The 144,179-nt window shown below is 46.0% G+C and overlaps 1 protein-coding gene across 3 annotated transcripts; it reads left to right on the top strand.

The window, feature by feature from the left end:
• The first annotated feature begins 41,115 nt into the window (after positions 1–41,115).
• On the top strand, positions 41,116–143,883 carry ADAM17 (ADAM metallopeptidase domain 17). 3 transcript variants are annotated; one of them, XM_069728076.1, is made up of 20 exons: positions 41,116–41,249; positions 44,451–44,784; positions 63,101–63,233; positions 64,214–64,347; positions 64,605–64,693; positions 65,318–65,480; positions 110,980–111,122; positions 111,664–111,750; positions 116,949–117,062; positions 117,380–117,524; positions 118,111–118,199; positions 121,914–122,066; positions 124,190–124,389; positions 125,306–125,409; positions 126,912–127,046; positions 131,288–131,418; positions 131,634–131,712; positions 133,387–133,475; positions 135,922–135,978; positions 143,359–143,883. In XM_069728076.1, the coding sequence occupies exons 2-20, from the start codon at positions 44,652–44,654 to the stop codon at positions 143,695–143,697; spliced, it is 2,517 nt and encodes an 838-aa protein (XP_069584177.1). In that variant the 5' UTR covers positions 41,116–41,249; positions 44,451–44,651; the 3' UTR covers positions 143,698–143,883. The 3 variants fall into 3 exon arrangements, with proteins under 3 accessions (XP_069584177.1, XP_069584179.1, XP_069584176.1); XM_069728078.1 differs by lacking the exon at positions 41,116–41,249 and adding an exon at positions 41,250–41,381 and having other exon boundaries at positions 63,110–63,233; XM_069728075.1 differs by lacking the exon at positions 41,116–41,249 and adding an exon at positions 41,250–41,381.
• Positions 143,884–144,179: the final 296 nt, after the last annotated feature.

Below are 144,179 nucleotides of genomic sequence, written 5' to 3'. Positions count from 1 at the left end.
TGGAGGTGCCACAAGCCAGGACATATAGCTGCCCGTTGTTCCCAAACCACTGAGCAGATGGACTGCAGCATAGGACGCCGTTGTTCATACTATGCGTATCCAGCCTGTAGTGTGAACTCTCCATCCAACGAGGGACCTCAAGCGTGTCCCGTAAAGGTGAACGGTCGAGCAGTAACGGCACTGTTAGACTCGGGGAGCCTAGTGACCCTGGTGAGGGCCACTTTTCCTCTCCACCTGCTCCCAGGAAAGAAGGTCGGAGTGCGGTGCATACATGGTGATGCAAAGGACTACCCTATGGCCAGGGTGGACATTGAAACGGCATGTGGCACTGAGTCCCACATAGTCGGCGTGGTTCAGGACTTGTTGCACCCTATAATTATTGGCCGGGATTTCTGTTTGTTTTGGGATTTGTGGAGAAATGGTTCTGAGCTCCCTGGCAGGGAACCAGTGAACCCTGGAAGGGTATCGCCACACCCAGAGGCAGACAGTTTTCCTTTTTGTGTTCTGGTTGGGGATGAGGAGGAAGTATCCCCTACATCTGACATTCTGGAGTTAGAAGTTACCGGTGAAAATTTTGGGACTGCCCAACATAGGGACCCCACTCTGAGGGAAGCCTTTAATAATGTCACAGTTATTGACGGGGTGGTACAGGAGCCGGGGGCAGACACAAGATTTCCCCATTTTCTGTTGAGGGGGGAGTTGTTGTACCGTGTCACGAAAATACGGGAGGAGTTGGTAGAGCAGTTGATAGTGCCGGGTCCGTATAGACGGAAAGTGTTGGACATGGCCCATTCACACATCTTGGGTGGACACCTGGGGGTGGAAAAAACGCAGGAACGGGTTGTGCAGAGGTTCTATTGGCCTGGGTGTCACCGGGAAATAGTGAACTATTGCAGGTCCTGCCCTACATGTCAGCTAACTGCTCCTACTCCTCATTTCCGGAACCCCCTTGTGCCACTGCCCATTATTGAGGTACCGTTCGAGAGAATTGCCATGGACTTGGTCGGTCCCTTAGTTAAATCAGCTCGAGGCCATCAGTATATATTAGTCATCCTGGACTATGCCACACGCTATCCTGAGGCAATTCCCTTGAGAAATTCTTCCTCAAAAAGCATAGCCCGCGAGTTGGTTTATGTCTTTTCCCGGACAGGTCTGCCAAAGGAGATCCTGACTGACCAGGGTACACCTTTCATGAGCAAGGTGATGAGGGAGTTATGTAAAGCCCTGAAGATCTCCCAGTTGAGGACCTCGGTGTACCATCCCCAGTCAGATGGCCTTGTTGAGAGGTTTAACAAGACACTAAAGAGCATGCTGAGAAAAGCTATAGAGAGGGGCGTGGCCTATCTGCTGATGGAGTAGGTCGCACAGAGTGGGAGCTCCTCAGCCAGGAACCTCAAAGCGGCACACTTCTACCTCTCAGGTGTCCTCTTCTGCCTTCGCGACATCGGTGCTGGCTCCCGGAGCGTCGGTGAGTGCATGGGGAAATCCAGAGCGTCCAACCGCGATCCCCCTAGGAGAATTCCCGACTTCTTTGCAGCCACCCCGCAGCCACCGCCGGAATCCAAGATGGCGCCGTCCTCCCCCAGGGCTTCCCGCTCTTCACAACGCAACGCTCAGGCGTCGCGGTCCGGCGCTGCGGCGTCGCATCCAGATGGAACAGCGCTACATTCGGACGCAGCAGCGTCGCATTTTGGCGGAGCAGCGTTAAATTCAGGCGGCTCGGCGTCTGACGCAGCTGATGGCCCGGTGACCGCATCTCTCCTTAGAGGACTGCTTGGGGACCTTAGATCCTCCATCCAAGAGGACTTGCGTTCTATGCTGGCTGAGCTAAGAGGAGAGGTGGCAGAGCTGGGCAACCGCACGGACCGCCTGGAGCGCAAGATGGCGGAACTGGTCTCCTCTCATAATGAGCTCTGGGACGCACATGAATCCCTGCAAACCCTAGCTGCTAAAACTCACGCTAAAGCCCTGGACCTGGAAGATAGGTCCAGGAGAAATAACGTTAAACTGAGAGGCATCGAGGAATCTGTCCTGGCAGGGGATTTGAAGTCATTCCTGCAGGACTTTATGGCGGCAGCCTTACCGCAGTTCGCGCCAAAGGACTTCATAATAGACCGCGTGCATAGGATCCCTAAACCCTCTGGCCTGGGGCCCTCCATCCCCAGAGATGTGCTGGCGCGCATACATTTTTTTGAGATAAAGGAGGACTTCCTACAGGCCCTAAGGAGAACCCCAGCGCTTCCTGAACGATTTGCAAACATCTCAGTCTTTCCGGATCTCTCTCCGGGCACTTTGGCTCTGCGGAGGACCTTCGCCCCCTACACTGCCATCCTCAGAGAGAAAGGCATTCTGTATCGCTGGGGATTTCCGACGAAGCTGCTTATTCGCAAAGATGGATCAATCACCACCTGCCTAACTCCGTCCCACGCGGCTTCGGCTCTCGCTAAATGGGGACTCCCGACTCCGGACTCCTCGAGTGCCGTGAACATTCCTAAGCATGGGTCTGACGGAGGTCCCAGGGCCCGTATCACACCGGACTGGGAGGAGGCCTGAGTCTACTGTATCTTTGGTTCCTGGCTATTTTCCCGCACGGATTTACTTGGTTTTTCTTTTTTTTTTCCTTTCTTAAGCTGCGTTGGTTTCTCGCTTGAGAGCTCCAGCAGCATTTGTTTGCCCCATAGGTGAACTGTTTTTTTGATTCTCACCTTCTGGACTCAGGATATTCCTGAATGGACCTTGGTCCGCCGGTTTTTTTGTTGTATGTCCTGTTTGTTTCCCTATGTTCTTTCTCTCCTGTTTCTGTTTTGCCCTTTCTTATGTCCTGCTTTATTGACCACATGTTTTCTTTGCCTTTGCTCAGGTTATCAGTGTTTGAGGACTGTAAAACTGTTCTTATGCCTTTTCAATGAGTATCTCACTGCATTCAGTTAACGTTAATGGCCTCAACTCGCCGGGTAAGAGGTCTGTGGTTTGGCGTCAGTTGAGCAAATCCCGTCATGATATTTTATGTCTCCAGGAAACGCACTTGCTGGAATGTGATAACTCCAGAATGCAATCAGGTCTGTACCCGCATCAGTTTTTTGCCAATGGCCCATCAAAAAAGGCGGGTGTAGCCATTTTCTTCAGCAGGTCCAACTCCTTCCAACTGGTTCGCTCTATAGCGGATCCATTGGGTAGATTCATTGTGGTGTTGTGTCTCATTAATAATGCCCCATATACTATTGCCTCGATATATGCCCCTAATGTAGGCCAACTTAAGTTTTTGGAGGGTGTATTCAAAACTCTTAATGATATTCAACATGGGCACAAGCTGATAGCTGGTGACTTCAATGCCCCAATGTCCAAGGTCCTTGACTGCTCTGCCTCCTCACTGTCTAGATGTGAAGTCGGGCCTCTAGCTGACTCTTTCCACTTGCATGATGTCTGGCGGTACCTGCACTGCGGTGAGAGAGACTACACTTTTTTGTCTCCCAGACACGGTTCTTATAGCAGGATCGATTTTGTGCTGGTGAATGACGTGGCTCTCCCTCACTGCATCGCAGCAGATATTGGCAGTATCACCTGGTCAGATCATGCCCCGGTGTCCCTTACCCTGAAGGACCCCTTGGCCATCAGACCCCCTGCGCGTTGGCGCCTTAATGCCTACCTCCTGGCTGACCAATCCAATTCCCAATGTATAGAGGAGGCCTTGGGAGAATTTTTTGCCTCCAACGACACTCCTGACATTGGTGACGATACCCTCTGGTTCGCCCACAAGGCGGTGATTAGGGGTCACTTCATCAAGCTAGCGGCAAAGGCTAAGAGGAAATACAATGCGGCACTTCAGGTAGCCTTAGACGAATTATCTTGCCTGGAATCTGCTCATAAACTTTCTCCTACTCCAGCGCTTCTCTCTGACCTTTCTAAAGCCCGCATACATGTTCGCAATCTCCTCCTCCATAAGGCTGAGAAGGCCCTGAGGAAAACCAGAGCCAAATTCTACACAATGGGGGATCGAGCGGGTGCTGTTCTGGCTAGACGTGTTAGGAAGAGAGAGGCCCAATCCAAGATCCCATTCTTGCTCCGGTCTGACGGCTCCCAGGTTCGCAACCCGATTCAGATTGCGGAGGAGTTTGCTTCTTATTATTCCTCGCTCTATGACCTCGGGTCTGACCTGGGGATTCCTCAACCTACGCGGGAGTCAATTTTGGCGTTCTTGGAGAGGGCTAATCTCCCCTCGGTCACTCAGGAGCAGCTCTCCTTCCTAAATTCCCCCATTGTCGAGTCTGAACTCTCGCAGATTATCAGAGAGGCCAATAAGGGTTCTTCCCCGGGGCCTGATGGCTTTCCCTTCTCCTACTATGCTCAGTTTCTTCCTGTCCTTGCCCCCTTTCTGTTGCGTCTTTTTAATAATTGGCTGGCGGTTGGTAGTATTAGGGCTGAGGGGTTGGAGGCAGCCATTGCGACTCTCCCCAAACAAGGGAAACCCACAACATCTCCGGGGAACTTCCGCCCGATAGCACTCTTAAACTGCGACGTTAAGATTTACGCAAAAATCTGGGCCAATAGATTGTTCTCAGTCCTTCCTGAGTCTCCCCAGTGTATTCCTGTCGCTCGATGCCGAGAAGGCGTTCGACAGAGTGCACTGGGGCTATATCGAGCTCACATTGGAGAAATTTGGGCTTACCGGGCAGATTAGCAAAGCGGTTATGGCATTGTATTCCAACCCATGCGCGTCGGTTCGATCGGCGGGATTCGGGTCTCGAACGTTTCCCATTAAGAACGGTACTCGTCAAGGCTGCCCCCTCTCCCCTATCATCTTTGCTCTGATCATGGAGCCCTTGGCCGCCATGGTCAGGCAGTGCGCGGACATAAGGGGAATTGCGGTGGGGGGAACTGAACATAAAATTGGTCTTTATGCAGACGACGTGGTCCTGACCTGCACCTCTCCCTTAACTTCATTGACTGCAATCACCACCATCCTATCTGAGTTTTCGGCGGTTTCATATTATAAACTTAATCTCACCAAATCCACAATTTTCCCCCTCTTCCTCCCCCCCCCCCCCTTCAGATTCAAATTCAATCTCAATATGCTTTTATTTGGGCTCCCTTGGGCTTTACATATCTGGGCATCAAGATTACTAGGCTAGATAACATAGTCCGAGTAAATTGCGAAGAAACTCTTTCGGAGGTCAGGAGGGGCATGGAGCAAATATCAAGCGCGTCTCTCTCGTGGATGGCCCGCATACAAACGGCGAAAATGCTATTCCTCCCCAAAATAATGTACCTCTTTCGGTGCCTTCCCCTTTTTATCTCCTCGAAGTTTATTTCGGCTTTTCAATCTTTGATAGACCGATTTATCTGGAATAAGAAGCCCCATAGGGTCAGGCGTCGGATTATGTCCCTTCCGTACTCTGCGGGGGGGTTGGGAGCTCCTGCGGTCCAGGCGTATTACAGGGCGGCGATCCTTGAGCCCCTTAAAATATGGTGGGAGGGGAACTCACGTTTGCCCTGGTTTCTGATTGAATCCCATTTTGCCCCCCAAAACTCGCTTAGATTGCTTTTGGAGCTCCAACTACTTCAAGTTCCTCCTGTGGGCCCCTGTCTCCGTTCTATTAGGAACGCATCTAAACTGTGGGCGCTCCTTAGCACTTCTCTCCTAACATTCATGTTTGACTATGTCTCTTTGCAGGCTGTGGAGTGTGCCATTGTCCACATTTCTCTTGCCTCCTGGACGAGGCGTGGGGTGCACCGGGTGGCGGACCTTTTCGGCTCGGACGGTCTCTTGTCGTTTGAGAATACATTTCAAAAAACCTGATCTGCACATCCAAACATAGACACAGTGTGAACAGGTGCTGAACCCAGAGTCGCCAACTCGTATATATTTAAGTAAATAGGGCAGCACACTGCAGCGCCAAAACATGCAAACTTGAAAACACAAAATTTGAACTGCATTACTGCACTGAAAATATGAAAAATGAGAGCTTTTAGCGCATAAAAATGGCCAATTTTATGTGTACCTCGTAGCCACGATAAGGCATCTCTCTTATACGAGGCCCTACGCTTGACCTACCTCTTGTCGTTTGAGGACCTTGCAGGGAGATTTTCCCTCACTGGGTCTGACTTCTTTCAATACCTGCAGATTCGCAGCTTCCTCAGACCGTGGCGGTCATTCGGTGCACCCCCGCCTCTGACAGAGGACCCGGCCCATAGATTTTTCAGACCATCCACCATTGTGCCACATGGCATCTCCATAATTTATAAAGCCCTCATTTCATTTGGTTCTACTGACAAACTGCCTTTTATGTCTTCCTGGGAGTCAGCGTTGGGCTTTGAGGCTTCCCTGGAGGATTGGCAATTTGCTATGGTACACCCTTCTAGGTTCTCGTCTTGTTTGGGCCACTTGGAGCAGGTGAAAAAAATTCAGCTCCACTGGTACCTCACCCCCGCCCGATTGGCGAGGGTTTTCCCGGCTACCTCTCCGCGCTGCTGGAAGGGATGTGGCGCCCTTGGGTCCTCCTCTCATGTCTGGTGGTCGTGTCCGCAGGTCCGGGTCTTCTGGCGTGAGGTAGAGACTTTGATTGAGGATCTGATCCGTATGCCCCTTGTTCTGAGTGGCCAACTCGCTGTCCTGGGCATCTCCCTCATCGATCTCCCTGCCCCCCTGCGCCCCATAGTTTCTAATATCCTAGTCGCCGCTAGGCAATGTATCGCGAAGCATTGGAAGACCTCCGTTTCCCCCTCCAGAGCAGAGCTGATCTCCAGGATTGATTTACATTTTTGTTATGAGGTCATGATGGCAGGGGGTCTTTCGAAAAGAGCTAGGGTCCTATCGTGGTGGGACCCTTGGACGTCCTCGCCATTTGTATCTCAGTCTGCCCTTTCCCTTATTTAAACTGTTTGCTCCTACAATTCTGCTCTTGTTTTTTGGTTTTCTGTTTATTTCTTCTATCCTCTATGTGACACTGTATTTATGTATTTTGTATTGATTACATTGTGGTCCTTAATACGGTATACATTGGATTTTTCCCCTGATCCCCCCTTCCCTCCCCCCCACCTTCCCTTTTCATTCTGATATGTTGTTTATTGTGAAAAATGTTCAATAAATACTGATTGGTAAAAAAAAAAAAAAAAAAAAAGAAAAGCTATAGAGAAAGACGGTAGAGACTGGGATTGTCTCTTACCCTATCTGATGTTTTCCATTCGTGAAGTTCCACAGGCCTCCACAGGGTTCTCACCGTTTGAGCTTCTATATGGCCGACATCCACGAGGACTCCTGGATATAGCCAAGGAAACCTGGGAGGCCGAAGTCACACCCCACAGAAGCGTCATTGAGCATGTGGCCCTGATGCAGCAGAGGATTGCAAAGGTGATGCCTATCGTGAAAGAACACCTTCTCCAAGCACAAGAAGCTCAAGCCAGGGTCTACAACCGGTCTGCAAGAGTGAGGCAGTTCAATCCGGGAGACCGAGTTCTTGTGTTAGTTCCAACGGTGGAAAGCAAGTTCTTGGCCAAATGGCAAGGGCCATATGAGGTTGTCGAGAACCTTGGTGAGGTAAATTATAAAATTCACCAACCAGGAAGACGGAAACCATTCCAAGTTTACCATGTCAACCTCATCAAGCCATGGCAAGATAGAGAGCCGACAGCAACTCCGTCATTGTTAAGCAACCCAGAAGGTGAGGTTGGAGCGGTTACTATAGCAGAGACACTATCAAAGACCCAGAAACAGCAGTGCCGGGAGTTACTCCAGAAAAACAGGGACCTGTTTTCAGAATTGCCAGGATACACGAAGGTCATAGAGCACGAGGTCCTAACAGAGCCACATGTGCGGGTGAATGTGAAACCTTATCGTATTCCTGAGGCTCGTCGAGAAGTTATCTCCAAGGAAGTGGAGCGTATGTTGAGGCTTGGGGTCATTGAGGAATCCAAGAGCGGTTGGTCGAGCCCAATTGTCCTGGTCCCAAAACCTGATGGAGAGTGGAGGTTTTGCAACGACTATCGGAAGTTGAATGAAGTCTCCAAGTTCGATGCTTATCCCATGCCCCGTATTGATGAGCTCATCGAAAGGCTTGGGCACGCCAGATATATATCCACCTTGGATTTGACAAAGGGGTATTGGCAGATCCCCATGGCACAGGAAGCCAAGGAGAAGACGGCCTTTTCGACACCTGATGGATGCTTCCAATATGCCCGGATGCCGTTTGGCCTACAGGGAGCTCCGGCGACCTTCCAGAGGGCTATGGATAGAGTCCTTGCACCCCATAAGGCCTACGCTGCTGCGTACCTAGATGATATCGTCATCTTTAGCCCGGACTGGGAGAGTCATCTGGAGAAAGTCCAAGCGGTGTTGGATGCTATAAGAGAGGCCGGATTTACTATAAACCCGAAGAAGTGCGCCTTGGGTAAAGAAGAAGCTAAGTACCTTGGATACATAGTGGGTCATGGAGAAATAAAACCCCAAATCAATAAAGTGGAGGCAATCCATACATGACCAAAACCAGTTTCCAAGAAACAAGTTAAAGCCTTCCTGGGAATCGTGGGATATTACAGGAGGTTCATCCCAAACTTCGCCACGATGGCTGCGCCTCTGACTGACCTGCTAAAAGGGACAAAATCAGTAATGGTTAAGTGGTCTGAAGAAACAGAGTCAGCCTTCCAAGAAATGAAAAACGCTTTGTGTAAGCAACCCGTTCTGATGGCCCCAAACTTCAAGAAAGAGTTTATTCTTCAGACAGATGCCTCAGATGTTGGGGTGGGAGCAGTCCTTTCCCAAGAACTACATGGGGAGGAGCATCCTGTTCTCTATCTGAGTAGGAAGCTGTCCTCATCTGAAAAGAACTACTCAGTCGTTGAGAAGGAGTGCTTGGCCATAAAATGGGCAGTGGACACATTGCGGTACTATCTGCTGGGACGTAAATTTAGACTGGTATCTGACCATGCCCCGCTTAGGTGGATGAGAGAAACGAAAGGAAGAAATGCTAGAGTCACCCGTTGGTTCTTAGCCCTGCAGGACTTCAGTTTCCATGTGGAACATAGGGCCGGAAAGCTGCACGGTAATGCGGATGCCCTATCGAGAATCCCTTGTTTAGTGGGGGAAAGTGCCAAGCCCCACGGCTTTAGGCAGAGGGGGAGGTATGTAGCATGGCTAAAGGGTTTGTAGTCGATGGGAGGTATGTGCCACATAAGTGCCTGGTTGCTGTAATGTAGCCCGGAGTATTCCTTTCTTGCACATAATCTTGTATATGTGTTTCGGGACCTGTGGTAATGTCAGACCACATGGCTAATCATGTGATGGGTTACTGGGTGGGGTTAGCTCTTTATAAGACTGGCTAATCCTTTACACAGCAGAGATGTGAGGAGGTGAAACCCTCCTGAGTGTGTTACGGCTTCAGGACTGAGCCGGATGAACTGGACACTTGCTTTTCTTTGCCTGAACCAAAGGCCCATTTTGCTTTCTGTTATTTGCCACATGGTTTATGAAGCAATAAACCCAGTGAACTTTAAAGGAACACGTCTCCTGAGTGTCAGCCGTCGCAGCTGAGTGAGTGAAATCCTTACAATATATATATATATATATATATATATATATATATATATATATATAAACACTTTCTCCTTACCTGGCCGCGGTCCACCGCAGGCATTTCAAGCGCATACTCACCGGCAAATGACAATGAGGTCATACGCCAGAGAGGTGCACACTGACGTCAGCTGCCAGCCTCCTATTGGCTGGCGGCTTTTAACTATTGCTGTGCAGGCCCGCACAGCTATAGAGATTAACTGAATCTGCGACTCGGTCTCAGGTTCAGTTACTGCACTGGCAGAAGCCTGCCGCTAGGGCCTGATGAGCAGAAGAGATGGGGCCCATTGCAGGCCCCCTCTGCTCATCGGGCCCCATACACCAGTCAAGGCAATAATGCCCCGTTGGCAGCCCTGCCTAAACCTAATATTTATTGAACATGCCTCTCCTAGGTGACAACACTTCTATTGTTAATGTAAATTACATAATGAAAACTCCCTTGAGCAATCCAACTAGATAATAAGATATCATGACCTCACAAAATACAGTGAAGCAATTACAGGGTTTTGGGAAACGATGACATGTTGCTAGAACCCAATTCCTGGGACCCGCACCAATCCTTAGAACAAAAGGAACAACGGTCCTTCATATCATTTACCTGCATAGTATTGCGCCTATCATCTGTGCAGGGAATTACAACACATCTCCATGTGCTTAAATGGTGTCAAAGGGGAGTTACATATAGTATAATTCACTATAGTGCAATAATACCATCATGTCCCTCCCGTGTCAATAAACAACCAATAGGATTGCTAGATTTGAATTTGAAAAAAACACAAACGTCAGTTATTTTCAGTCTGTTCTATCTCAGCGGAGAGTGAAGATGGACACCTGCGGCCACCGCGACATTTCAGTTATAAACCTGTAATATAAGCAACATCTGATTTATCTCATCACATATTCATACAGAATAACCCGAGATGTTCTGTTACTAATTGTTCATATTTACCCCAATACTTCACATAGAGAAATGTACATGATGAGGAGGTGGTGGCTGATACTCCGCTGTCGCCGCTTGTCACGTCTTATTGGATGGGTCCAATATTTAACATCAGCTCTGTCCTCCATAGAGAACGGTGCCAGCAGAGCAGAGAACGGACCAAAGTCGTTTATTCCGAATATTCCTCCATTAAATAAAGTGCTCCATATACAGCACAGAATAACAGGGGAGGGCAGATATTGGATATATAACAGTCATACTGTATCTTGCACATTGCTCAATGTTGCCTTTGCCCCGGCAATGTGTCCTCAACACACAGACGGTGTTTCCCAAAGTTTCCTGTAACAGTACACCCTGGTCAATGGCATCTGCCCAAATCCTATTCTGACTGTTCTGCTATTTTACAGGATTTTGATAGATTTCGACATGAGTGAAGACCACAGCGAGACCATGTGGACCGGACCTTCATCCTGCGTTGGATCAGGTGAGATTCCTCACACTGTTAGGGTACCGTCACATTAAGCGACACTGCAGCGGTATAGACAACGATGCCGATCGCTGCAGCGTCGCTGGAGAGCTGTCACACAGACAGCTCTCCAGCGACTAACGATGCCGAGATCCCCGGGTAACCAGGGCTATACATCGGGTTACTAAGCGCAGGGCCGCGCTTAGTAACCCGATATTTACCCTGGTTACCTAAAAAAAAAAAACACTACATACTTACATTCCGGTGTCTGTTGCGTCCCTCGCAGTCAGCTTCCCACACTGACTGTGAGCGCCGGCCGTCTGTAAAGCAGAGCACAGCGGTGACGTCACCGCTGTGCTTTACGGCCGGTGCTCACAGTCAGTACGGGAAGCTGACTGCGAGGGACGCAACAGACACCGGAATGTAAGTATGTAGTGTTTTTTTTTTTAGGTAACCAGGGTAAATATCGGGTTACTAAGCGCGGCCCTGCGCTTAGTAACCCGATGTTTACCCTGGTTACAAGTGAAGACATCGCTGAATCGGCATCACACACGCCGATTCAGCGATGTCAGCGGGTGATCCAGCGACAAAATAAAGTTCTGGCCTTCTAGCTCCGACCAGCGATCTCACAGCAGGATCCTGATCGCTGCTGCGTGTCAAACACAATGATATCGCTATCCAGGACGCTGCGACGTCACGGATCGCTATCGTTATCGTTCTAAAGTCGCTCAGTGTGAAGGTACCTTTAGACAACCATTCTCTGTCCTGTGGTCAAGTGGCTCCCAACGGCTTCACCTTTCTTTATCTTTGGGATGTGTCAGGTTTCCAGTAATTTTGGGGGTAAATATAGAACTGTAGATATTTGCTGTAAAAAATACCAGAAAGCTAAGCTGATCCCCAACAGAGGTTGACATCGCCGGTCTGACCAGAACGTGAGCTCCATAGGTAGAAAGGGGAATCCTATCACTGGCTATGAAGACTACAGAAGGATTGCATCTTCCATGTACAAAACACATTTTTCTAGCTTCTTCTTACTGACATTTCTGTTCCTAGTACTTAGTGGGATGGTTAGCAATATGGCGATCAGTAGTGCCGCGCTGTCACATCCTCTCTGTATGGTTATGGGTGATCCTTATATTTGGCTCTTTTCTCTTCAGTTGATATCACACCGGAGGAGACACTCAGAAGACTGGAGGTTAGCAAGAAGACGACTATATCGCTGCCTTTAATTTTACAAGGGTGTAGAGGAATGTCTTATTACATGAGTAACTTAATCTGCTGTCTCCTTAGCGCCTCATGCCGACCAGCCCAGAAGCCCAGAAGAAATATACACCAAGACATGAATATGAAGAGCAGCCTGCACCATCCATGAAGACCCAGATCACAGAACAAGAAGCAAGGGCAATGCGGGCTAAAGTACTGTGTATGGATCTGGATGAAGAGCAGAGAACCCCAAAAGAAGAAAGGAAGAAAAAAAAGGTCAAAATCACAATTAAGATCGTCGCCGGAAGAAAGACCACAACAGAGGCAAGAAGAAGCAGCAGGACAGAGGCCCGAAGAAGCAGCAGGACCAGGCAGGGCCACATCCTCCAATATATTAACCAGTATTTGAGAGGAAAGAAGAACATCACCTGGACAATCCTGCTAGGACCTATCAGCCGATAACATCATAAACGGCAAATACTGGGAAGTAAGTGTAAAAAGAGAATAAGAGCGGTAAAATATTGGAGCAGCAGTATATTAATATTAGTAGGCAAAATTGTAATATTAGCTATCATAGTAGTAGCAAAAAGTAGTAAATATAGTAAAAAATAGTTGTAACAGCAGGTTTGATCTAGCAGTAAATAACATAGGGACCTTATTATTGGTAGGGGTGTAGCATTAATAATAATTAATCTACTATATAATCGTGTAAGGGTCACTTCCGTCTTTCTGTCTGTCCTTCTGTCTTTCTGTCAAGGATATTCATTGGTCGCAGCCTCTGTCTGTCATGGAATCCAAGTCACTGATTGGTCGTGGCAAAACGCCCACGACCATTGCCACGACCAATGAGCGACGGGCGCAGTCCGGCGGCAACATGGCCACTCCTTCCTCCCCGCAGTCAGTGCCCGCTCCATACTCCCCTCCAGTCAGCGCTCACACAGCGTTAATGGCAGCGCTAATGGACCGCGTTATGCTGCGGTGTAACACACTCCATTAACGCTGCTATTAACCCTGTGTGACCAACTTTTTTACTATTGATGCTGCCTATGCAGCCTCAATAGTAAAAAGATCTAATGTTAAAAATAATAATAATAAAAAAAAAATCATCATATACTCACATTCCGGCGCCTTTCCCGCCCCTCGCGACGCTCCGGTAACCGGTCCATGCATTGCGATCTCGCAATATGACGTAGCGGTCTCACGAGACCGCTACGTCATCATCTCGCGAGACCGCAATGCACTCTTGAGACCGGAGCGCACGAGGAGCTTCGGTAACCACTTCCTGGATCCAGGGGCCAACGGAAGGTGAGTATATAACTATTTTTTATTTTAATTCTTTTTTTTTTTAACAGGGATATGATGCCCACATTGCTATATACTACGTGGACTGTGCAATATACTACGCGGGCTGGGCAATATACTATGCTTGCTGGGCAATGTACTATGCGGGCTGGGCAATATACTACTCGGGCTGGGCAATACACTACGCGGGCTGTGCAATACACTGCACGGGCTGTGCAATACACTACGCGGGCTGTGCAATACACTACGCGGGCTGTGCAATATACTACGCGGGCTGTGCAATATAGTACGCGCCCTGTGCAATATGCTACGTGACTGGGCAATATACTACGTGACTGGGCAATATACTACGTGGCTGGGCAATATACTACGTGGCTGGGCAATATACTACGTGGCTGGGCAATATACTACGCGGGCTGTGCAATACACTACGCGGGCTGTGCAATACACTACGCGGGCTGTGCAATATACTACGCGGGCTGTGCAATATAGTACGCACCCTGTGCAATATACTACGTGACTGGGCGATATACTACGTGACTGGGCGATATACTACGTGACTGGGCGATATACTACGTGACTGGGCGATATACTACGTGACTGGGCAATATACTACGTGACTGGGCAATATACTACGTGGCTGGGTGATATACTACGTGGCTGGGCAATATACTACGTGGCTGGGCGATATACTACGTGACTGGGCAATATACTACGTGACTGGGCGATATACTACGTGACTGGGCAATATACTACGCGGACTGTGCAATATACTACGTGGGCTGTGCAATATACTACGTAACTGGGCAATATACTACGTGACTGGGCAATATACTACGTGACTGGGCGATATACTACGTGGCTGGGCAATATACTACGTGACTGGGCAATATACTACGTGACTGGGCGATATACTACGTGGCTGGGCAATATACTACGTGACTGGGCAATATACTACGTACCTTGGCAATATACTATGTGGCTGGGCAATATACTACGTGACTGGGCAATATACTACGTGGACATGCATATTCTAGAATACCCGATGCGTTAGAATCGGGCCACCAGCTAGTAACAATATAAACAGTTAGTTACAGTAGGACATAGAGAAGTAGTTGTCATAACAAGGTAGTTAGCTAGTATTAACAACTATTCTATTAATATAACACTATACACATTTTATTAGAATTAGGCGGCTTGATCCAGGGTTCTTGGACTGATCGCCTTTTCCCGGGGTCAAGAAGGAATTTTTCCCTTCAGACACAGATTGGCTGAAAGTGTCCAAGGGTTTTTGCCTTCTTCTGGATCAAAAGCATATACACAGTATAGTAGTAATATTTATAGTAGAAAAGGTACAATAGTCTTTTTATAGTAATAGCAAAAAAATAATTAAAGCTAGAATATTTATAATAAGGAAGAAAAAGGACAAAAAGCATAAAATAATTATAAAAGTTATTAAATTAGTATTTTAATAATAAGCATATAGTAATGATTTTAGTTTTAATATTAGAATAAACATTTCTTAGAATAGAAACAATAATAATAATAAAAAATAAACAACAATAGATAATGTGGGAGGATAATAATAACCATAGTATTAGTAGAAGGGTTTGATCCAGGGTTCTAGGACTGATCGCCTTTTCCCAGGGTCAAGAAGGAATTTTTTCCCTGAGTCACAAATTGGCTGAGTGTGTCCAGGGTTTTTTGCCTTCTTCTGATCAACAACTTTAAACATAGGAGCTTTATTTATATCGATTAGTGTAGGGTCCCATCTGAAGAGGTCGCCTTGTCGTTGGCAGATGGGCTCTTACAATTTGATCAAAATGTGCGCTAAGAACCTCACATTTCTAGGAGCTGTGTAATAAATATGTCCATTTACATATTTGCGCTGGCAGAATTTTGTTGCCTCTTTTCTTTCTTGCTTTTGCATTGCAACTACAGCAGCTGCTCCTGCACATTTATTTCAGTTTGTTTGTGTTAGTTTACTTTCTTTCTGGATTAACACCTTTAGACATTATGACCTTACAACTAGTTAGTAATAATTTAAGTACGGATGTAGGGCAAAATTGGTGATAATTTTAGATAGTGAGAGAAATTATACTACAATTCGTGTTATTTTATTTTTTTAAGAAAACCACATTCACACGTTTCCTTTATGCTTCCAAGTTTGATATCAAAGGCACCATATGAACATTTATATTCATTTTCAGCTTTTAATTCTTAGCTAAGTCTAGCCGATTCCTACAGTCAGGGCTGCCACTAGGAATTTCAGGGCCCCATACTAGCAAAATTTTCGGGCTACCTTGAGACTCCGCCCAGGCTCCACCCCAGCCCTGCCTCCACCGTCCCACCGCCCACTCTTGGAAAAACTCAACTTCTCCACCACGTCCTCATCAATCAGATATTAACCGTTCCCATCAAACACCAGATCACATACATAGCCAGCAGCTTTTGTTCTGGCCAAAATAATTTTTAAGCTGCCACCACGACACGGTAGACTCTTTTGGCCGGACCTTACTCTACCCTAACCTATTAAATACAAATATATTTTTATGTATTTTTCTTTAAGGAAATGAGTCACATACATTTTTTAAATGACCATTAATACAACATACAAGGGACAAATGCCATCACACCATGACCAGACCACATATTACCACCACATAGTGACCAAATAATACCACATAGAAGGAATAAATACCACCACACCATGACCAGACCACATATTACCACCACATAGTGACTTAAGACTACAATACTTATCATTATTAAAAAGACAAAAACACAATACTAAGTGACATTATACACAGGAACTCTGTTTTTACTGTCAGTGTACAGGTAATACAGTGATCACCAGTGACATTAAACACAGAAGCTCTGTACATAGTATACAGTGTCAGTGTACAGGTAATACAGTGATCACTGGTGACATTATACACAGGAGCTCTGTATATAGTGTACAGGTAATACAGAGATCACCAGTAACATTATACACAGGACTTCTGTATACAGTCTCAGTGTACAGATAATATAGTGATCACTGGTGAGGTGACATTATACACATGAGCTCTGTACAGAGTATACAGTGTATAGTGTCAGTGTACAGTTAACACACTGACTCACCAGTAACGTCTCTATCTGAAGTCCTTCATCTTTGCTTTTCTTTTTCATGCAGCACAGACCGCCATCACTTCTTCCAGCCAGGATTCATCTTTAAATCAAATAACACAGTTACCTAGAGCACGACTTCCAGAGCACATTCCCATCTTTTTCTCTTTTTTCTACACTACACATCTAAATACAGAGGTGCACCCACAATCAGTATATACAGTGCCTACAAGTAGTATTCAACCCCCTGCAGATTTAGCAGGTTTACACATTTGGAATTAACTTGGCATTGTGACATTTGGACTGTAGATCAGCCTGGAAGTGTGAAATGCACTGCAGCAAAAAAGAATGTTATTTCTTTGTTTATTTTTTTTTAAATTGTGAAAAGTCTTTTCAGAGGGTCATTTATTATTCAACCCCTCAACCCACCAGAATTCTGTTTGGTTCCCCTAAAGTATTAAGAAGTAGTTCAGGCACAAAGAACAATGAGCTTCACATGTTTGGATTAATTATCTTTTTTTCCAGCCTTTGCTCACTATTTAAGACCCTCCCCAAACTTGTGAACAGCACTCATACATGGTCAATATGGGAAAGACAAAGGAGCATTCCAAGGCCATCAGAGACAAGATCGTGGAGGGTCACAAGGCTGGCAAGGGGTACAAAACCCTTTCCAAGGAGTTGGGCCTACCTGTCTCCACTGTTGGGAGCATCATCCGGAAGTGGAAGACTTATGGAACTACTGTTAGCTTTCCACGGCCTGGACAGCCTTTGAAAGTTTCCTCCCGTGCCGAGGCCAGGCTTGTCCGAAGAGTCAAGGCTAACCCAAGGACAACAAGGAAGGAGCTCCGGGAAGATCTCATGGCAGTGGGGACATTGGTTTCAGTCAATACCATAAGTAACGTACTCCACCGCAATGGTCTCCCTTCCAGACGAGCCTGTAAGGTACCTTTACTTTCAAAGCGTCATGTCAAGGCTCGTCTACAGTTTGCTCATGATCACTTGGAGGACTCTGAGACTGACTGGTTCAAGGTTCTCTGGTCTGATGAGACCAAGATCGAGATCTTTGGTGCCAACCACACACGTGACGTTTGGAGACTGGATGGCACTGCATACAACCCCAAGAATACCATCCCTACAGTCAAGCATGGTGGTGGCAGCATCATGCTGTGGGGCTGTTTGTCAGCCAAGGGGCCTGGCCATCTGGTCCTCATCCATGGGAAGATGGATAGCACGGCCTACCTGGAGATTTTGGCCAAGAACCTCCGCTCCTCCATCAAGGATCTTAAGATGGGTCGTCATTTCATCTTCCAACAAGACAACGACCCAAAGCACACAGCCAAGAAAACCAAGGCCTGGTTCAAGAGGCAAAAAATCAAGGTGTTGCAGTGGCCTAGTCAGTCTCCTGACCTTAACCCAATTGAGAACTTGTGGAAGGAGCTCAAGATTAAAGTCCACATGAGACACCCAAAGAACCTAGATAACTTGGAGAAGATCTGCATGGAGGAGTGGGCCAAGATAACTCCAGAGACCTGTGCCGGCCTGATCAGGTCTTATAAAAGACGATTATTAGCTGTAATTGCAAACAAAGGTTATTCCACAAAATATTAAACCTAGGGGTTGAATAATAATCGACCCACACTTTTATGTTTAAAATTTATAAAAATGTAACTGAGCAACAAAACTTTTTGGTTTGTAAGATTTATGCATCTGTTAATAAATCCTGCTCTTGTTTGAAGTTTGAAGGCTCTAACTTATTTGCATCTTATTAAACCTGCTAAATCTGCAGGGGGTTGAATACTACTTGTAGGCATTGTAATTGGTTATTATGCAACCCACCATTCCAAATATAAATTACAATCCACCACTGAGCCCCTTCTAGCTATTGTGATGCAGTGAACCCTGGTGCAGCTATGGGGCGCTGTGTGTGCTCCTCAGGATATACATGGCGTATCTGTGGTTATAATGGTGATAATGAGATGGTGACCGGCAGGATTGTAAATGGCCGGTATGTGTCGCAGAGGGAGTCTGCGCTGTAAGCCTGAAGTAATGTTGTTGTTCTGGGACCTGTAGTCCCACAAGTGTTTGTATAGTTGTGAAGGGATGCTTACAGGGCTAGTTATGAGAGCTGGGTGGGTCGAACTAGCCACACACACACCACCCATCTATGGGAGTGGATACAACTACATAATGTGACAAGGGTGTCAGTCACATGGTTCCTGTGTATGGACCTGAATGTTCTCTGTAGTGGAGAGTGTGAGAGCCTGGACGGCTTGTGTGCTGTGAGGTCCTGTGTGTGGACCAGATCCCTGAACAGCACACTGTGAGGCCGTGGATCTGAGGACTGGTGTGTTGGGAGATCCTGGGAGTAGGATCGGTTCCCTGAACAGAGTACTTAGAGACTTGTGTGTTGGACAGTCCCACGTGGGGACATATGTCCTGAATAGCACACTGAGTGGCCTGTGTTGGAAGACCTTGGAGTAGGCTTCCTGAAGAGCACAACCCATGTTAGGAGTCCTGGGAGTAGGACTTCCTGAAGAGCACATGGGAAGGAGTGTATGCAGAGTCTGCAATGGCACTGCATTGGGGGAGCTACAGCCCGTCTGAGGATCTGGACTAACTGATGTGTGCCTACCAGGCAAGTTGGTGATCCCAGTTCAGCAGTTTCCCTGGAGGAGAGAGGACTGACAGGAGGTCAGCATGTGGAGCAGGAGCTCCATAAAGGTAACACCCGGGAAGGGGGCTATCATAACGGCAGAGAAGTATCTGCCAGTGAAACAGACTGTTGGTGCTTGTTGTGGTCCATGGACATTGATGAACTGTTCGGCATATGGCCACCCATGGTAACTGGACAAAGTGAGAGGTCTAGCATGTTTAGTGTCTGTGAGTTAAAGCTGTATATGAAATATCTGAGTTAAAGCTGCAACTTAATGTTACCGGTTGGTGCCTATTGTCAGGGCCGGCGTCAGCACCCTGCGTACCCGGGCAAGTGCCGGGGCCCTGGCGACGAGGGGGGGCCCATTTATGGTAGTAACGGTACGATACACACACACACTGATGCGCTCCTGGGGGCCCCCGCAGCCGGACTACATCCCTGTGCTGTGCGTGTGTATTACATTTACACTACAGTCAACACTGTTATGAACAGGTAATTCAGAACCACAATGGACATTGAAGTTCAGAGCACACAAAGTGACCTGCAAATTACCAAAAACAAGGACGAGCTCTGAGACGTGGGAACTCTGCTGACCGCAATCCCTAATCCTAACACACCACACTAGAGGTAGCCGTTGATTGCGCCTAACGCTCCCTATGCAACTTGGCACAGCCTGAGAAACTAACTAGCCCTGAAGATAGAAAAATAAGCCTACCTTGCCTCAGAGAAATTCCCCAAAGGAAAAGGCAGCCCCCCACATATAATGACTGTGAGTAAGATGAAAATACAAACACAGAGATGAAATAGATTTAGCAAAGTGAGGCCTGACTTACTGAATAGACCGAGGATAGGAAAGATAGCTTTGCGGTCAACACAAAAACCTACAAACAACCACGCAGAGGGGCAAAAAGACCGTCCGCACCGACTAACGGTACGGAGGTGCTCCCTCTGCGTCTCAGAGCTTCCAGCAAGCAAGAAAAACCAATAAAGCAAGCTGGACAGAAAAAATAGCAAGCAAAAATAACACAAGCAAAACTTAGCTTATGCAGGATAGACAGGCCACAGGAACGATCCAGGAGGAAGCAAGACCAATACTAGAACATTGACTGGAGGCCAGGATCAAAGCACCAGGTGGAGTTAAATAGAGCAGCACCTAACGACTTAACCTCATCACCTGAGGAAGGAAACTCAGAAGCCGCAGTACCACTCTCATCCACCAAAGGAAGCTCATAGACAGAACCAGCCGAAGTACCACTCTCGACCACAGGAGGGAGCTTGGCCACAGAATTCACAACAGTACCCCCCCTTGAGGAGGGGTCACCGAACCCTCACCAGAGCCCCCAGGCCGACCAGGATGAGCCACATGAAAGGCACGAACCAGATCGGCAGCATGGACATCAGAGGCAAAGACCCAGGAATTATCTTCCTGACCATAACCTTTCCACTTAACCAGATACTGGAGTTTCCGTCTCGAAACACGAGAATCCAAAATCTTCTCCACTATATACTCCAATTCCCCTTCAACCAAAACCGGAGCAGGAGGATCAATAGATGGAACCACAGGTGCCACGTATCTCCGCAACAATGACCTATGGAACACGTTATGGATGGAAAAAGAAGCTGGAAGAGTCAAACGAAAAGACACAGGATTAAGAACCTCAGAAATCCTATATGGACCAATGAAACGAGGCTTAAATTTAGGAGAGGAAACCTTCATAGGAATATAACGAGATGACAACCAAACCAAATCCCCAAAATGAAGTCGGGGACCGACACAGCGCCTGCGGTTAGCGAAACGTTGAGCCTTCTCCTGGGACAAAGTCAGATTGTCCACTACATGAGTCCAGATCTGCTGCAACCTATCCACCACAGTATCCACACCAGGACAGTCCGAAGACTCAACCTGCCCTGAAGAGAAACGAGGGTGGAACCCAGAATTGCAGAAAAACGGCGAAACCAAAGTAGCCGAGCTGACCCGATTATTAAGGATGAACTCAGCTAAAGGTAAAAAGGACACCCAATCATCCTGATCAGCAGAAACAAAACATCTCAGATATGTTTCCAAGGTCTGATTGGTTCGTTCAGTCTGGCCATTTGTCTGAGGATGGAAAGCCGAGGAAAAAAGGAAAAAAACAAATCAATGCCCATCCTAGCACAAAAGGCTCGCCAAAACCTCGAAACAAACTGGGAACCTCTGTCAGAAACGATGTTCTCTGGAATGCCATGTAAACGAACCACATGCTGGAAAAACAACGGTACCAAATCAGAGGAGGAAGGCAATTTAGACAAGGGCACCAAATGGACCATCTTAGAGAAGCGATCACAAACCACCCAAATGACCGACATTCTTTGAGAGACGGGGAGATCCGAAATAAAATCCATAGAGATATGTGCCCAAGGCCTCTTCGGGACCGGCAAGGGCAAAAGCAACCCACTGGCACGAGAACAGCAGGGCTTAGCCCGAGCACAAATCCCACAGGACTGCACAAACGAACGCACATCCCGCGACAGAGACGACCACCAAAAGGATCTAGCCACCAAATCTCTAGTACCAAAGATTCCAGGATGACCAGCCAACACCGAACAATGAACCCCAGAGATAACTTTATTCGTCCACCTATCAGGGACAAACAGTTTCTCCGCTGGGCAACGGTCAGGTCTATTAGCCTGAAATTTTTGCAGCACCCGCCGCAAATCAGGGGAGATGGCAGACAAAATTACCCCCTCTTTGAGAATACCCGCCGGCTCAGACAACCCCGGACAATCGGGCACAAAACTCCTAGACAGGGCATCCGCCTTCACATTTTTAGAGCCCAGAAGGTACGAAACCACAAAGTCAAAACGGGAGAAAAACAGCGACCAACGAGCCTGTCTATGATCCAACCGTTTGGCAGACTCGAGATAAGTCAAGTTTTTGTGATCAGTCAAGACCACCACGCGATGCTTAGCTCCTTCAAGCCAATGACGCCACTCCTCGAATGCCCACTTCATGGCTAGCAACTCTCAATTGCCAACATCATAATTTCGCTCAGCAGGCGAAAATTTCCTGGAAAAGAAGGCGCATGGTTTCATCACCGAGCAATCAGAACTTCTCTGCGACAAAACAGCCCCTGCTCCAATTTCGGAAGCATCAACCTCGACCTGGAACGGAAGCGAAACATCTGGTTGGCACAACACAGGGGCAGAAGAAAAACGACGCTTCAACTCCTGAAAAGCTTCCACAGCAGCAGAAGACCAATTGACCACATCAGCACCCTTCTTGGTTAAATCAGTCAACGGTTTAGCAATGCTAGAAAAATTAACGATGAAGCGACGATAAAAATTAGCAAAGCCCAGGAACTTCTGCAGACTCTTCAGAGATGTTGGCAGAGTCCAATCATAAATGGCCTGAACTTTAACAGGGTCCATCTCTATAGTAGAAGGAGAAAAAGTGAACCCCAAAAATGAAATCTTCTGAACACCAAAGAGACACTTTGACCCCTTCACAAACAAAGAATTAGTACGCAGGACCTGGAACACCATTCTGACCTGCTTCACATGAGACTCCCAATCATCCGAGAAGACCAAAACATCATCCAAGTATACAATCAGGAATTTATCCAGGTACTCTCGGAAGATGTCATGCATAAAGGACTGAAACACTGATGGAGCATTAGAAAGTCCGAATGGCATAACCAGGTATTCAAAATGGCCTTCGGGCGTATTAAATGCTGTTTTCCATTCATCGCCCCGTTTAATACGCACAAGATTATACACACCACGAAGATCTATCTTGGTGAACCAACTAGCCCCCTTAATCCGAGCAAACAAATCAGACAGCAGCGGCAAGGGGTACTGAAATTTGACCGTAATTTTATTTAGAAGGCGGTAATCAATACAAGGTCTCAGTGAACCATCCTTCTTGGCCACAAAAAAAGAACCCTGCTCCCAATGGCGACGATGACGGGCGAATATGACCCTTCTCCAAAGACTCCTTCACGTAACTCCGCATAGCGGCGTGCTCAGGTACAGATAAATTAAACAGTCGACCCTTAGGAAACTTACTACCAGGAATCAAGTCGATAGCACAATCACAATCCCTATGCGGAGGTAGGGCATTGGACTTGGGCTCATCGAATACATCCCGGTAATCAGACAAGAACTCTGGGACCTCAGAAGGGGTGGATGATGAGATAGACAGAGATGGAACATCACCATGTACCCCCTGACAACCCCAGCTGGACACAGACATTGATTTCCAATCTAATACTGGGTTATGGACTTGTAGCCATGGCAACCCCAACACGACCACATCATGCAGATTATGCAAAACCAGAAAGCGAATATCCTCCTGGTGCGCAGGAGCCATGCACATGGTCAGCTGGGTCCAATACTGAGGCTTATTCTTGGCCAAAGGCGTAGCATCAATTCCTCTCAATGGAATAGGACACTGCAAGGGCTCCAAGACAAACCCACAGCGCCTAGCAAACTCCAAGTCCATCAAATTCAGGGCAGCGCCTGAATCCACAAATGCCATGACAGAATAGGAAGACAAAGAGCAGATCAAAGTAACGGACAAAAGAAATTTTGACTGTACCGTACCAATGGTGGCAGACCTAGCGAACCGCTTAGTGCGCTTAGGACAATCGGAGATAGCATGAGTGGAATCACCACAATAGAAACACAGCCCATTCTGACGTCTGTGTTCTTGCCTTTCAGCTCTGGTCAAAGTCCTATCGCACTGCATAGGCTCAGGTTCATGCTCAGATAATACCGCCAAATGGTGCACAGATTTACGCTCGCGCAAGCGTCGACCGATCTGAATGGCCAAAGACATAGACTCATTCAGACCATCAGGCATAGGAAATCCCACCATGACATCCTTAAGGGCTTCAGAGAGACCCTTTCTGAAAATAGCTGCCAGCGCACATTCATTCCATTGAGTGAGCACGGACCACTTTCTAAACTTCTGACAATAAATCTCTATCTCATCCTGACCCTGACACGGAGCCAGCAAATTTTTCTCTGCCTGATCCACTGAATTAGGTTCGTCGTACAGCAATCCGAGCGCCAGAAAAAACGCATCAATATTACATAATGCAGGATCTCCTGGCGCAAGGGAAAATGCCCAGTCTTGAGGGTCGCCACGTAATAAAGAAATAATGATCTTAACTTGTTGTACTGGGTCACCAGAGGAGCGGGGTTTCAAAGCCAGAAATAGTTTACAATTATTTTTAAAATTCAAAAACTTTGCTCTATCTCCAGAAAATAACTCAGGAATAGGAATCTTAGGTTCTAATATAGGATTCTGAACCACTAAATCTTGAATATTCTGTACATTTATAGCGAGATTATCCATCAAAGAGAACAGACCTTGAATGCCCATGTCCACACCTGTGTTCTGAACCACCCTGATGTAAAAAGGAAAAGAAAGACAGAACACAGTGCAAAGAAAAAAAAATGGTATCAGAACTTCTCTTTTCCCTCTATTGAGAAGCATTAGTACTTTGGGCCTCCAGTACTGTTATGAACAGGTAATTCAGAACCACAATGGACATTGAAGTTCAGAGCACACAAAGTGACCTGCAAATTACCAAAAACAAGGACGAGCTCTGAGACGTGGGAACTCTGCTGACCGCAATCCCTAATCCTAACACACCACACTAGAGGTAGCCGTGGATTGCGCTTAACGCTCCCTATGCAACTCGGCACAGCCTGAGAAACTAACTAGCCCTGAAGATAGAAAAATAAGCCTACCTTGCCTCAGAGAAATTCCCCAAAGGAAAAGGCAGCCCCCCACATATAATGACTGTGAGTAAGATGAAAATACAAACACAGAGATGAAATAGATTTAGCAAAGTGAGGCCCGACTTACTGAATAGACCGAGGATAGAAAAGATAGCTTTGCGGTCAACACAAAAACCTACTAACAACCACGCAGAGGGGCAAAAAGACCCTCCGCACCGACTAACGGTACGGAGGTGCTCCCTCTGCGTCTCAGAGCTTCCAGCAAGCAAGAAAAACCAATAAAGCAAGCTGGACAGAAAAAATAGCAAGCAAAAATAACACAAGCAAAACTTAGCTTATGCAGGATAGACAGGCCACAGGAACGATCCAGGAGGAAGCAAGACCAATACTAGAACATTGACTGGAGGCCAGGATCAAAGCACCAGGTGGAGTTAAATAGAGCAGCACCTAACGACTTAACCTCATCACCTGAGGAAGGAAACTCAGAAGCCGCAGTACCACTCTCATCCACCAAAGGAAGCTCATAGACAGAACCAGCCGAAGTACCACTCTCGACCACAGGTGGGAGCTTGGCCACAGAATTCACAACACAACTCCCAGCCAGGACTTGGAGGCAGAGCACATCCCCGGCAGCAGGCGGCACAAAGCTCTCTGGGACTGAGTTTCGCTGTCGCTGCGCAGCTGCAAGAATACTCACCGCTGTCACCATGGATACGAAAGTCACTTCCGGGCCGGCGATCGTCTGTGTCACTTCCGACCAGGTGAGAGCTCGTCATCCTAAGAGCTCAGAGATCATCCACGTCCACCTCCAGCACCAAGCAGAAACACGGAGCAGCAGTCAGTGCACTGTGCACCCTGTGTCCACAACTGGGGCAAGAGGGTATGACGGTGAAAGTAAAGCAGTGAGTCTTCCTTCCTGCCTGGTCCCAAAGCATTGCGGGGGTAAGTGCAGCTCCCCAGAGACCTGGTCGTTGCAGTAATGTCATTCTTCCACCAGGGGGAGTGATATAACGTCTGAAGGCAATAAAGGAGATCTCTTTACCAGGTATCACAAACCACACAACACACTTCACACTCCAGGCCGCCAGGGAGAGCCATGTTTCTATTTATTAGGGCACTCCTCACAATTAGGTAAAACTGGCAGTTTGGACAGGAAGTTAGGCAGAAGCGAGCTGGGTTTCACCCAGGCAGCACCAGTCTGGCGGACGCTAGCTGGGCTACACTCAGTAAGCCGCTATCTGAGCTCCACTCAGGTAGTGGGTCCCTGACAGGGGTGGGATCCTGTCAGAGGCCTAGACAGAAGGACACGGAGCTGCGCCTGCTTACCAATGCGGCAGCATCCAAAGAAAGAGACATTGAAGGGAATTGCGTTACTGAGAGTGAGAAACGAAGTCATAGCAAAAGGAGAGGAAACCAGAAAGAATTCTGCCCTGTAAAATGCTGCCTCCTTTCTGAGGCGCAGAAGGCAGTAGCCGGAACACTGAGGGAGTCATCGTCTCCAAGCCTGGCTCCAGAGACCGGCAGGACAGCTAGTTCCATATTAGTTGCCCGACCTTATACCCAGGAGGCACGGTGGCAACTGTGGGGGTCGGGGCGTGATAGTGTCCCTGTAAAAAGCCTCAGGCCATCAGTCATACGGGTTTTTCCTATCCTTACCATCAGGGGGACAGAGAGAAAGAGACTTAACATCCACAACAGTTGTGAGGACTTTACCGAGAAGCTCAGCAGGGAGGAACTACAACACTCAGGTGCTAGAGGAAGCCTACTGATTTCCACCTGGATAAGGGGACTCTGGATTTGCCTTCAGACCGGCCGGATTCTGCCTACCCTGTGATCCGGTGCTCCGGACTGTGGACGCTGAAGCCTTCAGTAAAAAGGTAAAGAGACTGCAACCTTGTGTCCTCGTTCTTCACTGTGCCTCTCACCATCACCATCTACACTCTGGGAAGCCCTGGGGACATACTTCACCTGTGGGAAGGTATACCATCTAGCTGCCATAACATCACCCCAGCGGACCCCTAAGCAGCGTCGGTCACCCTGACCGAATACCATAGGTGGCGTCACGAACATTATCCCTTTAATGACCTTTCCCCATTTCTTAACGGACGGCCCTAGGGCCACGCCCCGGGTCAGCCACCGTGACATCCCCCTGTGAACTGCAGGACCCGGAACCGAGTACCCCACTGCCCTACTGGGGGCGCTCCAAATTTTGGCATCACGAACAGGTTCTACTTAAGCCTGGACATCGGGTCATATGCGTCTAAAGGTACCGTCACACTGAACGATATCGCTAGCGATCCGTGACGTTGCAGCGTCCTGGCTAGCGATATCATTCAGTTTGACACGCAGCAGCGATCAGGATCCTGCTGTGATGTCGTTGGTCGCTGCAGAAAGTCCAGAACTTTATTTAGTCGCTGGACTCCCTGCAGACATCGCTGAATCGGCGTGTGTGACGCCGATTCAGCGATGTCTTCACTGGTAACCAGGGTAAACATCGGGTTACTAAGCGCAGGGCCGCGCTTAGTAACCCGATGTTTACCCTGGTTACCATCGTAAAAGTAAAAAAAACAAACACTACATACTTACCTTCAGCTGTCTGTCCCCGGCGCTCTGCTTCTCTGCACTCCTCCTGCACTGGCTGTGAGCGCCGGCCAGCCGGAAAGCACAGCGGTGACGTCACCGCTCTGCTTTCCGGCCGCTGTGCTCAGTCAGTGCAGGAGGAGTGCAGAGAAGCAGAGCGCCGGGGACAGACAGCTGAAGGTAAGTATGTAGTGTTTGTTTTTTTTACTTTTACGATGGTAACCAGGGTAAACATCGGGTTACTAAGCGCGGCCCTGCGCTTAGTAACCCGATGTTTACCCTGGTTACCGGCATCGTTGGTCGCTGGAGAGCTGTCTGTGTGACAGCTCTCCAGCGACCAAACAGCGACGCTGCAGCGATCGACATCGTTGTCGGTATCGCTGCAGCGTCGCTGAGTGTGAAGGTACCTTAAGAACTGTGCCAGAATTGTACTTGAACTGTGATTTGTTGAAAGAACTGTGTATTGCCATTTGCCGCCAAAAATTCCCGCCTAAACCGCTGCCATTGCCGCGCCACGAGGAGCGCAGGAGAAGAAGGGCGTGCCAACATAGGAGGAGACTACCAAAGCGGCGCCAAAAGTGACGACCGCCCCCTCCGACTATTGCTACGAGACGACGACGTGCCCAGCCGCCAGGGAGCTCCGCCCCCAGAAAATGGAGGAACAGCGTGCGTGTGCTGCCGAAGACCCAGGAGGCGTCACGAACATTATCCCTTTAAAGACCTTTCACCCATTCCTTAACAGACGCCCCTAGGGCCACGGACCGGGTCAGCCACCGTGACATCCCCCTGTGAACTGCAGGACCCGGTACCGAGTACCCCATTGCCCTACTGGGGGTGCTCCATATGCAGCTTGCTCAGCCTGGGAGCCGATTATACTACGTGGCTGTGCAATATACCACATGGCTGTATTATATACTATGTGGCTGTGTTATATACTACATGGCTGTGCAATATACTACATGGCTGTGCTATATACTACATGGGCTGTGTTATATACTACGTGGCTGTGCTATATGCTATGTGGCTGTGCTATATGCTACGTGGGCTGTGTTATATACTGCGTGGGCTGTGTTATATGCTACGTGGCTGTGCTATATTCTACATGGCTGTGTTATATGCTATGTGGCTGTGCTATATACTATGTGGCTGTGCTATATACTATGTGGGCTGTGTTATATGCTACGTGGGCTGTGCAATATGCTACATGGCTATGTTATATGCTACGTGGGCTGTCTTACATATTACGTGGCTGTGTTAAATTCTACGCGGCTGTGTTATATGCTATGTGGCTGTGCTATATGCTACATGGGCTGTGTTATATGCTATGTGGGCTGTGTTATATGCTACGTGGCTGTGCTATATGCTACGTGGGCTGTGTTATATACTACATGCGCTGTGTGCTGTGCTATATTTCTCTGCTGTGTATCTGTGCATTATGAATCGTGGTATGTGTTAAAGGGGGGGCCCATTGAGACTCTTTCGCCCGGGGCCCTCAAAAACCTGGAGCTGGCCCTGCCTATTGTGGTGTTCTATGAAGTTTACAATGAACTGTGCATAACCCGGTTTATGATGCCATACTAAATCGCATGGACTGTTTTTGTGAGAAAAACGTGCCTGTGTGACTGAGTCCCATTGCTAAGCGAGTGTCCCCCAACATATGCAGTAAGCGCTATCTCACACTATACATAGCCACTTTCCCCACCTAATAAATATATAAATTAACTAGCTGAAGAGCCCGGCGTTGCCTGGGCATAGTAAATATCTGTGGTTAGTTATAGCACGTCACTTCTCTTATTTTCCCATTACGCCTCTCATTTTCCCAATCACATCTTTAATTTTCCCCCTCACATCTCTCATTTTCTCCCTCACACCTCTCATTTTCTCCCTCACTCCTCTCATTCCCGCCTAACACTTGTCATTTCGACCTCACATCTGTCATTTTCCGATCACTACACTATTTTCCCTCACTCCTCTCATTTGGCACTCACACCTTTTCATTTTCACCTCACACCTCTCATTTTCACCTCAGTATATACATGTTTGTCATCTCCCTTATATATAGTATACACCTGTATGTCATCTCCTGTATATAGTATATACCTGTATGTCATATCCCCTGTATATAGTATATACCTGCTGTGTGTCATCTCCCCTGTATATAGTATATACCTGTATGTCATCTCCTCCTATATATAGTATATACCTGTATGTCATCTCCTCCTATATATAGTATATACCTGTATGTCATCTCCTTCTATATATAGTATATACCTGTATGTCATCTCCTCCTGTATATAGTATATACCTGTGTGTCATCTCCCCTGTATATAGTATATATCTGTGTGTCATCTCCTCCTGTATATAGTATATACCTGTATGTCATTTTCTATATATAGCATATACCTGTATGTCATCTCCTCCTGTATATAGTATATGCCTGTAGGTAATCTGCTCCTGTATATAGTATATACCTGTGTGTCATCTCCTCCTGTATATAGTATATACCTGTATGTCATCTCCTCCTGTATATAGTATGTACTTGTATGTCATCTCCTCCTTTATATAGTATATACCTGTGTGTCATCTCTCCTGTATATAGTATATATCTGTGTGTCATCTCCCCTGTATATAGTATATACCTGTGTGATCTCCTGTATTAGACCTCGTTAACACGTTATTTGCTCAGTATTTTTACCTCAGTATTTGTAAGATAAATTGGCAGCCTGATAAATCCCCAGCCAACAGGAAGCCCTCCCCCTGGCAGTATATATTAGCTCACACATACACATAATAGACAGGTCATGTGACTGACAGCTGCTGTATTTCCTATATGGTACATTTGTTGCTCTTGTAGTTTGTCTGCTTATTAATCAGAATTTTATTTTTGAAGGCTAATACCAGACTTGTGTGTGTTTTAGGGCGAGTTTCGTTTGTCAAGTTGTGTATGTTGAGTTGTGTGTGGCGACATGCATGTAGCGACTTTTGTGAGATGAGTTTTGTGTGGCAACATGCGTGTAGCAACTTTTTGTGTGTCGAGTTGCATGTGACAGGTTAGTGTAGCAAGTTGTGTGCAGCAAGTTTTGCGCATGGCGAGTTTTGCACGTGGTGAGTTTTATGTCTGGTGCCTTTTGAGTATGTGCAAGTTTTGTGTGAGGCAACTTTTGCATGTGTTGCAAATTTTGTGCATGTGGCAATTTTTCCGCATGTGCAAGCTTTGCGTGTGGCGAGTTTTCCATGAGGTGAGTTTTGCAATTGTGGCGAGTTTTGCGTGAGCCTATTTTTTGCATGTGGCGAGTTTTGCGCGTGGTGAGTTTTGAGCGGCGACTTTTGTGTTTCGACTTTTATGTGGAGAGGTTGGTGTATGTGTGGTGAAATGTGTGCTGAGGGTGGTATATGTGTTCAAGCACGTAGTAGTGTGTGGTGAGTATCCCATGTCGGGGTCCCACCTTAGCAACTGTACAGTATATACTCTTTGGCGCCATCGCTCTCACTCTTTAAGTCCCCCTTGTTCACATCTGGCAGCTGTCAATTTGCCTCCAAGACTTTTCCTTTCACTTTTCCCCATTATGTAGATAGGGGAAAAATAGTTTGATGAATTGGAAAGCGCGGAGTTAAAATTTCACCTCACAACACAACCTATGACGCTCTCGGGGTCCAGACGTGTGACTGTGCAAAATTTTGTTTCTGTAGCTGCGACGCCTCCAACACTTTTCCTTTCATTTTTTTCCCCATTATGTAGATAGGGGCAAAATTGTTTGGTGAATTGGAAAGCACGGGATTAAAATTTCACCTCACAACGTAGCCTATGACGCTCTCAGGGTCCAGACATGTGACTGTGCAAAATTTTGTTTCTGTAGCTGCGACGCCTCCAACACTTTTCCTTTCACTTTTTTCCCCATTATGTAGATAGGGGCAAAATTGTTTGGTGAATTGGAAAGCGCGGGGTTAAAATTTCACCTCACAACGTAGCCTATGACGCTCTCAGGGTCCAGACGTGTGACTGTGCAAAATTTTGTTGCTGTAGCTGCGACGCTTCCAACACTTTTCCTTTAACTTTTTTCCCCATTATGTAGATAGGGGCAAAATTGTTTGGTGAATTGGAACGCGCAGGGTTAAAATTTCGCCTCACAATATAGCCTATGATGCTCTCGGGGTCCAGATGTGTGACTGTGCAAAATTTTGTGGCTGTAGCTGCGACGGTGCAGATGCCAATCCCGGACATACATACACACACACATACACACATTCAGCTTTATATAGTAGATTAGCACCTGTACTCTTTCCCCGAATTCATTTCCAATCACTGCATTCTCAACACCCCCCACTATGTACCTCCCACTCCCCCGACTCATTATATTTAAATGCCCCTTCCACCCCAATTCATTGTCATGTCTTCTGTCTCCCACACTCTAATCATTATCAACAGCTCTACCCCCACATTCAATACATCATTTATTCCCCCACCCTCAAAATTCATCACTATTTGCCCTCTCCTGATCATTATTTGCTCTCCAACCCCCACCTTCAAATCAATTGCTGTCCCTTTTCCCTCTCTCTCAATTCATCATTTGCAGTGTTCCGTCCCCTCCCTCACTTCATCATGTGCAGTCCCCCTCCCTCACTTCATCATGTGCATGTTACCCCATGCCTTCCTTTGCAGTTCCTTTTAACGCCCCACTTCATGTGCAGTTCCCCTTTAAAGGGAACCTGTCACCTGAATTTGGCGGGACCGGTTTTCGGTCATATGGGCAAAGTTTTCAGGTTTTTGATTCCCTTTCCTTGGTCCCGCCAAATTCAGGTGACAGGTTCCCTTTAACCCCCTCCCCACATCATCATGTGCAGTCCCCCTTTAACCCTCTCCCCACATCATCATGTGCAGTTCCCCTTTAACCTCCTCCCCACATCATCATGTGCAGTCCCCCATTAACCCCCTTCCCACATCAGCATGTGCAGTTCCCCTTTAACCCCCCTCCCCACATCATCATGTGCAGTCCCCATTTAACCCCCTCCCCACATCATGTGCAGTCCCCCTTTAACCACCCCTCCCCACATCATCATGTGCAGTACCCCTTTAACCTCCTCCCCACATCATCATGTACAGTTCCCCTTTAACCCCCTCCCCACATCATCATGTGCAGTCCCCCTTTAACCTCCCTCCCCACATCATCATGTGCAGTCCCCCTTTAAGCCCCCTCCCCACATCATCATGTGCAGTCCCCCTTTAACCCCCCTCCCCACATCATCATGTCGAGTCCCCCATTATCCCCCCCTTCCCACATCATCATGGGCAGTCCCCCTTCAACCCCTCACATCATCATGTGCAGTCCCCTTTACCACATGTCATCCTTTGCAGTTCCTTTTAACTTCTTACTTCATGTGCAGTCCTCCTTTAACCCCCATCTCCACATCATCATGCGCAGTCCCCCTTTAAATCCCTTCCCCACATCATCATCTGCAGTCCCCTTTACCCCCCACCACACATCATCATGTGCAGTCCTCATTTAACCCCCTCCCCACATCATGTGCAGTCCCCCTTTAACCCCTCTTCCCACATCATCATGTGCAGTACCCCTTTAACCTCCTCCACACATCATCATGTGCAGTCCCCCTTTAAGCCCCCTCCCCACATCATCATGTGCAGTCCCCCTTTAACCCCCCTCCCACATCATCATGTGGAGTCCCACTTTATCCCCCCCTCCCCACATCATCTTGTGCAGTCCCCCTTCAACCCCTCACATCATCATGTGCAGACCCCTTTACCACATGTCATCCTTTGCAGTTCCTTTTAACATCTCTCACTTCATGTGCAGTCCTCCTTTAACCCCCCCATCTCCACATCATCATGCGCAGTCCCCCTTTTAAATCCCCTCCCCACATCATCATCTGCAGTCGTCCCCTTTACCCCCCACCCCACATCATCATGTGCAGTCCTCATTTAACCCCCTCCCCACATCATGTGCAGTCCCCCTTTAACCCCTCTCCCCACATCATCATGTGCAGTTCCTCCTTAACCTCCCCCCACATCATCATGTGCAGTCCCCCTTTAACCCGCTCCCCAGATCATCATGGGCAGTCCCCCCTTTAACACCCTCTTCACATCATCATGTGCAGTCCCCCTTTATCCCCCCCACATCTTCATGTGCAGTCCCCCTTTAACCCCCTCCCACATCATCATGTGCAATCCTCCTTTATCCCCCACATCATGTGCAGTCCCCCTTTACCCCCCACATCATCATGTGCAGTCCCCCTTTAACCCCCTCCCCACATCATCATGTGCAGTCCCCCTTTATCCCCCCCACATCATCATGTGCAGTCCCCCTTTAACCCAGTCCCACATCATCATGTGAAATCCCCCTTTATCCCCCCACATCATGTGCAGTCCCCCTTTAATCCCCTCCCACAACATGTGCAATCCCTCTTTATCCCCCCCACATCATGTGTAGTCCCCTTTAACCCCCTCCCCACATCATCATGTGCAGTCCCCCTTAGCCCCTTTCACAAATCAGTTTTTTGCCATCAGTCACAATCCGTCGAATTTTGAAAAAAACGGATCCGGCGAATGATGCCGCCAGATCAGTTTTTTTCTCATAGACTTGTATTAGCAACATATTGCGACGCATGGCCTCACGTTTCATCCATCGCTCATCGGATCCGTCGACAATTGTTTATCTGGCGGCCGGAGACAAGGGACAAAGTAACGAACAGTAGCACATAAGCGGGACCCTGGACCTGCGGACCCCTCTGTGTACTGCTGGTCACTGGGCCTCATGCAGCAGTAAGGGCAGTCATGCCCTGATGGTGGCCCTGGCCACATCCATGTCTTCCTCCACTTAGACCTACGCCTTGTGGTTCTAGATAGCTAGTTTTAGTTTTGTAAATTCAAAGTTGTTTAGTTTACATAAAAAAAAAAAAACATGAAAAAAAAAATACAAAAAACAGTGTTGGATTACTCCTTTCTTGACTCTGCCACCTATACCGGTACAGCCACCTCTTCCTCCACTTGGACCTGTGCTTCATGGTTTTAGATAGCTAGCTTTAGTTTTGTAAAAACTAGTTTTTTTTAAAAGAGTTATATAAAAAAGAACATTAAAAAATATATACAGTACAGACCAAAAGTTTGGACACACCTTCTCATTTAAAGATTGTTCTGTATTTTCATGACTATGAAAATTGTACATTCACACTGAAGGCAACAAAACTATAAATTACCACGTGGAATTATATACTTAACAAAAAAGTGTGAAACAACCGAAAATATGTCTTATATTCTAGGTTCTTCAAAGTAGCCACCTTTTGCTTTGATGATGGCTTTGCACACTCTTGGCATTTTCTTGATGAGCTTCAAGAGGTAGTCACCAGGAATGGTCTTCCAACAATCTTGAAGGAGTTCCCAGAGATGCTTAGCACTTGTTGGCCCTTTTGCGTTCACTCTGCGGTCCAGCTCACCCCAAACCATCAGGATTGGGTTCAGGTCTGGTGACTGTGGAGGCCAGGTCATCTGGCGTAGCACCCCATCACTCTCCTTCTTGGTCAAATAGGCCTTACACAGCCTGGAGGTGTGTTTGGGGTCATTGTCCTGTTGAAAAATAAATGATGGTCCAACTAAACGCAAACCGGATGGAATAGCATGCCGCTGCAAGATGCTGTGGTAGCCATGCTGGTTCAGTATGCCTTCAGTTTTGAATAAATCCCCAACAGTACACCAGCAAAGCACCCCCACACCATCACACCTCCTCCTCCGTGCTTCTCGGTGGGAACCAGGCATGTAGAGTCCATCCGTTCCCCTTTTCTGCGTCGCACAAAGACCCGGTGGTTGGAACCAAAGATCTCAAATGTGGACTCATCAGACCAAAGCACAGATTTCCACTGGTCTAATGTCCATTATTTGTGTTCTGTAGCCCAAACAAGTCTCTTCTGCTTGTTGCCTGTCCTTAGCAGTGGTTTCCTAGCAGCTATTTTACCATGAAGGCCTGCTGCACAAAGTCTCCTCTTAACAGTTGTTGTAGAGATGTGTCTGCTGCTAGAACTCTGTGTGGCATTGACCTGGTCTCTAAACTGAACTGCTGTTAACCTGCGATTTCTGAGGCTGGTGACTCGGATAAACTTATCCTCAGAAGCAGAGGTGACTCTTGGTTTTCCTTTCCTGGGGCAGTCCTCATGTGAGCCAGTTTCTGTGTAGCGCTTGATGGTTTTTGCCACTGCACTTTGGGTCTATTTCAATGTTTTCCCAATTTTTCAGACTGACTGACCTTCATTTCTTAAAGCAATGATGGCCACTCATTTTTCTTTACTTAGCTGCTTTTTTCTTGCCATAATACAAATTCTAACAGTCTATTCAGTAGGACTATCAGCTGTGTATCCACCAGACTTCTGCACAACACAACACAACTGATGGTCCCAACCCCATTTATAAGGCAAGAAATCCCACTTATTAAATCTGACATGGCACACCTGTGAAGTGAAAACCATTCCCGTGACTACCTCTTGAAGCTCATCAAGAGAATGCCAAGAGTGCGCAAAGCAGTCATCAAAGCACAAGGTGGCTACTTTGAAGAACCTAGAATAAAAGAGATAATTTCAGTTGTTTCACACTTTTTTCATTAAGTATATAATTCCACATGTGTTAATTCATAGTTTTGATGCCTTCAGCGTGACTGTACAATTTTCATAGTCATGAAAATATAGAAAAATCTTTAAATGAGAAAGTGTGTCCAAACTTTTGGTCTGTACCGTAAATAAATGAAAAAGAAAAAGTTGGATGCCTAGACAACTATTACAGCAAGACCCAGCCAATCTTCAACTCTATTTGCCATTGGTTTCATTTAAGTGCCTACTACCCAAATTAATAAGCCAGAAAACTGTGTTGGCTACCTTCTCCTCCTCTTCTTCCTCCTCCTCCTCTACATACAATGCCATGTCCACCTCTTCTACCTCTCGGCTGTGAGTAGCAGACAACTGCAGCTTCTAATCTCCCATGGAGACTACTGAAGCATGCAAAAAGTAAAGAAAAATGTTTTAAAAAATACATAAAAAAATAAAAGTTCAAATCACCCCCCCCATTCAAAATAAAACAATAAAAAACAAACAAGCCCATATTTGGTATCGCCGCGTTCAGAATCGCCCGATCTATCAAGCTATAAAAAGAATTAATCCGATTGGTAAACGGTGTAGCGAAAAATTAGTGAAAACGCCAGAATTACCATACTTTTTTTGGTTGCTGCAACATTGCATTACAATGCAATAACGGACAATCAAAAGATCATATTCACACCAAAATGGTATCATTAAAAACGTCAGTTCGGGGTGCAAAAAATAAGCCCTCACCTAACCCCAGATCAAGAAACGCTACGGGTATCGGAAAATGGCGCAATTTTATTTATTTTTTTAACTAATTTTTTTTTCACCATTTAAATAAAAGAACAACTTTATTATTATTATTATTATTATTTATTATTATAGCGCCATTTATTCCATGGCGCTTTACATGTGAGGAGGGGTATACATAAAAAAAACAGGTATTCAATAATACAATAATCAACAATAATCTTGAACAATACAAGTCACAACTGGTACAAGAGGAGAGAGAGGACCCTGCCCGCAAGGGCTCACAATCTACAAGGGATGGGTGAGAATACAGTAGGCGAGGGTAGAGCTGGTCGTGCAGTGGTTTGGTCGATCAGTGGTTACTGCAGGTTGTAGGCTTGCCGGAAGAGGTGGGTCTTCAGGTTCTTTATAAAGGTTTCGATGGCAGGCGAGAGTCTGATATGTTGTGGTAGAGGGTTCCAGAGTAGGGGTGATACGCGAGAGAAATCTTGTATGCGATTGTGGGAAGAGGAGATAAGAGGGGAGTAGAGAAGGAGATCTTGTGAGGATCGGAGGTTGCGTGTAGGTAAGTACCGGGAGACGAGGTCACAGATGTATGGAGGAGACAGGTTGTGGATGGCTTTGTATGTCATGGTTAGGGTTTTGTACTGGAGTCTCTGAGTAATGGGGAGCCAGTGAAGGGATTGACAGAGGGGAGAGGCCGGGGAATAGCGGGGGGACAGTGGATTAGTCGGGCAGCTGAGTTTAGAATAGATTGGAGGGGTGCGAGAGTGTTAGAGGGGAGGCCACAGAGCAGGAGGTTGCAGTAGTCAAGGCGAGAGATGATGAGGGCATGGACTAGTGTTTCTTCAGATTCTTGGTTTAGGAATGTAGGGATCCGTGATATATTTTTGAGTTGAAGGCAGCAGGAAGTGGAAAGGGCTTGGATATGCGGTTTGAAGGAGAGATCAGTGTCAAGGATTACCCCGAGACAGCGAGCTTGTGGGACTGGGGAGAGTGGGCAGCCATTTACTGTAATGGATAGGTTTGTTGGGGGTGGGGTGGGGGGGGGATCGCGTGAGATGGGGGAAAGACAATGAATTCTGTTTTGTCCATGTTAAGTTGTAGAATTCTAGCGGAGAAGAAGGATGAAATAGCGGATAGACATTGAGGGATTCTGGTTAGTAGGGAGGTGATATCTGGTCCAGAGATGTAGATCTGTGTGTCATCAGCATAGAGGTGATACTGAAAGCCGTGAGATTCTATAAGCTGTCCCAGGCCAAAAGTGTAAATGGAGAAGAGCAGAAGCCCTAGTACTGAACCTTGTGGGACTCCGACAGATAGGGGGCGAGGTGAGGAGGTGGTGTGTGAGTGGGAGATGCTGAAAGTCCGGTCTGTTGGGTATGAGGAGATCCAGGATAAGGCCAAGTCTGTGATGCCAAGGGATGAGAGGGTCTGTGTAATAATAGGGAATGGTCCACTGTGTCAAAGGCAGAGGACAGGTCCAGTAGGAGGAGGACAGAGTAGTGTCGCTTGCTCTTGGCGGTTAATAGGTCATTGGTGACCTTAGTTAGGGCAGTTTCAGTCGAGTGGTGTGACCGGAAGCCAGATTGTAAGCGGTTGAGGAGGGAGCAGGAAGATAGATGGGAGGATAGTGCAAGATGCACGTGTTGTTCCAGTAGTTTGGAGGCAAAGGGAAGAAGTGATATAGGGCGTTAGCTAGATACAGAGGATGGGTCAAGAGAGGGCTTTTTGAGGATAACGTATACATGTTTGGTGTCTATGAACTCGTAATGACCTGGAGAATCATGATGGCAGTTTTAGCATTTGGTGAACACGGTAAAAACCTAAAAAACAAATGTGGGATTGCACTTTTTTTTGCAATTTCACTGCACTTGTAATTTTTTTCCCATTTTCTAGTACACGATATGTTAGAAACAATGGTGCCTTTCTAAAGTACAACTTGTCTCGCAAAAAACAAGCCTTTGCATGGCCATATTGATGGAAAAATAAAAGAGTTATAGCTCTGGGAAGGAGAGGAGCGAAAAACGAAAATGCAAAAATGAAAAATGGCTGCGGCGTGAAGAGGTACATGCATTTTTTGTGCTGTTCCATGTATGTTCTTCAATTTCTATGTATGTTGTTATATTTTACTCTGTACTGTATTTTGCTCTGCTGCCACCCAATGGCCTTTTTCCATATGGCAGCTTGTTATTCATGTATTCTTGTGGGCATGTCTTTACTTCTGGTTCAGGGGTTAAGTCTTCTCTTCCTCTGGCAGCCATTTTATGTTCAGTTTCATACTGTTGTGAGAGGACATGCTTTTGGAGTGCCCTCAGTAGGGCATTGGGGTACTCGGTACCGGGTCCTTCGGTTCTCAGCGGGGATGTCACGGTGGCTGACCCGGTCCGTGGCCCTAGGGGACGTCCGTTGTAAATGGGGAAAGGTCTTTTAAGGGATAATGTTCGTGACGCCACCTGTGGTATTCGGTCAGGGTGACCGACGCTGCTTAGGGGCCCACTGGGGTGATGTTATGGCAGCTAGATGGTATACCTTCCCACAGGTGAAGTATGTCCCCAGGGCTTCATAGAGTGTAGATGGTGGATGTTGTAAGGCACAGTGAATAACGAGGACCCAAGGTTGCAGTCTCTTTACCTTTTACTGAAGGCTTCAGCATCCACAGTCCAGAGCACCAGTTCACAGGGCAGGCAGAGTCCGGCCGGTCTGAAGACAAATCCAGAGTTCCCTTATCCAGGTGGAAATCAGTAGCCTTCCTCTAGCGCTTGGGCATTGTAGTCCCTCCCTGCTGAGCAACTCGGTAAGGTCCTCACAACTATTGTAGGTGTTAAGTCTCTTCCTCTCTGTCCCCCTGATGGATAGGACAAACCCATATGACTGGTGGCCTGAGGCTTTTTATAGGTACCCTAGAGACGCCCCAGCCCCCACAAGTTGCCACTGTGCCTCCTGGGTATATGATCGGGCAGCCAACGTGGAATCAACTGTCCTGCCAGTCTCTGAAGTAACGGCATAGAGATCCTTACTCCCTCGGTGTTCTGGCTACCGGTACTGCGCTTCAGAAGGAGGCAGCCTGCTTCTAGCTGGTCTCCCCCTGATGTTCCTCTCCTTTTGCTATGACTTCATTTCTCACTCACTGCAACATAATTCCTTTCAAAGTCTCTTTCTTTGGATGCTGCCGCACGTGGGGCAGGCGCAGCTCTGTGAACCCTCTTTCTCCCACAGACCTCCGTCTGCTCTCCTCTCCTCGTTCTCCCTAACTTTCTGTCCAGACCCCCAGTTTTAACTAATTCTGAGGAGTGCCCTAATAGATAGAAGCATGGCTCCCCTTGGCGGCCTGGAGTGTGAAGTGTGTATTGTGGTTGTGATACCTGGACAGAAGATCTCCTTTATTGCCTTCAGACGTAACATCACTCCCCCTGGTGGAAGAATAACATTACTGCAACGACCAGGACTATGGGGTGCTGCACTTTAACCAGGTTTAGGAAGGCATCAGTCTTTCGACCTCTCTTGCTGCTCACACTTGCAGTCACACTTGGTGCTACATCTTACTGTACCTTGTCTACACCTGCATTTCTGGAGAAAGTACTGTATTACCAGTTATACGCTGTATGTCCAGATTTCCAAATAAACAAGTCTGGATTGCACAATCCCTGGTGTGCATCATCTCTCCGGACGCTGAGCAGCATCGGTCCTGTCTGCCCTATAGCGAGGAAAACACTGAAGGTACGATTCTCTCTCACAACTCTTAATAGTCAACCACACCTCCATTCGCCTCATGTGGGGACAGAACATTTTTGGAGCTGATTTTTACCTACTCATTATGAGTATGAGTGAAATCTGCAGCAAAAATGCTAGTAGAAATGACATCCTGAAGATTTAAAACTGGACCAAATCTGTAAAGAAAAAATAAGCAACGTGTGAATGAGACCTCAGGATTCTCATTTACTCCGCTGGCATCAGGAAAATCTTCAGGTTTTGTGGGAAAAACTCTGCAGGAGAAAAATGCCACAAAAACGCTATGTGTGCACATAGCTGTACGAGGCTTTCGGAGCAGAAACTCAACGAAATTCCATAGTTGAGGAGTTTTGAGATTTGTAGAGTTTGCGCTCAGTTTCCCTTCCAAAACTCCTCAAAAAACCATGTGCGCCCATAGCCCAAAGTGTTTTTAGAGGGGAATTTTACTTTAAAAAAACGTACTATAAAAACTGTGTGACCAGCTGAAGCGCTTCGCACATGCGCAGTGGCAGAGCAATGAGTCACAGCATAACTCTCCAGAAACCAGAAGTGCTACCAGAGCTCCTTTACGTAAACTACGTACGCCTATCACTTAGCTTACGGCAGACTGATCGTGTAATTCACATGAGCGCAAGGATATCCTGTGGAATAAGTAAGTAGTTCCGGCGCTGTGTGTAGGAAGAGACTTGTTGCATTGAATGTGTTTCATTCGTTACCGAGAACTGTGTGTATCCGTGCGCTGCGTTCGCCGCTGTGCGGGCACATCCGAATTCACGACGAGCAGGTAGGTGACGTATGAGAGATTTTATCACTGTCTTGTGTTATGGCGCCTCTCTATACCGTATAGCACCCAGTATTGTGTGTCTTTCCCTTCCTCTTTCCGGGTAAAAAGCCTCATTTCCTCCTAATGTTTTGCTTTGGACTAAGGGGCTGTAATGGCCGAGTGTAATGTCTCAGGATGCGACATTTGTGCCATTCTTGCTTCCTACAGAAGTCAATGGAAGTGTCACATGACTGTCGCCTGTTAGGGGGGTGCAGCCGTGGAGTGGGCGCAGTGTTTATCAGCAGAACCATCAAAATCCACAGAAAATGCTGATAAAATCCCACATCTCCTATGTACGTGTTAGTAATGAGCGTTTCTATTCACTGACAGCAAGCAGGAACTGGAACAAGTGGTCCCTCCAAGCTCAAGATAAGTTCACCCCAAGATATAGCAACTTGTTGATATGCAACCCAAGATAAAGTCTGGTCTCCCTCATGGTCAGTGTGTCCACATACCCTTAAAGGGGTTGTCCGGCATTGGGGTACAAGTCTACGGCTACTCTATGTGACTGCCAAGACTTGTGAATCCATAGAGCGAGCATAGTGCGCACTGTCAGGATTTCTGGTGCCGGGAGTGCAAATATGTGATGTGCATACATGCGGTCACATGCCAACTAGACGTCTTCAGCCTCGACTCAATACAAGTGAACTGAGCGAGGCTGCACACGTCTAGTTGGAATGTGGCCAGGAATATGCAGATCGTACACAGGCGGTCACGTGACCGGCCACAATGGCCGCCGACACTAGAGAATCCTGACAGTGTGTACGATGTGAAGTCTCACAAGTCTGCAGTCACATAGTGTACCCCAAGGGCGGACAACCCCTTTAAGTGGGTATATTCTTAGGGTTAGGCCATGAGTAGCAGACATTTAAATTTTCACCCCTAATGTCACAAATTCGTCATTGATTCTGCAGCAATTTCTCCATTTATTGCCGGTGGATTTACTGCGGATTTCACCCCAAATAGTGAAAGGGTAAAATCTACTGTGTAAATGCACAGCATTTCCACAACGTAATAATGTCTCCGTGGATTTAAAAAATTTGCAGCATGCCCTTTTTCCTCTCCCAAATTTTTCCACTACATGTGGACAATGACACTTTTTTTTTTATTTTTTTAACCACATCAACATGTAATTTGCTGTGGATTTGCAGGGAGAGGGGTAATCAACACCCTAAATCCACCAAGAAAAAGTATTAGGCCAGTCTCACACGTCCAGATAATTCCGGTACCGGAGTTATCCGTGTCCGTGTGCTCACGTAGGCCATCCGTGTGGGATCCATGTGCTGTACGTGTATTGCAACAATTTTAACCCTGTGACAGGAAAAACGCACACGGATGGCACACGGACAGCATCCGTGTGCGGTACGTGTTTACACGCACCCATTGACTTTAATGGGTCCGTGAGATCCGTGCGCTCCCACGAACACTGACATGTCTCCGTGTTTTGCACACAGACACACGGTCCGTGAAAACACGCTGACATGTGCAGAGACACATTGATTTTAATGTGTCTACGTGAGTCAGTGGCTCCGGTACGTGGAGAAACTGTCACCTCACATACCGGAGCCACTGACGTGTGAAACCGGCCTCAGGTTGCAGAAAGAGGGTGGATGGAGGGAAATAACACATGGCCCAGGCGTGGTTTCTAGTCTAATCGTGTAGACTCATAGCTTTGCATAGGAGCTGTGGACATAAAGTGGTAAGGTGTTCTTAGTCAAGACTATTTGGAAAAGTTGCCTCCTATTTTAAACTTTTTTAAAAAAATTTTTATATGTTGAAGCAGCAATAGGGAAAAAAAAAAATCTATCTATCTATCTATCTATCTATCTATCTATCTATCTATCTATCTATCTATCTATCTATCTATCTATCTATCTATCTATCTATCATAGGTTCACATTCTGTAAGGGACCTAGCAGTGTATTTTTGCCGTCTGTACCTCGTGTAGCAGAGAAAATTTACTTTGGTGAACCAGCTATGGAGAGACCTGTCAGCCCTGGGCATTGGAGAGGGGAGGACAGGCTGCCAGGGACTGGCCGCAGGCTAGTCATCCAAGGCGCATATTTCCCCGAGGGCCCTCCAGTGTATGAGTATGTGTTCAGTGAAATGCAGCAGTGTCTGATTCCTGTTGCCTGCCGATCGGGCAGGTTTCCCGGGTACATGCCGTGACATTAGGATCAGAGGAGGTCCGACCTCTTAGATGCATGCTGAGCTTAAAGACGTTGCCCAGGCTTATGATACTGATGACTTAGCCTTGAATTCCAGAATTCCAGAATGATGGGGGTCTCCTATACCCGGTACCCCAACTGATCAGCTATTTACAGCCTGGATATAGACAGTGGACGGAGTCAGGACACCACAGCTCGGTTCGTTGTTGACAGGGCTGTGGAGTCGGTAAGCCAAACTTCCCGATTCCTCGATTTCCATGACACTGACTCCACCAAAACGCGCTCCGACTCCATGGCTCCGACTCCACAGCCCCACATCTGTTGCCAAAAACCGCAAATCCGTTCCTATTTATTCCACTAGGAGTCAAAATATCTGAGAACGTCCTGCCTAAAAGGAACCGCTCCAACTCTGTTCCGTCTATATACAGGCACTGTCGATGATGGAAACAGCTAAGTGGGGGGCACTTGGTATAGGACCCCCACTAATCTGATATTCTTGTCCTTTAGTAAAGATGGGTCATAAATATAAAAATCCTGGGGACTCCTATAAAGGTCTCCACACTCGTGAATTTTGGCTCAACCTGCTGACTGCCGGTCATCTCACCGTGTGTATGGGGGTCATTACTCTTCCTCAGTAGCCGGTCTGACTCTCTGGCCTATCTCCTCTCATTATGGAGGACTCAGCGGGAGATTTTGGGCCAGTCAGTGTACAGGGAAGAATGTTTTTAAGGAAATGGGTCACCTTCATCTGAGAGTGGGTGAGGGTCCCGGACCTCTGATCCAGTGCTATACTAATGGCATATCTACGTGATACCAGTGACTTTCCTTTGTCCTCACTGTTCCTTGCTTTTCCTCTTTCCAGACCGGTGCTATAACAATGGTGGTCACGTTGCCTTTTTTTACCATCACCTGAGATGTGAAGGAAGCATTTTACAGCGATCAGTATTTGCACGTTACACTTGTCATGTGGATTATCGCCCGACACTTGTGGATGGTGAATGGTCCTCGGGGGCAGTGACCGTGTGGAGTTTTGACAATTGGTACACAGAATCAAGGAAACAAGATGGAGTCCGTCAGGTCTTACGGTTGCATCAATTTATTTTTGCTACTGTCCTCATTGGTCGTCTTATCACCAGAACCAACAAATGGTGAACGGATCCCTGTGAGGCATGAGCGGGATAGCTCGGGACAACAAGGTAAGAGCTGCGGGGTAGTGTTTCCTGTGTAATTTATATGTGTGAGCGTTTTGTATGTCACACAACCGTGCCGCTAAACTGTAAGAGTAGGAACGAATTCAGAAGTATGTAAAATACACCCCGTGTATGGACCGGCTGCCGGTCTCCTGCCTGAACTCAACACTCTCATAAGCCTTAAGGACAGGAGACCCGCGGTGGTCCATACATGGACCGTGTTTCACGGATGTCTGAAGTCTTCATGAAGGATATCTTACGGGATCATCTATTAGCGGAGGATGCCAGTTATAAAACGAGTGCTACTGCACTAAAATAATGGAGCAAATTTCTGCATAGGAGAAGGATGTGCTGTTGATTGCTATCAGCATATCCAGTCTGGACATTTGCCAGCTGTCTGACCTATTAGTTTTAGGGTTGTAGGACACTAGCTTACATAGTTAGCCCTATAGGCCAGGCAGTGCTCTCTGGGAAGATAATATGCAAATCAAATTCTTTCCTTCAAGAGAAACAAAGCTGTCTCTCTAGTGTCTCTTATTGAAGGTAGCTTCCTGATAATACAATGCCCATCATTTTAATGAGCCCTGCCATATGACTATGGATGCCACATTCTGTCTGCAGGCAGCTGTCGGGGTTCTTGCCCCTCATCAGTGCAGTGTACTGGATGGTGCTGGGTGAGAAGCCTGTGACGGAGGTTTAGGGGTAATGTTTATTGTAATGGAGCTGGTGTAAGGAGACTAATTGGCCAGGATTGTATTTGTTTTGTTCTGGTATACAGCCTACAGCCGTGAATAAAATTGTTCCTTATCAAAGAACAGCAAGCAGAGATTTTTAAAACGTGAAAGGTCCATTTACACTGCACAATTATCGGGAACTCCAAGTGCTTATTTCAGGGTCAAAACCGTGGACTTGCGGGCATATTGCCCCTTTGTTTCTCGCTTTATTGGGGGACACAGGTAACCATGGGTGTATGCTGCTGTCGCTAGGATGCTGACACTATGCAAATAGGGAAATGTTAACTCCTCCTTGGCAGTATACACCCTCCGACAGGCACAATGCAACTTAGTTTTTGCTTAGTGTCTGTAGGAGGCGGACCTGGATCTAACCTCCAGATCTGCTTTATTTTCTTTACAGGGATTTTGTGAGTTTATTAATTTTCCCTTTCTTTTTCAGACTTATCTCTTCGGGTAACAGGGTGCAGATTCTCACCCTGTCTGTCCCACATTTACGCGACCGAGAGAGCAGTGTGGTACTTCCCACATCGCCCACACTCGGACCCGCTGGCAGGACTTCGTCCCCTGTCACCCTTATGGGTGTTTCAGGGTGACTTCTTGGTGACCAGTTCTCGCTTTTTCCCCTCCTCACCCCTCTCCTCAGAGAGGGCTGAAAGGAAGACGGTGGTCACCTGTGGTGATCTCCCCCCTTCTCGTAAGGGGTTGACGCCGTCTTCTGCACCGTCCGGAAATGTTGTTCTTTCCCAGGACCCTCTTCCTCTCCGAGGGATTCTGACGTGATCCTTATCCAAGAAGGAGCCGGATTCAAGCAAGGTAGCAATACTTCTCCCTCCTCCTCACGGCAGCGCTCACCGGTTATTCACTAAATTTTCAAATTTTGCGCACTTTTCTTCATAATTGCGCGGTTCCTGGCATCTTGCAGCTCTTCTCTATCCCCGTTAGGCCACGCCCCCTGGCCGGTTTAGGCCTATCACCGCTGCACTTTCATTTTTCAGCGCCGGGCACGCCCCCTCTGCTATGCGCATGCCCCGGATCTCACACAGACATGCCCTCTCAGTTGTGTCAGCCTATCAGGACGCTGGTTTCTCTTTCCCGGGTACGCCCCTCTTTCTGTTCGCCCGAACACAGCTTTACCCCGCCCACCATTTGCTCCAGCGCGTCGCGTGGCCAGAGAGTACTGCGTCCATCTTGGCTCCTTCAGCGTCGTCACGGATTCGCTGGGGGACACCGCTACCTGCGCTGCCTCTGCAAATCGCTGGGTGTCTGGTAGGCTCTGCATTCCCTGCCTCGGCTTTACTCCCTTCAGCAGTGTCGGCCCTTATAGCGTTCTGCTACAGCCCTCTTCAGCAGTGTCACCCTTATAGCGTTCTGCTGCAGTCTTCACTCAGGCTCTACCTATGCCCAACCCCACACAGGCCTCCGGCTACAATCCCACGGTGACCCATTACGCTTGTGCCCTCTGTAAGAGAAAAGGCTTCAGGCCAGCTGTCGCCATTCTGTTTGTCCTGCAGTCCTTCCACCATGTCCGTCCCTCAGGAAGTTCCTAAAACTCGGGATGAGTGCACTCCCCCTCCCCCGGAGTGGGCTGTTGCCATGTCTGTCAGTCTCAGATCTGACACAAGTGTCCCAGTCCCTGGTACAGGTCCTCGAACGCATGCCTCTTCTATCTCCTGCCACCAGTGCCACGAACCCCTCCCACGGCGATTTGCACGCACCTGACCACGACCCTCACAGGGTCAGATTAGAGAAAAGATCCTGGAAGAGGACTCTGTCTAGCTCCTCATCCAGCTCTCCGGAAAACGCAGCGCCATCTAGAATACCCCTCTCTACCCTTTCCCCCTCCTCAGAGGTGGACGTCGGGTCGGATGTATTTACTCATTCAGAGTCTCATTCAGAGTCTGATTCAGATGCAGATCAGAAACGGCTCTCCAGAGTTTTTCCCAATCGCAAAGAGTTTGAGAATACTACTTCTAGACACTGGGAACAACCCGGAAATCGTTTTCCAGGAAGAAAGCGTCTGGATATTTTGTACCCTTTTAGTCCAGATCTTGTCAGCAAATGGTCCGATTCCCCTAAGGTAGACCCGCCTGTCTCTCGTCTATCCTCACAGACAGTTCTGTCCATCCCCGATGCGGTGTCTCTTAAGGACACTACGGACAGGCAAATTGAGGCTTTAACCAAATCAGCCTTTGAGGCATCCAGCTCCTCGCTGCCCAAATTTCGCCTCCTCTTGGGTGGCAAAAGCCGTGTCTGCCTGTGCCAAGATACTTCGCAGGGGCATCGTAGCTTCGGCTCCTTCAGAGGAACTCGCTGATTTAGCGGACTAGATTGCACACACGGGGAAATCTCTTAATGCCTCCTTGGATGCGGCTGCTTGCTCCACAAGAGCAAACAGCAACATCATTGCCATTCGCCGTGTCCTTTGGCTGAAGGTGTGGAACGCAGACCCCGCTTCTAAAAAGTCTCTCACTGGCCTTCCATTCCAGGGCTCCAGGCTCTTTGGCACAAAGCTGGACCAGCTCATCTCAGATGCTACATGTGGAAAAAGCACCTCTCTACCTCAATCCAAGCCTAAGCGCCCCTTCAATAGAGTGGGACCCCAGTCCTTTCGCCCCTTCTGGCCCTTCTCTTCCTCAGGCGGTTCCTCCCAGCAGGACTGTTCTTCCGCTCAGGGGGAACAAAGAAAACCTTCCTTCAGGCGTACCCTTCAGTGGAGGTCTAAGAGCCGCTCCTCTAAATCCTCCGGATCTCGCAGTCACAGATTCTCTTCAAAATGACGGGTCACCTCCACCTGGAAATCTTTCCAGGGTGGGAGGCAGGCTTTTTCTGTTCACGGAGGCTTGGTTATCGGTGGTTGACGACGCCTGGGTCAGAGAGATCATCACATTAGGCTACAAAATAGAATTTTCTTCGCCCCAGGAAGACGTTTCTTCCTCTCTAGTCCACCCAAGCATCCTTCCCATGCCCCAGGGCTTCTTCAGGCCGTCGCTTCCCCCCTCGCCTCAGGGGTGATCGTCCCAGTTCCTTGCCGCGAACGGTTTTCGGGTTTTTACTCAAATCTGTTCGAGGTTCCGAAAAAAGATGGCTCACTCCTCCCGATTTTGGATCTCAAACAGTTGAACCGCCACCTTCGGATTCGACACTTCAAGATGTAGTCTCTGCGCTCGGTGATCGCTTCCATGGAACCGGGGGGCTATCTGTGCTCTGTGGACATTCAGGATGCGTACCTGGAATATTCGTATTTGTCAACAGCATCAGAGGTTCCTGTCTGCCTGGGACAGGAGCCTACTTTCCTACCTCTCAATATGAGGCATTCTCACACTTGGTGGACGCTTTCTACCTCTATTCTGCCCGGGAGGTCATTTCTCCCCCTCCGCTGGCATGTCATCACCACCGACACCAGTCTTCAGGGGTGGGGTGCGGTCTTTCTCCATCTCACAGCGCACGGTCGCTGGAATGTTCAAGAGACCCTCCTCCCGATCAATTTCTTGGAGATCAGGGCAATCTTCCTCGCCCTCCTCCGCTGGCAGCCCCTCCTCGCGGAAAATCCGGTCCGTATTCAGTCGGACAACGCCACGGCCGTGGCTTACATAAACCACCAGGGCGGGACTCGCAGCAAGCAGATCATGAGGGAGGTGGCAAAGATTCTACGGTGGGCAGAGAACCACGTCCCCGCCATCTCAGCTGTCCACATTCCAGGGGTGGAGAATTGGGAAGCCGACTTTCTCAGCCGTCAAGGCCTCGTGTCAGGCGAGTGGTCTCTCCACCCCACCATCTTCAACCAGATTTGTCAGGGGTGGGGCGTTCCGGATGTCGACCTAATGGCCTCCTGCCTAAACCACAAGGTTCCCCAGTATGTATCCAGGTCTCGGGACCCGATGGCTGTCAGTTATGACACCCTTGTGATCTCGTGGGCCCAGTTCCACTTGCCCGATTTGTTTCCGCCTCTTCCCTTGATCCCAAGGGTCATAAAAAAAGGTAAAGGCAGAGGGGGGGGTCCCCATTCTCTTAATAGCTCCAAATTGTCCTCGGAGTGCCTGGTACGCGGAGCTAGTGAACATGCTGTCGGACGTCCCCTGGAGACTCCGAGACCGTCCGGTGGTCAGTATACTATGTGGCTGGGCAATATACTATGTGGCTGGTCAATATACTATGTGGCTGGTCAATATACTATGTGGCTGGGCAATATACTATGTGGCTGGGCAATATACTATGTGGCTGGGCAATATACTATGTGGCTGGGCAATATACTATGTGGCTGGGCAATATACTATGTGGCTGGGCAATATACTATGTGGCTGGGCAATATACTATGTGGCTGGGCAATATACTACGTGGACATGCATATTCTAGAATACCCGATGCGTTAGAATCGGGCCACCATCAAGATTTCTGGCTCTCACAGACCTGTAACTTCTTCTTTAAGAGTCTCCTCTTTCCTCCACTCATTACCTGTAGTAATGGCACCTGTTTAAACTTGTTATCAGTATAAAAAGACACCTGTGCACACCCTCAAACAGTCTGACTCCAAACTCCACTATGGTGAAGACCAAAGAGCTGTCAAAGGACACCAGAAACAAAATTGTAGCCCTGCACCAGGCTGGGAAGACTGAATCTGCAATAGCCAACCAGCTTGGAGTGAAGAAATCAACAGTGGGAGCAATAATTAGAAAATGGAAGACATACAAGACCACTGATAATCTCCCTCGATCTGGGGCTCCACGCAAAATCCCACCCCGTGGGGTCAGAATGATCACAAGAACGGTGAGCAAAAATCCCAGAACCACGCGGGGGGACCTAGTGAATGAACTGCAGAGAGCTGGGACCAATGTAACAAGGCCTACCATAAGTAACACACTACGCCACCATGGACTCAGATCCTGCAGTGCCAGACGTGTCCCACTGCTTAAGCCAGTACATGTCCGGGCCCGTCTGAAGTTTGCTAGAGAGCATTTGGATGATCCAGAGGAGTTTTGGGAGAATGTCCTATGGTCTGATGAAACCAAACTGGAACTGTTTGGTAGAACCACAACTTGTCGTGTTTGGAGGAAAAAGAATACTGAGTTGCATCCATCAAACACCATACCTACTGTAAAGTATGGTGGTGGAAACATCATGCTTTGGGGCTGTTTCTCTGCAAAGGGGCCAGGACGACTGATCCAGGTACATGAAAGAATGAATGGGGCCATGTATCGTGAGATTTTGAGTGCAAACCTCCTTCCATCAGCAAGGGCATTGAAGATGAAACTTGGCTGGGTCTTTCAACATGACAATGATCCAAAGCACACCGCCAGGGCAACAAAGGAGTGGCTTCGTAAGAAGCATTTCAAGGTCCTGGAGTGGCCTAGCCAGTCTCCAGATCTCAACCCTATAGAAAACCTTTGGAGGGAGTTGAAAGTCCGTGTTGCCAAGCGAAAAGCCAAAAACATCACTGCTCTAGAGGAGATCTGCATGGAGGAATGGGCCAACATACCAACAACAGTGTGTGGCAACCTTGTGAAGACTTACAGAAAACGTTTGACCTCTGTCATTGCCAACAAAGGATATATTACAAAGTATTGAGATGAAATTTTGTTTCTGACCAAATACTTATTTTCCACCATAATATGCAAATAAAATGTTAAAAAAAACAGACAATGTGATTTTCTGGATTTTTTTTTCTCAGTTTGTCTCCCATAGTTGAGGTCTACCTATGATGTAAATTACAGACGCCTCTCATCTTTTTAAGTGGTGGAACTTGCACTATTGCTGACTGACTAAATACTTTTTTGCCCCACTGTGTGTGTGTGTGTGTGTATATATATATATATATATATATATATATATATATATATATATATATATATATATATATATATATATATATATATATATATATATATATATATATATATATATATATATATATATATATATATATATATATATATATTATATATATATATATATATATATATATATATATATATATATATATATATATATATACACACATACACAGTTGTCTAATTAATATATATATATATATATATATATATATATATATATATATATATATATATATATATATATATATATATATATATATATATATATATATATATATATATAAATTAGACAACCAACCTCTGCCCAAATCTACAGTCTGTGCTGGTGCTCATAACTGGGATTAGCATTGTCATGTAGCTATTTGGCATGGGAAATGTGATTTTAAAGAAACCATCAAAAACAACAAAACAATATTCACCTGTACAGTCCCCCTTAACCCTACTGCTGATGGTCCAATGTCCCCGACAGGGGCTCCGGTTTATTGTCTGCAGCAATGACCTGTCATACAGCCATGTGACCCTCACAGCCAATCACTGGTATCAGCAGTCATGTGCTCTACATGCTGACATCATCAGTAAGGTCAGTGATTGGCTGCAGCAATCACTGGAATGTACGACATAGCCTCTCTGCAAGGAAGTAAACAGTCGAGCACAGAGGGGATTGATCAGGCGAGAAAGGTGTGTGTTTTTTCTTTTCAATTTTTTTTTTTTTTTTTTTACGTTTACCACATTTTTTTGCTATTTGCCCCTTTTTATAATTCTGGACAACCTCTTGGATATATTAGTTAAATTTTAACACTAAGTCATTCATTTCACACATCCTTGGTAATTACAGGATTTCATAATTTTATCACTTGTGTATTTCGACACCCCATTTTTCCGATTTGACACTCATTTCCCCCGGTCATGCAGTAATGATGTCTGTTCTGTATAGTAGGGTGTTGTTCTGCCTTTATATAAGCCAGATATGAGGGGTGATCTGTTTTTATATGCGTTAGGCTACTTTCACACTAGCGTCGGTACGGGGCCGTCGCCATGCGTCGGGCTGACGTACCGACGCAAACTGGGAACAGAAAGAACAACGTGGGCAGCGGATTAAGTTTTACAACGCATCCGCTGCCCCATTGTAAGGTACGGGGAGGAGGGGGCGGAGTTCCGGCCACGCATGCGCGGTCGGAAATGGCGGACTCGACGCACAAAAAAAGTTACATGTAACTTTTTTTGTGCCGATGGTGCGCCAAAACACGACACATCCGTCGCACGACAGATGCGACGTGTGGCAATACGTCGCTAATGTAAGTCTATGGAGAAAAAACGCATCCTGCGGGCACATTTGCAGGATGCGTTTTTTCTCCAAAACGACGAATTGCGACGTACAGCAAACAACGCTAGTGTGAAAGTAGCCTTAGATGGGTTGCTGTTCACACGAAAGGCTGCCATGTAAGACCGTCAGTAGTTTGCCAGGAGATTCCAGCAGCCGCCCGATTTTGGAAGGGATTGATTTCTTGAGGAAACAACCCCTTTATCTCTGGATCCTTTGAAGGTAAATTTCTTCTTTAACCATTGGATAGATGAAAATTGATGACTGGTCCCAACTATCCCATCTGTGTTAATGGTTTGGTGGTTAAGCCTCGGCGCAACCGCTCTGGTCACTCTCTGAGGGACATCCGTTCTTAGCTGAGCACAGTGTTTGGCGATCAGTGAGTGCTGATAACTCTTTAATGCAGTGCGAAGTCTTGTAAGACAGGTAATTTATGGTTTTCCAATCCTGATATTTCAGCATCAAGATGTTAAGGAGCACGAAAACCAATAAGGCATTGTGCACACGGTGCTTTTTTGATGCATTCTCGCAGCATTTTTCCCATTCAGAAATAGGCCAAAAATGCTATGGAATCCTTATGCCTGCTGCTAATTCAATGGCAATCCTGAAGTGCTGTGCACATGATCAGTGACTTTCCTTTGAGTATTTGCAGTGCATTTTTTTCTGCAGCATGTCACTTCTTTCTGTGTTTCTGCAGCGGTTTTCACCCATTGACTTCAATTGAGTCAGTCAAATCCGAAGCAAAAACGCAGGTATAAAAATGTTTGCAGATTTGCTGAGTTTTTGATTGCGTTTTCATGTACTTCCTATGGTGTTTCCCGCTCTGTCATCTGTGTGACAGCGTGGGAAACATCGGCGCAGATGTCGGCATGACCCCGCAGCTGTGACTGTGACCCGCAGTGGTGACATGCGGTAAAAATCATACTGTAGGTCAGAAGGCGTGGGCTGATGAAACTATTGCTCCCATTTGGCTATGTCTGCTGTCACTGGTAACAGTGACAGCTGGTGCCACTGATGGGAGACGTAGTCTCATCTAACGGCGCCTGTGCTCACAGTTTAAAAAAAAAAAAAAAGTAAAATAATTACATACGTATTCAATCAAAAATAAAAAAATCCATTCTACTCACCTTAACGCCAAATCCCCAATCCCCTCGTCTTCTAGAAAAAATAATAAACTACCATATACTCACCTGTCCGCCGTAGTCCACATAATCCCTAGTGTCCCATGGCTATCTCATGTATAGAACAGTCACATTGGGTGATGTGACTGCTCTACCCGGCCACTGGCGATACACTGATAGACTGTGGGAGCGATTACCTCCTATCACTGAGCTGCCGTGAGAGAGTTCATCGGAGTTCATAAGCTGATCAGCTCTGGTGCTCTCACTTACGGCACCGCTGCGTGAGAACTTTCTCATGGCAGCTCAGCGCTATACACTGCGGAAATGATTATGCCTGTCAGTGTATCGCCGGCTGTCTTTGAGAGTAGTCACATCAGTAACTGCTCTCAAAATAAGCAGGATCGTTGTGGGACATTATGGATTATCTTTGCTGCGGACAGGTGAAGAATATTGTGGGTTTTTATCTTATTTTTGTTGCAGGTGACGTTGGCTTCGGTGGATTAGGCATTCGGTGAGTATAGATTAATTAAGATTTATTAAAGGAGTCTGTCATCATTTCAAATAAAGGACTTTTTTCTGGGTGTGCGTTTTTTATACAATATCACTATGGGGTTACTAATGGATAGGTGTCTTATAGACGCCTCTTCATTACTAATATATGGGCTTGATGTCACCTGACAATACAAAGGTGACATCAATCCCACAAATATGAATCCTGCTTGCCACCTCTACAAAAGAAACTGGAAAGAGCGAGGCTAAGCGCCAGATTTGGCGCATCTTATAGATGTGCCTTTTTTGGGGTGGCTGAGAGCTGATGTTTTTAGTCTAGGAGACGGCCAATATTCATGGCCCCTTCCTAGGCTATTAATATCAGCCCACAGCTGTCTGCCTAGCCTTTGCTGGTTAGATTTTGTCAGTTTTTTTTCTGGGGTCCCCCTGTAAACTAGCCGGTAAAGGCTAAGCAAACAGCTGTGAGCTGATATTAATAGCCTGGGAGCTTTTATGGCTATTGGCTTCTTCCCAGAATATTAACATCAGCCCTCGGCTTTCCCTCTGCTGGTTATTAAAATTACTCGTGAGCCCACGCAATTTTTTTTCCATTTTTTTTCTTTAAAATTAACAGTTGCTGTTTGGTTACAGCCTATGTACCTTCATTCTTCTAATTCTCCAAATAGGCTGGTGACAATGTGTGCGTGTGTGTGTGTGTGTGTGTGTTTTTGTTTACTTATCGGCTTAGTAATGAGGGTGTCGGGCTGACACCTCTTCATTACTAAACATAGGCCTTGGTGTTAATGACTGCTGCTGACACCAAGCCCTAATTCCTTTACCCTGATCACTGCATCAGCATGAAAAAGGTGGTGTTGAACCAATAAATTACATCACAAAACTTTTTTATTTAAAATATCTTTATTTAGCTCAAAAAAGCCTTTATTGCTGTACAAAACGCATGCAAAAAACGTACCGCTTTTTTGCCCCAGCGTTTTTCCTGCCAAGAATGCAGAAACCTTGCAGAAATTTCTGCAAGCAAATACTCAACTTGCGCACATAGCCTAACATAGCCTACTCCCTATTCTCCAGTCAATAGGCATAAATGACACTGCTCTCTTCTGGTTCTCCTCCTATCTTTCTGACCGCTCCTTCAGTGTTTCGTTCGCTGGCTTCACTTCGTCTCCTCTTCCTCTTACTGTCTGGGTACCTCAGGGCACAGTCCTTGGACCCCTTCTCTTTTCTCTCTACACGGCCCCAATTGGATGGACCATCAGCAGATTTGGCTTTCAGTACCATCTTTGTGCTAATGACACACAACTATACACGTCATCCCCTGACCTTACTCCCGCTGTACTACAGAACGCTACTGACTGTCTGTCCGCAGTCTCCAACATCATGTCCGCTCTCTATCTGAAACTCAACCTCTCCAAAACCGAACTTCTTCTGCTCCCTAAATCTGACATTTACCTCTCCGTGGGTGGCACCGTAATAACGCCCCGGCAGCAGGCGAGCTGTCTGGGTGTTATGTTTGACATCAATCTATCCTTCATATCCCATATACAATCTCTTGCCGCTTACACCTAAAGAACATCTGTAGAATCCACCCTTTTCTCACCATGGAAACAACGAAAACCCTCAGTGTCGCCCTGATCCACTCCCGTCTGGACTACTGTAACGCTGTATTAATTGGCCTCCCACTCACTCGACTTTCCCCTCCATCCTTAATGCAGCAGCCAGAGTCGTTCACCTGGTTAATCGTTACTCAGACGCGTCCGCTCTGTGCGAGTCATTACACTGGCTGCCCATTCCTTCAAACTGCTTGTTCTCACCCACAAAGCTCTCCACAGTGCGGCACCTCCATACATCTCCTCCCTCATTTCTGTGTATTGGCCTACCCATTCTTTACGTTCTGCAAGCGACTTTCGGCTAACCTCTGCTCTAATCCGTACCTCCCACTCCTGACTCCAAGACTTCTCCCGCGCTGCACCAATCCTCTGGAATGTTCTGTCCCTAGAAATTAGGACCATCCACAACTTGCACAGCTTTAGGCACTCCCTCAAAACACAATTGTTCAGAGCAGCCTATCATGTTCCCTAATCAAAGTCCTTTTATGTGTGAGGGTAAGGTCACACAGGGTGTTTTTGCTGTTTTTTTATACTAATTTTCAGCTGCTTTTTACAGTACCAGCAAAGCCTATAAGATTTCAGACATCTCATGCACACAGTATGGTTTTTTTGTGTGATCAGTATTTTGTGCTTTGCTGCGTTTTTTCGACATAGAGCATGTCACTTCTTTCAGCATTTTTGCTGCGCTTTCTCAGCGTTTTTCACCCGTTGACTTGAATGGGTGTTCAAATAATGATACCTGCATTTTTTTCTGTGTTTTTGCTGCTGAAAATTTAAGGACATTAGCATGGACAAAGAGGGAAAAAAACGCACCAAAAACGCACCTAAACCTGCGCTTTTGGCGCAGCTTCTTTCCTGCCAAGAAGATCAGGTTTTACTGCAGAAAAAAAAAAGCAGCAAAAACGCCCCTGTGTGAACTTACCCTAAGGCTATGTTCACACTTTGCGTTGTCCTTCTGCGGGTTCTCCCGCAGCGGATTTGATAAATCTGCAGGGCAAAACAACTGCGGTTCTCCCTGCAGATTTATCGCGGTTTGTTCCGCGGTTTCCGCTGCGGGTTTCCGCCTATACTATTGATGCTGCATATGCAGCAATATGCAGCATCAATAGTAATGTTAAAAATAATAAAAATTGGTTATACTCACCCTCTGATGTCCGGATCTCCTGGACGCTGCACCCGGCGGTCCGGTTCCAAAGATGCTGTGCGAGAAGGACCCTTCGTGACGTCACGGTCATGTGACCGCGACGTCACCGCAGGTCCTGGTCGCACAGCAACTCTGACCGGACGGCCGCGTGCAGCGCTGAGACTTCAGAGGGTGAGTATAACATGATTTTTTATGTTTTAACCCCAAATATGGTTCCCAGGGCCTGGAGGAGAGTCTCCTCTCCTCCACCCCGGGTAGGAACCGCACATTATCCGCTTACTTCCCGCAACGTGGGCACAGCCCCATGCGGGAAGTAAGCGGTTCAATGTATTCCTATGGGTGCAGAATCGCAGCGATTCTGCACAAAGAAGTGACATGCTGCGGGTTTTAAACCGCTGCGTTCCCGCGCGGTTTTTCCCGCAGCATGTGCACAGCGGTTTGCGGTTTCCATAGGGTTTACATGTTACTGTAAACGCTATGGAAACTGCTGCGGACCCGCAGCATCAAAATCGCGGCGGTTCCGTGGTAAAAACCGCAAAGTGTGAATATAGCCTAAGTGTGCGTGGTCCATTCACTATCTGAGAATAATCTTCCATCAAACTCCATCGCACCCAACAGCACCACAAATACTGGCTAGTGACCAGCTCATGCGGCCTTTATCTATCCCCCACCCCCTGAAGATGGTAGCACCATCATCGTAAATACACACCGGTACTTTGTATCTCCCCCACCTCATTGTAGATTGTAAGCTCTCATGAGCAGGGTCGCCTTACTTTGCTTTAATTATTGTATTATCTTTAACGTTGTTCCCTATGACTGTTGTGTATGAATTGATGTACTGTAAAGTGCTGCGGAATATGTTGGCGTTATATAAATTAAGATTATTATTATTAACACTTCTGCGTTTTTTGGGGCAAAAATGCAGCAAATCCGCAATCAATTTTTAAACCTGCGTTTTTATTAGGCTGTGTGCACACAATGCGGATTTAGTGCAGATCTGCAGCGTTTTTTTCCGTGCAGAAACGCTGCAGATCTGCACTGTGATTTACAGTACAATGTAAATCAATTGAAAAAAAAAAAAATCAGTGCGGAATTGCTGCGGATTTAAAAGAAGTGCATGTCACTTCTTTTGTGCGGATCTGCAGCGTTTCTGCACCTTTCCATGATAGAAATTCGCAGTGGCAAAATCCGCACAAAATCCGCAACAATTCCGCAGCAATTCCACACAAAATCCGCATGAAAACCGCAGCAAATCCACAGCTGCGGATTCTGCCAGGAGATGTGGATTTTGTGCAGAAAATTCTGCACCACTTTTCCTACGTGTGCACATAGCCTTATAGCATTTATGACTGACTTCATTGAAGTCAATGGGTGAAAAAAACGCTGCTGAAAGAGTTTACATGCTTCAGATATAAATCTGCAAATCAGAAATAAGCAGCATAATCATAACCTTCTATTAATCTCACCATTACGGTCTCTGTACTGACATGTTGTGAGGAGCTTCATTTAATTCCTGGTGGGATATCACTCTGCTCAGAAACATATGGTACGAACATAATGAACCATAAAGTGGGTACATCTCAATAAGTGATTCTTAATGGCGATGAAGAGTGGATCTTGATTGAAGACACTGATTCCAGGCGGTGTCCTACATCCACCAATGCAGCCGCAGAGATTAATGCGGTTCTGTACCCTAAGTGTGCGTCCACATGAGATGTTCAGAGTATGGGTAAAGGTATTAGATATTTCAATAATTGGATTCAGTTTTTTCTTTCAGGCCTCTGGCCTCCTGGTATATAGCATCCTTCCCTTTCCCCCCTCGGTGTATGACATCCGGCCCCCGGGCACCCTGTGTATGACATCCTGGCTCCCTGTGTATGACATCCGGCCCCCGGGCTCCCTGTGTATGACATCCGGCCCCCGGGCTCCCTGTGTATGACATCCGGCCCCCGGGCACCCTGTGTATGACATCCTGGCTCCCTGTGTATGACATCCGGCCCCCGGGCTCCCTGTGTATGACATCCGGCCCCCGGGCTCCCTGTGTATGACATCCGGCCCCCGGGCACCCTGTGTATGACATCCTGGCTCCCTGTGTATGACATCCGGCCCCCGGGCTCCCTGTGTATGACATCCGGCCCCCGGGCACCCTGTGTATGACATCCTGGCTCCCTGTGTATGACATCCGGCCCCCGGGCTCCCTGTGTATGACATCCGGCCCCCGGGCACCCTGTGTATGACATCCGGCCCCGGGCTCCCTGTGTATGACATCCGGCCCCCGGGCTCCCTGTGTACGACAGCCGGCCCCCGGGCACCCGGTGTATGACATCCTGGCTCCCTGTGTACGACATCCGGCCCCCGGGCTCCCTGTGTACGACATCCGGCCCCCGGGCACCCTGTGTATGACATCCAGCCCCCGGGCACCCTGTGTATGACATCCGGGCTCCCTGTGTATGACATCCGGCCCCGGGCTCCCTGTGTATGACATCCGGCCCCCGGGCTCCCTGTGTACGACAGCCGGCCTCCGGGCACCCTGTGTATGACATCCTGGCTCCCTGTGTACGACATCCGGCCCCCGGGCTCCCTGTGTACGACATCCGGCCCCCGGGCACCCTGTGTATGACATCCGGCCCCGGGCTCCCTGTGTATGACATCCGGCCCCCGGGCTCCCTGTGTACGACAGCCGGCCCCCGGGCACCCGGTGTATGACATCCTGGCTCCCTGTGTACGACATCCGGCCCCCGGGCTCCCTGTGTACGACATCCGGCCCCCGGGCACCCTGTGTATGACATCCGGGCTCCCTGTGTATGACATCCGGCCCCGGGCTCCCTGTGTACGACATCCAGCCCCCGGGCACCCTGTGTATGACATCCGGGCTCCCTGTGTATGACATCCGGCCCCGGGCTCCCTGTGTATGACATCCGGCCCCCGGGCTCCCTGTGTACGACAGCCGGCCCCCGGGCACCCTGTGTATGACATCCTGGCTCCCTGTGTACGACATCCGGCCCCCGGGCTCCCTGTGTACGACATCCGGCCCCCGGGCACCCTGTGTATGACATCCGGCCCCCGGGCACCCTGTGTATGACATCCGGCCCCGGGCTCCCTGTGTATGACATCCGGCCCCCGGGCTCCCTGTGTATGACATCCGGCCCCCGGGCTCCCTTTGTATGACATCCAGCCCCCGGGCACCCTGTGTATGACATCCGGGCTCCTTGTGTATGACATCCGGCCCCCGGGCTCCCTGTGTATGACATCCGGCCCCCGGGCACCCTGTGTATGACATCCGGGCTCCCTGTGTATGACATCCGGCCCCCGGGCTCCCTGTGTATGACATCCGGCCCCCGGGCACCCTGTGTATGACATCCGGCCCCCGGGCTCCTGGTGTATGACGTCCGGCCTCCCGGTGTATGACGTCCGGCCTCCCGGTGTATGACGTCCGGCCTCCCGGTGTATGACGTCCGGCCTCCCGGTGTATGACGTCCGGCCTCCCGGTGTATGACGTCCGGCCTCCCGGTGTATGACGTCCGGCCTCCCGGTGTATGACGTCCGGCTTCCCAGTGTATGACGTCCGGCCTCCCGGGGTATGACGACTGCCTCCCCGGTGTATGACGACTGCCCCCTCCCGTTGTATGACGTCTGGCCTCTTGGTGTATGTCATCTGGTTTCCTTGTGTATGACATCCGGCCCCCCGGTGTATGTCATCTGGTTTTCCTGTGTATGATATCTGGCCCCTGGCCTCCCGGTGCATGACATCTGGTTTCCCTGTGTATGACATCCGGGTATGATATCCGGCCCCCCACCATGCCGTCTGTCTTTATTAATGTTTGATAGAGCAGCTGGTGGTAAAGAGCACGGTCCTGTAATCGGAGCCATTGGTGTAACAAATCATTGCATGATGTTTCTTCCCTCCGAAACCTCCCCCCGTCACCTGTAAAGTCACCACCGCTGGCCTCTGGAGCAGAGGAACCATGTTCTGTGCAGTAACGGATCACACTTTTCTATCTGGTGTCTGATGGAGTCTGGGTTGGGTGAATGCCAGGAGAACGTTGCCTGTCTGCCAGCTGTGAAGGTTGGTGTATGAGGTGGTTTATTGAGGTTTGGCCTAAAGACCCTTGAGTTTCAGTGAAAGGGAATCGTAATGTTACAGCATAACAAGATGTTTTGGATAATTGTAGCGTCCAACTTCGTGGGAACAGATTACATAAAGGCCTTTTCTGTTCCCCCAGCGCACAGTCCATAAAGACATGATTGGGGGAGATTGTTGAGAAGAACATGATCGGCCGCACAGGGCCAGGACCTCAACCCCATCCAGCACCTTTGGAGTGAAATAGAGCTGAGATTTTATCCTGACCTCTTTTAGCTGAACTGGCCAAAATTTGCTCAGACCCTTCCAAAATCTTGCAGAAATTCTTCCCAGAAGAGAGTTGAACTCTATGGATGTAGAACGGGAGGTCATACAAGCTCCTGTAGGTGTGATATGTACAAGTCCCAGTACTTTTGTCCATCTGCTGTCTAGAGAAATGTGACACGGATTTCACTCTCTGCATTACAAAGTGAGAAAATCTGTGGTGCACTGAGGATTTAGTCTTCACCGCAGGTCATTCCAAATTTTTATACATCCTGTCGATGAGATTTGGTTAAAATCTCATCCACTTTGCTCGTACGCTCTGGTCGAAAAATTTGTACAAATCAAACTCCCCAGCCATTTATTCACACAAATCCAAGCATAACGGTGTGGAGGATTTACATTCATTCTGTGACCCTATAATGAGGCTAAACAAAGGTTAGCAGAGGCGATTCGTTTTTGTCATGGGGGCTTCAAAGATGGACCCTCAGGCACTGCATGGCAAAAATTAGGTAATGAAAACCAAAACCAGTTTTTCTTATTTTCAATTTTATGGCTTTTCCTACATTTTATTTTACATTTTTACAGAACGTGCCCCTCCTGGGAGTTCATTTTTGTTCTTTTGAGGAACAGCCCTGGCCCTATAGCGGGAGTATCTCCAGGAAGAATACTTACTGTGTATTTTTATTATTCCATTTTTTGAGAAGGATTTATAGTTTACCGCATATTGTGGTTAAAATGAAGTGCGGGAAATAACGGGCCCGCCGGGAGAGCTAGTGCTCCGTATATTTAACAAGCTGAGGGGATCGCTTTCTTCCAGGCATTTTGGTGGTACTAGCGGGGGGCCATAATTCTTAGTGCAGGAAACGTAAACCTCTTCCCACTGACAGAAGGCACGAGTGCTCAAGTGGCCGCCTGAAAGGAAATCTTGGCAGACGTCCTGCGGAGGCTGATGTGATTGATGGGAATCCATACACAGAGGAAGCGCTGGCAAAGCATTAAAGAAGGAATAGTCTTCAATTATATATTGTGTTGCCGTCACCGGATTTGGCGTGTAGTCACCGCATGAAATTGTTCTCTTCCAGGGTGTGAACATCAGGTCCTGTAACTTTACCACCATAGCTGCATGTGCCCCACTCGAAATGTAGACCGTCTGGTGATCCCCTGATCACTGCGAGAGCGGGAGCTAACACCATCGGCTTATATCTCATGGCGGGATCCCGTGGTGCGTCCTTTGGGGCCCTCATCCAACTCTATACCATGCAACGCAATTGAGGGGTGCGCATAGGTTATGTGTTCCTCCGAGAAGCCCAAATGCAGGCTGGTATTTATAGGGAACCATGATCTTCACTACATGCTACAATATTTAAGGAGTAACCATCATTTTTATTTTGTTTTCTCCATAAATCAATAGTACACTTGAAAATAAGAAACTTTGAAATATATCTTATCAGAGAAATCTGCTTCTTTCTCCTTCAGGACTGGTCATTCATTCTCAAAATTCTCAATTCACGTGTAAAATCTGTCTTCAGTTAATACAAACTTTCCCATTGCTGAGAGGACAGTTGGTGCTCATAGAGTTCTATGGAGATCTGTACTTGACGTTTCAGGAGAACTTTCTGCAGAATGTCTGTGCTTTATATCCCGATGCTCCTGTTTTATAATCCTCCATGTTCAAATGCAATTATTATTATTATTATTTTTTTTTTTATCTTCAGCAAACCTAGACGCCATGTTGTCAGAGTATGACGTTATCTCATTGTCTGGCATCCAGCAGCACTCCATCCGAAAACGGGATTTGGAGCCGCAGTCTCAGGTGGAGAGGATGGTGGACTTCACTGCCCTGCACAGGTAATCCAGATCGGACCCACCTTCCCATGCTGGGATTACATGGCCTAACGTCTGCGCCTGACCCAGTAGAGATTTGATGTATAGCGGTGGGGGAGAAGCTCTTGAATACGTCCAGTGAGTAGAAGTGTAGACGAAAGAGGGCACCTGTGTACTTGGTGCACCCTTGGTGTGGCCGAGCGACCCGGTGCACCATTCCACCCCTATATGTTGAAGGACAGTGCTGTCTGTGGCCCTCTCTTCCCTCTGCTGTGGCCGCTCGCTGCACTCCTGCGCCCTAAAGAGCAGCCTCAGAGAGAGGAGAAGAGGGCTGTGTGTATGTCCGAGATTTCTCTGTAGACCGCGCTAGCTCCGGGCAAGCCAGCACTGTGAATCAACACACAGGAAAGCAACTGCATGCAAAATCTGGGGGAGGGGCAAGTGTCCTAATTAGCATTTTGGATGAAAAAGAATGTTCGTCAGAATGGAGTGACAAATTAATAAATTAAAGGTATGTTTATTATAGGGGCCAAGTTTCCTCTATGGTCCCTTTTTAAAACATATCTGACCGACTTTTATCGGTTTAGTGAAGAAAAATAAATTGTAGTAGAGGTTTTTCCACCTATTATTCACCATCATAAGCCACGCATCCTGCTGAGTCTACTATCCTAATTGCATCCCACTCCCATCCTAAAAATGGCCACAGAATGGTGGATATATGATGAGACCCCTAAAAAAACAACACCCTGCCCTGGTGCAACTTTCCCCTATATCTATGACCTGGACAACCATAAATTGAACTGATCAGTCATCTTCGTACCGGTTTCTTTCCAGTGACATGCAAAGGGTTAGAAAATAACTTTAAGAAGGTTTATATATATATATATATATATATATATATATATATATATATATATATATATATATATATATATATATATATATATATATATATATATATATATATATATATAAAAAAAATCTAAATATTTTTGTATTTTTAGGCATTTTAAATTGTACCTAACCTCAGATGCCGAACATCTCTCTGAAAATCTGAAGGCTGTTGTGCTGGATGGGAACGGCAAAGGAAAGGAGTATCACGTAAAGCGCTCCGACTTCTTCACTGGGCATGTAGTTGGTGAGTGCCATGGCAGACCTTACTGCAACCACTAAATTCCGATCAAGGGGTCCAAAATAAACAATATGAAATCGAGCACAGAGACCGCTCGCATGTAGGAGATTCCCTGTATCCGGAGCAGTTTTCAGAACCCTATAGCATGTTTTTGATAGTATACGTATCTCTATCTCCATCATTATTTTTGCAATTATTTTGGCCCTTTTGACTGTTTTTGTAATTTTTTTTACTGATGTGTTCTGTTTTGTCTCTTTTTGCAGGGGAGCACAATTCGAAGGTCATAGCGCACATTGGTGATGGTGATTTTACAGCACGGATCTCGGCAGATGGCGACGAATATAACATTGAGGTAGGACTTGTCCACATTTCCATTCGCCAGCTTCTATTGTTTTGCTTGTTCTCCTGTCGTGACTTTAGTAAAAAATTACCATCACATTTCTGGAACATATTGGTGTTTTTTTTTTTTTTTTTAAGTCTGGTTGATTTTCTTCTGTTATTCCTCCTGCAAATTTATGAATACATTTTAAAAAAATGTTGTGGGTGTGTCTGTACACCGTCTGACATTATTTGCACTGATTGGTCAGAATCAGTGACACGCCCCCAGCTGTCTTGTATTTGTACATTTGAAGGAGGAATAGCAGAGGAATAGCACAACCCAGAGTTCTGAGAAAACATGCTGCAGACTTGAGAATTGCAAAACACAGACATGAGGGCAGGCGACAAGTCCTTTTTCATCCCAATTTTCCATGTGTATCAATATCATTTACTAAACGTACGTTTAATATGACTAGCTCTCACAGTCCTTGTGGTTCCCAGGCCATCATGTCTGCAGAACCAAATTCTATGTAGATTTATTAAACTTTTTATTTATGGTTGTTAGAAAAAATGAGTTATACCTAGGCACACTTGTTTCTCCCCAGTGTATATGGATTTACAAATACAGTTTTTCACTTTTTTCTTACTTTTCTTTCAGCCACTGTGGAGGTTTACTGGGAATGCCTCGAGAGATAATCTTTTGGTCTACCGATCCGTTGACATCAAAGAAGTGTCCCGTCTCCAGTCCTCCAAAGTGTGTGGTTATGTCAGTCCTGAACAGGATCTCTTTAGAAATCAGGAGTCAAAAGAAACTCACAAAGGTACTGCTTAAAACTCTTTAAAGAGGTCCTGTTTTGGGGTTTATTCCTTCTGATTGCCTGAGTATTCTGTTTCTGTTTAGTATTTTTTATTCTTTTTAATCCACCATATGGTTACAAAATTAGGGGTTTATTTATTGTTTTTATGGTCTCTCTAAGGATGTGAAGGGTTCACAGGATACTTTTGCAGAGCAGCCTAAAGGCATGCCCCCGAGGATCCTGTCAACCACTTCACCCTTGATAAAGACCATAAAAAGCATGAAATAAAAAGCCCATATTTTTGTATGGCCGATTTAACAAAAAAATGGAATCCCCTGAGAGCAGTGGGAGTAAAACCGGTGCAAAAACTCTCCACTTTTGACCTGATGACAAGTTCTCTTTAGTATGTGAATTTGGATAAATAGACAGCAGGTACAGAGTATCGGACTATTGTCCATAACAACTATAAAATACCTGCAGTAAGTTCTCCGATCTGGTGGGAAGTCTTTTGAAAGAGACCTGTTGGTGCAAGTATCCCTACCTGTCCAGCTTATTCTAAGTCCACGGTGTTAGTAAGGGAATTGCTGCCTGTGTGTGGAGTGACGGCTATTGTAGTTTATCCCAATATAACTATCATGAAAGAACTAGATGAAGGCGGTAATGTCACAATGGGGGCAGGCATGCGGCGCTGTTGTTGCCTAATGGCATCCTGTGATAATCTAATGACTTTTGCATCAGGGGACTCATGTGCTTGACGCTTACGCTTGTATGTGTTATTTTTGTCCCAGTGATGCTGTTGCTCTTCAAGAGTCTCATTTGCCCTTTGTTGTCTTCGACGTTGTGCCTTTGCTGCTTTCCTTTCATTGTCATTGGCGTACTTTTTAGGAGGAGCCATGTTGGCATTGATATTTGCTTTTTAAAGGGGTTTTCCCACGAACAAAAGTTCATTTGTGTCTGACCGTATACCGAACATACCACAGCTCGTGGGCAGGGGAGGAAGCAAAAGACAATACTGACATTACAGCAGGGGATCACAGAGGATACATTTTGTGAGGTAAAATATTTTTTAAAAACACTCAGTAAAATATTTTACCTCACAAAATGAATCCACTGTGATCCCCTGCTGTAATGTCAGTATTGTCTTTTGCTTCCTCCCCTGCCCAGGAGCTGTGGTTTTCTCCGCACACGATCAGACACAGAAAATTTTTCAAATGAAATTTTGTTCTTGGGAAAACCCCTTTAACCCCTTCATGACCTTGGGATTTTTCGTTTTTCCGTGTTCGTTTTTCTTTATCGCCTCTCATTGGGGGACACAGGAACCATGGGTGTATGCTGCTGCCACTTTCACTCCCCTCCTTCCCAGAGCCATAACTTTTTTATTTTTCAGTGAATTTGGCCATGTGAGGGCTTATTTTTTGCGGGACGAGTTGTACTTTTGAACGACATCATTGGTTTTAGCATGTCGTGTACTAGAAAACGGGAAAAAAATTCCAAGTGCGGTGAAATTGCAAAAAAAGTGCAATCCCACACTTGTTTTTTGTTTGGCTTTTTTGCTAGGTTCACTAAATGCTAAAACTGACTTGACATTATGATTCTCCAGGTCAGTACGAGTTCATAGACACCTAATATCACTAGGTTATTTTTTATCTAAGTGGTGAAAAAAAATTCCAAACTTTGCTTTAAAAAAAAAAAAAAAAAAAAATTGCGCCATTTTCCGATACTATAAAAAAGCAAGAAATAAAAAGCCCATATTTCTGGAACTCTATGACCGATTTAAGAACATAAATGGAATCCTGTGGGGGCAGCGGGAGTAAAATCGGTGCAAAAACTCTCCACTTTTGACATAACAGGTTCTCTTTAGTATGTGAATTTGGATAAATAGACAGCAGGTACAGAGTATCGGACTATTGTCCAGAACAACTATAAAATACCTGCAGTAAGTTCTCCGATCTGGTGGGAAGTCTTTTAAACGAGACCTGTTGGTGCAAGTATCCCTACCTGTCCACGGTGTTAGTAAGGGAATTGCTGCCGGTGTGGAGCGACGGCTATTGTAGTTTATCCCACAAGTACAGAGGAGGTCGTCACTGGGTAGTAAAGCTCTTACCATGGCACATTGATAATTTTTAGCAGACACACTGCTGTATATACATCACATAGCAGACACACTGCTGTATATACATCACATAGCAGACACTGCTGTATATACATCACATAGCAGACACTGCTGTATATACATCACATAGCAGACACACTGCTGTATATACATCACATAGCAGACACACTGCTGTATGTACATCACATAGCAGACACACTGCTGTATATACATCACATAGCAGACACACTGCTGTATATACATCACATAGCAGACACTGCTGTATATACATCACATAGCAGACACTGCTGTATATACATCACATAGCAGACACACTGCTGTATATACATCACATAGCAGACACACTGCTGTATATACATCACATAGCAGACACTGCTGTATGTACATCACATAGCAGACACACTGCTGTATATACATCACATAGCAGACACACTGCTGTATATACATCACATAGCAGACACTGCTGTATATACATCACATAGCAGACACACTGCTGTATATACATCACATAGCAGACACTGCTGTATGTACATCACATAGCAGACACTGCTGTATATACATCACATAGCAGACACTGCTGTATATACATCACATAGCAGACACACTGCTGTATATACATCACATAGCAGACACACTGCTGTATATACATCACATAGCAGACACTGCTGTATATACATCACATAGCAGACACTGCTGTATATACATCACATAGCAGACACACTGCTGTATATACATCACATAGCAGACACTGCTGTATATACATCACATAGCAGACACTGCTGTATATACATCACATAGCAGACACTGCTGTATATACATCACATAGCAGACACACTGCTGTATGTACATCACATAGCAGACACACTGCTGTATGTACATCACATAGCAGACCCTATGTGATATATAATACACAAAAAACAAACGAACAAAAAGTGCTATGCGTCTCATTTTTTCCTAGTGTATGTATAATGTATGTATGTGTATCTATATATATATATATAAAATTGCCTAAGGGTTTTTCCGTCTTTCTGTCTGTCTGTCTGTCTGTCTGTCTGTCCTGGAAATCCCACGTCTCTGGTCGAGGCCGCCAGGCCTCGACCAATCGGTGACGGGCACAGCAACGATGATGTCATAAAGGACGTAGATATCCCGCATCTGATTGGCCTCGACCAATCAGCAACGGGCACAGTATCGACGTGGATGTCATAATGGTTGCCATGGCGACGATGATGTGATAAAGGTTGCCTTGACCAATCAGCGACGGGCACAGTCTGCCGCGAATTCTGGAATCATCATTGTCCATATACTACGGGGACATGCATATTCTAGAATACCCGATGCGTTAGAATCGGGCCACAATCTAGTATATCTATATATATAATTGTCTAAGGGGTACTTCTGTCTTTCTGTCCTTCTGTCACGGAAATCCCCGCGTCGCTGATTGGTCTCGCCAGCTGCCTGTCATGGCTGCCGCGACCAATCAGCGACAAGCACAGTCCGATTAGTCACTCACTACTCCCCGCAGTCAGTGCCCGGCGCCCGCATACTCCCCTCCAGTCACCGCTCACACAGGGTTAATGCCAGCGGTAACGGACAGCATTATTCCGCGGGTAACACACTCCGTAACCGCTGCTATTAACCCTGTGTGACCAAGTTTTTGCTATTGATGCTGCCTATGCAGCATCAATAGTAAAAAGATCTCATGTTAAAAATAATTTAAAAAAAAACAAAAAAAACCTGCTATTCTCACCTTCCATAGTCCGACGATGCGCTCGCGCCTGCCGCCAGCTTCCGTTCCCAGAGATGCATTTTGAAATTACCCAGAAGACTTAGCGGTCTCGCGAGACTGCTAAGTCATTTGGGTAAGTTCGCAATGCATCCTGGGAACGAAAGATGGCGGCAGCCGCGCTCGGTTCGCTGGATCCCGCTGGCAGGTGAGTATATAACTACGGTATTTTTTATTTTAATTATTTTATTTAACAGGGATATGGTGCCCACACTGCTATATACTACGTGGGCTGTGTTAGATACCGCTTGGCTGCTATATACTACCTGGCCAGTGTTAGATACTATGTGGGCTGTGTTCTATACTGCGTGGGCTGCGTTATATACTACGTGGCTGTGCTATATACTACGTGGGCTGTGTTCTATACTGCGTGCTATATACTACGTGGCCACTGTCAAATACTATGTGGGCTGTGCTATATATTACGTGGGCTGTGCTATATATTACGTGGCCAGTGTTACATACTATGTGGCTGTGCTATATACTACATGGGCTGTGTTCTATACTGCGTGCTATATACTACCTGGCCACTGTTAAATACTATGTGGACTGTGCTATACATTACGTGGCCAGTGTTACATACTATGTGGCTGTGCTATATACTACATGGGCTGTGTTCTATACTGCGTGCTATATACTACCTGGCCACTGTTAAATACTATGTGGGCTGTGCTATACATTACGTGGGCTGTGCTATATATTACGTGGCCAGTGTTACATACTACGTGGGCTGTGTTATTTACTGCGTGGCCTATATTCACACATCGGGTATTCTACAATATGTATGTATGTATATAGCAGCCACATGGTATATAGCACAGGTCACGTAGTACTGCTATATACTACGTGGCCTGTGCTATATACTATGTGGCTGCTATCTATATATATAATTGTCTAAGGGTTTTTCCGTCTGTCTGTCTGTCCTGGAAATCCCGCGTCGATTGTGGCCCGATTCTAACGCATCGGGTATTCTAGAATATGCATGTCCCCGTAGTATATGGACAATGATTATTCCAGAATTTGCGGCAGACTGTGCCCGTTGCTGATTGGTCGACTCAACCTTTATGACATCATCGTCGCCATGGCAACCATTATGACATCTACGTCGATACTGTGCCCGTCGCTGAATCAGAAACGTGGGATTTCTACGTCCTTTATGACATCATCGTCGCTGTGCCCGTCGCCTGGCGGCCTCGACCAATCAGGGACGCGGGATTTCCAGGACAGAAAGACAGACAGACGGAAAAACCCTTAGGCAATTATATATATAGATAGTTTACAATGGTGATGTCATAATGGTTGTCATGGCGATGATGATGTCATAATAAGTTGCAATGGTGATGTAATAATGGTTGCCATGGTGATGATGTCATAATAGGTTGCAATGGTGATGGCATAATGGTTGCCATGGCGACGATGGCATAATGGGTTGCAAAGGTGATGTCATAATGGCGGCCTCGACCAATCAGCGACGGGCACAGTATCGACGTAGAAATCCCGCGTCTCTGGTCGAGGCCTGGCGGCCTCGACCAATCAGCAACGGGCACAGCGACGATGATGTCATAAAGGACGTAGAAATCCCACGTTTCTGATTCAGCGACGGGCACAGTATCGACGTAGATGTCATAATGGTTGCCATGGCGACGATGATGTCATAAAGGTTGCCTCGACCAATCAGCGACGGGCTCAGTCTGCCGCGTATTCTGGAATCATCATTGTCCATATACTACGGGGACATGTATATTCTAGAACACCCGATGCGTTAGAATCGGGCCACAATCTAGTATACATATATACATACATATTCTAGAATACCCGATGCGTTAGAATCGGGCCACAATCTAGTATACATATATACATACATATTCTAGAATACCCGATGCATTAGCATGTCGTAATGGTTGCCATGGCGACGATATAATGGTTGCCATGGCGACGATCATGCAATAATAGTTTGCAATGGTGACGATGATGTCATAATGGTTGCCATGGTGACAATTATGTAATAGGTGGTGATGGTTACGTCATGATGGTTGCCATGGCGACAATGTCAGAATGGTTGCCATGGTGACGACTGTCATAATGGTTGCCATGGTGACGACTGTGTTATAAGGGTTGCCATGGTGATGTCATAATGGTTTCCATGGTGACGATGAAGTCATAATAGTTTGCAATGTTGATGTCATAATAAGTTGCATGGCGACGATGTCAGAATGGTTGCCATGGTGATGATGTCATAATGGTTGCCATGGTGACGATCATGTCCTAATAGGTTGCAATGGTGACGACGATATAATAATGGTTGTCATGGTGACGACGATGCCATAGTGGTGTAATAATGGTTGCCATGGCGACGATGTCATAATAGGTTGCAATGGTAATGTCATAATAGGTTGCATTGGTATTGAAAGATAGGAGACAAAAAAAGCGCAAATAGGGTCTTATCCCCAGGATTGTTCTTAATCAATTGTGAGAGAACTGCTCACCTGGTAGTACACAGTACAAGCGTGTAGTTGTCAGCTGCTGCAGATCCACAGGTCGGCGTTGCGACCTCTCAGAACCGTTATAATAAATGAAATGTGGATTACATCTGCGCTGCTGCGACAAATAATAGATCCAGATATACTGTTAGGGTGTTCGGGTGGTTTATTCAACGCGTTTCGAAGCTCAAAGGCTTCTTCTTCAGGAAGTTTCCACACATAGATATATCGCAGCAGCGCAGATGTAATCCACATTTCAACAATAGGTTGCATTGGTGATGTCATAATGGTTGTCATGGTGACGGTCATCATAATAGGTTGCAATGGTGATGTCATAATGGTTGCCATGGTGACGACGTTGTCATAATAGGTTGTAATAGTGATGTCATAATGGTTGCCATGGCGCCGATGTCATAATAGGTTGCAATGGTGGTCATAATTGTTGCCATGGTGACGATGATGTTATAATAGGTTGCAATTGTAATGTCATAATAGTTTCCAGTGGTTGCCATGGTGACGATGTCATAATGGTTGCCATGGTGGTGATCATGTCATAATAGGTTACAATGGTGATGTCATAATGGTTGCCATGGTGACAATATCATTATGGTTGTCATGGCGATGATGATGTCATAATAGGTTGCAAAGGTGATGTCATAATGGTTGCCATGGTGGTGATGATGTAATGGGTTGCAATGGTGATGTCATAATGGTTGCCATGGCGACGATGGCATAATAGGTTGCAATGGTGAGGTCATAATGGTTGCCATGGCGACTGTCATAATGGTTGCCATGGAGATGTCATAATAGGTTGAAATGACGATGTCATAATAGGTTGCAAAGGTGACGATGTCATAGTAGGTTGCAATTGTGATGTCATAATGGTTGCCATGGCGACGATGTCATAATGGTTGCCATGGTGATGATGGCATAATAGGTTGCTATGGCGATGTCATAATGGTTGCCATGGTGATGTCATAATGGTTGCCATGGTGACGATGATGTGATAATGGTTTCCATGGCGTCTGTCATAATAGTGAGCGATGGTGGTCATAATGGTTTCCATGGTGACGATGTCATAATAAGTTGTCATGGCAACGACGATTTCATAATAGTTTTCAATGATGATGTCATAATGTTTGTCATGGCAATGATTATGTCATAACTAGATTGTGGCCCGATTCTAACGCATCGGGTATTCTAGAATATGCATGTCCCCGTAGTATATGGACAATGATGATTCCAGAATTCGCGGCAGACTGTGCCCGTCGCTGATTGGTCGAGGCAACCTTTATGACATCATCGTCGCCATGACAACCATTATGACATCTATGTCTACAGACAGACGGAAAAACCCTTAGACAATTATATATATATGCCATAATGGTTGGCATGGTGACTATGATGTCATAATAGGTTGCAATGGTGATGTCATAATGATTGCCATGGTGACGATGATGTCATATGTTACAATGGTAATGCCATAATGGTTGCCATGGTGACGATGTTGTAATAGGTAGCAGTGGTGAGGATGATGTCATAATGGTTGCCATGGTGACGATGATGTAACATAGTAACATAGTTAGTAAGGCCGAAAAAAGACATTTGTCCATCCAGTTCAGCCTATATTCCATCATAATAAATCCCCAGATCTACGTCCTTCTACAGAACCTAATAATTGTATGATACAATATTGTTCTGCTCCAGGAAGACATCCAGGCCTCTCTTGAACCCCTCGACTGAGTTCGCCATCATCACCTCCTCAGGCAAGCAATTCCAGATTCTCACTGCCCTAACAGTAAAGAATCCTCTTCTATGTTGGTGGAAAAACCTTCTCTCCTCCAGACGCAAAGAATGCCCCCTTGTGCCCGTCACCTTCCTTGGTATAAACAGATCCTCAGCGAGATATTTGTATTGTCCCCTTATATACTTATACATGGTTATTAGATCGCCCCTCAGTCGTCTTTTTTCTAGACTAAATAATCCTAATTTCGCTAATCTATCTGGGTATTGTAGTTCTCCCATCCCCTTTATTAATTTTGTTGCCCTCCTTTGTACTCTCTCTAGTTCCATTATATCCTTCCTGAGCACCGGTGCCCAAAACTGGACACAGTACTGCATGTGCGGTCTAACTAGGGATTTGTACAGAGGCAGTATAATGCTCTCATCATGTGTATCCAGACCTCTTTTAATGCACCCCATGATCCTGTTTGCCTTGGCAGCTGCTGCCTGGCACTGGCTGCTCCAGGTAAGTTTATCATTAACTAGGATCCCCAAGTCCTTCTCCCTGTCAGATTTACCCAGTGGTTTCCCATTCAGTGTGTAATGGTGACATTGATTCCTTCTTCCCATGTGTATAACCTTACATTTATCATTGTTAAACCTCATCTGCCACCTTTCAGCCCAAGTTTCCAACTTATCCAGATCCATCTGTAGCAGAATACTATCTTCTCTTGTATTAACTGCTTTACATAGTTTTGTATCATCTGCAAATATCGATATTTTACTGTGTAAACCTTCTACCAGATCATTAATGAATATGTTGAAGAGAACAGGTCCCAATACTGACCCCTGCGGTACCCCACTGGTCACAGCGACCCAGTTAGAGACTATACCATTTATAACCACCCTCTGCTTTCTATCACTAAGCCAGTTACTAACCCATTTACACACATTTTCCCCCAGACCAAGCATTCTCATTTTGTGTACCAACCTCTTGTGCGGCACGGTATCAAACGCTTTGGAAAAATCGAGATATAACACGTCCAATGACTCACCGTGGTCCAGCCTATAGCTTACCTCTTCATAAAAACTGATTAGATTGGTTTGACAGGAGCGATTTCTCATAAACCCATGCTGATATGGAGTTAAACAGTTATTCTCATTGAGATAATCCAGAATAACATCCCTCAGAAACCCTTCAAATATTTTACCAACAATAGAGGTTAGACTTACTGGCCTATAATTTCCAGGTTCACTATTAGAGCCCTTTTTGAATATGTTATCATATGTTGTCATATGTTACAATGGTAATGCCATAATGGTTGCCATGGTGACGATGCTATAATGGTTGCCATGGTGACGATGTCATAATGGTTGCCATGGTGACGATGTCATAATAGGGTGCAATGGTGATGTCATAATGGTTGCCATGGTAATGATGTCATAATATGTTGCAATGGTGATGTCATGGTTGCAATGGTAACAATGTCATAATAGGTTGTAATGTTGATGTCATAATGGTTGCCATGGCGACGATGTCATGATGGTTGCCATGGCGACAATGATCTAATAGGTAGCAATGGTGAGGGTGATGTTATAATGGTTGCCATGGTGACGATGTCATAATGGGGTGCAATGGTGATGTCATAATGGTTGCCATGGTGACGATGATGTAATAGGTTGCAATGGTGATTTCATAATGGTTGCCATGGTGACGATGATGTCATAATAAGTTGTCATGGCGACGATGTCATAATAGTTTGCAATAGTGATGTTATAATGGTTGCCATGGTGATGTCATAATATTTTGCAATGGTGATGTCAAAATGGTTGCCATGGTGACGATGTCATAATAGGTTGCAATGGTGATGGCATAATGGTTGCCATGGTGACGATGTCATAATAGGTTGCAATGGTGATGTCATAATGGTTGCCATGGCGACGATGTCATAGTAGGTTGCAATGGTGATGTCATAGTGGTTGCCATGGTGATGATGTCATAATAGGTTGCAATGGTGATGTCATAATGGTTACCATGGTGACAATGTCATAATAGATTGCAATGGTGATGTCATAATGGTTGCCATGGTGACTGTCATAGGTTGCAATGGTGATGGCATAATGGTTGCCATGGTGACGATCGATAATGTCATGGTTGCCATGGTGATGATGTCATAAGAGGTTGCAATGGTGATGTCATAATGGTTGTCATAGCAAAGATGTCTTAATAGGTTGCTATGGTGGAGTCATAATGGTTGCCATGGCGACTATGTCATAATAGTTAGCGATGGTGATGTCATAATGGTTTCCATGGTCACGATGTCATAAGTTTTCAATGGCGATGTCATAACGATTGCCATGGTGATATCATAATAGGTTGCAATGGTGATGTCATAATGGTTGCCATGGTGATATCATAATAGGTTGCAATGGTGATATCATAATGGTTGCTATTGTGACAATGATGCCATAATTGCCATGGCGACGATGTCATAATAGTTTTTAATGGTGATGTCATAATGGTTGCCATGATGACGATGTCATAATAGGTTACAATGGTGATGTCATAATGGTTGCCATGGCGACGATGTCATGATGGTTGCCATGGCGACAATGATCTAATAGGTAGCAATGGTGAGGGTGATGTTATAATGGTTGCCATGGTGACGATGTCATAATGGGGTGCAATGGTGATGTCATAATGGTTGCCATGGTGACGATGATGTAATAGGTTGCAATGGTGATTTCATAATGGTTGCCATGGTGACGATGATGTCATAATAAGTTGTCATGGCGACGATGTCATAATAGTTTGCAATAGTGATGTTATAATGGTTGCCATGGTGATGTCATAATATTTTGCAATGGTGATGTCAAAATGGTTGCCATGGTGACGATGTCATAATAGGTTGCAATGGTGATGGCATAATGGTTGCCATGGTGACGATGTCATAATAGGTTGCAATGGTGATGTCATAATGGTTGCCATGGCGACGATGTCATAGTAGGTTGCAATGGTGATGTCATAGTGGTTGCCATGGTGATGATGTCATAATAGGTTGCAATGGTGATGTCATAATGGTTACCATGGTGACAATGTCATAATAGATTGCAATGGTGATGTCATAATGGTTGCCATGGTGACTGTCATAGGTTGCAATGGTGATGGCATAATGGTTGCCATGGTGACGATCGATAATGTCATGGTTGCCATGGTGATGATGTCATAAGAGGTTGCAATGGTGATGTCATAATGGTTGTCATAGCAAAGATGTCTTAATAGGTTGCTATGGTGGAGTCATAATGGTTGCCATGGCGACTATGTCATAATAGTTAGCGATGGTGATGTCATAATGGTTTCCATGGTCACGATGTCATAAGTTTTCAATGGCGATGTCATAACGATTGCCATGGTGATATCATAATAGGTTGCAATGGTGATGTCATAATGGTTGCCATGGTGATATCATAATAGGTTGCAATGGTGATATCATAATGGTTGCTATTGTGACAATGATGCCATAATTGCCATGGCGACGATGTCATAATAGTTTTTAATGGTGATGTCATAATGGTTGCCATGATGACGATGTCATAATAGGTTACAATGGTGATGTCATAATGGTTGCCATGGTGACGATGTCATTAGGGTTTTCATGGCGATGATGTCATAATAGGTTGCAAAGGTGATGTCAATGGTTGTCATGGTGATGATGTCATAATAGGTTGCAATGGTGGTCATAATTGTTGCCATGGTGACGGTGATGTCATAGGTTGCAATTGTAATGTCATAAGTTTCCAATGGTGATGTCATAATGGTTGCAATGGTGACGATGACGTCTTAATAGCTTGTAATGGTTGCCATGGCGACTGTCATAATGGTTGCCATGGGGGATGATGTTATAATAGGTTGCAATGGTGATGTCATAATGGTTGCCATGGGGGATGATGTTATAATAGGTTGCAATGGTGATGTCATAATGGTTGCCATGGTGACGATGATGTCATAATAGTTGCCATGGTGACTATGTCATAATGGTTGCCATGGTGACGATGATGTCATAATAGGTTGCAATGGTAATGTCATAATAGGTTGCAATGGTGATGTCATAATGGTTGCCATGGTGATGATTATGTCATAACTAGATTGTGGCCCGATTCTAACGCATCGGGTATTCTAGAATATGCATGTCCCCGTAGTATATGGACAATGATGATTCCAGAATTCGCGGCAGACTGTGCCCGTCGCTGATTGGTTGACATCACCTTTATGACATCATCGTCGCCATGGCAACCATTATGACATCTACGTCGATACTGTGCCCGTCGCTGATTGGTCGAGGCAACCTTTATGACATCATCGTCGCCATGCTGTGCCTGTCGCTGATTGGACAATGATGATTCCAGAATTCGCGGCAGACTGTGCCCGTCGCTGATTGGTCAAGGCAACCTTTATGACCTCATCGTCGCCATGGCAACCATTATGACATCTACGTCGATACTGTGCCCGTCGCTGAATCAGAAACGTGGGATTTCTACGTCCTTTATGACATCATCGTCGCTGTGCCCGTTGCTGATTGGTCGAAGCCTGGCGGCCTTGACCAATCAGAGACGCGGGATATCTGCGTCCTTTATGACATCATCGTCGCTGTGCTCGTCGCTGATTGGTCGAGGCCTGGCGGCCTCGGCCAATCAGAGAGGCGGGATTTCTACGTCGATGCTGTGCCCGTCGCTGATTGGTCGAGGCCTGGCGGCCTCGGCCAATCAGAGAGGCGGGATTTCCAGGACAGACAGACAGACAGACGGAAAAACCCTTAGACAATTATATATATAGACTAGACTGTGGCCCGATTCTAACGCATCGGGTGTTCTAGAATATGCATGTCCCCGTAGTATATGGACAATGATGATTCCAGAATTCGCGGCAGACTGTGCCCGTCGCTGATTGGTTGAGGCAACCTTTATGACATCATCGTCGCCATGGCAACCATTATGACATCGTCGCTGTGCTAGTTGCTGATTGGTCAAGGCCTGGCGGCCTCGACCAATCAGAGAGCCGGGATTTCCAAGACAGACAGACAGACGGAAAAACCCTTAGACAATTATATATATAGATAGTTTACAATGGTGATGTCATAATGGTTGCCATGGTGACGATGTCATAATAGGTTGCAACGGTGATGGCATAATGGTTGCCATGGCGACGATGGCATAATAGGTTGCAAAGGTGATGTCATAATGGTTGCCATGGTGACTATGATGTCATAATGGTTGTCATGGCGACGATGATGTCATAATACTTTGCAAAGGTGATGGCATAATGGTTGCCATGGCGACGATGGCATAATAGGTTGCAAAGGTGATGTCATAATGGTTGCCATGGCAACTGTCATATTAGGTTGCCATGGTGATGTCATAATGGTTGCCATGGTGACTATGCTGTCATAATGGTTGTAATGGCCACGACGATGTCATAATACTTTGCAAAGGTGATGTCATAATGGTTGCCATGGTGATATCATAATAGGTTGCGATGGTGATGTCATAATGGTTACCATGGTGACAATGTCATAATAGATTGCAAAGGTGATGTCATAATGGTTGCCTTGGTGACGATGATGTCGTAATTGGTTGCCATGGTGATGTCATAATGGTTGCCATAGTGACAATGTCATAATAGATTGCAAAGGTGATGTCTTAATGGTTGCCTTGGTGACGATGATGTCGTAATAGGTTGCCATGGTGCAGACTATGTCATAATGGTGCCATGGTGAATATGATGTCATAATGTTTGCCATGGCGACGGTCATAATAGGTTGTAATGGTTGCCATGGTTAACGATGAAGTCATAATAGTTTGCAATGATGATGTCATAATAAGTTGCCATGGCGACGATGTCAGAATGGTTACCATGGTGAATATGATGTCATAATGTTTGCCATGGCGACGGTCATAATAGGTTGTAATGGTTGCCATGGTGACGATGTCATAATGGTTGCCATGGCGGATGATGTCATAATAGGTTGCGATGGTGACGATGTCATAATAGGTTGCAATGGTGATGTCTTAATGGTTGCCATGGCGACAATGTCATAGGTTGCCATGGTGATGTCAGAATAGTTGCCATGGTGACGAAGATGTCATAATGGTTGCCATGGTGATGTCATAATGGTTGCCATGGTGACGAAGATGTCATAATGGTTGCCATGGTGATGTCATAATGGTTGCCATGGTGACGAAGATGTCATAATGGTTGCCATGGTGATGTCATATGGTTGCCATGGTGACGACGATGTCATAGTGGTTGCCATAGTGATGATGATGTTATAATGGTTGCCATGGTGATGACGATGTCATAATGGTTGCCATGATGATGTCATAATGGTTGCCATGGCGACGTCATAATGGTTGCCATGGTGACGATGTCCTAATGGTTGTCATGGTGACGATGTCAGAATGGTTGCCATGGTGAATATGATGTCATAATGGTTGCCAATGGCGAATATGATGTAATAATGGTTGCCATGGCGACGATGTCATAATGCTTGCCATGGTGACGATGATGTTGTAATGGTGACGGTTATGTCATGGTTGCCATGGTGACGATGATGCCATAATAAGTTGCCCTGGCGACGATGTTAATGGTTGCCATGGCGAAGACGATGTCATAGAGGGTATATGGGCACAAAACTATGGGATGAAGGATATGTATATGGGCACGGAACTCTGGGATGGAGAATGGGTGAAGGGTACATGGGCATGGGATTATGGGATGGAGGATATGTGTGATGGGTATATTGGCACGAGACTATGGGATGAGGATATGTATGATGGGTATATGAGCACGGGAATATGGGATGGAGGATATGTATGATGGGTATATTGGCATGGGACTATGGGATGGAGGATGTGTATGATGGGTATATGGGCACGGGACTATGGGAAGAGGATATGTATGATGAGTATGGGACTATGGGATGAGGATATGTATGATGGGTATGGAATGGAGGATATGTATGATGGGTATATTGGCATGGGACTGTGGGATGGAGGATGTGTATGATGGGTATATGGGCAAGGGACTATGGGATGGAGGATGTGTATGATGGGTTGGAGGATGTGTATTATGGGTACGGGACTATGGGATGAGGATATGCTTGATGGGTATGGGACTATGGGATGGAGGATATGTATGATGGGTATATTGGCATGGGACTGTGGGATGGAGGATGTGTATGATGGGTATATGGGCACGGGACTATGGGATGGAGGATGTGTATGATGGGTATATGGGCACGGGACTATGGGATAAGGATATGTTTGATGGGTATGGGACTATGTGTATGATGGGTATATGTGCATGGGACTGTGGGATGGAGGATAGGCATGATGGGTATATCTGCATGGGACTATGGGACGGTGGATGTGTAAGATGGGTATATGGGCATGGGACTATAGGATGAGGATGTGTATGATGGGTATATGTGCATGGGACTGTGGGATGGAGGATATGCATGATGGGTATAGCGGCATGGGACTATGGGATGGTGGATGTGTAAGATGGGTATATGGGCACGGGACTATGGGATGAGGATGTGTATGATGGGTATATGGGCAGGGGACTATGGGATGGAGGATAATCATTATAATTTGTTATAACTAACCACAGTTAGTTACTATGCCCGTGCAACGCCGAGCTCTTCAGCTAGTTTCATATATTCCATATTGACATGCTTTAGCACTACAGAGTGCAACTTTTTTTTGTTTATTGTATATGGAGGTTGCTGATCCTAGTTTGCACCTGTTCACATTAGCTTTGAAGTGCCAGTCTTTTTGTCATCACTATGTGATGTGTAGACAGCAGTCTCTCTGCATGCAATGTGGTGTGTGTATATATAGCGGTCTCAGTGTCTCTTATGTACAGTAGTCTGTGTCGCGTACGTGATGTATATACAGCAGTCAGTGTATCCTGCATGATAAATATAGCAGTCTTTGTGTATCAAATGTAAGGTATATACAACAGTCTCAGTGTTTTTTATGTGATGTATATTCAGCAGGTTGTCTCTTATGTGATGTATATACCACAGTCTGTGTCTTCTATGTGACGTACATGCTGCAGCCTCAGTGTCTCCTTTGTGATGTGTATATACAACAGTCTGTGTCTTCTATGTGATGTTTATACAAGTGTCTCCTATGTGGTGTAAGTAGAGCAGGTTCAGTGTCTCCTATGTGATGTACATACAGCAGGCTCCGTGTCTCATATGTGATGTACATACAGCAGTCTCAGTGACTCCTATGTGATGTACATACAGCAGGTTCAGTGTCTCCTATGTGATGTACATACAGCAGTCTCAGTGTCTCCTATGTGATGTACATACAGCAGGTTCAGTGTCTCCTATGTGATGTACATACAGCAGTCTCCGTGTCTCCTATGTGATGTACATACAGCAGGTTCAGTGTCTCCTATGTGATGTACATACAGCAGGTTCAGTGTCTCCTATGTGATGTACATACAGCAGTCTCAGTGTCTCCTATGTGATGTACGTACAGCAGGCTCAGTGTCTACTATGTGATGTACATACAGCAGTCTCCGTGTCTCCTATGTGATGTACATACAGCAGGTTCAGTGTCTCCTATGTGATGTACATACAGCAGTCTCAGTGTCTCCTATGTGATGTACGTACAGCAGGCTCAGTGTCTACTATGTGATGTACGTACAGCAGGCTCAGTGTCTCATATGTGATGTACATACAGCAGTCTCAGTGACTCCTATGTGATGTACGTACAGCAGTCTCAGTGTATCCTATATGATGCATATGGTAGTCTCAATTTATGTAGCTCTTACAAGCAGGAGGTAGAGTTGTGTGTTGCTGTTTCTCGAATACATTGAAAACTCTGCACTCAGGATGTAAGTGTGAATTGGGAGTTTTATAACGCTTCTGCTAATGATTGTATGGACTCGCCTTTATTACTACATTGTTTATATATAGCCAAATTTATCTCTAAATGCATGAAAGGACATGAATAGAAATAAAGAGCCTGTACTTAGACCCCTTCCCTTGGTATATAAGAAGCTGCTGGGAGGGATTTCTTAAGTGAAGTCATCCTGGAGTTTGCAGGAAGTAAGAGACTGACTTCCTGTCTACACACTAGTGACTGTGTGGAAGAGGTAGTCAGACTGAAGATCACATGACCCAACATCTTATCATGAAAGTGTGGTGGGATATATGGCTAAACTGGGCTGAAAAAAAATTACACCTGATCACCAAAACCTCCCTGGATCATTGGTAAGTGAAGCTAGGGCCTCTGAATTATCGGAAGGCGAGAGAATCCTCCAAAGGACATTAAAAAAAAGAAAAGATCTTGTAGGTGGAAAAATGTGGAAAAATCTAACTGTTGTCTTTCTGGTACCATTTATGGTTCCCAGGAGTGGTCATTAAATATAGCGAGCATGTTCTGTCCGTTGTCAGCTGCGGACGACACAGATTTGGCTCCAGTTGGCAGCTTTGTAGTCATTGTAACGTCTCCTCCAGACGTGCACAGGTTTCTTATTGTCTGTCTCCACGTCGTACAGCAGTAATGATCATCCTCCTAGAAGGAGAAAAGAAAAGGCTTGAAATTATCAGTAAGTGGCGCTCCCCCACCCCCTCCGCCTCGGCTGCCCACTCGCTTGTAATGGAGAACAGCTCCTGCGTGGGCAGAGTCTTGTACCAGAGCCTGGCACACGAGCGGCAGGGAGCGTCTCCTCTGTGTGGGATCGTGTGCAATTACATGCACTGCGGCTCTGCGGGAGGCGGATATTGTCCGCACATCTGCGGCACGTAGGGTAAATTGGGGAATAATGTAGCAGCGGTAATGGGTCACAGCGCTGTGAAGCTTTTTTGGCCACTTATTTTTTTTGCAGAGCAGTAGTAGATTAGGTGGCCTGTATGTACCAAGATCCTACGTCGCTCCGCTTTGTGCATTGTTCATAGATTTAGCTTTAATTTTTAATCACATTCAAAGATTTATAATGTGCTAAATGGACTGTATGCTGGTCGCCCTTTTTTTTCTTTTTTAGGAAATTAGCATTATAGAATAAAGTACTTATTACTCTTTTTGTACAACTTTGATGTGGTCAGTATTCAGTTTGGAAGATGGTTCAGGAGAAGAGAGATAAGGGTCTCAGACCCCTGCTGTTCTTTGATTTATTAATTCCCAACTCATTCTTCTACGGCAGGGGTCCCCAACTCCAGTCCTCAAGGCCCACCAACATGTCATGTTTTCAGGATTTCCTTAGTCTTGCCCAGGTAATAATTGCATCACCTGTGCAATGCAAAGGAAATCCTGAAAACATGACCTGTTGGTGGGCCTTGAGGACTGGAGTTGGGGACCCATGTTCTACGGAATTTGGGTATTTTAGAGTGAAGGCGTTCTGTACAACTTTGATGTCATCATTATTCAGTTTAGAAGATGGTTCAGGAGAAGAGAGATAAGTCTCCGGTCCCTGCTGTTCATTGATGTATTACTTGCTAACTCATTCTGCAGCGTGCTATGTACAGTGATATTTAAGAGCTGTAAAATCCAAACTCTTTTAAAATTGGTCATTTAACCCTATGGAAAATGCTTTTTAGTTAAAAAAATATATGCAGTTAAAGGGGATGTCTCATGTGCTGTCTTCAGAAGCATTCCTGATTGATTGACATTTTGGATCTCCTCCCGCTGGCTGACTTGAAGTTTGTGCCCCCAATGCTGCTGTGTGAATTGTAAAGTTTTTCAATTTTACAGGCACTTTGCGATCATACTTATCTTTATAAATGGGAATAACTCTTTAAGTAAAAAAAATAAAAAGCCTCCAAAGGTGTCTATATTTCTTTACAAATGAAGATACACTGAGGAATATTTGGAGCCCTATCGTCCACATGAAGACTGTGTTATTTCTTGAATGTCTTCTGCATCTATAGACGTTCCAGCCCTGTACTTCCTCCTTGTCTTTGAAACCTTGTTTTCTTCACCTTTTTGTTAGTTCTCTTCCAAATCGAACCCTTCAGAAATCTCTAATGTGGTCTACGATCCTCCATCATTTTGTTTGTTCCGTTATTTCCGTGCCTTTTAAGGCTTCACACTCCTTAGCAGTAATCCCCTATATCTCAAAAGTGCTAACGGAGAGCCAGCGACTGTCAGCGTTATTCTCTATGGTTGGACTCCTTGTAGGAGGAGGACACCTCTCAAAGATCTTTCGATCCTGTTGCAGAGATCAACTATGATTGATAGAGCTTTTGAGGAGGCAATCCATGTGCCTTCTGAAGCATAAGCACCATCGTAGTCGGATCATTCCTGGAAGCCTGTCATGGCCGTGCTACTGGTACTCGCCAGCCCCAGGTCCAGCACTGTCTCCCCTGGACTTCTAGTGATTGTGCACAAGCTGCAGCCAGTCACAAAGCTGCAGCCAATCACTAAGCTCAGCGTCGTATTCAATCAACATTAGCATATTCACTGAGATCAGTGATCGGTTGCAGCGCTGTTAACATGATATCTGCTGTAGCTTGTACACAATCTGTGGTGGAACATGGCGTGGAACCTGGAGAAGGAGATTACCATCTGGTTTTATTATTATCATCACATATAGGACAAATTAAAAAAAAAAAGTTTAGGAAAAAATGACTTGCTTTCAAGATTAGATAAACTTGGTTTGAACCCAGTGAATTTTGTGAATTTTAGTGAATTTAGAATTTATGATATCGGTAAGAAAGAAGCAATGGTGCATGTTGGAGTTCAGCATGCCCAATCCGTTATTTCCAAAGGAAATTAGCAGCTGATTCCTGGCAGAGGTTAATTTCCCTGTCCAAATTTATAACCGATACTGCAGGTCTCTCACTTCATTTGGATGTATGTGGATACGTCCGAAGACGCGGAGGGTGAGGTCAGCGCTGATTGGCCGCAGGCATTGCATGACATAACGCTGTCATGTGATCCCGGGAGAACGAGCGACAAGCCAACCTCGCTGGGCTGTCGGCGGCACCGGAGGCGAGTATAAGTGTTGTTATTTTACAAGGGGGGAAACGTGCGGATTCAGAAGGGGTTGTCCGAGTAGTTGACAACCCCTTTAAAGTTATGTGGGCACTTATAACCATTTTCACACAGTTTGAATCCAAGTTCTACTGTCTGACTTTTTTTTTGCTGGAACTAGATATTGTCTCAGTGTGGAAAGTTGATCCTTTTCCACAGGATAGCTGATAATTTGCTGATTGTTGGAGGTTTGACCCCTAGAAATGATCTTCTGCACCGGTATAAGATTCACCGGGCAGGATGCCCTCAGGTTCCTCAGAAGAAATGACTCCTCCAAAGCGTTGGTTGGAAGGTGCTCGTTAGGAAACACGCACTCCTCGAAGCTCTTCTATAACGAGGCGGCCAATTATGTGCAGAGCACTCAGCCCTTCACGCTTCTTACTGGAGCTTCCCAGCCTAAAGGACTTCCATCCTGAAGGTTACGCTGACCCCTATGGTGGGTGTCATGAGTGTGCAGGACTATGTGGTATCTCTGCATCCCCTCATGCTTTGGGGACAGGCGACTATTCTACGGTTGTGCAGAGCAAAGTGGGGGAAGTGCAAGAATTCTTTTTGTAGTGACCAAAATAACTTAAAAATCACTCCCCACCTGTGAATAAAATGCATATTTCGCTTAGGCTACGTTCAGACTAGCGTTGTGCGCCGCGGCGACGCAACGCACAACGCACGCAAAAACGCTGCGTTTTGCGACGCATGCGTCGTTTTTTGCCGAAAATCGGACGCAAGAAAAATGCAACTTGTTGCGTTTTCTTGGTCCGACGCTTGCGGCAAAAAAGACGCATGCGTCGCAAAACGCAACAAACAAAAACGCATGCGTCCCCCATGTTAAACATAGGGGCGCATGACGCGTGCGTCGCCGCTGCGTCGCCCGAAGCTAACCCGACGCACACTAGCACAACGCTAGTCTGAACGTAGCCTTACTTCATTTTGTTTGTGTTTTTGGGAAGCGACTTGTGGTAGATCCAGAGCAACATTCATTGTGAGTTCAGTATTTAGGGGAGTTTGTCGAAATGTGCAAACCAATCTCGGGTGCTTTGTGTGCCCTGCCACGGCCGAACGAGTAGTTCAGTTCATCTGTCCAACCAACTTTACTTTCCATCTTTTTTTGCCCTTGTCTGGCTCCTGTAAAGCTAAGAAAGAGGAGGTCAAAAATAGGTGGCTGACTGCTAATTTTAATAGCAAAGCCAGCCCCCTTCCCTGTCTATGCAGCGGCTGTGACAGAAAGAATAGAAGGCCGGCTTGGCTATTGAAATCGTAGTCACTTAGCCACCTTCAATCCCTGCTTTAGGCAAATGCCCACACAGGTATCATTTTTCTAAAACAGGAGGTGAAGGGGGCTGACTGACTGCAGTTTCCATAGCTAAGCCAGCCTCCTATTCTGCCACAGCCGATCCATATTCAGAGAAGTGGGCTAGCTTGGCTATTAAAAAAATTAACAGTCAACCACCTATCCAGTCAACCATCAGCTTCACCTCTGGTTTTGACACACAAAAGAGATACCTGTGTCAGAAAGGGACTTTGTCGAACACAAACCAGAGGTGAGGCTGATAGTTGTCTGGATAAGTGGTTGACTGTTAATTTTAATAACCAAGCCAGCCCCCTTCCCCGTCTGACAGGAGGCTGACTTAGCTATTGAAATCACAGTCAGTAATCCCCCTTCTCTGTTTGCCAGAATAGGAGGCTGGCTTAGCTATTGAAACAGCAGTCATTCATCCCCCTTCTTTCTCTGCCTTCCTCACTTTCCATTATCATTTTTCTAAGGCATGGAGTGGAGGGGATTGGCTGACTACAGATTCAATAACTAAGCCAGCCTTCTATTCTGTCACAGTCAGTACATAGACATAGAAGGGGGCTGGCTTGGCTATAAAATTAGCAGTCAACCATCAGTTTCATCTCTGGTTTGTGTTTGACAGACAAAAGGGATACCTGTGTCGGCAAGTGACTTTGATGAACACAAACTAGAGGTGGCGCTGACGGTTGCTAGATAGATGGTTGACTGCTAATTTTAATAGGAAAGCCAGCCCCCTTCCTTGTCTCATGTCAGAATAAGCAGCTGGCTTAGCTATTGAACCTGCAGTCAGCCAGCTCCCTTCACTGCCTGCCTTAGTCACTTGTCGACAAAGGTATCACTCTTCACAAATCGGAGGTGACTTTGCCAGGTTCTGAGATGAACAATATTAGACAGGTAGGCTTCACATGCCCGCATTTCACGGTCCGTGTATCGACTACAATTTTTGGATCTGCTGCCGGTCTCCCAACCTGGACTTGGGTATGATCGCTCTGTGCAGCAGGGAATCTCCGCACATGTGCTGCCGACATTGAAAAAAGTCTTTGCAGAAATAGTCATCTAGCGATAAGCGGAGATCTGCCTTAATAATTACCGTAGGTTGTAAAAATGTAAATAAATGAATGTAACCATGAGCATAATCATGCGCTCTATTGCTGCGATGGCTCCATTTACAGACGGACCTACAGGAACACGGACATAGCTCATTCATTAGATGGGATCTGGAATAGATGATTGAACCCCAACAGGGGAGGCACCTAACGCAAATGTGAACAGATGCCATGGGAAATGGATATATGGATTTTTTTTTTTTTTAGCTTTACCGTAAGTCTTTATTTTTGTAGTACAACCTGTCCAGGAAATCCATTAGTAAAAAGAAACAGCAGATTTTTCCGGTAATTCTCCATTTTCTTCTATAGTAACACATTCTAGGTAAAATCTTGGAAGAAGGGACTGCTTCCTGTTGTAACCGAGAACGTTATTTTCGGCTTCTGTAGGCTGGACATTCTCCCGAGTCCTCACACGCAGGATCGCAGCGCTCGGCCGTGATTCCATGAGTTCTCAGTGAGGAGAGAGGAGAAAGCCGCTGCCAGACTCTACTATCCGCGGCTCGTCTCTTCTGAAAACTAAAGGATCAGGAGTTGAAATTCCGATGGCCCTGTCCTTCTTCCGCTGTTAGAGGAGAGTCGAGTGCCCCCCCTTACACATAAAAAAAAAAAAATGAACGCGTTCTTCGGATTTTTATCTATTGTCTATCGTTCCCGTTATTTATTTATTTTTTATAAATCATCCATATTGATCTTGTTTTATGGTGAACTCAAATGCAGACGATTTGCCAAAAATTGTGTGAAAGCTCTGGACAAAAAATCATAAACCTAAAAACAAAATTATGGCTTGCAGGCTTTTTTTTTATCCTTCCTTTTGCCTAAAAGAGAACCCCACGAAAATAATAAAGCCTAAGGTGGATACATGCGGATGCACGGTGGCGCAGTGGATAGCACAGCAGCCTTGCAGCGCTGGGGTCCTGGGTTCAAGTCCCACCAAGGACAACATCTGCAAAGAGTTTGTATGTTCTCTCCGTGTTTGCGTGGGTTTCCTCCAGGCACTCCGGTTTCCTCCCACATTCCAAAGACATACTGATAGGGAATTTAGATTGTGAGCCCCATCAGGGACAGCAATGAAAATGTGTGCAAAACTGTAAAGCGCTGCGGAATATGTTAGCGCTATATTAAAATAAAGATTATTATTATACATTTTATAGGGGTTATCTACTCGAGTCCCCCGAGTAAAATAAGAAGAGTTTGTACTTTCCCTCTGCACCGCCGCAGTTCCAGTGCTGTCTACTCATCCACTGCTGCCGACACGCGACACAACAGTGGACATCACTGGATCGGCGCCGCTGCAGAAGATGAGTATGGACTGTTTTTATTCTATTTGGGGTCCTGAATTGCTTATACTGGGGTTGGCCGGTAGTGATCCACCCTTTAAAGATCCGGATACCAATTTTTTTTTTTACTCGCTAAAAAGGAGCGTGAGCGGTACAAGCGCTCTCCCAGGAGAAGGATTATCTGCATGCTTTGGGCCGAAGGGGAATATATTCCTATATTCTCCATACTTTCTGATGCTCGTGAAGGCTTGTTCCTCCATGACGTCTGTCCAGAGCTGACCGCAGCGGATGATGACTGTGATGAATCACTATAAAATGTATACATGACTGCTGAGTTTATTCTGTCTGTGCCAAGATATGTCATGATTGCAGAATTAAGTGAACTCGTACGTCAATTTTCTTTTTCTAAAAATCATTCCTACGAAGGCCTGAAAATTTTTCCAGATTATTTTCTCCAAAATTTGAGTCCTAAGTAGTCCCTATAACTGGACTGGCTTCCAGAGCTGAGATCACTGATGGGCCCTTCCATTGTGTATTTGTTAAGCTCGTACAGCACCATCATTTCAAGAATTATTCCCATCACTGAAAGTAATCCCCTATCCAAAAAATAGGTAATAGCTGATTTCGATATGGGGGTTCTGAAATGCCAAGTCAGAATTGATTTGCGCCACCTCTCCATTCATTGCTGAGCACTTTACTCGTCTCTCCGTGCCAATGGTGTGTGTAACCCCATTCTTAGTATGTATCGGGGTCACTTCTGTTGGCTTCCATCTGAGCCACCATTGAACGTCGTCATCTAGCTTTTACCTGCTTATACATTAATTAGTGATGAGTGAACGTGCTTGGGTAAGGTGTTATCTGAGCATGCTCGTATACTAACCCAATGTGTTCGGCGTGCTAAAAAATATGTTCGCGTCCCCGCGGGGGCATGTCTCACGGCTGTTGGCCTCAACACATGCAGGGATTGCCTATTTTTTAGACAGCTCATGCATGCATTGCAGCTGTCAAACATGCAGCCACTGGAACTTATTTTTCGAGCACGCCGAAGACACTCAGATAGCACACGAGCATTTTCGCAAAACACTTTATCCCAGCACGTTCGCTCATCACTAATATTAACGCATTTCTGACACCTGTGGTTGTGTAAGCAATGGGAGCAGGAGCTGATCTGCACCGCATCCAGCAGATGCCGGCTGTGTTACACAGCCAGCTACAGCAGCGATCAGAGAGGCTTGTCTAAGTGTGTGGAGACTGTGATTTCAGCTGTACCGTACATTTCAATACATTGTTGGTGCAAGTCTCTTATGAGGAGTAAAAAAATAAAATAAAGAAAAATTTGAATAATTTCTGTTTCCATAAAATTCTGATCTCAATCAATATAGAAATTTATTTAAAGGGAATCTTTCAGTGAAATGTTCTCCAGACTAGCAGAAGTACTGCAGGATAGGGCAGTGTGAAACATGTCTAGGGATACCTGTTATTGGTCACTATCTGTTGCTTTTTTGCTTTGATATTCATCTTTTATTTATATGTAAATTTCATTTGCAAGTGCAGTGGTGGGCGTATGCGTGCACTTGCAGTTATCTGCTCTTTTTTGCTTCTCCCCGCCATCCTCCACTTTTTGATTGACAATGGAGAGCGGAGTTGATGTTGTGCAACTGAACCTCTGTCTCAGCTGTCAATCAAGAAGCAATGGTGGTGCCGACGGAGAGGAGACCTAAACTGCAGGTGCACGGATTGGCCCACCTGTGCACTTGCAGCTTATTTTATTGATGAAACGGGTATCCCTGAAAATGGTTTACATTGCCCTACCCTGCAGTACATCTTTTTCATAGGGCAAATGCTACAGACAGGGATAAACGCTGTGTAAGAAAATGCAACAAAGCAGTCAAAACATCATGTACCCCAAAACTGTATAAATAAAAACTACAGCAAAAAAAGCAGATCCTCCTACAACTCTATCAAATGAAATAAAGTGATGAATTTCAGAAAGAGGAGACACGACCACATTTTATTTTTCTGAAATTTTTCTTATTGCTAAAATAAATGAAATAAAAAAGTATAGAACATTTGGTATTCGCCTAATCACACTGACCAGGAGAATCATGCTGTCAAGTCATTTTTTTACCTTTAAAATGAATGCCGTAAAAATAAAGAAATATGTTTAAAAAAGGGGCAGAATCGTGGGTTTTATTTGGGTATTGAAAATTACAACTTGTCCTGCAAAAAAAAAAAAAAAAAATGACCCACTGTCAATGGGTGAAAAAGAAAACGTTATGACTTTTGAAAGAAGAAAGGAAAAAAGCAAAAGCGTAAAATGAAAATTGGGTTAAATGGAGGCCATTAATGACATGTGAGCATCCTCTTTGGCTGTTCTCGCACTGGCTTCATTGCTTCACTTTGTGCAGGATCTAGGGCTAATGATGATGTGATGAACGGCCTGCCTTACAAGCCTCCATAAAACCCAATTGTGTATAATATAAGGGGGGTGGCCATATATGTAAGGCCTCATAGTAGACACGCTTTCTCGGTGATGAGAGGAGAATCGGCGACTACCAGATTTATCTGGCACCATCTTATTTCCAGTTAGAAGAATGGATTGAGTTTGTTGTAAATTGTGGATAACAATTCTTAAAGGGTTATTCCTAGAGTCGATTAAAAAAAGTTTGTGGGCCCTTGGTCCAGCGGCCATGTCATTATCCCATGGACGCCGGGCCAGAGTCCTGAGAACCTTCTCCTACCTGCCTGATTAGTCAGTCTGGCGTGAGGTCACCATGCACCAGAGATGCCGGCCGGTAGGAGGAGGCTTTCAGGGCTCTGGTACGGTGGCCACAGACTACTGATCAACTCTTATTTCCGTTACGCGAAGTGATGGTGGAGATCTGCCGGCCTAATCTTGCAACACGTGTGTTAAATGGTGCAGTTCCCTGCCGAGGTGGTAGCATTAAATGCTTAACCATCATTATGACCATGTGTGTCCCTATAGTCGGACCTCCACCAGTCACAAAATGTCTCATCCTAGAAATACGCCATGACTTTATATCCTGGTAATAATCCGTGGCATGTACATGAGGCTTATTCTGTGGTATTTTAGAATATGTCTCTAAACAGCAAAAGCACAAAAAGAGGATTCAGGGCAGGCCCGCCTGATCTAATAGAAGGGTGTCACTACTAGGCCTGCCTGGATGCTGTGCATCTCCATTGTGTGAACAGCGCCACATACAAGTTTTTATGTGCAGCTATGTGCCAAGCAGCCACCCCCTCCATTAGTTTGGTAGCTGGTGAGTGGCTGCGTCATCGGTTATGCTGCACCTGTGTTTCTATTTTACCACATGGGTCCACTGCATCCTGTTAGTGCATTTGTTTGGAGGCCTAGGCAGGTAAGAACCTCTGCCGTGTTTTACTGCTGTTTTTTGTATTTTAGAATATGGAGCTCTCTGTGGTGGCAGCGGGCCAGACGGTGAGCCTCGCGGATAGTCCGTGGGCATGGAGAGATCTACGGAGACTGTATTGTGGACTGGAGCCAGGGAGATGTACTAATGCACTGCTCCGCTAATGCTCCCCTTATAAATGTGTGTCAGGTAATGCGAGGGATGTATATCATTTACCTGATTACTCATTTATAGCTGGAGTCTTAAGTGTCGGCCATTACTGGAAATCCTCCACAAAGTGCAGGAGGAGGAGTCGTCTCTGCCATCGCCAAAAGCTTATAGATGTAAGCTGCGGGGGCATACCTTGTTTATCTCTGTACTAGATGGTGGCCCGATTCTAACGCATCGGGTATTCCAGAATATGCATGTTCACGTAGTATATTGCCCAGCCCACGTAGTATATTGCACAGCCCACGTAGTATATTGCACAGCCCACGTAGTATATTGCACAGCCCACGTAGTATATTGCACAGCCCACGTAGTATATTGCCCAGCCACGCAGTATATTGCCCAGCTATGTAGTATATTGCCCAGCCACGTAGTACAGTGAGGCAAAAAAGTATTTAGTCAGTCAGCAATAGTGCAAGTTCCACCACTTAAAAAGATGAGAGGCGTCTGTAATTTACATCATAGGTAGACCTCAACTATGGGAGACAAACTGAGAAAAAAAAATCCAGAAAATCACATTGTCTGTTTTTTTAACAATTTATTTGCATATTATGGTGGAAAATAAGTATTTGGTCAGAAACAAAATTTCATCTCAATACTTTGTAATATATCCTTTGTTGGCAATGACAGAGGTCAAACGTTTTTTGTAAGTCTTCACAAGGTTGCCACACACTGTTGTTGGTATGTTGGCCCATTCCTCCATGCAGATCTCCTCTAGAGCAGTGATGTTTTTGGCTTTTCGCTTGGCAACACGGACTTTCAACTCCCTCCAAAGGTTTTCTATAGGGTTGAGATCTGGAGACTGGCTAGGCCACTCCAGGACCTTGAAATGCTTCTTACGAAGCCACTCCTTCGTTGCCCTGGCGGTGTGCTTTGGATCATTGTCATGTTGAAAGACCCAGCCACGTTTCATCTTCAATGCCCTTGCTGATGGAAGGAGGTTTGCACTCAAAATCTCACGATACATGGCCCCATTCATTCTTTCATGTACCCGGATCAGTCGTCCTGGCCCCTTTGCAGAGAAACAGTCCCAAAGCATGATGTTTCCACCACCATGCTTTACAGTAGGTATGGTGTTTGATGGATGCAGCTCAGTATTCTTTTTCCTCCAAACATGACAAGTTGTGTTTCTACCAAACAGTTCCAGTTTGGTTTCATCAGACCATAGGACATTCTCCCAAAACTCCTCTGGATCATCCAAATGCTCTCTAGACGGGCCCGGACATGTACTGGCTTAAGCAGTGGGACACGTCTGGCACTGCAGGATCTGAGTCCATGGTGGCGTAGTGTGTTACTTATGGTAGGCCTTGTTACATTGGTCCCAGCTCTCTGCAGTTCATTCACTAGGTCCCCCCGTGTGGTTCTGGGATTTTTGCTCACCGTTCTTGTGATCATTCTGACCCCACGGGGTGGGATTTTGCGTGGAGCCCCAGATCGAGGGAGATTATCAGTGGTCTTGTATGTCTTCCATTTTCTAATTATTGCTCCCACTGTTGATTTCTTCACTCCAAGCTGGTTGGCTATTGCAGATTCAGTCTTCCCAGCCTGGTGCAGGGCTACAATTTTGTTTCTGGTGTCCTTTGACAGCTCTTTGGTCTTCACCATAGTGGAGTTTGGAGTCAGACTGTTTGAGGGTGTGCACAGGTGTCTTTTTATACTGATAACAAGTTTAAACAGGTGCCATTACTACAGGTAATGAGCGGAGGAAAGAGGAGACTCTTAAAGAAGAAGTTACAGGTCTGTGAGAGACAGAAATCTTGATTGTTTGTTTCTGACCAAATACTTATTTTCCACCATAATATGCAAATAAATTGTTAAAAAAACAGACAATGTGATTTTCTGGATTTTTTTTTCTCAGTTTGTCTCCCATAGTCGAGGTCTACCTATAATGTAAATTACAGACGCCTCTCATCTTTTTAAGTGGTGGAACTTGCACTATTGCTGTCTGACTAAATACTTTTTTGCCCCACTGTATATTGCCCAGCCACGTAGTATATTGCCCAGCCACGTAGTACAGTGGGGCAAAAAAGTAGTCAGTCAGCAATAGTGCAAGTTCCACCACTTAAAAAGATGAGAGGCGTCTGTAATTTACATCATAGGTAGACCTCAACTATGGGAGACAAACTGAGGAAAAAAAATCCAGAAAATCACATTGTCTGTTTTTTTTAACATTTTATTTGCATATTATGGTGGAAAATAAGTATTTGGTCAGAAACAAAATTTCATCTCAATACTTTGTAATATATCCTTTGTTGGCAATGACAGAGGTCAAACGTTTTCTGTAAGTCTTCACAAGGTTGCCACACACTGTTGTTGGTATGTTGGCCCATTCCTCCATGCAGATCTCCTCTAGAGCAGTGATGTTTTTGGCTTTTCGCTTGGCAACACGGACTTTCAACTCCCTCCAAAGGTTTTCTATAGGGTTGAGATCTGGAGACTGGCTAGGCCACTCCAGGACCTTGAAATGCTTCTTACGAAGCCACTCCTTCGTTGCCCTGGCGGCGTGCTTTGGATCATTGTCATGTTGAAAGACCCAGCCACGTTTCATCTTCAATGCCCTTGCTGATGGAAGGAGGTTTGCACTCAAAATCTCACGATACATGGCCCCATTCATTCTTTCATGTACCCGGATCAGTCGTCCTAGTCCCTTTGCAGAGAAACAGCCCCAAAGCATGATGTTTCCACCACCATGCTTTACAGTAACTTTAGAGAAGAAATGAAAGCTAGCACTCAATCAGTATAGTTCCCGGTGCCAGTGAACGGGATGTTAAATCCCATATGTCATAAAGTCAGAAAAAATCACTGCACTCGTATGGTTTTCAAATGCATTAATTGGAAAGTTTATTTAAATTGGTGAAAAAGGAGATAATAGGCGAATTGACGTTTCGGCCAACCCGTGGCCTTGTTCACAAAACCGCTGTAACAAGCAAAGAAACAAAACAATATTACAAACAGGTAAATATATACATATATACAATTATACAAAAGGGGCAAAGAATCCATATCGAGATCGATGAGCTGCCTTTGGACATATTATGAAGAGACCAAGACTAAAAAATCATGTTATACAATGCTGGGATATACAAAATGGGATATACAAAAAAAGAGAAAAACTGAATTAGCAAAGAACGGTACTGGAGGAAGAACATACCCTGTTAGAACTCTGTTGTATATAAAGAAGGATCCTTTACTTTGTGTTGAGTCATACAAAAATGGTATGGAGGTATACCTAAAAAGAACAATATAGCATAAGATAGCAGCTAGGGTCCTACATCCACCAGGTAGCGGGCCAACACAGACCTCGTGGGGTTTATCCAGAGGTGCAAAACGGACATCCCTACATAGTATAGTGTTGACTAAGTACCCTGCATAGTGCCCAGTTAAATATATCCCAAGTGCAAATCAAGATACTGACCTAGCGAGGACGCTAGACAACGTGTGCCCACGCACAAAAGCCGTATCCTGCGGCCGGAACAAATCTTGTGGCTGAAATATATGCGCATATATGAGGATGAGGCATAAACTTTGTATACTGGCTCGATTGTAAAATATGAGGTCACTGTAATACCTGGACTGTGGGTATAGTGAGCAAAAATATATCAGGTACTGTTCGTCCCGTATGTTCTGATATGTCCTCAAGGTCACATAGAGATATAGTGCTGTGGGCAGAGCAGAGGGGAGTATACATGTTGGAACAAACCTTATGTAGGGAATGATAAGTAGGACAATTCAGTTCGTGACAATGCTAGATACCTATGTTAAGTACGCATACAGTGGACCCAATGTGTTCTGGTGAGTTCTCATAGAGAAGACCCTCCTTAGGCATATGGTATGCTGCCAGTGGATGAAGGAATCTCGTCCCTGTTAGGGGAGATAATAGTACAGGCTAAAGTAACTTCACATAGTCATGTGACACTTATCTGATGGTGGCGCTGTAGTCTCACGTTTCAGTTATCGTGCAGGCAGGGCACAAGCGTTGGTGGCGTAGTGGAGGAGGCCGACACAATCCTGTGTCTAGGCAGTGGAACGCTCCATGGGGTGCGTGGTGCCCGGCGTTATATTTGATTCCCCAGCCGGTCTTGTGACCGGAAGTATACGGGGACGCCGGCGCCTGCGCAGGAGATGCCCATTATTGGCGCTTGCGCACATAGCCTCATACTTGGCGTTTGTATACGGCGCCTGCATCTGCATGAATTGTGTGTGTGAGAGAGACTAGAGTGCGGCGCCTGCGCAGATCCTATCAGGCAGAGGGCTCGTGCGTGTCAATTGGAGGGGCGGTGCCTGAACGTTATGTTATGCAGCCCCACTTGTTGATCAGATCGGCGCCTGCGCAGATCTTGTCAGGCAGAGCGCTCGTGCATGTCAGTGGGGGGGGGAAGGCGGCGCCTGTGTGTTATGTTATGTGGTCCCACTCGTTGGTCAGGTCGGCGCCTGCGCACAACGCACCAGGCAGAGATCTAACGCCTGGACGTCATGTTCTGTAGCCACACCAGTCAGAGCTAAGCTGTTGAGAAGTGCCTGTATGGATGCCTATGATTAAATAGTATAGTGTCTAGTTAATTCTTATTCAAAGATAAGAGAAAAAGGCAAAAAAGGAGGGACAATGACCGGCAATCCTTCAGGATTTGATAGGCACTTACCTAAACACACCCCTAATAGGTATAAGAAGGCACATAACTATAGCATATATGATCACAATTGATATAGTATAATGACATTTATAATGGTAGGAGTCCAAACAAAAAGAAATAAATAAGAAATAAAAGAAATGAAAAAGAAAAGGAAAATAAGGAAAAAATGGGAATATATTGACTACTAAACAATTTAGCTGATAATAATGAAAATTATGGGTGAAAATCATGAAAAGGATGAAATAAAAGAAATGCAAACCTAAATATAAGATAAAAAAATAAAAAAATAAATAAAAATATAAAAAAATAAAGAATAAAAAAATGAAGATGAAAAATAAAAATAAGAAGATATAAAAATTGAAAATCTGGAACTGATATAAGGAAACTTATAAAAAGGAGACTAATGGGGTATGCGTCTTACCATCCAAAACGCGTTTATCATATAGGTTGGTTGTGCAAAGAGTCAATTGGCCTATATGGGAGAGAAATTAAGTTAGCCAGTCAATCTCGCGGTTTAAGCCACGTGGATGTAGAGTGTCGAGTGTGTAGATCCAAAAGGTCTCACGCTGTTTCAATAATTTAACATGATTCCCTCCTCGCCTAGGACGAGGGACCTTTTCTAAGACTTGGAATCTTAATTGTGCTACGTTGTGGTTGGCTTCTTTGAAGTGAAGGGGGAGGGAGAGCCATACTTTACCGCAACGAATCGTCGATTTATGGTTAGAGATACGGTCTCTAACTGCTTGGGTAGTCTCCCCTACGTAAAGTAACCCACAAGGGCACTTTATAATGTACACCACAAAGTTCGTTTCACACGTGTAATAATCCTTGATTTTATAAGATTTGCCTGTCCTTGGGTGTACCACTTCACTACCCTTAATCACATTTGAGCAGCTCATGCAACCCAAACATGGGAAGGTCCCTGTACGTTTCTGTCCCGAGAGCGTTCTATGTGTCGGTGTCTTTTGAGTGCCCAGATCTGCTTTGACAACCCTGTCCCTTATGTTCTTGGGCCTTCTTGTACACATCAGGGGGGGGTTCTTTAAATATGGGGATGGTGGGGTACGCTTTATTTAAGAGTGGCCAATGTGCCCTGATATGAAGGCCCAAGAACATAAGGGACAGGGTTGTCAAAGCAGATCTGGGCACTCAAAAGACACCGACACATAGAACGCTCTCGGGACAGAAACGTACAGGGACCTTCCCATGTTTGGGTTGCATGAGCTGCTCAAATGTGATTAAGGGTAGTGAAGTGGTACACCCAAGGACAGGCAAATCTTATAAAATCAAGGATTATTACACGTGTGAAACGAACTTTGTGGTGTACATTATAAAGTGCCCTTGTGGGTTACTTTACGTAGGGGAGACTACCCAAGCAGTTAGAGACCGTATCTCTAACCATAAATCGACGATTCGTTGCGGTAAAGTATGGCTCTCCCTCCCCCTTCACTTCAAAGAAGCCAACCACAACGTAGCACAATTAAGATTCCAAGTCTTAGAAAAGGTCCCTCGTCCTAGGCGAGGAGGGAATCATGTTAAATTATTGAAACAGCGTGAGACCTTTTGGATCTACACACTCGACACTCTACATCCACGTGGCTTAAACCGCGAGATTGACTGGCTAACTTAATTTCTCTCCCATATAGGCCAATTGACTCTTTGCACAACCAACCTATATGATAAACGCGTTTTGGATGGTAAGACGCATACCCCATTAGTCTCCTTTTTATAAGTTTCCTTATATCAGTTCCAGATTTTCAATTTTTATATCTTCTTATTTTTATTTTTCATCTTCATTTTTTTATTCTTTATTTTTTTATATTTTTATTTATTTTTTTTTTAATTTTTTTTTTTTATCTTATATTTAGGTTTGCATTTCTTTTATTTCATCCTTTTCATGATTTTCACCCATAATTTTCATTATTATCAGCTAAATTGTTTAGTAGTCAATATATTCCCATTTTTTCCTTATTTTCCTTTTCTTTTTCATTTCTTTTATTTCTTATTTATTTCTTTTTGTTTGGACTCCTACCATTATAAATGTCATTATACTATATCAATTGTGATCATATATGCTATAGTTATGTGCCTTCTTATACCTATTAGGGGTGTGTTTAGGTAAGTGCCTATCAAATCCTGAAGGATTGCCGGTCATTGTCCCTCCTTTTTTGCCTTTTTCTCTTATCTTTGAATAAGAATTAACTAGACACTATACTATTTAATCATAGGCATCCATACAGGCACTTCTCAACAGCTTAGCTCTGACTGGTGTGGCTACAGAACATGACGTCCAGGCGTTAGATCTCTGCCTGGTGCGTTGTGCGCAGGCGCCGACCTGACCAACGAGTGGGACCACATAACATAACACACAGGCGCCGCCTTCCCCCCCCCACTGACATGCACGAGCGCTCTGCCTGACAAGATCTGCGCAGGCGCCGATCTGATCAACAAGTGGGGCTGCATAACATAACGTTCAGGCACCGCCCCTCCAATTGACACGCACGAGCCCTCTGCCTGATAGGATCTGCGCAGGCGCCGCACTCTAGTCTCTCTCACACACACAATTCATGCAGATGCAGGCGCCGTATACAAACGCCAAGTATGAGGCTATGTGCGCAAGCGCCAATAATGGGCATCTCCTGCGCAGGCGCCGGCGTCCCCGTATACTTCCGGTCACAAGACCGGCTGGGGAATCAAATATAACGCCGGGCACCACGCACCCCATGGAGCGTTCCACTGCCTAGACACAGGATTGTGTCGGCCTCCTCCACTACGCCACCAACGCTTGTGCCCTGCCTGCACGATAACTGAAACGTGAGACTACAGCGCCACCATCAGATAAGTGTCACATGACTATGTGAAGTTACTTTAGCCTGTACTATTATCTCCCCTAACAGGGACGAGATTCCTTCATCCACTGGCAGCATACCATATGCCTAAGGAGGGTCTTCTCTATGAGAACTCACCAGAACACATTGGGTCCACTGTATGCGTACTTAACATAGGTATCTAGCATTGTCACGAACTGAATTGTCCTACTTATCATTCCCTACATAAGGTTTGTTCCAACATGTATACTCCCCTCTGCTCTGCCCACAGCACTATATCTCTATGTGACCTTGAGGACATATCAGAACATACGGGACGAACAGTACCTGATATATTTTTGCTCACTATACCCACAGTCCAGGTATTACAGTGACCTCATATTTTACAATCGAGCCAGTATACAAAGTTTATGCCTCATCCTCATATATGCGCATATATTTCAGCCACAAGATTTGTTCCGGCCGCAGGATACGGCTTTTGTGCGTGGGCACACGTTGTCTAGCGTCCTCGCTAGGTCAGTATCTTGATTTGCACTTGGGATATATTTAACTGGGCACTATGCAGGGTACTTAGTCAACACTATACTATGTAGGGATGTCCGTTTTGCACCTCTGGATAAACCCCACGAGGTCTGTGTTGGCCCGCTACCTGGTGGATGTAGGACCCTAGCTGCTATCTTATGCTATATTGTTCTTTTTAGGTATACCTCCATACCATTTTTGTATGACTCAACACAAAGTAAAGGATCCTTCTTTATATACAACAGAGTTCTAACAGGGTATGTTCTTCCTCCAGTACCGTTCTTTGCTAATTCAGTTTTTCTCTTTTTTTGTATATCCCATTTTGTATATCCCAGCATTGTATAACATGATTTTTTAGTCTTGGTCTCTTCATAATATGTCCAAAGGCAGCTCATCGATCTCGATATGGATTCTTTGCCCCTTTTGTATAATTGTATATATGTATATATTTACCTGTTTGTAATATTGTTTTGTTTCTTTGCTTGTTACAGCGGTTTTGTGAACAAGGCCACGGGTTGGCCGAAACGTCAATTCGCCTATTATCTCCTTTTTAAACCAATTTAAATAAACTTTCCAATTAATGCATTTGAAAACCATACGAGTGCAGTGATTTTTTCTGACTTTATGCTTTACAGTAGGTATGGTGTTTGATGGATGCAACTCAGTATTCTTTTTCCTCCAAACACGACAAGTTGTGTTTCTACCAAACAGTTCCAGTTTGGTTTCATCAGACCATAGGACATTCTCCCAAAACTCCTCTGGATCATCCAAATGCTCTCTAGCAAACTTCAGACGGGCCCGGACATGTACTGGCTTAAGCAGTGGGACACGTCTGGCACTGCAGGATCTGAGTCCATGGTGGCGTAGTGTGTTACTTATGGTAAGCCTTGTTACATTGGTCCCAGCTCTCTGCAGTTCATTCACTAGGTCCCCCCGCGTGGTTCTGGGATTTTTGCTCACCGTTCTTGTGATCATTCTGACCCCACGGGGTGGGATTTTGCGTGGAGCCCCAGATCGAGGGAGATTATCAGTGGTCTTGTATGTCTTCCATTTTCTAATTATTGCTCCCACTGTTGATTTCTTCACTCCAAGCTGGTTGGCTATTGCAGATTCAGTCTTCCCAGCCTGGTGCAGGGCTACAATTTTGTTTCTGGTGTCCTTTGACAGCTCTTTGGTCTTCACCATAGTGGAGTTTGGAGTCAGACTGTTTGAGGGTGTGCACAGGTGTCTTTTTATACTGATAACAAGTTTAACCCCTTAATGACCGCCAATACGCCTTTTAACTGACCTGAGATATAAGAGAATAGCCTCCCCATACAGGTGACAATCCAGCATCTGTCAGTTTTACACTATAGCTGACAACTTGCTGTACCAGCCACGATCAGTATTTGCACCATCTAAATCTGTTTAACCCCTTAGATGCTGCTGTCAATAGTGACTACATCATTCTAAATGGTTAACAGAGCGTGGGGGCTTCTTCTTTGTCCCAATTGGTACCCTCATATCATGATTTTGTTGTCCTGATGTTTGCCATGGCAATTCATGGCCAAATAGCGGCCTTAGAGTCTGACGGCTGTAGTAATCTGTTTAGAAGTTAGAGACATTTAGGTGGTAAAAATACACATTTTCATTCCTATCATACCACTTTGCATTAATTCCTGTAACGCACCTGAAGGGTTAATAAACTACCTGACCGCAGTTTTTGATATGTCAGGGGGTGCTGTTTTTAAAATGGTATCACGTTTGGGGGTTTCCCAATATATGGGACCCCTAAAGTCACTTCAAACATGGATAAGTCCCTAAAAAAATAAATTTTGTAAATTTCTTTGAAAAAATGAAAAATTGCTGCTACATTTTTAAACCTCCTAAACTGCTAACAAAATAAAATAATATTTTACAAATGGTCCTGATGTAAAGCAGACATGTGGGAAATGTTATTTATTAATGGTTTGCTGTTGTATGACTATCTGGATTAAAGGGATAATCATTCAAATTTAGAAAATTGCTAATTTTTTAACATTTTTCTCAAATTTTTGATATTTTTTATAAATAAACACAAAAAATGTTGAACAAAATGTACCAATATCATAAAGTATAATGTGTCACGAAAAAACAATCTCAAAATCACTGGGATTTGTTGAAGCGTTGCAGAGTTATTACCACATAAAGTGACACTGGTCAGATTTCAAAAATTTGGCTCGGTCACTAAGGGGTTAAACAGGTGCCATTACTACAAGTAATGAGTGGAGGAAAGAGGAGACTCTTAAAGAAGAAGTTACAGGTCTGTGAGAGCCAGAAATCTTGATTGTTTGTTTCTGACCAAATACCTATTTTCCACCATAATATGCAAATAAATTGTTAAAAAACAGACAATGTGATTTTCTGGATTTTTTTTTCTCAGTTTGTCTCCTATAGTTGAGGTCTACCTATGATGTAAATTACAGACGCCTCTCATCTTTTTAAGTGGTGGAACTTGCACTATTGCTGACTGACTAAATACTTTTTTGCCCCACTGTATATTGCTCAGTCACGTAGTATATTGCCCAGCCACGTAGTATATTGCCCAGCCACGTAGTATATTGCCCAGCCACGTAGTATATTGCCCAGCCACGTAGTATATTGCCCAGCCACGTAGTATATTGCCCAGTTACGTAGTATACAGCACAGAGCCACGTAGTATATTGCACAGCGATGTAGTATACAGCACAGAGCCACGTAATATATTGCCCAGCCACGTAGTATATTGCCCAGTTACGTAGTATATTGCCCAGCCACGTAGTATATTGCCCAGTGACGTAGTATACAGCACAGAGCCACGTAGTATATTGCACAGCGACGTAGTATATTGCCCAGCTACGATACGATACGATACACTTTATTGATCCCGTGGGAAATTATGGTATCATAGCAGCACAACTTAAATCATAAAAATCATAATGGAATTCCATAGTTGACATGACAGTGGAGTTGACAGAAGAACATTATACATTATAGATTAGAATAGGACATACACAACGAGTGAACTGAAATGTAGAGAAATAAGTAGACATTCACCTTGGTGGTTTAACCCTAGTGTTATTGTTGTACATCCCCATGGCAGTTGGCACAAACGATTTCCTATATTTTTCCTTCTTACACCTCAGAAGTATTAGCCGGTTGCTGAAGGTGCTCTTCTGTCTCATGAATAGCTCATATAATGGATGTGCATTATTGTTCATAATTGCCATACACTTTTTCAGAGTTCTTTTCTCCACTACCTCCCCAAAAGAGTCCAGCTTGCAGCCCACAGCAGAACTTGCCTTCTTGATAATCTTATTCAGCTTATTAGCATCAGAGGCCCGCACACTACTACCCCAGCATGTGATTGCAAAAAAGATGGCGCTTGCCACTACAGATTGGTAGAACATTTCTAACATTTTGCTGCACACATTAAAAGACCTCAGTTTCCTTAGGAAATACAATCTGCTCATCCCCTTCTTGTAGACAAACTCTGAGTGGCATCTCCAGTCCAGTTTGCTATCCAAATGGACCCCCAAATATTTGTAACTCTCCACCTGCTCTACCTCCTGACCAGCAATAGTGATCGGTAAGCATTCCATCTTTATCCTGCTATAGTTGGCCACCAACTCCTTAGTTTTCTTAACATTTAGTTGTAGATAGTTACCATTGCACCAATCCACGAAATTCGACACCACACTTCTATATTCCTCATCCCCCTGATCTCCCCTAATGCATCCCACAACCACGGAGTCATCCGAAAATTTTTGAAGGTGGCAAAGTTCAGATTTATACTGAAAGTCTGAAGTATACAGTGTGAATAGAAAGGGCGCAAGCACCGTTCCCTGGGGGGCACCTACACTGCTCAATAATCTGCTTGACACCACTGCTCCCATCTGTACAAACTGTGGCCGATCTGATAGGTAGTCAGTTATCCAATTTCTAATCCCCTCCTCAACCTTCATATCAGTCATCTTTTTGTGTAGTAAAAGTGGCTGCAGGGAGTTAAATGCACTCGAGAAATCGAAGAACATCGCTCGCACCGTGGTTCCGTCAATCTCCAGAAATGAATGTACCCTATGTAACAGAGAAAGGATAGCATCATCCACCCCCAATCTATGTCGGTAAGCAAACTGAAGGGGATCGATAAAAGCATTGACCCTCGGTCTTAAGTGAGCAAGCACTAATCTTTCCAAGGCCTTCATAGCATGAGATGTTAAGGCTACAGGACGATAGTCATTTAGGGTTGCAGGAGAAGAAGTCTTGGGTACCGGCACCAGACAGGAAGTTTTCCATAACACAGGTACCCTCTGTGTTTGTATACTTCCATTAAATAGGCGCGTAAAGACAGTACACAGCTGGTCTGCACAAACTTTAAGGACACGTGAGCTGAGCCCATCTGGTCCTGCTGCTTTACCAATGTTAAGTGACTTAAACTGCCTTCTCTCATTTTCGGATACTCTAAAATAGGTCTGCTCATCCTCCAATATCGATGTTGCAGAATTTGCACCCAGGTCCCCTCCACTATTAGTTGGCAGTGCACATGTACTGCTGAACCTGTTGAAATACTCGTTCATCTCATTAGCCTTGTCTAGATTTCCATCAGGATTTTCAGGCCTCAGCTTAAGCCCAGTCAGTAATTTCATTCCTGCCCAAACCTCTCTGGTATTATTGTGGGACAGTTTCTTTTCAAGTTTAATTCTGAAGGCTTCCTGGGCCTCCTTTATTTTATGCTTCAATTCATGCTGTATCATTTTAATTTCCTCTTTGTCACCTACTTTAAATGCCGTTTTTTTCCTGTTGAGCAAATGCTTCAATTCCTTTGTTATCCATGGCTTGTTGTTTGCAAAACACCTAATCTTTTTAGCTGGCACCAACATATCAGTGCAGAAGTTAATGTAGTCAGTCACTCTACCAACCACTTCATTAACATTTGTATACTCGTCCATTGTCCCAAGCAACACATCCCAGTCTGTAAGATGAAAGCAATCCTGCAAAGCCTGTTCATTTGTTGGACACCACATTCTAACTGATTTAAAGGTAGCCGGCTGTTTTCTAACAACAGGTTGGTAGACTGGTGACAATAGTACAAGATTGTGATCAGACTTCCCCAAGGGCGGCAGGGTAGACGATGAATAAGCATTCTTGACATTCGCATAGAGTAAGTCTAAAGTAATATTGTCACGTGTTGTACATTTCACAAATTGATAGAATTTAGGTAAGGCAGTAGAAATTTTAGCAAAGAAGAAAAAAAGCCAGCTCACCAAGTAGCCACCGCAGTAGAAATTTTAGCCCGGTTAAAATCGCCAGAGATTACAGTAAGCGAGTTGGGGTGTTTCATCTGGAGCCGAGCAATGACTCCTGACAGCACTTCACCTGCAGCCTCATGGTTTGCAGTTGGTGGTATGTACAACACTATTGCAGTAACAAGCGAGAATTCTCTAGGAATATAGTAAGGTCTGAGGCCAACAGCTAGCAATTCAATGTTCGGACAACAATGGCGCTCCCTTACTGTCACATGCCCCTGATTGCACCAACCATTGTTTATGTAGAGTATAACTCCACCGCCCTTTTTTTTGCCGCTCTTCATAGTGTCTCTATCCGCCCGGACCATGTGAAATCCTGGTGCTGAAACACTTGAGTCTGGGATCTCGCCACGTAACCATGTTTCAGTAAAACACATCAAACTGCATTCCTTGTATTCCCTCTGGGTCCGTATTAATGCCAGCAGTTCATCCGACTTATTACCCAGTGATTGAACATTCCCCATGATGATGGACGGAACTACAGGTTTGAACCGTCTTCGCCTTGCCTTAAGTTTTTTGCCCGCTCTGCAGCCTCTGTAGGGTCGCCTTACCTCACACGGGACACGTGGTCTACCCACCGCAGGAGAAGGCATTAGCCTGCGCAGCTCCAGAAGTCGGCCCCTTGAGTAAGCAACACGTTTATGAACAGACTTAGGGACATCAATCAAAACCTTGCCCATGTTAGTCGCACTAAGCCTGTCCGTGTAGGGAGGCATACAGTGCACGCCTCCAGACATAACTGTACCAATTCCCAGACAGGTAGTGGCCGCCTGGCAGTAGGTGCGTATAATACCAGTCCTAGGTTGCAAGGTGATCACAAATGCACTGTAAATCCAGATAGCTGCGGGTAGCAGCAAACATCCAAGGGAAACCTTCCAGGGGAGCCAAGGATCAAAAGCATACATCCAGAAAGCAGAGGGTAGCAGTATGCATCCAGGGGAAACAAATCAGAGGATCCCAGAAGCAACCAGCCAAGGGGAAATCCAAGGGTTCAGCATAAATCCAAGGGAAGCATTCCAGCGGATCCAAGTTCAGAAGGAGAAGGTACTGGGGAAAAGAAATTCCTTAGGAGTACCAAAAACTGAGGTTCAGAAAGAAAAAAAGGTTCACGCATAACAAAAATAATTCCAAAATAAAGTAAAATAAAACAAAACAAAATAAAACAAAACAAAACTATTGCTGCTGCAATGGGCTGCCACTAGCACGGCGCCTTATTGTCCTCATCCAGCAGAGAGCAGACAGACACGTCTGCTCTCCTTGGTGTCCTGCTGGTTTCAAGCTACGTAGTATATTGCCCAGCCACGTATGTCACAGGTTAAAAAATAAAAAAATAAACATACTCGCCTTCTGAGGTAGCCCTTGTAGTCATGTCGCCTGTGTGCGGTGCACTCGGCAGCTTCCGGTCCCAGGGTTGGTAGCGCAGGACCCGTGATGATGTCGCGGTCACATGACTGTGACGTCATGGCAGGTCCTTCTCGCGCAGGACCTGTGATGACGTCGCGGTCACATGACCGTGACGTCATGGCAGGTCTTTGTCGCATACCATCCTTGCCACCGGAACCTGCCGCTTGCATGGAGCGGTTACCAGAGCGTCGCGAGGAGCGGGAAAGGCGGCAGAAGGGGAGTATATAGTGATTTTTTAATTTTTTTAAATTATTTTTAACATTAGATCCTTTTACTATTGACGCTGCCTAGGCAGCATCAATAGTAAAAAATTGGGGACACACAGGAATAATAGCAGCGGTAACGAAGTGAGTTACCCGCGGCATAACGTTGTCCGTTACCGCTGGCATTAACCCTGTGTGAGCGGTGACTGCGGGGAGTATGGAGCGGGCGCCGGGTACTGACTGCAGGGGAGTAGGGAGGGACTAATCGGACTGTGGCCGTCGCTGATTGGTCGCGGCAGCCATGACCGGCAGCTGGCGAGACCAATCAGTGACTTGGATTCCATGACAGACAGAGGCCGCGACCAATGAATATCTGTGAAAGACAGACGGACAGAAGGACAGAAAGATGGAAGTGACCCTTAGACAATTATATAGTAGATAAGGGGCATGATGAGGGGCAGTTGTAGTAGGTCACTTGGTTCGTGCACCGTTATGTGACGTCTATGAATATTTTATTCGGCAGACGGCTACCAATTAGGAGCGGCCATACCTTCTGGGTTATAGTGGATTATCCTGAGAGTTAGGCCTCTCTGTGACATTCACGTCCTAATTTACACACTTTTTAACAGAAATAGAAAGTTCCGCTTTTGTACAAAGGCAATACGTCTGCCCCCGCTCCTCAAAATACACATTCCTGTCCCTGCTGTACCAGACATCCATGGGGGATACAGACAGCTCCTTCATGGCTTTAGCTGCTTGGGATCTGTATAGGAAATAATTCTTTGTGCAAGCTCAAAAACCCTCTTGAGTGAAATGCGTTAAAACAAATCCCTGCGTTCCCCTGACTCTGCCACTATTTTCCGTTTAGAGCTTTGTTTCTCCATTGTAGAGACACGTTATTTTCGGAGCACAGTATGTGAAATCTTTGCTTGTAGTGCAACCGGGTGTTTCTTCAGAGTCTTCTCTGGAGGTGTGTGCTTTCACTCCTCCCTCCCAGACGCTGCCAATCACAGCTTGGCAGCTGTTCTAGGAGTCTCAGATGCTGCTAAGCTGTGATTGGCAGCTTCTAGGAGGGAGGAGTGAAAGCACACGCCTCCAGAGTGGACTCTGAAGAATTGCTGAATTGCTCTGCAAGCAGAGATTTCACATACAAAAGCAACAAATGTGGATATCTCTGCAATGAAGTGATGTAAAAAAAAATAGCAGCAGAATCAGGGGAGCTGAGGGATTTTTACAAAGTATTTTGCTCAGTTTTTTGAACAAGTCATAGTTCATCATTAAACAAGAGCTAAGTGGCTTAGCATATCGCCTATTGGTGCTAATTTTGGGCATAATTCTGCCAGTGTAAATGGATTCCCATGGGATTTTGTCAGCAGCACATTTAGTTTACACAGTGATATATGCTACCAACAATGGCATAAATGTTATTTACTCTCATTGCTGCTGTGTTTATACCGGCCAGTGGTTTAGCCAATTATCGGCCTGTGTAATATCTAATGCAACCCTGACTTGAGGCTTCTCAACTGTTGCAAAAGTACATGTGCCGGAACATCTTGGGAGTTGTAGTTTACAGCTCTTGGAGACTACTAGCAAGAGCCCTTACCAAACGCTGCTTAATACAGGTAGGCACTATGAAGGTGGGAGATTACATATGTATTTATCACGTTTTGAGGGGTTATCTGGTCCAGTTGTGCAGAATTTGAAATTGCACTACTGCCGGAACGCGGGAACACTAAAGCCCCCCATACACATTAGATAGCTGTCGGCTAAAGAATTGGCCAAACCATAGTTTGGCCAACAACTATCTCCCAGACCCCTATACACAGGAGCACTCACTCAGCAGAGCGCTCCTGTGCTCTCTATGAGAGTGCCGCTGGTAGGTATTGGTAGGCTGGATCCTTCTCTACCCAGAGGTCATCTGTCCGAGGCTCCTGTGCACATCAGATTGTTGGCTGAACCCCCCGATAGCGACATTGGTCTAATACAGTGGTGGGGGCCACTTACGGCCCTTGATGACCTTTTATCCGGGGCCTGGTCAGATTCCCAGAGACCACCGTGGTTTTGCCGGCAGCTGTATTTAGCCAGCCGCCGGCCCAGTAACTTCTTCTTGCTCTGTAACCTTGTGGTATAAGTGTATGTAGTTGGACTCAGTAACTCGGTAATAGATGTTGTAAAAAATGTCTGCACTTCAAGGCTATAACTACGGTATGTTTGATTCCCCGGGAACTGATTGCTGCATCCACCAGCGTTCGAAAAAAAATGGAGGAGACAAGTCAGGTTTGTGGATGGGATAGTGGTGGGCATGTGTGACCACTGCCTCTGTAGGCCGTCCATGGAGCAGTGGTTGCACATGCTCACTAACACAAGGGACTTTGGGGCCCTCATTCTCTTGGTTGGTGCTGGTCCCATTGGTTTAGACCCGCAGCGATCTTTCATTTATCACCTATCATTTTGAATAGGTGCTGCATTTTGTTTCGGTGACAACCCCTTTAAGTTAATGAACTCTATTAGGTTTTCCTTATGTTTAGTACACCTCCCGATGTTAGCAATGAGCCGGAGACCAATGTGTGGAATTTGCACAAATCGCAACCTGCTAAACATTTAGGTTGCAATAGAAATGTATTTGCTCCACACCTTTTTATAAAGTAACGTTTCTCTATGTGGAGAGTGACATACCGGCCGTGGCATGCCAATATATAAGCATCCTTACATTGGCGTTCCAGGGACGGTATGTCCCTGTCTGCAAGGAGAAACATTCCCCCTTAGACCTCAGTCCAGAGCCTGTCACCTAGCCAAATCAGATCTCACACTTTGCACTGCTGAGGGGCAACACCCCGAAACATCGTGTATGCAAATTAGGATTCCGATTTGGCTTTTATCCCAAGTCATATAGCAAGACTTGTTAAAAAGGTCGATAGTGACCTTTAGGATCCCTACTTCCTACAACAGGTGGCACCAAGGAATTCAACCCCTCTTCCAATTGTCAATTTTATACAGTTAAAAACTCTTAAATGGCAGCAAAACATTGATAAACTCGGTGCAGAGCATTTACTACAAGGAAATGAAGCAAATTGCATACAATTTTGGGTGCAAACACAATGATATGTACCGTATATTAATATTTTGGTGGCTGTTTTTCTATAACCCCTTTTGTTTATCGTTACTAAGCCATTGCCAGTAATGATGAGCATTTGTTTCTATTGTATTCAGATCCCGAACATTTACATCGCGAGAAAAGGCAAAAAGCTCCTCCCGATCCTAATAAGAACACCTGTAAGATGCTGGTGGTGGCCGATCATCGCTTCTACAAATACATGGGGCGGAAGGAAGAAAGCACCACCATCAATTATTTGGCAAGTAATCATCTGCCTTTGCGTTTAAAGGGCTTCTCCGCTATGTAGCATCTCTATTTTATAAGAAGGGTCTCTTGACCAGAGGTGTCAAACTGCATTCCTCGAGGGCTGCAAACAGGTCATGTTTTCAGGATTTCCTTAGTATTGCACAGGTGATGGAATCATTCTGTGCAGGTGATTAAATTATCACCTGTGCAACACAAGGAAATCCTGGAAACATGACCTGTTTGCAGCCCTCGAGGAATGCAGTTTGACACCTCTGCTCTTGACAATCAGCACAAGTCCATGTCAGGACCCCAAGCGATTTAGTAGAAATTTGTGGGAAAACCTTGAAGATGTTGTTCATTTTGCCTGCAGCGCCACCGCAGGGGAAATGAAGTATTACACCCTTCAAATTCATTTGATACCATTAGTAATTACTTGTTCATGAAGTCATATTTGCACTAAAGTGGATTTTCATTATTTTCTTACATCTTCTATGCTCCGATCTGTACTCCTGTTTTTACCAGCGTAATTCATTATTTTTTCTTGCCAATTGTAGATTGAGTTGATTGACCGGGTGGACGACATATACCGGAACACATCGTGGGATTCTCAGTGGAAGGGATATGGGGTCCAGATCGAACAGGTGTGTTGTGATTAGCCGTCTATACCAGCGGTGGTGCCCTCATCCCAGGACTGCAAGGGGTTAAGACAATTGGCATTAAAAAGCCTCGATACAAATATACTACGGATCTATACAGCAGCCACAGTACAGCTCTCATAGAAGTGTACGGAGCTTCGCTGTGCCTCTGCATGGCACGCATTTCATTACGTAGGCAGGAACTAAAAAGCGACAGAAAAAGCGCTCAAAGAGTACCACTGTGATAGATTGGTGGCGACAGGCATGTAAAAGTGGTGGAAAAAACTTGTCGGTTGCTCAGCAAATTTTTTTTTTTTTAATTGCTTGTATTAGGACTAAAAATTATTTTGCAATTGGGTTTAATTTAGAATGTTGCACAGTTTGGCTTTTGTAGTCTTTTTTCTTCCCTGCACATTCATCGTTGATATAGTCTGTTGTCAAAAAATCAGCAGAGAGGAGCTAAAAAAAACGGGTAAAGATTTACAAATGCTAATTTCAGACCCTCAGAATGCGCTTACTGATGGATCCTCAGTTAGCTCCTTCTGCAGCCTGCAATAGACAGTGCAACACCTGCTACTTACTGGGCTGGGGTTACACCAAGTCGTGTTCCGTACAACTATTTTACAGCTGCAATTTTACTATATATAATGAAAGGTACTTCCAATTCTCAGACATGTCGTAACTGCGTCTGACATGCATTGAAGTCTATGGCGAGTATGGATTGTACAATTTGTGACAAGCTGCAGAAAATCTAACACACATGGAAACAATTGTGGTGCTGTGTTGCAGTCATGGTAGAAAACATTAGGAAATCCATTAGATGCAATATCGCAAAGCCGCACCACAATGCAACACCTTTAGTTTTCCAGGATCCTGGTAAAGCGCTGTATAACCTGACGCATTCTAGGCCATGCTTTCACCAGTGCTTCCACCTCTGCTGGACTGTTCTGTATTCCTGCACCAGATTGTTGGATATATCTTTGAAAACCATGCTGGGGTTACACCGCAGTGACACGGGTCGCGCAGCTAAAGATCGCAACATGCCGCAGCTGCACCATGGCGCAATGCAAGTGAATAAGGTTGCACCGTAACCCGTAAAATTCCGCGACAAGCAAATTGCCAAAAAATCCAAATGATTCCAATTTTTTCCTTTGCAGAGTCCCCACTCCCTTGCAAACTGCTGCGATGTAGCAACGGAACCCTTGGCCACACGCACGGCCTGTCTATCTCCAACCTAAAGTCACCATGTCCTGTGGGATCTTTCCTGTCTGGCATCCAGCGACATGATGTCACCCGGCAGCTGTAACGTCTGACGCCCCATTACAGGGGTCTCGTGTCGCATTGGAGGTTCCTTGTTGCTGGGAATCCTATTTAATAATTTATGGACAACTGATGATTCTTATGCTCGGTGCAAAGAAAAGGCTGTCCTCACTATACAGGACAATGGTGGATAGTTTTTTTATTTAATGCAGTATTTTTTTTTTATTTTTTATAAAAAGGTGTAGATTCTGCCCCAGCCGTAAATTAAATTTTTTTTATTAATTTATATGCATGGTTATCTATATTTACTATTGGTGATTATTGGCAGTAATCTTACCAAGATACTTTGCATTTCTAGATTTAGCATTGATATAAAATCATGAAAACCCTTCCTTATACCCTTATACCTGCCCCATGTGTGCAAAGTTGGAGTCCCCATGCCGTACGTGGATCCAGCATGGACGTAAAATATAAAGGAAAGACTTGTAGTACTTCTTCATGCTGAAAACAGACCTAGTTTAAAAAAAAAACACACTAAAAAAAAAATGGCATCGATAACGTGTGTTTCCAGCCTAAAGAGGGAATTCTGGATTAAAATGGAGCTGTTAATTAGGTATTACCTAACCTTTAGGCGATCAGTACCCTTCCCGCCAGTCAAATAGGGTTATCCCAATCATTACTAGTTATCACCAATCCTCTGGATAAGTGATTAATTGCGGATGCCTGGGGGTCCGAATATTAGGACCCTCCACCCAGCCCGAGAACGAGGCTCTGTTATTCACTTTTGGAATGGTCGGCCCCAGCCACATTATTTCTCTATGGGACTTCTTAATATTTCAGATCTCTATTCTCGGGATTAGTGCTCGCTAACGCCACCATAATTTTCGTCCGAGTGCAATCTGACAAAACATCGGATCTCAGTCGGACCAATGTTATGCTATGGGGTCATTCACCTGATTTTTTTTTTTTTTCCCTTGGACTGAGCCACTCCTTGTAAGAATTTGGAAGACGTCCAAGTTAATTGCATCCAAAAAATACAATGAAAAATTTTACAATTAGAAAATAAAAACAGGATTAAGGCTATGTTCACACGTTCCTGATTTCCCTCCTTTTTTTTCAGGACTAAAAAACGCAGCTCTTGGCAGAAAACGCAGGTCCTTTTTTTGGTGCTTTTTTGATGCGTTTTTTGATGCGTTTTTTTTATGCAGTTTTCTATGCAGAGTCTGTGTGTTTTCTAGGAAGTTTTTTAGGGTTAAAATGGCTGAAAATACCCTAACCCTACCCCTAACCCTACCCCTAACCCTAACCCTAACCCTAACCCTATTCTAACCTTAGTGGGAAAAAAAAAAAATTCTTAATTTTTTTTATTGTCCCTACCTATGGGGGTGACAAAGGGGGGGGGGTCATTTACTATTTTTTTTATTTTGATCACTGAGATAGGTTATATCTCAGTGATCAAAATGCACTTTGGAACGAATCTGCCTGCCGGCAGATTCGGCGGGCGCACTGCGCATGCGCCCGCCATTTTGCAAGATGGCGGCGCCCAGGGAGAAGACGGCCGGACGGACACCGGGAGGCTGGGTAAGTATAAGGGGGAGAGATGAGGGCACGGGGGGCGTCGGAGCACGGGGGGGGGGGGGGGGGAGGGTGTGGCATTGGAGCATGGGGGGGTGGGATTGGGGCACGGGGGGGCAGCCACACTGCAGCGGTTCTGCACCACAAACCGCAGAAAACCCGCAGATATTTTTTTCATCTGCGGGTTTTACTGCGGGTTTGACCTCACAATGGAGGTCTATGGGTGCAGAACCGCTGCAGTTCCGCAAAAAGAAGTGACATGGTACTTCTTTTTTACCGCGGCTATTCAGCGCGGCTTTTTTCGCGATTTTCCGCAATGTGGGCACAGCAGTTCCTGTTTTCCATAGGGTACATTGTAATGTACCCTGCATGGAAAACAGCTGCGGACCCGCAGCGGGAAAATCGCGGCGATTCCGCATGAAAAAAAGGATGGTGTGAACATGGCCTAATACATTCTTTTTTAGAAGAAATGGACATTTTTTTCCTCTTTACTTAAAAGCATCTTCAAACCTCATTCCAAAAAAAAGTTGACACTGTGTAAAAAAAAAAAAAAATTAAGAAAACAAGAATGGAAAACAGAAGGCATATCAGAATTCATCCATTTCATTTGAAAATTAATAACTCCATTTAGAAACGAACGGCAGCAAGACCTCTCAAAAAAAGTTGGGACCAGGTTAACAAAAGACTGAAAAAGTACCGTAAGTGGTACTGATGAATAACAGCTGGAACGTCCATTTTCAGCTGAGTCACAGGACTGTGTATAAAAAGAGCATGTTAGAGAGGCAGAGTCTCACAAAAGCAAAGATGGTCAGAGGTCACCAATCTGAACAACTGCATCTAAAAAGTTGCGGAATAATTTCCTCAACATAAAATTGCAAAAAACTTTGAATATCTCGCAATCTACTGTACATAATATCATCCAAAGATTGAGATACTGAAGAAATCCATGAGCACAAGGAACTAGGCCGATGGTCAATACTGGATGCTCGTAGTCTACTGGCCCTTAGGCACAACTCCAGCAAATGGATAGAAGCGTGCGTGTGTATATGTATGTATTGTATGTGTGAATATATGGTACATGTGGTACGGGAGGAGACCATTACAGTACATACAGTGTAGGTGGAGACCACTACGGTACATATAGTGCAAGTGGAGACTACCATGGTACATATAGTGCAGGTGGAGACTACCATGGTACATATAGTGCAGGTGGAGACTACTACGGTACATATAGTGCAGGTGGAGACTACTACAGTACATATAGTGCAGGTGGAGACTACCATGGTACATACAGTTCAGGTGGAGACTACTACGGTACATATAGTGCAGGTGGAGACTACCATGGTACATATAGTGCAGGTGGAGACTACTACGGTACATATAGTGCAGGTGGAGACTACTACAGTACATATAGTGCAGGTGGAGACTACTACAGTACATATAGTGCAGGTGGAGACTACCATGGTACATATAGTGCAGGTGGAGACTACTACAGTACATATAGTGCAGGTGGAGACTACTACGGTACATACAGTGCAGGTGGAGACTACTACGGTACATACAGTGCAGGTGGAGACTACTACAGTACATACAGTGCAGGTGGAGACTACTACGGTACATACAGTGCAGGTGGAGACTACTACGGTACATACAGTGCAGGTGGAGACTACTACGGTACATACAGTGCAGGTGGAGACTACTACGGTACATATAGTGCAGGAGGAGACTACTATGGTACATATAGGGCAGGTGGAGTATATATATATATATATATATATATATATATATATATATATATATATATATATATATATATATATATATATATATATATATATATATATATATATATATATATATATATATATATATATATATTTAAATATAAATGTGGGACACCATTATAAAAAATGGCGGTGTTGCAGCTTTTAAAGCTCCTGGGCCCAGTAAGTGTGTGCTTGTGATGGCTGCTCCGGGGACCTGGCAGGGGGGATTCGGCGCCACTATAAGGACACATTTGCTGCACGGTTAGGATAATGGTAGAGACGTAATGGCTGACGATGATCACTGTCTGCTGCACCATGCGGTGTTTATTCCGAGCCTGCAGCAGAGGAGTCTGGGCGCAGATGGCACAGCAGAAACGGGTGATGTTGTTGGCACAAAATAATGAGCTGCCGAGCAGAAGGCTGGGATCAGGAGGCGACTGAATGACAATATTCCTAGGAAGAGGCAGGATGAGCAGACATGGAGATGGCAGGGAGGAGGCTGAACAATCTGCTGTGTGTACTGCCGATAAGGCTGCCGCTATCAGGCACCTCTACTGCCTGATTAATCTCCGCATTTTTATACTCGTCCCTTTATTTATGTAGATCATTGTTCACAAGGAACCAGAGAATGTGACGGGCTCCAAGCTGCACTATAACATGGCAAAGAACTATCCGAACGAGAACAAGGACGCCTGGGATGTGAAGCAGCTGCTGGAGGTGAGGGGCTTCATCAGGGCCGCCTGAGGACCCTGCTGTGCACAGTGCCCCCCGCCAGGGTCATTGATAATGGGGGACGTAAGTCTATGAGAGACTTGGAATTGGTTCCGAGGCCACAAATATCAATCCCAAATAATAGAAAATAAATGGCTTCCAAACCATGGCCCCCGTCCGACTAATGACACCCTATGGACACCATTATCTTGCTTGTTGGGAGATTTCCCATTGTACATGCATATACACATACATATATTCCCACGGCTGGGGAAATGGCATATTGTGTAGTACGGTCAGTCACGTGAGTTTGTTGTTTGCAGCAATTCAGCCATGACATATCGGACAAGGCCTCCACGGTCTGTCTGGCTCACCTCTTCACCTATCAGGACTTTGACATGGGGACTCTAGGACTGGCCTACGTTGGGTCCCACAAGCCAAACACTCATGGTGGAATCTGCCCTAAAGGTGAGTGACAGTTCGCTCTTGTAGGGTTATTTCTGTACTTTGTATCCGAAAGTTTCCATTCTATTATTTATTCACCAGATCCTCATTAAATTAAAGATCGGTCAGTACCCTTCTATGGTTTGTGGCACCGCTATTCCTCCTGACCTATCATTTTGATTGCGCACGCATGTGTTATGGGCAGAGGTGGATAAGCCGCTACCAGACCTGACTTTTTGGACAGTGGATCAGACATATTACAATCCAACATGTCCAATCCTTCTAGGGAGAATCTGATCTCCTCCATACACATTAGTCAGTCCTGCCGCCAGCTAAAGTACAGACGACCTTCATCCCCACACTCCATATACTGTCTGTGTTTCCAGCAGCCGTGGTTTCGGCCATCGCCGTGTCTCTGCAGCACATGCCCAGCACTGTTGTTGGTGCAGCCCGACCCTCCAGCAGACGCTGCTTTGTGCTTGGTATTGTCCGCCCGTGACTGGAGACGTCTCCTCCAGTCCTTTGTCTCACACACACTGGTAGCTTTTTTCTTCTATATTCTGCTCTGACTGAAGTGTCGCCTGACGTGATCTCCTCTCTATTCCCGCAGCGTACAGAAGTGAGTCCTCACAGAAATCCATTTTCTTGAACACCGGTTTGACAAGTACAAAAAACTACGGAAAAACCATCCTTACAAAGGTAGAGCCAGACCCACTTAAAAGTGTGTGTAAATATGTATATATATATATTTAGAAAGTGATTTATTATTTAAATTGAATAAGGTTTTTATTTTAAAGCGACTGTCACCCCCTCCAGCCGTTAGAAACTAAATGAGCCACCTTGTGCAGCAGTAATGCAGCATTCTGACAAGGTGGCCCAGCAGTGTGTTATGCATTATGCATAGTGCGGGGCTGGGATTCACTAGCTGGGTGGCCGCACAGGCGCAGTCTGCAAGACTGCATGTGAGGTCAGACGGGCAGCGCTCACTGTGCCTGCCCCAGCCAGTACTAAACAGCGCAGGCACCGGATTTGATTGGAAAACAGCGCGGAGGGGGCGGCGCCCAGCACCAAAGAAGATTTGAGTGACTGAAGTGTGGCGTTTGCAGCAGGGGGGTTAGGACCTGCATCCCTGTCTAAAGAAAGGTATTTTGGCGAAATTATAAAACACTTTATTTTGGCTTTAACTGCACTAATAACTAAAAGCGCCACCTTGTCAGAATGCAGCATTACTGCTGCACAAGGTGGCTCTTTTAGTTTCTAACGGCTGGAGGGAGTGACAGTCGCTTTAAAACTAATAAAAAAATATATTATTTTAATGTTCCGTGATTTTCTCTAAATGTAAAAAATGCATTAATTTTTCACACTGGGCACCGGGCTTTCCAATAGACCAATATTTGCTGTTCTGTAGGGGTCACTTTCCTTTTTTTAATTTAAATAGATTTTTATTAACAATATAAAAAAAAGAGAACAACAGAATGCCATTTACATTGCATTATATCAGATACACATTTTCTTACTTTAATAAACCCCAACATTACCCCAACTACCCCCCTCCCCCATAAGACAGCTCAGTCTCAATCTCCACCCCACCGAGGCATTATCTGCCTCTTGTAATTTATCCTCTTCCAGGTCTTAGGAAACACGACGCCTATACTCCTCAATCCAAATCAAGCCAAGGAGACCATATTTTATTAAAGAGTTCTATTTTCCCCCTTTTACTGTACACCCCCTTTTCCAATTTTAGACCATGTTGAACATATTGGAGAAATTCCCTTCTCACAGGTGGTTCCGCGTTTATCCAGTTTCGTGCTATTACTTTCCTGGCCATGTAGAGTAGCCTAGCGATTGCAATCTTCCAAGTATTGTCAACTCCAATTTCTTCCACATATCCCAGCACACATACTATCGGGTCTCTAACAACTCTGCACTTATATGCTGCTTCAACCCGGCTCAAAACCACCACCCAAAAGGCAGCCAGTCTCGGACACGTCCACATCATGTGATATATTCCTGCATTCTCACTCGCACACCTCGGACACTCAGAATTGGCACGCAATCCCGCTTTGTATAGCACTTCCGGAGATTTATATACCCTATGCAGAATGTATAGCTGCGAGAGCCTATATGGTTCACTCAAGGATAGTCGCGGAACCCACTCCATCACCGATTCCCAGGTTTCATTTTCCATCGGCCCCACTTTTCTCTCCCACTTAGCTCTCGCCTTTATAGGGAAATCTAGCAGAAATGTGTGCATAAGGTCCTTATACAGAGTGGAAATAACTCCCCTTGTAGTACCCTCACCACACACATACTCCAACACTATATCATCTTGAACCCTGATATCAGCCTTCTTATTCTGAGCTCTAAAGGCATGTCTCATCTGCGCATACTGATATTCCCCTGTGGATCGCAAACCAAATTCTTCCTGCAATTGGGAAAAGGACTTCAGCTCCTGCTGCTGGATTATCTGGTGAACAAAGCAAATTCCCTTATTCTGCCATTCCATCAATCCTCCCAGGGCCTCAAAATCCTTTAAGTTGTGGTTAGACCATATCGGTGTGAATTTAGTCAACCCTGTAACCCCACGAATCTGCCTTAGTCTATTCCATAATTTACGAATCAGGAACAGGGTTGGGTATATTTTCCCCAGCGCGCCCAATGAGCCGTCCTCCAAACACCTGGCCATCGGTCGTCGGTCCGTCACCTCTTCCAATAGCTGTTGTACTGCGCTGGATGACGCCCCTCGCGCCCAGCCCTTCAAATGCTGGCTCTGGGCCGCAAGGAAGTATATTTCCGGGTTGGGCAAAGCCAAACCACCATCTTCCTTGGGTCGTTGAAGCGTCTCCAAGCTAATACGTGGATATTGTCTACCCCATATCAAACTTCTAAAGAGGGCATTAATCTGCCTGAACTTCCCCCGAGGGATCCAAATTGGTGCGTTATGCATAACATAAAGAATTTTAGGCATAAGGACCATTTTAATAAGGTTTACCCTACCGACGACCGATAGATGTAGCTTATTCCAGGCGTCTACCTTTGCCTTGAGTACCCCCATAACAGGAGTCAAATTTCTTTGCAGAAACTCCGCCACCGGCACCGAGATCCATATTCCAAGATATTTAAATTGGGAAACCACCTTCAGCCTCTCATCCCCAACATCCTCACTCACATTCTCTCCTACGTCATCCACTCTAAAAAGAACCGTCTTATCCCAATTAATTGTTAGTCCCGACACAGTACCAAATCTCTCAACAATTTCAACGGCCCCTCTTAGTGAATTGTCTGGATCCTCCAGGAACAGCAAAACATCATCCGCATATAACGCTATTTTTTCCTCTACTTTGCCATACCTAAACCCAGGGACCCCATCCGACTGCCGAATCTTAGCAGCAAGAGGTTCTACAGCCAACGCGAACAGGAGGGGTGACAGCGGGCATCCCTGCCTAGTACCCCTAGCCAGCCCTATAGGACGAGATAGCTCCCCATTTACTCTAATTCTAGCGGATGGTAATGAGTACAACAGCTGTATCCAGGCCACAAACTGCGGGCCAAACCCCATACATTCCAACACCTGCCAGAGGTACCCCCATTCGACGCTGTCAAACGCCTTGTGTGCATCTAGCGATACAATCACTCTTCGACCACAGTTATCAGACTCTACCTGCAAATTTACATATAACCTCCGCAAATTGATCGCCGTTGATCTATCCGGCATAAAGCCAGATTGGTCCGAATGCACCAGACTCGCAATAACACTAGAGAGGCGGAGAGCCAACACCTTGGCCAGAAGCTTGACATCAATTGTTAGTAAAGAAATTGGGCGGTACGACTCCGGTTTCCCCAAGTCCTTATCCTCCTTTGGAATGACCACTATTATGGCCTCTCTCATAGAGGCTGGCAAGCGCCCACAAGACCTAGCTTCCTCCAATACCATTAGGGGTCACTTTCCAGCAGTCTCATTCTCTCACAGTGAAAGAGAACACATCTCTGTATAGGATCCACCTTTCACTAGACGGTGGTCACAGCTCACCTCCTCCCTCATTTAGTGAGCATGCCCACCCATGTGGTGGCTGTAGAGCAAGGCTCTGGGTGCTGTATGCAGGTGCGCTACATTGGGATAGACCTGTCAATCACTTGTAGCAGGAGATACATGGCCGGTCCGGTGCTGCCGCGGCCGGCTGTTTACAGGTAATCGGCAGGTCTCATCCAATCTGCTGCAGCAGCGCTGCTATCTTCAAAGTAAATATCCTTGAGACGCCAGAGCCATTGGTCAGCATGAATTGCCTGACAGATTGCTACCCTCTTATCATGCCTCTTTCCCTAAGACGAGTACCAGGAGGATCCGCTCATGGCAGCGCTCTGCATAGGCATGAGCCGTTGCTTGACATTGGATTCATGTCTTCTCTCCGACAGGAAGCCGACCTGGTAACTACTCATGAGCTGGGTCACAACTTTGGTTCTGAACATGACCCCGACAGCATGCAAGACTGTGCACCCAATGAGGACCACGGGGGCAAATTTGTGATGTATCCTATAGCTGTGAGCGGAGACCACCAAAACAATAAGGTACAGATGACCCTTCCCACATCGCTCACTGTTTTTCCCTCACTAAGCGGATCAGAGCTGACATCGCATTGGTTTCCTTCTGTCTTCTATCCTGTAGCCCTCATAAGGTCACTCTCGTGGTCGCATCTTTTGTGACCCTGACCATTTTCTTTTCTGGAATGGGTATTTAAGGCGTTCTCGTAGGTTTATCACTCACCATTCAGGCCTTTATGTAAGGTTATTACTGGGAACCTGTCAGCAGGATTGTGCACAGTAACCTACAGACAGTGTCAGGTCGGTGCCGTTACACTGATTACAATGATACCTGGTGATGAAATACGTCTTGTGGTTGTTGTGTAATCTTTATTTTATTTTTGGGTTTTTAGTTAATGCTATGCTCGTGCTCCGGGGCGGCCTGTGGGGGGTCTTCATGTGGTGCTCTGATTAGCTATTCATAATGCAGCCTGCTGTTAGTTCACTGATCCCTCACAACAACCACAAGACGGATTTCATCACCAGGTATCAGTGTAATCAGTATAACAGCGCCGAACTGACACTGTCTGTAGGTTACTGAGCACAATCCTGCTGATAGTTTACTTTAAACACACAAGACTCTTATCATTTCAGATCTCCTCCTGTCTTATGTTGGGAGTCAACTAATAGCTGGAGCTTTGGTTACACATTCCCTGAAATATGAACTTTATCACATTTTTTCCATTATGTTGTCTTACCCACTGAAAAATGCATTAAAAGTGACAGCCCCAGGTGTCTCCCTCCTGTTTATCTATCTCTCCACTGCCTAAGCAGCAGAGATACCAAGATGGGATCCAGGAAGTGGGGGTGGGTTCTTGTCTCGATACAGGAAGTGGGGGTGGGTTCTTGTCTCGGTACAGGAAGTGGGGGTGGGTTCTTGTCTCAATACAGGAAGTGGGGGTGGGCTCTTGTCTCAATACAGGAAGTGGGGGTGGGCTCTTGTCTCGATACTGGAAGTGGGGGTGGGTTCTTGTCTCGGTACAGGAAGTGGGGGTGGGTTCTTGTCTCGGTACAGGAAGTGGGGGCGGGTTCTTGTCTCGGTACAGGAAGTGGGGGCGGGTTCTTGTCTCGATACAGGAAGTGGGGGTGGGCTCTTGTCTCAATACAGGAAGTGGGGGTGGGCTCTTGTCTCGATACAGGAAGTGGGGGCGGGTTCTTTTCTCGGTACAGGAAGTGGGGGTGGGTTCTTGTCTCGGTACAGGAAGTGGGGGCGGGTTCTTGTCTCGGTACAGGAAGTGGGGGCGGGTTCTTGTCTCGATACAGGAAGTGGGGGTGGGCTCTTGTCTCAATACAGGAAGTGGGGACGGGTTTTTGTCTCGATACAGTAAGTGGGGCGGGTTCTTGTCTTGATACAGGAAATGGGGGCGGGTTCTTGTTTCGGTACAGGAAGTGGGGAAGAGTTCTTGTCTCCGTACAGGAACTGGGGTGGGTTTTTGTCGGTACATGAAGTGGGTTATCTCGATACAGGAAGTGGGGGCGGGTTCTTGTCTCGGTAAGAGAAGTTGGTTCTGGTCTCGGTACAGGAAGTGGGAGGATTTTGTTGTCTCTGCATGGGAAGCGGGGGGTTGTCTTTGTCTCTGTACAGGAAATGAGGGCGCGTCTTTGTTTCTCTGCTCCTGATCTCCTGTCTGTGATATTGCATACTGACATAGCAGGCTAGTTTCCGGTTTATTGCAAGCAAGACATTGGACATTGGCAGGAACAATGCATGCTAGCAAGTAAAATAAATTAAGTTTCAGCACCTATAGTGCTGGCAGAATGCTGATTATGAAGAAATGGCCACTTAATAAGATTGGATAGCAAAGTTAGAGAGCATGAGAATTGGAACGGTTCCTATACATATGTGACTGGTATATGCACCAAAACTAGTATTACTTTGTAAGAAGGGAGGGGCAGCAAGACCATGTTTTGTTTTGTTTTTTAAGAGGGTTTATGTGAAAATACACTCTTTCTGGTGCCCTAGCGGCATGATCTGCCGCCATTGTGTGTACACCGCTGCCCAACACCTTTACCTATTCTGGCTTTCTGCACTACGCCTGTGTGAATAAGGCAAAACAGGATGGAAGGAGAGGATTCCCTCCCAGTCACATATGTCTGCTTCTCTCCATCAGATGTTCTCCGCTTGCAGCAGAGAGTCAATCCTGCGCACACTGATGAACAAGGCGTCCATCTGCTTCAAGGAGCGCAACAACAAGGTCTGTGGCAACTCCAGGGTGGATGAGGGGGAAGACTGTGACCCCGGCTTACTGCACCAGCACGATGACCCCTGCTGCACCTCTGTTTGCAAATTTAAGAATAATGCAGAATGCAGGTCAGTAAATCAACTTCCCTACTAGAGAACTGTTCTCTTCTCTTAAAGAGTTAATACCAACATTAAAGGGGTTGTCCAGGCTGTGGGTTCATGTCTGCAGTCACTCTGTGATTGCAGACTGGTGAATTCTTACTGCTGTCCGGATTCTCCGGTCACAGGAAGGTGTGGGCGCATGACCGTAAGTATGTGATTTGTGTACACGTGATCACGTGCCGACTAGACGTGCGCGGCCTCACTCAGTGTAAGTGAAATGAGTGAGGCCGGACACGTCTAGTCAGAATGTCGCCAGTTTGAATATCGCATACATACAGACACATGACCAACTGCTTCTGGCGCCGGAGAATCTTGACAGTGTGCACATTGAAGATTTACAAGTCTACAGTTACAGAGTGACTGCAGACTTGTGTCCAAAGCCTGGACAACCCCTTTAAGTGAGTACCTATCCTATATGACTGCTTCATTATCCGGCCGGCCGCTGCCTCTTACCAGCAATGATGAGAGCAAACTCTGATCATATTGCCAGATCAGTTTTACCGCACGGTGAGGACAGTAGAAACAAAACTCAAAAAATAATGGCAAAATTCTTCTTCTTTTTCTTTTTTTTAACATTGTACTCCTTTTTTTTAAAAATACATTATACCGTAAAATGAACTGTGTTCTACAAAACTACGACTGCTGCAAAGATATAAGCCTTTTTATGGCTGTGCGGATGGAGAAATAAAAAACAAGTTATAGCTGGTTGGTGGAGAAAGGGAAATTGCGAAAAAGACTGTAATATACCATGGTGCATGGTCACCCTCAGTGGTGCGCTACAGTGTCAGCCTTTATGTTATGTTTTCTAAGCCATACAGTGTGTTGGGTTAGGAGGGTCTTTAAATCTTAAAAGTAATTTTTTCTAAATCCTCCAATGTTCCAGTGATCGGAACAGTCCGTGCTGCAAGAATTGCCAGTTCGAAACTGCACAAAAGAAATGTCAAGAAGCTATAAACGCCACCTGCAAGGGCGAGTCCTACTGCACAGGTACGTGCTGCCAGATTCACTGCACTTTTCAGGGCATCTGTCACTTGGGAGTCCTTGGTTTTTTTTTATTTTTATTTTTTACAATTCTCAACTCTCCAGAAATCTTACTCTAGCCTATTTTTGTTTCCTTGCTAAATTACATGTATTGTTAGCTGAGAATCATATTAGGTTTAGGTTTCATGAACAAATTCTGCGTTGCACAGTCTGCTGCTGGCTGCAGAAAGAGCTACCGTATTTTTCGGACTATAAGACGCACCGTACCATAAGACGCACCCCAAATGTGGGGTGAAAATTGCAGAAAAAAGATTTTTTTATAAGATGGGGGTCTGTCTTATTGTCCAAATTTAAGTTATCTTTCCTGAGGGCAGGCTGTGGCAGAGCAGGGTCACAGGAGGCATGGTGTCAGCAGAGGTGCGGTGATGCTGAGGGGGCGGTACGGTGTGCACCTGAGCAGGGTCCCTTCCTGCTTAGGTGGGCGACGCCATGGCCTGGTGTCCATGAGGGGTTGCGGCAGTGCTGTGGCGGCAGATGTGCGGTCACTTCCTCAGGTGAGGTGACGCCGCGGCCCGGTATCCAAGGTGAGCAGCAGAGCTGTGTTAATCACCAGTTTCGGTGGCGGCGGCCATCTTCCTGAGGCCGCGTGTGCGCAGATTGAGTACTCTGCTTCCCAGGGCTTCAGGAAAATGGTCGTGGGAGGCTGCGTGCGCGCAGATGGAGATGGCGGCGGCCATTTTCCTGAAGCCGAGATCTCAATCTGCGAACTCGGCTTCAGGAAAATGGCCGTCGCGGCCTCCCGCGACCATTTTCCTGAAGCCCCAGGAAGCAGAAAACTCAATCTGCGCACGCACGGCCTCAGGAAGATGGCCGCCGCCACCGAGAAAGCCGTGACTCACCCAGCTCTGCTGCTCGCGTTGGATACCGGGCCGCGGCGTCACCTCACCTGTGGAAGGGACCCTGCTCACGCCATACCGCTCACCGTGAATCATCATCCCCGCACCTCTGCCGCCGCCACACTGCCATTTTCCTCACAATTTTTTTTGGGGAAAAAGAGCGTCTTCTAGTCGGAAAAATACGGTAACTGAGTATCTGTGAGCTTATTCTGACCATCTAGTGGTGGAGATCTAAATTCTTTTATCTGTTTTTCTGAGCTCCTCTTGGCAGATTTATGACCCCAGATCACATCAAAGTTGAATGCGAGGGAAACCAAAAGCCTGGAAAAGCCAAATTTTTAATTTGCAAAAATTAATTTTATCCCCAAATACATGCAATTAAATTAAAAAAGAAAATGTACAAAGCCAAGAAGTGTTGTCATGGGCATAGAAACTTGTCTTGCCAACGTTGGTGTATATATATATTTTTTTCTTGTTTTAAATATATATTCTATTATTATTATTATATTAATATATTTTTTGCTTTATTTGGCCATGTATATCTATGTGCAGCATGCTCCATTATAGACTGTCCAGGATGTTTCATGCCCTTCACTTTCTGCCTATCCACAGGGAACAGCAGTGAGTGTCCTGCGCCCGGAAATGCAGCTAATGACACCGTGTGTGTAGATCTGGGAAAATGCATGAATGGGGAATGTCGCCCGTTCTGTGAGATAGAGATGGACCTCAAGTCTTGCGCCTGCAATGGTGAGTGTGTACAGCGCCGGCACAGCGGGTGAGCCGCGCACGGCCCCGGTATCCCGGACCACCCGTAATATCCTCTGGTCCTGGTGTGTGTGATCGGCTGCTGTATGCAGAACTATCACATGAACCTAGACAGGGGGTTCTCTGATATTACTAAACCTTATGATTTCATGTTATGTAATTGCTGTTTAGCTTATTTAGAGAAAGACTCGTCCAAAATGTACGTACATAACCCGGTGTAGAGCGTCACTTCCGGCCGTACAGCGTCACTTCCGGCCGTACAGCGTCACATCCGGCCGTACAGCGTCACATCCAGTTGTACAGGGTCACATCCAGCCGTACAGCGTCACATCCAGCCGTACAGTGTCACATCCAGCCGTGCAGCGTCACATCCAGCCGTACAGTGTCACATCCAGCCGTGCAGCGTCACATCCAGCTGTACAGCGTCACATCCATCCGTGCAGCGTCACATCCATCCGTGCAGCGTCACATCCATCCGTGCAGCGTCACATCCATCCGTGCAGCGTCACATCGAGCCGTGCAGCGTCACATCGAGCCGTGCAGCGTCACATCGAGCCGTGCAGCGTCACATCGAGCCGTGCAGCGTCACATCGAGTCGTGCAGCGTCACATCGAACCGTGCAGCGTCACATCGAACCGTGCAGTGTCACATCCATCCGTGCAGCGTCACATCCGTCCGTGCAGCGTCACATCCGTCCGTGCAGGGTCACATCCATCCGTGCAGCGTCACATCCGTCCGTGCATCGTCACATCCGTCCGTGCAGCGTCATATCGAGCCGTGCAGCGTCACATCGAGCCGTGCAGCGTCACATCGAACCGTGCAGTGTCACATCCGTCCGTGCAGCGTCACATCTGTCCGTACAGCGTCACATCCGTCCGTGCAGCGTCACATCCGTCCGTGCAGGGTCACATCCATCCGTGCAGCGTCACATCCGTCCGTGCAGCGTCACATCCGTCCGTGCAGCGTCACATCCATCCGTGCAGGGTCACATCCATCCGTGCAGCGTCACATCCATCCGTACAGCGTCATATCCATCCGTGCAGCGTCACATCCGTGCGTCACATCCGTGCAGCGTCACCTCCGGCCGTACAGCGTCACATCCATCCGTGCACCGTCACATCCAGCCGTGCAGCATCACATCCATCCGTGCAGCGTCACCTCCATCCGTGCAGCGTCACATCCATCCGTGCAGCCTCACATCCAGCTGTGCAGCGTCACATCCGGCTGTACAGCGTCACATCCATCCGTGCAGCGTCACATCCATCCTTGCAGCGGCAGCGCCACATCCATCCGTGCAGCGTCACATCCATCCGTGCAGCGTGACGTCGAGCCGTGCAGCGTGACGTCGAGCCGTGCAGCGTGACGTCGAGCCGTGCAGCGTGACGTCGAGCCGTGCAGCGTCACGTCGAGCCGTGCAGCGTCACGTCGAGCCATACTGCTCCGTGCTTATTAACAATCATCATGTCACCTGTCACTTTATCTGTTGAATTTCTAACTGGCCATAAGTGTCACTCCAGACATTACACTTCTTTTCTTTTTTTTTTTTTCCCCAAAATCCTGTATCACATTAAAGGGAACCTGTCACCCCCGTTTTTTGAGATTGAGATATAAATACTGTTAAATAGGGCCTGCGCTGTGCGTTACTATAGTGTATGTAGTGTACCCTGATTCCCCATGTATGCCGAGAAATACATTACCAAAGTCGGCGTTTTCGCCTGTCAATCAGGCTGGTCTGGTCAGGTGGGCGTGTTCACAGCGTTCTTTTCTTCCCCAGGTTTCCGTTGGTGGCGTAGTGGTGTGCGCATGTCCAAGGTCCGGATTCCCTGTGCCCACGTGAAGACACAGCGCGCGATCTGCGCTGTCATTCCTTTCATCGGTGCGGGCGGCCATCTTCCTGGGGCCGCGCGTGCGCAGATGTAGTGCTCTGCTGCACGGGGCTTCAGGAAAATGGCCGCGGGATGCCGCGCGTGCGCAGAAGAGATCGCGGCGGCCATTTTCCCAAAGCCGAGTTTGCCATCAGGAAGATGGCCGCCCGCACCGATGAAAGGAATGACAGCGCAGATCGCGCGCTGTGTCTTCACGTGGGCACAGGGAATCCGGACCTTGGACATGCGCACACCACTACGCCACCAACGGAAACCTGGGGAAGAAAAGAACGCTGTGAACACGCCCACCTGACCAGACCAGCCTGATTGACAGGCGAAAACGCCGACTTTGGTAATGTATGTCTCGGCATACATGGGGAATCAGGGTACACTACATACACCATAGTAACGCACAGCACAGGCCCTATTTAACAGTATTTATATCTCAATCTCAAAAAACGGGGTGACAGGTTCCCTTTAATTTCACAATATATCTTTATAGGAAACAGTTTTTTTTTTCATCACTCAATAGTTTTAAAGTGAATAAATATATAATCAGAAAATGACATTGTGTAATCGTTTCATGTCATATACATATTATATAAACTTTTTATAAAATGTTGTCATTCTTTTATTTTTTTAAATTGAGCTCCATAGTAAAGCAGTGATGTAACCTCCTGATCGCACCCTAGTGGCAGACACAAGAAGCAAAGTTAGTTCGTGTTAGGCCACGTTCACATTTGCGTTGTTGTGTGTTGCGTCGGCGACGCAACGCACGCAAAAACGCATTGTTTTGTGATGCATGCGTACATTTTTGGAAGATTTTGGACGCAAAAAAAATGCAACTTGCTGCATCCTCTGCGCCCTGACGCTTGCGCCAAAAAAGACACATGCGTCACAAAACGCAAGACAACACATGTCCATGCGCCCCCATGTTAAATATAGGGGCGCATGACTCATGCGTTGCTGCGGTTGCGCCCGACGCACCGCAAATGTGAACGTAGCCTTAATGAACATGTCATCCGAAAATGATGCATTGTCTAAATCAGGATTTTATGTTAACTGTTATAACAATATATATTATATTTACAGGCAGTAGCTTGCAAAAGTATTCACCCCCTTGGCATTTTTAATGTTTTGCTACCTCACAACCTGGAATTTCACTGTTGTTTTGAGGGTTTGCATCATTTCATGTAAAGAATATGCCTATAACTCTGAACATTTGTTTTTCTTTTTATTGTGAAGCAAACAACAAATAGGACAATCACTGTCCTTCAGTGTGCATAACTGGTCACCCCCTACAGTCAGTACCTTATGGAGCCTCCTTTTGCAGAAATTATAGTTGCAAGTCGCTTTGGATAAGTCTCTACGAATTTTCCACATCTTGTCACTGGGATTTTTGCCCATTCTTCAAGCTAAAACTGCTCCAGCTCCTTCACGTTAGATGGTTTCCTGTTATGAACAGGTCTCTGCTTTGAATAGGCCGCTCCAAAACATTTACACATCTCCCCCACACCATGAGAGTGTTGCTTTAACAGTATGCTTTGGGTCATTGTCTTGATGGAAGGTGAATCTACGCCCCCGTCTCAAATCACTGACAGACTTAACCATGTTTTGCTCGAAAATATCTCTGTATGTGACACTATCCATCTTCCCTTTAACACAGACCATTTGACCACATGATGCCTGCCACCACTGTGTTTCACTTTGGGAATGGTGTTCTTGGGGTGATGAGCTGTGTTGGTTTGGCGCCAGACATAACGTTTACCTTAGTGACCAGAAAGTTTTAATTTTGGTTTCATCTGACCACAGCACCTTCCTCCATACATTTGGAGAGTCTTCCACATGTTTGTTGGCAAACTCAAAACGAGCCTTACAAGTTTTGTGTGTAAGTAAAGGCTGTTTTCTGCCCACTCTGCCATATAGACCACCTCTATGGAGTGTACGGCTTATTGTGGTCGTGTGGACAGATACTCCACTCTCTGCATGGGAACTGTGCAACTGTAAGCGCCCCCTAGTGGCAGAAGCATTGAATAGAAATCTATGACTATAAAGAGGAATTCAAGACTTTTCCTTTAACCCTGCTGTTGTCTTCGGTCAGAAATGACCGACCTTGAACTTCAATATTCTTTAAAATATTCAAGATGCGGCTCTGAAACCCGTGGCCGACCGACCCATTCTCATTTAAGTCAATCAACCACAAATTTCAGAACCGCATCTTGAACACCCCAAAAAATACCAAAGTTCAAAATAGGTCTCCCCAGACCGAAGACAACAGCAGGGTTAAAATTAGAATTATTATACATTTGGCTCAAAATGCCCAATTGTCTAGGATATAATTTTGTCTTGTTCTTTCAGAAACTGAGCATTCATGTAAAGTCTGCTGCCGGAACAGCGATGGGACCTGCAGCCCGTACACGGACGCCTCCAAGCAGAACCGCTTGCTACGGAAAGGAAAGCCGTGCACCGTGGGCTTCTGTGATGGCAATGTAAGCGGTCACCTGTCTGTATCTGAAAGCTTCCGTATCTCGAGACTTGTCCTGATATTTAGACTCTGACCATCGGAGTCACCGCGCAGAGCGTTCCTTGTGTATACAGTCGGGGCGAAGCACAAGTGTCGCCCGCCTCCTGACATCTGCTCGTGGTGAATAGCTATGGGGGCACCCATTCTCCTCTGCTTTATTTCTTGTGCTTTTTCTTATAGGGAAAATGTGAGAAACAAGTGCAAGATGTGATCGAGAGGATCTGGGACTTCATAGACAAACTGAGCATCAATATGTTGGGTAAGTGATTTATACAGTGTATATACAGTGGCATGTAAAAGTTTGGGCACCCTTGGTCCACTGTGAACAGTTAAGCAAGTTGAAGATGAAATGTTCTCTAAAAGGGATAATGGTAAAGATGACACATTGCCTTTGTATTTTAGGCAAAAAAATATATATTGTCATCGTGTACATATTAAAAAATGAAACAAAGGCAAAATTTGCTGATGTAAATGTTTGGGCACCCTGCATGGTCAGTACCTAGTAACATCCGCTTTTCCAAGTATCACAGCTTGTAAACGCTTTTTGTAGCCAGACAAGAGTTTTTCAATTCTTGTTTGAGGGATTTTCAACCATTCTTCCTTAGAAAATTCTTCCAGTTCTGTGAGATTCCTGGGTCGTCTTGTATGCACTGCTATTTTGAGGTCTAGCCACAGATTTTCAATGATGTTCAGATCAGGGGACTGTGAGGGCCATTGTAAACCTTTCAGCTTGCGCCTTAATTGTGTACACAATTGCAATAAGATCAACTAACTAAAATGTGTTTTTTTTTTTTTTTTTTTTTAATTAGTTAATCTTTTTGCCATTGGGTATTGTTAGCAACTTCTATTAGTTTCCCTTCCAGGAGTTGTCCTTTATGCAAGGCATTGTCTTTTAGCAATTGCCATAGACATACAAATAGCGCGGAGATCATTCTGTATGTTTTATATTGGTGAATATTCTACTAGTATCTCCGGCATCTAGAAGTGTGATTAGCATTGCTTTCGATATATATTTAGGGGCGCTGGTGTATTACTATTCAAAGTAGTTTTGCGCTAAAGATGATTTTTGGCTTTGCGCAGCATTCATGAACCGTGCGCACCATTTTGAAGACTTTTACATAAAAGACAGCAATGAATACCGCAAGACTAAAATGAAGTGACTTTAAAAAAAAAAAACGTTATATAGCAAGGCTCGTTATAGGGTTGATGGTGACAGTTAGGATTGCTACTTCCAATAGCTGGCGCTAGAATCCAACTCCTTCTCTGAAGAGCCAATTTGCATATTTAATTAAACAGAGGAGCATTGCAGGTCGAAAAAGCCTCCTTACTCTGGCATGTAACTATCCAGAAGGAGAGATTTTACCCCTTAGGCCTCAGAGACTGCTCATACAGTCAAATCAGATCTCTTGCTTTGCACTGATGAGGGGCAAACACCATGAAACACGTATCTGCAAATATAGTATCTGGTTTGGCTTTTATCCTAAGTCATGTGACAAGGCTCGTTAAAGGGTCGATATTGACTCTTAGGATTACTGCTTCCAACAAGTGGCGCTAGAGCCCAAGTCCTCTTCCTCTCAGAAGAGGCAATTTGCATATAAAAAAATGCAAATGAGGAATAAGGGCCTGTGTGTCCATTTATGTCCTATCATGGGATAGGACATAAACGTATGACTGATGCAGGCACACCTCTGTATCCTGAGAATGGGAGAATGGGGGCCCTTCAGGCTCCACAAAGTAAGGCAGGAGCCAAAGCTGCCACGTGCTCTAGCTGGTCAGAGAGGACGGGTGCAGGGTCCATATCGACCTCACTGGATTTTCGACAGATGGAGGCGCCGGTCCTAGGCTGTCTCGCTTATGGACTTTACTATCTGAGATCCGGAGTGCGGTGGTTTTATAATGTTTTCTCCATTATCTGTCTCTTTCTTTCCTGCAGGCAAGTTCCTGGCAGACAACATTGTGGGATCGGTCATCGTCTTTTCTTTGCTTTTCTGGATTCCTCTCAGTATTCTTGTCCACTGTGTGGTGAGTGCATCAGTGATTCCCTATCCTTAGTGTTCATACAGAGGGGTCTCCACTCATGGCCCACCCCCGCTATCATACAGAGGGGTCTCCACTCATAGCCCACCCCCCCGCTATCATACAGAGGGGTCTCCACTCATAGCCCACCGCCCACCCCCGCTATCACACAGAGGAGTCTCCACTCATAGCCTACCCCCCCCGCTATCATACAGAGGGGTCTCCACTCATGGCCCCCCCCCCCCCCGCTATCATACAGAGGGGTCTCCACTCATGGCCCCCCCCCCCCCCCTATCATACAGAGGGGTCTCCACTCATGGCCCACCCCCCCGCTATCATACAGAGGGGTCTCCACTCATAGCCCACCCCCGCTATCACACAGAGGGGTTTCCACTCATAGCCCACCCCCCCGCTATCATACAGAGGGGTCTCCACTCATAGCCCACCCCCCCACCCCCGCTATCATACAGAGGGGTCTCCACTCACAGCCCACCCCCCCGCTATCACACAGAGGGGTCTCCACTCATGGCCCACCCCCCCGCTATCATACAGAGGGGTCTCCACTCATAGCCCACCCCCCCGCTATCACACAGAGGGGTCTCCACTCATGGCCCACCCCCCCGCTATCATACAGAGGGGTCTCCACTCATAGCCCACCCACCGCTATCATACAGAGGGGTCTCCACTCATGGCCCCCCCCCCCACTATCATACAGAGGGGTCTCCTCTCATGGCCCCCCCCCTATCATACAGAGGGGTCTCCACTCATAGCCCACCCCCCCCCCGCTATCATACAGAGGGGGTCTCCACTCATAGCCCACGCCCCCGCTATCATACAGAGAGGGGTCTCCACTAATAGCTCACCACCACTATCATACAGAGGGTTCTCCACTCATAGCCCACCCCCCGCTATCATACAGAGGGGGTCTCCACTATTAGCCCACCCCCCGCTATCTTTAAGAGGGTACTCCACTAATAGCCCACCCCCCGCTATCATACAGAGGGTCCTCCACTAATAGCCCACCCCCCGCTATCATACAGAGGGGTCTCCACTAATAGCCCACCCCCCCGCTATCATACAGAGGGGTCTCCACTCATAGCCCACCCCCCGCTATCATACAGAGAGTTCTCCACTAATAGCCCACCCCCCGCTATCATACAGAGGGGTCTCCACTCATAGCCCACCCCCCGCTATCATACAGAGAGTTCTCCACTTATAGCCCACCACCGCTATCATACAGAGGGGTCTCCACTCATAGCCCACCCCCCGCTATCATACAGAGGGTTCTCCACTCATAGCCCACCCCCCGCTATCATACAGAGGGTTCTCCACTAATAGCCCACCCCCTGCTATCATACAGAGAGGTCTGCACTCATAGCCCACCACCGCTATCATACAGAAGGGTCTCCACTTATAGCCCACCACCGCTATCATACAGAGGGGTCTCCACTAATAGCCCAACCCTGCTATCATACAGAGAGGGGTCTTCACTTATAGCCCACTAATAGCCCACCCCCGCTATCATACAGAGGGTTCTCCACTAATAGCCCACCCCCTGCTATCATACAGAGGGTCTCCACTAATAGCCCACCCCCGCTATCATACAGAGGGTTCTCCACTAATAGCCCACCCCCTGCTATCATACAGAGGGTCTCCACTAATAGCCCGACCCCGCTATCATACAGAGAGGTCTGCACTCATAGCCCACCACCGCTATCATACAGAAGGGTCTCCACTTATAGCCCACCACTGCTATCATACAGAGGGGTCTCCACTAATAGCCCAACCCTGCTATCATACAGAGAGGGGTCTTCACTTATAGCCCACCCCCGCTATCATACAGAGGGTTCTCCACTAATAGCCCACCCCCTGCTATCATACAGAGGGTCTCCACTAATAGCCCGACCCCGCTATCATACAGAGAGGTCTGCACTCATAGCCCACCACCGCTATCATACAGAAGGGTCTCCACTTATAGCCCACCACCGCTATCATACAGAGGGGTCTCCACTAATAGCCCAACCCTGCTATCATACAGAGAGGGGTCTTCACTTATAGCCCACTAATAGCCCACCCCCGCTATCATACAGAGGGTTCTCCACTAATAGCCCACCCCCCGCTATCATACAGAGGGGTCTCCACTAATAGCCCACCCCCGCTATCATACAGAGGGGTCTCCACGAATGGCCGACCCCCGCTATCATACAGAGGGGTCTCCACTAATAGCCCACCCCCCGCTATCATACAGAATAGGAAACTATATTCCCGCAGAAAAGTGTTGTTGCCAGTGGCTTCACTATCTGCCGAACCCGTAGATATCAGGTCAGTGGCAGAGAGCTGCATTATCCCATTAGCACCAGGACAAAATCTGTACATGATCCTTTACAGGTGGTAGAAACCCGAATCCTGCTCTGGATGGTGACGCTTTACTGCGTTTTCTCCACTTTTCTAGGATAAGAAGCTGGACAAGCAGTATGAAGAAAACGCCAAGTCCTTGTTCTTGCCAAGTGTAAGTGTTCATCCTGCAACCGGCTGCTTCTTTATTAGATTTATCTTCTGTGCGGCTGCAATAAAATGACTGATACTAACAGTGGACATAGACCTCGCAGGGATTCTCAGCTCCTCACCCCTGCGTCAGAAGGTGGCGTTGGAGAGTCTTTGCTGGTATGTGCACATGGCGTCTTTGAGGTGGATTCTGCCCGGAGTCCATCTGAATAAGTTCCGCAAAAGGGCCCCCTAAAATGAACATGGTGCACAGCAATGTACAAGCAACATGGCTGTATGCGTTCTGTCTTGGGTCACTGCTTTTAACCACTTTAGGGTTCGGAAACCTTGAAGTGTTTAGAAGAAGTGACCTGCTCATACTTCCCCACTCCCTATAGTACACAATATAGAGTAAGAGACGCTGTGCCACAAGAACGACGGCAAAGCCACCTCAATAAAGTGGTCACTAGCATTTTCCTGAAGAAGCTTTTACTGGGAAAACATGGAAGTTGTGCCGATGTCTAAAAGACAGTGTGTACATGGCCCCAAGAATTGTTTTTCTGCCTATTAAAGGAGTATTCTCCAGTTTTAAAGTTATGCCCTAAAATTGGGATGGAGTATAACTTCCTAATACCAGGCTGTCTAACTCCTTGAACCCCACAGATCTGAAGAGCCCTGAGTGAATGGGAGCGGTGGTCGATCATGCGTACTGCCGCGTCATTCATTCTAATGGGAGTGCTGAAGACCAACACTCGGCAATTTCCAGCGGTTCTATTAAGAATGAATGGAGCATAGCGCAATCGATCACTGCTCCATTCACTCAGGGCTATTCAAATCACTGGTTTACAAGATTGGTAGGGGTCCTAGATGTCCGGTAGTCATCCCCTATCCTATTACATCATGGTCTATATAAAAAAAAAAAATCAGAAATCTTGCAAATTTCATACTGGCCACTGTTCTTTACAGAAAACTTTTCAGCAGTTTCTTTATCAACACAGGCAGGATTATCACCGCTGATAATACAGGATCTACTATTCACATTAGATAATGTCACAGCTCACCTCCTCCCCTCCCTTAACAATGACTTTAAACCAGGGTAGACCAAGCTCAGATAACTCTTTCATACAAAAATTTGAGGTCAGAGTCAGACTTTTGCTGCTAATACCGATGTGAAGAACAGGAAGTAGAAATCTAATACTAATTAGGGTCATTGATGCTGTGTAAAAAGTGAACGTTTTTAATATAAAATATTTGTTTCTCTCATGACAACAACATTGGCTTCCAAGCTTCTCCTACTTATAGAAAAGTAAAACAGAATGATATCTATGTGGTGTCTGTATTTATAGATGTGTCAGAAAGTGTCTTCCCCTTCCTGATTTCCTATTCTTTTGCATGTTTCTCACACTTAAACGTTTCAGATAGCCAAACAAATTTACATATTACACAAAGAAAACACAAGTAATCACAAAATGCAGTTTTTAAATCAACTCTTTATAATTAAGGGAAAAAGAAAACTAAACCTACAAGATCCTGTATGAAAAAGTGATAGCCTCCCCCCCCCCGATTATTGCCACACGTGTACTCAATCAAGAAATCGCCTAAATAGGACCTGTCTGAAGTAGACCCCCAAAAAAACCCTCAAAAGCTAGACATCATCTCACAATCCAAAGAAATTCTGGAGCAATTAGATCGCAATTACTTTGTTTCTTATCAGTCTGGAAAAGGCTATAAAGCCATTTCTGAAGGTTTGGGACTCCAGCAAACCACAGTGAGAGCCATTATCCGCAAATAGCGAAAACATGCAACAGGGGAGAACCTTCCGAGGAGTGGCTGGCCAGCCGACCAAAATTACCCCAAGAGCGATGACTCATCCAAGAGGTCACAAAAGACCCCACAACAACATCCAAAGAACTGCAGGCCTCACTTGCCTCAGTTACGGTCTGTGTTCATGACTCCACCATAACAAAGCTGAGGAAGAACCAGCGATGTCACCACGCCCTCCCGACCTGACCAGCCTGATTGACAGGCGAAAACGGCGACTTTGGTAAGTTATTTCTCAGCATAGGTGGGGAATCGGGGTACACTACATACACTATAGGAACACACAGCGCAGGCCCTATTTAACAGTATTTATAGCTCAATCTCAAAAAACGGGGTGACAGGTTCCCTTTAAAAGAACAAAACTTCCACACAGGGTTTTTGCTAATCACCCTGAGTTTACAGACATTAAGAGGCATAGAAGTCGCCCAGATAAGCGTTTCATGGGCCTCAAACCGCTAGAAGCTCTGTACCCTTTTGCAACTACTCTAAGACAGGAGTGGACTGAGTCCCCTGCAGTAGATCCACCCATTTGGAGACTCGCTTCAAAACCTCTTCTATGTCTGGCTGACGGATCTTCCATTAAAAATCTCACTGATCATCAGATTGACAACCTGGCCAGGTCGGTCTTCGAGGCTGCCGGAGCAACGCTTTTTCCTTCTTTCGCCACCACTTGGGTGGCTAGAGCTATGGTGGCCTGGGCTGAGGTCATAGTGAAGACCAGTAGGAACAATAGCCTACCGCCTGAGGTGACCAGTCTCGCCTACCAGATCGCCTGAGCAGGGGATTATGTAGTCGATGCCTCCCTAGATGCAGCTAATTGTGCTGCTCTTGCGGCCGCAAACGCCGTGACCATCAGGAGATCTTTGTGGCTCTGAGAATGGTGGGCCGACTCCGCTTCAAAGAAATCTTTGACTTCCCTGCCGTACCAATACGGGCATTTGTTCGGAGATAAATTCGATCAGATTATCTCAGATGCTACCGGAGGAAAAAGCAAATTCCTCTCTCCGCGTAGGCCCAATCTCCTCTTTCGGAACCAATCCCAGGTTCGCTTCTGACCTTTTTGCAATACCACAGGATGGTCATCCACAGCCGCTTCCGCTAGTTCTTCTCGGCTCCACGCAGAGGCAGGGGTTCGCAACCTTCTAACTCCTGGAGAAACAGATCTCCCGATCCAGACCCAAAAGTGTCCCTTCCCACAAATTCTCCTCTCAATGACTTCTTGCCATGTCCGGTGGACACAAACAGGGTAGGCGGCCGTCTAATTTGGTTTTGCCAAGTCTGGTTGACGGTCGTTCAAGACCAATGGGTCAAAGATCTCGTGTCTTCCGGATACAAAATCGAATTCACATTCCCCCCCCCTCCAACGCGTTTCTTCCAGTCTCGTCTTCCAAAGTCCAAGGCGCACGCAGCCCCCTTTTACCAGGCCTTACAAGCCCTCTGCAACAGCGCAGTCATCGTTCTGGTTCCTCCCAAGGAAAGGTTCAAGGGCTAATACTCAAACTTCTTTGTCGTCCCAAAGAAGGACAGAGCCATGCGTCCCATCCTAGACCTAAAGTAGTTGAACAAATTTGTCACAGTGCGCCACTTCAGGATGGAATCCCTCCGTTCCGTCATTGCCTCTCTGGAGACTGGAATATCTTGCGTCAATCGCCATCAAAGATGCATATCTTCACATTCCAATCCTCGAAAGTCCTCAAAGATTTCTACGCTTTGCGGTCGGAGACTATCATTTTCAATTCACTTCTCTGCCCTTCGGGCTCGCCACCGCCCCCAGGGTATTCACAAAAGTCATGGCAGCAGTCATGTCTATTCTACACTCCCGGGGTGTGGTGATTCTACCCTACCTAAACGATCTTCTCATCAAAGGTCCGTCCTATCAGGCTTGCGAAGAGAGCGTCAGTGTCGCCATCGACACTGTCTCGCCTAGGTTGGCTAGTGAACCTGGACAAATCTTCCCCAGTTCTATCCCAGCGAATCCCCTTTTTGGGGATGATCTTGGACTCTTCCCGAGGGTTGGTTATTATCCCTCCGGAAAAGATCTCTTTAATCCGGGGAGCACAGTTGCTATCGCTTGGCCGCGCTCTCTCTCTGCGGTTCGCCATGCAGGTTCTTGGGAAGATGGTGACATCCATTGAGGCGGTGCCGTTTTCCCAATTTCACCTCCGTCCCCTGCAGCAGGCTTTGATATTAGCCTGGGACAGGAATCCAACCTCCTTGGGTCACCGCTTTCCCCTGGCACCCAAGATCAGGCGGTCTCTCAGGTGGTGGACGGCAAAGTCGTCATTGGATCAGGGAAGGTCTTTTCTCCCTGTACACTGGCTGGTAGTGACTACTGACGCCAGCCTCCTCGGCTGGGGTGCGATCTTTCGTCACCACACGGCACGTGGACGTTGGTTTACTCAGGAAGCCAACCTTCCAATCAATATCCTCGAGATCCGAGCAATAAAACTGGCTCTTAATAATTTCCAAACCCCTTTTGGCCAGACCTCCCATCCGGATCCAATCAGACAACGCCACGGCTGTGGCGTACATCATTCGCCAGGGAGGCACGCGAAGCAGAAGGGCGATGATCGAAATGACGCACATTCTGCATTGGGCCGAGACAAATCATTCGCTCATCTCTGCAGTTCATATTCCTGGAGTGGAGAATTGGACCGCAGATTTTCTCAGCCACGAGGGCATAGCCTCAGGAGAGTGGTCTCTGCACCCGGAAGCCTTTCAGCAGATTTGCCAGCGTTGGAGCACTCCAGGTGTGGACCTCAAGGCCTCCAGGCTAAACACCAAGGTAGCGACATTCGTAACCCGATCCCGCGATCCTGTAACCTTCGGTTCGGATGCTTTAGTACTCCCATGGAGCCAATTTCGCTTCCCTTACATCTTTCCTCCACTTCCGCTGATCCCAAGGGTCATCCGAAAAATCAAAGTGGAAGGCATTCCGGTGATCCTCGTCGCTCCGGTGATCCTCGACGCCAAGCTTGGTATGCGGAGCTAGTACATCTAGTCGCTGATGCTCCCTGGCAGTTACCGGATCGTCCAGATCTACTCTCCCAGGGACCCATTTGCCACCAGAACTCGAGAATTCTGAGTTTAACGGCCTGACCATTGAATCCTGGATTCTAGCCCAGGCCGGGTTCTCGCGTCAAGTGGCATCTAGCAAGATCAATGCTAGAAAGCCTGTTTCCATGCGTATTTACCATCGCGTTTGGAAAACTTTTTTCTCCTGGTGTAAAGATAAGGGTCGTTCCCCATTGGCTTTTTCCATCCCCCTCCATTCTGGAGTTTCTTCAAGCGGGATTGGATTCAGGCTTAGCGCTGGCCTCTCTCAAGGGACAAATCTCTGCTTTATCCGTCCTCTTCCAGCGACGGATAGCTTCCAAACCACAGGTTAGAACCTTCATGTAGGGAGTTTCGCATCTTGTCCTCCATACAAGATGCCTTTGGAATCTTGGGACCTTAACTTGGTCCTCAGTGCCTTACAAGAGACCCCTTTTGAGTCAATACAGGATGTTTCTTTTTCTCTTCTTTCATGGAAAGTTGCCTTTCTTGTGGCAATAACATCCATCAGACGGGTTTTGGAACTGGCAGCTTTGTCGTACAAACCTCCGTTTCTGATTTTCCACCACGACAAGGTGGTGCTCAGGACGTCCCCGTCCTTCCTGCCTAAAGTCGTCTCGGGTTTTCATCTCAATGAAGACATAGTTCTGCCCTCGTTCTGTCCGGCTCCAGTCCACGGTTCTGATAAGGCTCTTCACACTTTGGATCTGCTGAGGGCTCTCAGAAAATAAATTTCCAGAACATCGGATGCCCTTGTTGTGCTTCCAGAAGGTCACAGAAAAGGTCTGCCTGCTTCTTATGCCACGATAGCTAGATGGATCCATTCAGCGATTCAAGAAGCCTGTCCCGGACGGGATTACGGCACATTTTACTGGGTCAGTGGGGGCTTCCTGGGCCATTCGGCACCAGGCATCGGCACTGCAAGTGTGCAAGGCTGCGACTTGGTCCAGTCTTCACACGTTTGCTAAGCATTACAACATTCATCTTCTAGCCTCTTCCGATGCGGCCCTCGGCAGACAGATTCTGCAATCTTCAGTTTTGCATCTGTAGGCTTTGTTTAATCAGTTAACCTTTTAAGCATTTGGCGTGTGAGGTTTCACCTGTTGTGATGCTTTCCCACCCAGGGACTGCTTCAGGACGTCCCATGGTCCTGTGTCCCCAATGAGGCGAAGGAGAAACAGGGATTTTTGGGTACTCACCGTAAAATCCTTTTCTCCGAGCCTTTCGTTGGGGGACACCGCATCTGCCCTGTTAGCCCGTTGGCTTCAGTTATTTTTGGTTTTGACATATTGCAATTCTGTTTGTGAGCTCCTACTGCTTTGGCACCGAACTGGTTCGTGATAGAGCCAGCAGAGGGTGTATACTGCGGAGGAGTTAATTTTTTTTTGTGTATTTGCTTAGTGTCGTCCTAGTGGCAGCAGCATAACACCCATGGTCCTGTGTCCCCCAATGATTGGCTCGGAGAAAAGGATTTTACGGTGAGTACACAAAAATCTCTGTTTTGTGATTACTTGTGTTGTCTTTGTGTAATATTTTAATTTGTTGTTGATCTAAAACCTTTAAGTGTGACAAACTTGCAAAAGAATAGGAAATCAGGAAGGGGGCAAACACTAAACACTTAATGACGAATGTCATACATGAATGATAATTATCGGGAGTGGATAACTGGAGGAGCAAGCTCAGGAGCTGAGCCCGCACTATTCCAGTCAGATAATGGCTGTGTTATTCAGCTATAGTTTGCCTCAAACAACTCGTGTCTGCTAACCTGTTATCCGTTCTAACCGCCCATCGGCTCCCCACAGCACAATCTTGTCGCCGATGGGTTGTTATGACAACAGGGGGGCTGCTGAAGACCCCTGTGCCTATCATGACAGTGCTCCTGTGATGGTCTCATAGGAGACCATGATTTGTACTATCTAGAGTAAAACAGTAATATTGGTGTATATAGTCTAAGCAATCAAATTATCTCAGGGACTAAAAAATAAAGTAAAAAAACAAAACACGTGGATTTGCATTCATAAAAGTTTGATCTTTTAAAATATAAAATTAATTACCGTCACTTGATTGGTCAAACATGGAAAGAAAAAGAAAAATGCCACAGCTTTGCAAAAATACAATAAAAATATTATACACTACACCAAATTATCAATAAAAACATGTAATCATGGGGAAAAAACAAGCCCCCTCACAGCTCCATCTACCTAAGTGAAAACATTGCAAGTCACGGAAAATGATGACACAAGCAAACTGGTTCTTAAAAGAAAGGAAAATAAGAAAGGTTAAAATGATAAATTGCCAGGTCATTAAGGAGTTAATAATCTTGTATGACAAGAACAGTAAACCTAAAATGAGTGATAAACAGAAGTGTCAGGATTTTCTCCGTATTTATAAAACCTGCAATTAGGGGGTGGCTCCTGCTGCAGCCAGTTGCCTTACAGTCATACATCGGTCAGATTTCACTTTTGTCATGGGTTACATATGGGGAATATGATGTTTTCTTCATGTTAGATTTTGATTCTTTTCCTGACAGAACGTGGAAATGTTGAGCAGTATGGACTCTGCCCCCGTACGCATTGTCAAACCTTTCCCATCCTCCCAACCCAACACGAGATTTCAGTCCTTGCAACAAGTGCCAGTAGCCCCCAGCTCCGCTAAGGCCGACCATCAGAGGATGGATACTATCCAGGAAGACCCCAGCACAGACTCGCACCTCGAAGACCAGTTTGATGATGACCCTTTCCCCAACAGCGGCTCTCCTGCCAAGTCTTTTGAGGACCTCACCGACCACCCGGTCACCAGGAGCGAGAAGGCTTCTTCATTTAAACTCCAGAGGCAAGGAAGAGTGGACAGCAAGGAGACGGCGTGCTGATACCCCCGGTTCTCGGCCATGACAATCCCGTACGTGTCTTCAGACAAGAAGTCCCTGCATTGTGCACTGTTTTCTGAAGTTGCCAGATGTTGTATATATTTAATATTTTCTGCCAAGTGTTGTTTTGTACACCATAACACGTATTCTTAAAAGGAAGTTTATTTATGATTAAACTGCTTTACACTGCTTTTGTACTGGGATGATTGCAAAATATTCTTTTTATTCCTAAACATAACCTCACTGTGGTTCAGATTTAGTTCTAGGTTATCCGGCCACTCTAAAGTCAACCTGTGCTGAAGACCCGTCCCTTTCAGAGGCTCTTAACATCAGTCACCCAATGTAAAGTGTACCTGTTGTTTCACCCAAAACCAGAGTAAGAACCAGGACATGCAGTGCTCATCCTCCACAACTAAGTACAACTGATTTTTATGCACATGGCAGTTTCATTTATCCATAAATTGTCATAAATTTTACCTTCTCGA

The sequence above is a fragment of the Ranitomeya imitator genome, chromosome 5 (assembly GCF_032444005.1).
Source record: "Ranitomeya imitator isolate aRanImi1 chromosome 5, aRanImi1.pri, whole genome shotgun sequence".
Taxonomy (NCBI): Eukaryota; Metazoa; Chordata; class Amphibia; order Anura; family Dendrobatidae; genus Ranitomeya; species Ranitomeya imitator.
This window is presented reverse-complemented; position numbering and strand designations above follow the sequence as displayed.

Excerpts from the sequence above, each read along its gene's own strand:
- ADAM17 (XM_069728076.1), top strand. The coding sequence starts at position 44,652 with ATGGAGTCCGTCAGGTCTTACGGTTGCATCAATTTATTTTTGCTACTG. Across the intron at positions 64,694-65,317 it reads GCGACGAATATAACATTGAG|CCACTGTGGAGGTTTACTGG; the intron begins GTAGGACTTGTC and ends CTTTTCTTTCAG. Across the intron at positions 117,063-117,379 it reads ATGTGAAGCAGCTGCTGGAG|CAATTCAGCCATGACATATC; the intron begins GTGAGGGGCTTC and ends TGTTGTTTGCAG.